At 42.7% G+C, this 121,896-nt stretch overlaps 3 protein-coding genes and 2 pseudogenes across 6 annotated transcripts; 3 read left to right on the forward strand and 2 right to left on the reverse strand.

Moving 5' to 3' along the window:
- Nucleotides 1-24,227: 24,227 nt before the first annotated feature.
- On the reverse strand, nucleotides 24,228-24,780 carry TIMM29 (translocase of inner mitochondrial membrane 29). Its single transcript, XM_037039693.1, is given in 2 exon segments — nucleotides 24,228-24,497; nucleotides 24,499-24,780. Coding segments are annotated over 2 exon segments (552 nt in total).
- A 997-nt stretch (nucleotides 24,781-25,777) lies between these two features.
- On the forward strand, nucleotides 25,778-28,612 carry LOC118982568 (biogenesis of lysosome-related organelles complex 1 subunit 5-like; annotated as a pseudogene).
- A 4,371-nt stretch (nucleotides 28,613-32,983) lies between these two features.
- Nucleotides 32,984-39,163, forward strand: CD8A (CD8 subunit alpha). The gene is made up of 6 exons (XM_037038905.1): nucleotides 32,984-33,459; nucleotides 33,559-33,915; nucleotides 34,539-34,646; nucleotides 34,860-34,970; nucleotides 35,597-35,627; nucleotides 37,870-39,163. The coding sequence occupies exons 1-6, from the start codon at nucleotides 33,411-33,413 to the stop codon at nucleotides 37,919-37,921; spliced, it is 708 nt and encodes a 235-aa protein (XP_036894800.1). The 5' UTR covers nucleotides 32,984-33,410; the 3' UTR covers nucleotides 37,922-39,163.
- A 9,036-nt stretch (nucleotides 39,164-48,199) lies between these two features.
- Nucleotides 48,200-48,797, forward strand: LOC118982012 (transcription factor BTF3 homolog 4-like; annotated as a pseudogene).
- Nucleotides 48,798-52,544: 3,747 nt separating this feature from the next.
- On the reverse strand, nucleotides 52,545-121,674 carry RMND5A (required for meiotic nuclear division 5 homolog A). Of its 4 annotated transcripts, none has more exons than XR_005065456.1 (10): nucleotides 121,020-121,673; nucleotides 100,565-100,707; nucleotides 82,346-82,480; nucleotides 80,840-80,940; nucleotides 67,225-67,391; nucleotides 62,834-62,999; nucleotides 60,537-60,639; nucleotides 58,147-58,301; nucleotides 54,975-56,871; nucleotides 52,545-53,855 (listed from the first exon to the last, which is right to left on the reverse strand). XR_005065456.1 is itself a non-coding variant. In XM_037038943.1 (10 exons), exons 1-9 carry the CDS (start codon nucleotides 121,159-121,161, stop codon nucleotides 56,808-56,810), a joined length of 1,176 nt encoding a protein of 391 aa, XP_036894838.1. In that variant the 5' UTR covers nucleotides 121,162-121,674; the 3' UTR covers nucleotides 52,545-53,855; nucleotides 56,784-56,807. The 4 variants fall into 4 exon arrangements, 3 of the variants coding, with proteins under 3 accessions (XP_036894838.1, XP_036894831.1, XP_036894821.1); XM_037038943.1 differs by having other exon boundaries at nucleotides 56,784-56,871; nucleotides 121,020-121,674; XM_037038936.1 differs by having other exon boundaries at nucleotides 52,545-56,240; nucleotides 56,784-56,871; nucleotides 121,020-121,674.
- Nucleotides 121,675-121,896: the final 222 nt, after the last annotated feature.

A 121,896-nucleotide genomic window follows, 5' to 3' on the forward strand; every position in this document is an offset into this window, starting at 1 on the left:
AACACAGCTTTACTCTTCCATGTTGGCTTGAAGTATCACGGGCCCGTGGCCCCGCGGGTTGCGCTCCCGCCTGCCCAGGGCCAGGGAAGAGGCAGCAGACGTTCGGGAAGGAGCTCAGCAGCAGCATCTCCTGCAGCCACCGGTCTCCCAGGAGACGAAAACTATAACCAGCAAGTAACACAATAAAAACAAGTTTTAAAGTTGCAAAATATATTTTATACATCTATTTTTAAAAGTTGTCATCAGTTTGACCACACACATGCACACAGAAACACGCACTTCTACCTGTTTTCAAAGAAGGGTTGACTACATTCAATCTCACAAAAGCCTCAGGCGACCAGATGACCCCATCTCCTCACATTCTTTATTGGCATTGGTCCTTGCTTCCCAGCCACTACCTGTACTTATTCAGCGTTTGTGACATGGCTGGCACTGTACTGTTTTGCCTGCGTTCCCTCAGTGCACCCCTTACGCATGGATGTACTCTTGCCATTTTGCACACAGGACAATAAACTTAAGCTCCGTCAAGTCACCAGGCTAGAAAGGGAATGGCGAAGACTGAACGTTACCCAGACACCACCATCCAATGAAACCCAGTGAGATGTCCTGTTCCCCTCCCCCAACCCATGGAGACAAGAGCAAGAGCAATTTAATCTTAGGTCCTGCACAAGTTTACCTAATCTGGTCACTGTGTGAAGTTCCAGAGTTCATGGTCCCTGCATGTGAGCCATCCCCGTGGACTCTTTCTCTGCTCTACTTATGGCTAAAGAAGCAACAAACTCTAATGCAAATTCATAAATTTTTGTGACTGGTAAAATCTGATCCTTTAGAGTTACAGACCTCTATGTTGGGAAAGGAACTTAAAGTCTATCTAATTCAGCTTCCAAAACAACACCAAACACCCTTTATGACAACCCTGCCAAGTGTGTCCACCCCACATTTAAACACCTCCTGTGACATAGAGCTCATGTTCTCCAGGGAATCTCCTTCACATTTAACTAGTTCTATCAGTAAGTGTCTTTCTCGGAGGAGGTCCCCGCAAGCTTCCAAAAACCCCTCAAAAGCAAGTCTACTCAATGGCTTTTGCTTGACTGCAGTTTTGGATCATTAATGCACCAAGGGGGCCGTTTTGTCCATGTGTGACCACATCCACAGCCAGGTCCCAATGTGCCATCTATCATTCCATCCTTTCTAGTCCACTCAAGGAAGACAGTGACACTATTCCATAGCAATAATCTTGAACCTTCTCCCCCATTTTTAAAGAAGTGTGTATTTTTAATCGCCACACTTCACACCCAGTAGTGACGCAGTAAGGTGCCCCTGCAGAGAAAGTTATGAAGGCGAGAAGGAGTTCTTTCCATGTGGCGGGGCTCAGGTCACAAACCCACTCCGGCAGTCTGTTGGGGCTCCCTGGGCCCGGAACCCCTTTCAGTGGTATCATTATGAATTGATCAGCGGTTCCTGCTTCCTCTGCATTTACAAACCCATACCACAGATTCTCAGAATATTCCACTGTTTGCAAGAAAGTCACCCTTTAAAGTTGTTCTTTGTTTTGTTTATTGGAATGAGCACATTGGCTTTATAACTCCATCACCCTGCCACAAAACTGGGGTGGTGTCCTGGGCGAACCAAGGGGCAGGTGTGACTGCCTCTTCTCTCCAGTGACCCAGATGGAACCCTTTGACAACAGGGGGAGAGCTAAGAAGACAACACAAGCCTTTGTCTCGCCTGCACAGCGCTTCCCCACAAGACCACATTTCCTCCCAGGTTTTCAAGGCACATCTATTGATAAGATACATGAGACTTTTTTAAAACCACCTAAAAACACGAATGCCTCGGCCTGCTTGGTCTACAAATTTGTCAAGGCTTGGGGGAGCTGTCTTGGATCTCTTTCCCCAAGAGCACCAGCCGTCAACATCCACATATTCAGGTAGGTGCTCCCGTTCATGACTAACGTGTCTCGTGTTACCTCCCTGAGGACAGGGTCTGCGGTGCTGTCCACAGTGCGTGGTTGAGAGCGGCTGACAGACACATGCTGAGTCATGCAGCCCGGTTCAGCCAGGTGATGGCAATAAAAGGCAAGGGTGTATGGGTAGAAGGTGAGCAGCTGGCACCTCTTGGGAAGGAAATGGCCCTTTCTGGGAGCTCCCACACTTCTGGTCACAGTCTGCTGACCATTTAGACTTGGAGGTGGCAGCCAGGAGCTCTTGGGGCACTTTTCTTCTCCCTTGTTGCTTCTGCACACATATACCTTCTGTTGGTTTCTTCCACAGCTTTCTGGCTCACAGGCACCAATCAGCCAATCAGAAGCTGAATGGGCCGACGCCCAGGCTCCTGGGGCTGAGGTCTCTCCCAGAGCTCCAGGGCTTCTCCCACCTGGGATGTGCTGGGTGGCGCCTGCCAAGGCAGCCGTTTTCTGATTCCAGATCACAGTGACCAGAAGCCAGCCGCAAGCCTCTGCTTTGTGGCAGTTACAGACTCTGGGGCTGAACTTCAAACAGGGTCAGATTAAAATGTGTATGAATGCCGGTACCCTGGACTCTTTCCCTGGGAAAAGTACGTCCCTTAACCAAGGGAATAACCTTAGGAGGGGCCAGAGGGACACTTGAGGCAGGTGGTGGTCCCCCTCGAGCAGGGGGTGCCAGGGAGAGCTGCCACCACACTACGTCCCCACACCTGCCCCTTTTATGTGGGGATGCTATGTAGGGCAGCCCTTCCCCCTCAGACAGTGCCCCCCACCCCTACCCACCTGCTTGGGACAGGAGGAACCAGTTTATTCAGAAAAGCAGATGTAGTGCATCAGCCCCACAGCGGGGTCACCACTGCCAAAGGCTCTGTGCAGGGCCGAACCCTCGGGCCCAGGGACACTGCTCAGACCCAGTCTGAGAGACCAGTCCTCAGGAAGCGCCACTTCCGGTGTTATTAGCATTACTTAAGAACATTGTTTATGTATTTTAGAAACCTCAAAACAACCTAAATGATCAACGGTAAGATGGAATAAATGTAATAAATGTGGTCCATTTACTTGGTAGACGGTTATTCAAAGTCCCACAGTTGTGACCATGAAGAGTTTGTAAGGACTCAGAGAGCACGTATGCGAATGACTGAAAGGGAAATAGGACATGACACTGCACCCACAGTAAGTGAGGTCCCGGCCAGGCCTCACTAAAGAAGTGCAAGAAAGCCCTGTCTCATGTGCTCCGGAGAGCCTAGATTCTTTTCTCTCCTTCTGTGGTGGGCCCTGCCCACCTCTGCTCCCCTCCTCCACCGACAGCGCTGCCTCTCTCTTCTCGGGGCAGCAGAGCGATGAAAAGCCCCTTCCCTGGGGGAACAGCCAGGGAGAGGGTGTCTTTTCTCACTTTTCGTTTGCTCCTTCATCCAGTCACATTCCCTCTTTACTCGCTTGCTCCTCCACCTTGGGCAGCCTCGGTTCCCACTCCTACAAACTGGAAATAACAATCGCCTCCCTGCTGAGCCCCAGACTCTGTACACCCAGCCGCAGAGCAGGGCACACAGATCAAAGGGCGATTCCCCCCAGGCTGTGCCCATTTAGCGGCTCCAGCTGTGGGAGAGACGGCATTGATCTGGGCCTCAGCCTCAGTGTCTGAGAACCCAGGCTGCTGGGTATCTGGCCCAGGAGGTCATGTGGGTACAGACTGTGGCGGCCTTGGTACCCAGCACCAGGTACTAACATTTGTTCCTCACCTTGGCTGTGCTCTCAGCTAAGCCCAGGGCCTTCCTTCCCCCTCCCAGGCCTGCCATCTCCCACAGGGCCCACATTCAGACCCACACACACACTCACACAAATGCACCAGCTGCATTCGGGGTCCCTCTGTCCTCAGGCTCCATGCTCCCTCCCTCTGCCCAGACATCCCAGGGCTCCGCCTCACCCTCCTCAGGGACAACTTCCCAAGTCATCCTACAGACACTTAGATTTTCAAAGGGGCCCCGCCAGGTTGGCTGTCACCACACTCATCACATTCTGTCCTTTTCTCTGTTTCCCTTGTTATCACTGTCCCACTACACTGTCAGCCTGCGAGACCACATGTGCTCAGAGCCTTGCCCAACCCTCTTAGATCACCCATCTTAGATACTATGTAAGTGTGCAAATGAACTTTACATGTGAAATTAAAACAAGCCATGGACTTGGTCCTTATCTTCAGAGGGCTTTAAAAATGCCTGTGGAAAAAGGGCAAATGTATGATTCCACTTATCCAAAGCAGCTGAAATAGTCCAATCCGTAGAGACACAGAGGAGGTGGTAGTCACCAGGGGCTGGGAGCCAGGACGGGGGAGCTGGTGTTTAACGAGGACAGAGTTCGGTTGTGGGAGGGTGGACACTTCCGGAGATGGACTGTGCGATGGTTGCACAACAGTATGAATGTACTTACTGCCACCGAACTGTACATTTAAAAATGGTAAATTGTATGTCAATATACATTTTACCACAATTTTTAAACATTGTTAATGGTTGTGGAGAAAGATGTAAAAACGTATTAGCCTGGAGAATTGAGAGACAGCATACAAATGAACGGCGCAGACCACACGGGGAAGAAGAGACGCGCGCACGGCCCACCGCCCGAAGGGGCCAGTCCGGCTAAAGGCTGCCCCTGTCTGCTGCGCACGGGGCGTCTCTCCCCGCTGAGGGAAGTGAGTTCTTCCTGAGTCTTCCACTTGTAAAACTAACATAATGACAACAAACTGCTCTGAAGAAACTTAGAAACTAGAAAAAAGAGCCAGGGAAAAGCATCTTGTATTTTCCTCTAATGTTTTTAGAACATTTTTGCATACTTGCAATCGTGCTGCATGTGTGTTCATACAATATACTATCAGCATTTTTCTTGCTCCTACAGTCTCATAATTATAACGCTTTATAACTTTAATTCTTAAAATCGTATTGAATGGATTATCAGTTTACTTAGATAATCCTTTATTTCTGAACATTTCGATTGCTTCCAACATTTAAGATCTCTATTCATACCTTATTGTGCCAAGTCTAAAATTATATCTGCTGGATAAAGTTTGCAGAGCAGTATAAACATTTTTATAACTCCTAATGCTCGACACCGAACTGTGTTCCCAACCCCCAGGGTGCACCCAGTCCCACCCACTCTCACCTTCTTCCCCCCAATGGCTATAGTTGGGAAATACTTTTACAAGCATTGATACACTTTTGTGTTAGAAGATTGCCACATTTTTAAAAGACTATTTTTTTAAAGCAAGGTTAGGTTCACAGCAAAATTGAAGGGAAGGCACAGAGACTCCCCACTTCCCCTTGGTCCGCCCTTCGCAGAGCCTCCCTGTTTTCAACACCTCCTGCCAGAGGTGAACATTTATAACGACCCATAAGCCTATACTGACACATTGTTACCACCCAGAGTCCATAGCTTGCATTAGGATTCACTCTTGGTGTCGCACATTCTATGGGTTTGGACAAATGTACAAATGGTGTATATCTGCCACTATATTGTCACACACAGTAGTTTCACTGCCCTAAAAATCCTCTGGGCTCCACCGGTTCATCTCTCCCTTCCCTAGCCCCTGGCAACCACTAGTGATTTTACTGTCTCCATAGTTCTGCCTTTTCCAGAATGGCATCTAGTTTGATTCTTACAGTGTACAGTCTTTTCAGATTGGCGTTGACCACTTAGTGGCGTGCACTCGAGGCTCCCCCACTTCTTGTTAGACTGAATAACAGTCTGTTGTCTGGGTGTTCCACAGTTTATCCACTCACCTGCTAATGGGCGTCTTGGTTGCTTCCAGCTTAGCAATTATGAATAAAGCTGCTATAAACATCTGTATGGACATAAGTTTTCAATTCCTTTGGGCACACGACGAGGAGCATGATTGCTGGACTGTATGATAAGCGTATGTTTAGTTTTGTAAAAAATGGAAAACTGCCTTCCGAAGCGGCTGTACCATGTTGCACTCCCACCACCAATGGATGAGGGAGGGTTGCTGCTGCTCCACCTCCTCGCCAGCATGCGGTGTCGGCTGTGTTTTGGATGTTGGCCATTCTAATAGGTGTGTGGTGGTATCTTGTTTTAATTTGAATTTCCCTAATGACATACAATGGGGAGCACCTTTTCTCATGTGTATTTACCCTATATATATCTCCTTTGGTAAGGTGTCTATTAGGATTTCTGGCCCATTTTTAAATCGGGTTGTTTGTTTTCTTATTGTTGAGTTTTAAGAGTTCTTTGTGTATTTTGGATAACAGCTCTGCATCAGATCTCTCTGCAAATGTTTTCTCCCAGCCTTCGGCTTGTCTCATCACTCTCCTGACGTGGGTTCTCAGAGCAGAGGCTTTTCATTTTAAGATGCCCAGTTTACAACTATTTCTTTCATGGGTTGTTTCCTGGAAGAACACGGCATTTTAAACTACGTTTCCCGAGTGGTGCATCTTTCCTTAAAGCGCACAGAAATGCCTGCTGTGTTTATGGAGATAAAGCCCACAGCTTATGCTACAAACACGGCAGGAACTCCGGCCCTAGCTGGGGCAGCCGTTGCATCTGCACCACACGCCTGGGGCACAGGAGGGCAGGCTTCACTGGGAGCCCGTGTCTAAGCACAGAGGTGCACATGGTCACTCAGGGAGACAGCAGGACAGGCTCCTCACCCGGGCAGCAGCCATACGGACAATCCAGCACCTGAAAACTGTGCCCAGGGTGCACTGGCCTCCAAAGCAAGAGAGCAGAGAAGGCAAAAGAATGTGGAGCTAAAGAGTTAAGCAGTGGGAAGGGAAGGGTGCAGGCAGCAGGGTTCTTGAGTAGGCACAGCCCCCGCCAGAGGACTGCCCCTGTGGAGAGGACTGCTTACCGTGGGGGCTTTCCCTCTCTGCAGCAGGGGCTTGCTAAAAGTGAAACTGTGATTTTCCAAGGGCTCTAAAGGGGTTTGCCCTGGGGGGGAAGATGTTCCACTTGGGGGTCCACACTGACTTAAAAACAATCCCCACCCGCTTTTAGGCACTGCTGCAATGGGCCCCAACTGGCCCTGCACCCCAGCCTGGGCCAGAGTGTGAAGGAGCCCAGCTGTGTCCGACAGAACTAGACCCCACCTGCCTCCTCACCGTGAGACATCAGGGCAATACAGCTCCCGTTTGCCCGTGCATCCCAGGCACCTCAATGGGGACTGTGCGGCCTGATAAAGCAGATAGCAGTGACCCTCTAACAAGCCAGGAAACGGAGGCTCAGAGTGGCTCTGTGGCATGATCAAAATCACACAGCATTTAATGAATCTGAGAGCTAGGATTCAATTCGAAGCAGCCTGACTCCAATGCCTTGCCTACCCCCACACAAGAGCCAGACACGGCCCAGCTCTTCCCCGCCACTTTGAGAAGAAACAGGCCTAGGAGTTTAGAGAAAAACTTAGGGGAAGGCCTGTGTAACCTGATAAAAAGTCTGAGTTATTGGATTATTTGAGGAAGAAAACAGATAAGTAAGCTTTGTTCTTTCAAACCAAATAAACCCAGCTACACTGGAGAAGAGGTGAGGCTGGAGGGAGCTGGTTGGGAGCAAGTGGACAGACACAACAGCTCAGCAGATGCAGCGGCTGGTGGTTGGCACCCTGTGGCAGCCTGTGAGACAGTGCATGAGGGACCCTGACTATTCCCTCCCCTTGCCCCGTTTTATTTGGATATAGATGATATATAACATTGCATTAGTTTAAGGTGCACAACATAATAATTTGATGTATGTATATATTGCAGAATGATGACCACAATAAGTCTAGTTAACATCCAACACCTCACATAGCTACATTTTTTTCTTGCGATGTGAGACCTTTTAAGAGCTACTCTCTTACCAAGTTTAAAATATTGTGAACTATAATCACTGTGTGTACATTACATCCCCATGACTTAGCTTATTTTGTAACTGGAAATTCGTACCTTTTAACCCCCTTCACCACAACCACCAATCCGTTCCCTGTTGCTATGAGGTCAGTTGCTTTTAGATTCCACATATAAGTGAGATCATACAGAATTTGTCTTTCTCTGACTTATTTTACTGAGCATAAGTCCTCAAGGTTCATCCAGGCTGTCGGCAGGACTTCCTTTTTCACTCGGCTAACCAGTATTCCGCTGTCTCTCTGCACCGCCTCTTCGCCCACCCGTCCACAGGCGAACACTCAGTTTGCCTCCACATCTCTGCCACTGTAAATAATGCCGCGATGAACATGGGACGCAGGCGTCTCTGGGAGGCAGCGATCTTGTTTCCTTTGAGCATTTGCCCTGAAGTGAAATTGATGAACCATGTGATTATTCTACTTTTAATTTCCTGAGGAACCATTGCGCGTTTTGCACGGTAGCTGTGCCAATTCACAGTCCCACAACGAGGGTTCCCTGTTCTCCACATCCTCACCAGCATTTATCTTTTTTATTTTTTTGATGACAACCATTCTAACATTTCTGAGGTGTTATGTCATTGGGGTTTTGATTTGTATTTTTCCGATAATTAGCGATGTTGAGCGCCTTTTCATGGACCTGTTGGCCACTTGTATGTGTTTTGGGGGAAATGTTTCTTCCATTCCTCTGCTCAATTTTTAATGGAGTTGTTTCTGTCTTTTGCTATTGAGTTGTGTGAGTTCTTTATATCTTTTGGATATTAACCTCTTATCAGATATATGATTTGCCTGGCTTTTTTTTAACAACCTAAATCACACCTTCACTCAAGGCCAACAAAAGAATATTTTACTAATCATGGAAGTCCTAGTCCTATTAACAATGCAGAGAATATAGAGGCGCCAACCCCCCCAGCATCCAAGACCCAGGTGTAACTGGCACGTCCGCTGTGCCTGGAACACAACAAGCTCTCATTACGTGTGAGTGTCATGTAAGTATCTACTGACCTTCCAGAAGGAACAGACTTTCTATGTTTTTGTTTTAAATTATGAAATGTGTAGATATAAAGGAAGTACCGAAAGTTTTATAAGAGATACCCAGATACTCCTGTCAGATTTGCAAATTTTAACACTTTGTCAAATTTTCTTTAGTTTTTGATTTCGCAAACGATAGTTAGTACCTACTCTACCCTCATTCCAGTCTCCACTTCCTTTCACCACCAAGGGAGTCCCCATCCTGCAGTTTGCAGATTTCACCGGTTCAGGCTTTTGTACTTTTATACTCTTGTATTTATAAATAATGCCATAATAAGAAATAAGATATAGCATTAGTTTGCATGTCATGTATTTTTATAAATGTTGTCACATTTCATGTACACTTAAGTAATAGTTTGCTTATTTGTTGAACATCACGCATTTGAGATTTTTCTGTGGATCTAGTTCATTCATTGTGTTATTTAATTTATCACTGTTTATGTATCCATCTGTCTGTTATTACACACTTAGGTTTTTTCCAATTTTTGTGATTACAAATTTCCATTTTCTGTTCTTCATACCTTTGTGAACACTCTTATACTTCCAACTTCCTCTGAGTGATGAACCCAAAAGTGGAAGTGCTGGCGTTGGGAGGCTGGAGAAACTGTGCGTCTTCGTTTTTACTAGACGTCACCAAACCGTCCCCAGAGTGGCTGTGCCCCTTTAACATTCCCATCAGCGTTACAGTTCTGCGGCCAGCTCCTCACTCATGCTTGATATCATCAGTCTTGTTAACTTTTGCTAATCTGGGCATGAAGTGGCAGCAGTTGTTTTAATGTTTACTTTCCTAATTTAAATAAGGTTTAGTGTCCTTTTATAATGTTAGTGGCTTGTTCATACACTTTGCTCATTTTTGAGTTATTTGTCTTTATCTTACTAATTTGTGATAGTCTTACATATTATAGATAATGATCTTTTCTCGTTTCTTTGCATTGCAAATATGTTTTCCTAATCTGAGATTTGCCCTTTTACTTTGTACTTCCTGGGTTTTGTCCCACATTCTTTTTAAAAATTTTTAATATGGTAACCATAAGGCCTGTATTTTCCTGTCTCCATCAAGAAATTCTGCCCTTATACTATATCATACAAATATTTTTTTCAGAAGGTTTTAAAGCTTTGCTTGTCACATTCAGTCTCTGTTCTTCCACTCACTCTTTTGTGAGTGGTTTGCAATAGTAGTTTTGCATTGTTCCCACATGGAAAGCCAATGGTTACAGCACCACGGGCCAAATCCTTTACCCACTGATGTGGACAGCCGCCTCCTGCATGTCCATATGTATATCCTGGGCCCCCTGTTCTCTTCCATTGGTCGATTACTGTTCAAATTCCTACGGCTTATAAATCAGGATATTTGGAACAGCGGTGCCCCCGTACCCTTCAGAAAAATTATCTCAGCTATTTTAGAACTTTTACTTTCACATAAAATTTATAATCAGCCTGTCAAAAATATCTGGTTGATATTTAGAATACACTGAATCTATATATTACCTGGGGAAACTGACATCTTGAAGCTCAAGCTTTCTTGCCCAATATAATGGGCAAGAAAGCTTGCCCATTATAATGGAGGTCCAAGGGGAAGTTGCCATTGGAACAAACTTACTGATACTGGAATAGATGGGCTTGTCTTCCAACCTCAGAAGACAACATCGACCCACCTCACCACCCTCCTGGGAGCAATTTTAAAAGCATGAGGATGAAGCCCTGACCCACATGACTCAATTGGTTCGGCATTGTCCCACAAAGCGAAAGGTCACACCAGTTGTTTCCTGGTCAGGGCACAAGCCTGGGTTGAGGGTTTGGTCCCCAGTCAGGGTACAGAAGAGAACAAACTGACCAGTGTTTCTTTCCCTCTCTTTCTCCTTCTGCTCTCCTCTCTCTAAAAATAAATAAATAAAATCTTTAAAAAGAAAAAAAAAGCATGAGGAGGTATTTTACAGCTATAGACCTTGTATCCTTGATTCCAAACCTCAGGAAACTAATTTGCAGGCCCCACCCTTCCAAAATTCACATGATTAACCACAGCAATAAAATCCAGAGTAATGCCCAGGAGGGAAGGGGTAAAACCCTCAGCCCACTTCCCCAAATGAGATTAACTTGCTTAATAATTACAATAAGTGATTCTGGGTGTGAAACTTCCTTTTTCTGAAGAAACAGAAACAGAGTTTTCTGGCTTCAAGGTCCTGAATTAAATCAGCTGGATCCTGCTGTAAACCTGGGCCTGTTAAGTGCTATAAACCTGGCTCTTTCTATGTGTAAGTTGACACAAATCTGACTGGCCACCAGTGTAATAGAGAAAATCAATCTATCGTGTAACCAGAGTGTCGCCAACTTGGTGCACATCTGGAAGCCCTCTTGTCTTCCGCAGGGCCTCGGAGGAAAAGTATTTCAGTAATTCCTGCCTCTTGATGCCTGTCTGGAAATTTAGCCATACTGTGATCTCACCAAAGCTGCTTGGCCCCTGGGTGCCTGAGAAGCTTAGGGGCAAGAAGCACAGGTCGTGAGTGGATCTTTCACCCCTGCCCAGATTCCCTCTCTCTGCCTTCTGCACCCCATGCCCAGAGCCTTTCCTGCCACCACCGCCCCAAATTCTAGGAGTCTCTCACTTTGCCCTGGTGAGCCTCCAGTGAACTAGAGTGTCCACCCTGACTCAGTTTGCCCAAAGTCCTAGAGAATGCGGCAACAGCAGTACTGGAATTGGCCAGAGCTTGGGATCACCTTTGCTCCCCGAGTCTCCAGCTCGGATCCCGCGATGTGGCGCACCTGTCTCAGCGGAGCAGTCCCGACTCTGAGGCTGGAAAAGGCTGCTTGTGTCAGACAAACCTCTCCTTCAGAGGAAAAGCACTTCGAAGCTCCTTTCATTTTTAAAAATGAATAATAATCTGAATGCAATTTTGTCAGAAATAAAAATGTAACCAGCAGGGTTTTTTTTGCTTTCCCAAATCCACCAACATCACATCAGCTTGTGTACCAGAGCGGTTTCTGTGCATTTACACACAGACACTTACAATTTTTATGTAAAAGAATCACGATGTATATATTGTTCTGCAGCTTAGTTTTCACCGAACAGCATATGTTAGGGTTTGTCTTGTTCAAGGATGTGTGGATGGATGGGCTTACTTTTAACTGCTGCACGGTAATCCTTCAGGGCAGTGACCCAGGATTCCAGTTCCCACTGCGCTTTGATGAATGCTGATCTGCTCCCCAAATTCACTTTCTAGGCACAAACACTTTCATACCTGCCTCGCTGTGTACAGGTGTGAGGAAGCGTATTTTGCTACATAGAGCTACACATAATGTTGCTCAGGCAAGTACTGAAAAAACATTGATAAATAATTATTTCTATGGATGGAGCAGGAGAGAAAAAGAAATAACCAGCTAACAAATGTGACTAATAGAAAAGTTATAAACCTGAGAGATATTAATCCAACAACATCAAAAATAGTTTTATGTATCTAATATCTTATTTTTTATTGTGGTAAAATTGGTATGTAAGATTACATATGTTTCAGGTGTACAACATTATAATTGGGTATTTGCATACACTGCATGGAGTTACCTACTGCAAGTCAGGTTACCATCCATCACCACACTGTTAATCCTCTTCACCCAGTGTGCCCTCCCCCTTCCCCCCTCCCTCTGGTAACCAGCAATCTATTCTCTGCACCCATGAGTTTGCTTTTGTTGTTGTTGTTCAGTCTTTTTTTTTTTGATTTCACATATAAGTGGAATCATTAGGTGTTTTTCTTTCTCCATCTGACTAATTTCACTTAGCATAGTGCCACCAAGGTCCATCCAGGTTATCACAAATGCCAAGATTACCTTGTTTTCTTGATCTTATTTATTGAGTGATATTTTTAGAGAGAAGGGAAGGGAGGGAGAAAGGAAGGGAGATAAGCATCAATGCAAAAGAGAAACATCGATCAGTTGTATCTCGCATGCACCCCAACAGGGAACTGAACCCACAGCCCAGGCATGTGCCCTGACCAGATATCAAACTGCCAACCTTTCGCTTTGTGGTATGACGCTCAACCGAACCACACCAGTCCGGGCGATTTCCTTCTATTAAAAAAAAAAAGGAAGAAAGCTAGCAGCCTTATTGAGATATAACTCACATATAACATAAAGCTCACCCTGTAAAAGTGTGCAATTGAGTGGTTTTCAGTGTATTTGTGGAACTCTGTGTCCATCACCACTAATTCTACATTTTACCACCTCAGAAAGAAATCGCAGGCTCATAAGCAATCACTCCTCATTCCTTCTTCCTCCAGCCCCGGCCACCGCTAATCTACTTTCTGTCTCCATGGATTTGCTTATTCTGGACATTTCATATCAATCAGCTCACACAATATGTGGCTTTTTGACAATAAGCCCCCTTTTAAAACTTTTTACTGAGTTTATTGGGGTGACTGGTTAATAAAATTATATAGGTCTCAGGTTCTACAACACATGATCTCCACATTGTTTAGTGTGTTCACTACGCCAAGTCAAGTCCCCTCCCATCACCATTTATTCTCTCTGCCCTCTTCTCCCTCGCCACACCCTGCTTTCCCTCTGGTAATCACCACGCCATTGCCTGTGTTTATGAGGATTTTTTTTTGTTTGGTTGTTTGTTGTTTTTCTTAACCCTATCACCTTTTCCTCCCAGCCCTGCCACCCCCCTCCCTTCCCTCAAAATTTCCCTCTTTTTATGGCTGAGTGGTAGCCCACTGTACATATGTACCACTTCTTCATCCATTGATCCATCAGTGGACAACTAGATTGTTCCCATATCTTGCCTATTTTAATACTGCAATAAACATGAAGGTGCATATATATTTTCATATTAGTGTTTTGGATTCCTTCAGATATAGAAATGGAATGGCTGGGTCATATGGTGGGTCTAGTCTTGATTTGTCAATGAATCTCCATACTCTTTTTTGTAGTGCCTGTGACAGTTTACGTTCCCACTAACAGTGTACAAGTGTTCCCCTTTCTCCACATTTTCTCCAACACTTGTTATTTATCTTTTTGATAAGCCATACTAACAGGTGTGAGGCAGTATCTCACTGTGGTTTTGATTGATGGTTTTCTTCACTGTGCAGAAGCCTTTTATTTGATGTAGTTCCATTTGCTTATTTTTTTGCTTCTGTTTCCCTTGCCTTTGTAATCAGACCCCCCAAAATTACTAAGACTGATGTCAAGAAGCTTATTGACTATTTTCTTCTAGGAATTTAGTGGTTTCAGGTTTTACATTCAAGTTTTTTATCTATTTTGAGTTTATTTTTGTGTAAGGTGTAAGATAGTGATCTGGTTTCATCCTTTGGCATGTTGCTGTCCAGTTTTCCAAACACCACTTATTGAAGAGACTGTTTTTCCCCATTGTGTGTTCTTCACTGCTTTGTCATAAATTAACTGTTTGTATATATGTGGGTATTTCTGAACCCATACCACACAGTTTTGATTATTATAGGCTTGTAGTATAGTTTGAAATAAGGGTATCTCCAGCTTTGATATGATAGCTCCAGCTTTGTTCTTCTGTCTTTTTTTAAAAGATTTTATTTATTTATCTTAGAGGGGAAGGGAAGGAGAGAGAAAGAGAGAGAGAAATATCATTGTATGGTTGCCTCTCGTGCGTCCCCCACCAGGAATTGGGAACTGGCCTGCAACCCAGGCATGTGCCCTGACTTGGAATCGGACCGCGATCGTGTGGTTCACAGGCCCGCGCTCAATCCACTGAGCTACACCAGCCAGGGCATTGTTCTTCTGTCTTAAAGTCACTACAGCTATTTGGGGTCTTTTGTTATTCTATTTGTTACAAATTTTAGAATTACCTGTTCTAGTGTTGTAATAAAAATGCCAATGAAATTTTGATGAGAATTATATTGAGTTTGTAGATTGTTTTGGGTAGTACTAAATTTTTAGAAAAGATTAAGTCTTTCAATCCATAAACATGGAACATCCTTTCATTTATCTGTTTCCTTGAATTTCTTTCACAATTCTTTCTTTCTTTCTCTACAGTTTTCAGTGCCAGGTCTTTCTTCTCCTAGATATTTTATTCTTTTTGATGCAATTGTAAATGGGATTGTTGTCTTGCTTTCTCTTTTTCATTGTTTCTTATTTATATATAGAAACCACGATTTTCTGTATATTGATTTTGTACCTTGCAACTTTACTGAATTCATTTATTAGTTCTAAATTTTTTGATGGAGTCTTTATGATTTTCTATATTTGGTATGAATCATGCCATCTGCAAATAGTCACAGTGTTACTTCTTCCTTTCTAATTTGGATGTCTTTTATTTCTTTTTCTTGCCTAATTTCTGTGTCCAGGACTTCCAATACTATGCTAACTAACAGCGGCACGAGTGGGCATTCCCGCCTTGATCCTAATCTTTAAGGAAAAGCTTTCAGTGTTTGTCATTGAATAGGATGTTAGCTGTGGGCTTGTCATTTATGATTTTTATGATGTTGAAGAACATTACCTCTATACCCACTTTGCTGAGAGTTTTCATTATAAGTAGATTTTGGATCTTGTCAAATGTTTTTCTGCCTCTTCAATAATCATTTCAAGTGTGGATGGTCTAAACATGCCAACAAAAAGACAGAAATTGTCAGATTATTAAAAAAGACCCAATCATATGTTGTCTAGAAGGAATTTATTTTGAATGTAAAGACTCAAGTGGATTATTAAGAGATAAAAAAGCCGTATCATGTTGGCAGTAATCAAAATCTGGAGTAGTTATATTCATTTTAGATAGGGAGACCATCAGAACAAGCAACACTATCAGTATTAAATAGGGACATTATATAAAGTTAAAGGAGCCAATTCTCCAAGAAGAATGAACAATCCTTAACAAAGGATTCTTGTTGCATCCTCTATGGATGCACCTAAGAAAGCATCAAAACATGTGAGACTGCAAGGAGGAATAGGCAAATCCTCTACTATAGCTGGATATTTCAACATCTTACTCTAACTAGTTGATAGATCCACCAGGCAGGAAAATCAGTAGTGCGTTAATTGATCAGAAGAGCACCACCATCCAACCTGACTTAATTGGCTTCCATAGAACGCTCCACCCAACAGCGGCACACACATTCTTCCCAAGCTCACATGGAACGTTCAGCAAAACAGACTACATTCTGGGCTGTCACATACATCTTCCCAACTTTAAAAGAACATAAATCACACAAAGTATGTTCTCAGACTGCAATGGAATTAAACTAGAAGTCGATAACAGAATAACATCTGGAAAAACCCCCCAATAGTTGGAGATTACGGTAAACGACATACTTCTAAATAACACAGGGGTCAAAAATAAGTCTCAAGAGAAATGTTTAAATGTTTTAAACTAAGTGAAAATGAAAACACAACTTTCCAAAATTTGTAGGGTGCAACAAAAGCAGTGTTTACAGGGAAATTTATGGCATGAGACACATATGTTAAAAAAGAAGGAAGACATAAAATCAATAATCTAATCTTCCACCTTAGGAAATAAGAGAAAGAAGAACAACACAAGCCTAAAGCAAGCAGGGGAGAAAAAAGAAATAAGAATTAAAAAAGAAATCAATGAAACTGAAAACAGGAAAACAGAGAAAATCAATGAAACTAAAAGCTGGTTCTTAGTAAAATATCAACAAAATTGATAAATTTCTAGCCAGGATAACTAGGAAAAATAGAGAGAAGACCCAAATGACTAATATCAGGAATAAAAGAAGGGTCATTTCCACTGACCGCATGGGCATTAAAAGGAAACTGAAGGAGTACTGGAAATGAATGGGGCCGCCTGTGCGTGATGAGCTGGGCCGTCTCTCCTCTTTCTTTGCCCTGAAAAAAGCAGAGACCCCCTGTACTCCAGGCCTCACTCTCTCCTCCTGACACGCCACACTCCCTTTATCTGACAAGAAAATCATGTAATCTCACTGGGCATCACTTCCCCCCCATATTTCAGCCCCATCACCCTAAATTCTCATCCCTCTAAAAGAGTTAAAGAAACCCGTCCCCCAAGTTTAGGGCCCACAGAACCGCTACCTGCTTTGTGTGCACCCTGGAAGTTCTGCTCAGGCCCAGGGCAATGGGGAGAAAGGCAGTCAAGATGAATTTGAAGTATCTGCTTAAATAGGCTAATTTTTTTTCTTTTTCAATAACATGTTTATGGTAGAATAAACATAATTCCTAAAATGTAAGAACTGGAAGAGATTAACCTCCTCAAGTTAAAAGTTAGAAAACAGAAGCAAAAAAGGGCAAGAACAGACAATCCACATTTAAAAAAGAAAATTCAACTGATTATCAGACCTACAGGGGAAAAAAGTCAACTTCAATACACATACAAGAAAATTTTTTTAAGTAGCTCCATTTCTTGCCTCTCTCAAAATAACACCATCTTGTCTTTCCTTTATCGCCCCTGCTGACCAGGGCTCAGTGCTCAAGCCGCTCACGTGGCGATGCACAGTGCGCTGTGAGGCTCCTAAGAGGCCGGCTTGGTTTCAAACCCACTTCCTTCTGAAAACCCAGTCCAACAAAATAATTAAGAATGCATAAAAAGATATTTATGACCATATGTTATTTGTTTATCATCCTAACAGACATGTGGTTTTTACACTTGTGATATCACTTTAAAATATGGAAAAAATGGTCAAAGGACATAAACTCCCAGTTATAGATGAATGTGAGTTCTGGGGATGTAATGTACAGTGTAATTAACAGGACTGTATGCTATGTTTGAAAGTTGCTAAGAGGGATGATCTTAAACATTCTCAAAAAATACATTTTTGTGTCTTTTGTGTAGTTACGCACACAAAAAATGTAACTGTGAGGTGATGCATATGTTAACTCACCTTACTGTTATATCTTGCAGAATATACATATGTAAATGAAATCATCATGTACACCTCTTAAATTTGTACAGTGTCATATATCAACTATACGTCACTAAAGTTGAAAAAAATTATAAATAGATAAAATATGTAAAACACAAACTCTTCAAAATGTAACAGCGATAGAAATAATAATAATAAAGAAAATGGTAAATCCACAAACATTCTGAAAACTTTCAGTTCTTTCAGAAATTAACAGATCAAGTGAATAAAAATAAAGAACATCGCAAGTATGGATAATATATTTTACTAAGTGTGATCTAATATGTAGAGTTTTATACTCAATTATTCATTCAAAACTATGCTAAAAGTTGTATACAAAATCAACCATCAACCAAAAGTTCAATATATTCCAAACAACATAAACACAGCTCATATTCTCAGACCACAGGGCAACGTGATTAAAAGCAAATGGGAGAAATCTATCCACTGAAAATACTGTAACATCTCTTAAGAACTCTTAGGGTGGATAAGAAATAAACAATTGAAATTACATTCCATTTAGAAATGACTGTATCATATTGAAAGAGTAATATGACCTAAATATCTTACTAACTGGGGACTAAATGGGAAAAATATGAACAAAATGTTACACAGAAACCATGTGAGACTCATGAAGAACATGTTACATATAAATGTGTATTATGTAGGAATTTTTAAAAGCATGCACAAACATGAATAGAAAATATGATGACAATAATGAAAAAATTTTAAATATATAGCTATAGAATTGGAAAAAATAAATACACCACGATGTTAATTAAGAGTGACCATAGTTCGATATTGGCACTATTTTTTCCTATTTTCTATTTTCCAAAATCTGTTTAACCTAAAAAAGAAGGCAAACACTTTTAGGTTAAACATTGATTGTACACATCTGAGGCAAAGAGGGATTTACGGATTGCTAAAATCACAAATTCAGTGCAGGGTCCAGGCACCCACTGCACCTGCACCCCCCACTGCTGTGTCTAATCAGCTCAGAACTTCTATGAACAACCAAAATCTATGGTTCACATCACCAGACGAAAAAGGCTGACTTGTTAGTGGCAGAGAGCAGGACACGTTTTGACCAAGGGGCTTTAATGCCAGGCACCACCAGGGCCCGCACAAGAGCGGAGTGAAATCTGTGACTAGACCGAAGGATCCTCAGAGAGGCCCCGTAACCTCCCCGCTTGGTGCGCCGAGACTTCCCCTCTGCCCGCCGGCCCGACGCCCCAGAGGCTGGACCCGCGGCCCTGATCTGTGTCTTCACAGCAACTCCGAGTCCTGCGCGGGAGACTAGGGGCCGGACACTCCACCTGCCCCCAGGACATCCCGGGCATCCGCACGCCGTCCGCTTCCCGCCCGTGCTCCCCTCCTCCTTCCCGGCCCGGGGCCCGAGGACCCCCGTCTCGGCGCTACAGGTCACCGCGCTGATCCAGCGACAGGATCGGCGCCACGACTGAGCGGCCCCGCCGTGGGGCCAGCAGACGGCGACCAGGGCAGCCCCGGGCGGGGCTCCGGGCGTCCGGGAAACGGGTCTCCAGTCCGGTACCCCGCATCTCCAGTCGGCCTCTTGAGGGAAGGAGAGTTGGGAGAACTCCCAGCCCGACCCAGAGAAGAGTTGTTCTAAAACTGAGAACTCTCCACCATCACAGCGTTGGCATTCTAGCTACTTCCACGGACGGCGCCTTGCACAGGTGCCTTAGCCGGGATCGGTAGACGCCGAGGGGCCGGGGGAGGTCAGGAGTCCACCCGAAATATCCTCCAGACCGATCCTGGGCTAGAAAGTCCGTTTTGTAATTCAAGTCACTCGATCACTTTGAAAATGCAAATCCCGCTCTCAGTCCCACCCCCGTGCCCCCAACGGGAAGCTCGGTCGCCAGAGAAAAGCAGGACTCCACGGGGCCGGTAACAGGACAGGTAACCTCCGTCCGGCGTTGGGGGTCCGGAGGAGCGCCCGGGCCGGAGCCGCGGCGGGAGACTGGGGCCTGGAGAGGCGCGCACAGGTGGGTACGGGGCCTGGAAAGGAACGCGCACACCGTCGGCCTCGCTGCTGGTCCCTCCCGGCCGCTACGGAGCCCGAGTGGAGCAACGACGCCGCCTGCCGGGCGGGACCGCGCTCTCTCTGCACCGGGGCCGGCACGCGGGCCGGGGCGGCGGGGAGGGCGTGGTAGGCGGTGTCCCGGGCAGCAGGTCCCAGCTCTGTCCCGGCCTCTTGAGATACTCGTAAAATGCTCCGCTTCCCTGGGCCCCCGTTTTTCTTCCTCCATAAAATGTGATGGATCAGAGCTTCTCTGAGTTCACTTCCAAGTCCCGGTTCTGGATCCCTCCTTTCTCCTCTCCCTCCCAGGAGCCCTCAGGCGTTCTTCCCCTTCCCCTCAACACCACCCCAGTATGGGACCCCAGTTTCTGCCTCGATGCTGCACGCTGAGCTCTGTGCTCTCCCTACCAGTGAAGCTGCGTAAGGCCAGGGACTCGACACTGCTTTCTAGGGTAAGAGAGGAAATGCGCTGGCTGAGGATTCAGGCCTTGGATCACCCAGGGTGGATATTTTAGACCTCTGCCAAGGCTGGCCCAGAAAATTGTACAGAATAAGAAACTGAGCAGGGGAGGGAGTGCAAGCTCCTTCCATGTACTGCTGTGAACCGGCCTAATGGATGCCGTTTCCCTAAACACACTTGGCCTCTCTGGTCATTGCGCCTTTGCAACAATGCCTGACTGCAGCCTGACTCGCACCACTGCTCTACCGCGCCTGCTTCTTTGCCTCCTTTAAGACTGAGTGCAGGCACAGAGGCACCTAGTCGCCCTGCTCACCCTCCCCACCACCCCCCTTAGTAGCTAAAGGAGTCATCCTGGGCTGGGCTCCTTTTGTGCGGGTCCTAGCCGTACCCACCACATCCTGGAACCCCTATGTGGGTGGTATCACGTGTTCCTTTGTCTGCCCCCACTGCCGAGGTGTCCTTCCGTGCTGGCACCTGCAGAACTGGAATCAGAAGGCCATGAAGTAGGACACCAACTGCAAACCCCACCAGGCACCCCAGCCCCCTGTAGCTCCTACTTGCTGCACAGCCTCCAGGATAAGGGTTGCGGGGGTATGGGCGAGGATAGGGGAGACCCTATTTCGTGGTTGTGCCTCTGGACACATGTAGGAATCTTTCTGATGGACAGTGTATCTCTGTGTCTGAGGTGTGGAGGAAGAAGTTCATCTCTCTCCTTTGCTAAATGGAATAAGTGAAAGTCATCCTGGGAAATTCTCTAATCCCCACCCAAAGAAAGAGAAGGAGGAACTGGAGGGCTAGTTGAGGAGGAAACACCTTAGCTTCTCCATCTTCTTTTCTTTTCTTCCCAAGCTCCTCCTTTTCTGCCTCCTTCTCCAGGGTCACAGCTCCCCTCCTTCTCTTCCCAGAGGTGAAAACTTCTAAGTGGGTCACAATGCTATAGAAGGGGCTGGAACCTTGTCAGCCACCCTCAGGCTCTGGTGGTTAGCTAGTGGAAACAATTGCTCTCCCCTCTTGCAATGTTTCCATTGCTGCTCCTCCACCTTCCATAGCTCACCCCATAGGCACAGAGACAGAACTGCTCAGATCCCCTCGGAAAGTTGCATGGGTGGGGTGGGGAGGTGCTTCCTACATGCCAGGTCACAGTTTATAAAAGATAAGAGTGAAAACCCTTATGGTTGAGTGAAGTTACTTTATGGATCTTCAGCCAGCACCCACTACAGAATGAAATATTTTGTGTAAAAGTAAAATTTTCCACTAACTTTTTAAAATTTCAATTGGGAGTAAACTGCTTCAAGACAATCTCTCTCTCTCTCTCTCTCTCTCTCACATGCACACACACACATACACATAAAGATGAAAGAAATGAGCCTTTGGACAGGTCTATTTTGTTTTGCCTCAAGATGTTTTTTTCCAGAACCTTAACTGCAAATACAGCAGGGCTCAGGAAGGCTCATGAGCAACAACAACAAAAAGAGCTGAAGGCTTGTTTGGTGGTTAAAATTAGTGGTGCACACCAGGAAGACACACACACCGCCCAATGGCCTGGGCAGATGTTCCCAAGCTCTTGTTTTCCTGAGATGGCAACAGGCACACACGAAAGTGTATGAATATTGTTTTTAAAGGTTTCGTAGTAAGTTAGTCTTCCCTTCTGTTTTCTTGAAAGCTTGCAGACCCGGTGGCCAGGAGGTGTGGGACAGACCTAGCCTTACCTTGCACAGGCTTCAGCTTTTCTGGGGACTTCCAAGCATCAGGACAGGTAATTAGAGTGGATATGGACAGGGGAAAGCATTGTTTAGCTAGCCCTGCTGGGGAAGAGCGTTCTGAAACTGGGGTAATTCTTTATAAAAATGTGAACAATGAATTCATTTTTTAAATAATAAAAATTGTTCAAAAACAGGAAACAATCTACATGTATATATTAATAGATCTTACAGTGAGTAAAATAGCTGTGTTTCTCTTTTCTCATCTTTTGGTTTGTTTTTTTGTTTGTTTGTTGTTCTAGTAGATTTGATATGGTATTCTATTCTAGTCAAGAATAAAGTTTTGTAGTGGGACCAGAAATCGCTTATCTGATCCCCCCAACTCCCACCCCACCTGGACCTGACTCCCAGCCCCCACCCCACCTGGACCTGGCTCCGCTGGGTTCAAAGTTCCAGTCAGGCTTTGTCAGGCCACCTGGTGTCTTTCCTGCGAAAGGCAGGATGTGCAGCCATGAGCTGAAGGGTGAGCCTACAGGCCCCAGCCCAGGGAGCAGACAGGTCCAGCAACCAGGGATGTAAGCTAACCACAAAGTTTTCCACCTGGGCTGTGAAGGTAGGAGGAATAGGTAGCTTCTTCCTCCTGAAGGGAGAAGGGGGACAGATTCTCACTCTCTGTTAACCTGCAGTCAGTCCAGGGGATGCAGGCTCCGAGGCTCTGGAGCCCTGTCCTGGGGTCTCCCAGGAGCCCTGGTCCCAGGTAAATGTGAATGGAGACAGGTGTGAGGGCCTGTCCTCAACCTTGATGGCTCTCCAGCCCCAAGCCCACACGCCCAGCCTCACGATGGGCCACCTAAGAAAGTCTTTCCCCGACCCCACACTTAGCTGCTCAGTGGTCCTTGAACTGGAGGACAATCAGGTGGAGCTTGCTAACGTGAGACAAAATGTCTTGTTTGGCTACGCCTGCTTATGGTTTAGCTTTGTATTTTAAGAAAAGGGAACACACTTGAAAATTATTTGTCATTATAGAAATAAAACTTATTGCCAGGTCAGAAAAAAATAAATTAATAGTGCACAATTGTTGGAAAGAAATCAGGTTCTCTAAACACCAATAAAATTTGTCTTTTCGGCGATGTGAGCTCTGGAAAGCAGAGACAGCCCTGTGAGTGGAGGTCACATCGTTGCCGCCCAGCACAGCAGTGGGCACAGAATGCACACAGGCACTTCCGCAGGAGAGGCAGGCTGGGTGGCCAGCCTACAGGCAAGACACTCACTCTCAACCTCAGTGAGGGAGAGGCAAGTCTAAACAACAATGAGATACCAACTCACACCTATCAGGGTGGCAGAACTGAAAAGACTGACAAAACCAAAAGTTATAAACCATGTGGGTAAGTGAAAACGCAGTAGCTACAGGAGTTTTTTTGTTGTTGTTTTGGGTTTTTCATCACCTGGTTTTATTAACTAGCCAAAGTCCACCTAGGAGAGAGACTTAGTAGTTTTTAAGGTATGGTTACCATAACCTAACTGAGTAGCAGCTATGCATACTAACATATTTCTCCCTATAGGATTCTGTTTTAAAGGCCATTAAAGTATAACATGACCAGAGTCTATGATTCCATGTAGATTTCTACATCAGAAAATGTTTTATCCTTCCAACTCACTTTAACATCACTGTCAATACACAAGTGGTAAAAGCAAGTAGTTTTGCAAAAAGTTTCCCTGTAAAATCCAAATAACCAATCTCTAGTTTGGGTCTGCTTATGTAAAATGTTACCATTTGGGGAAGCTGGGAGAAAAGCATACAAAGGGTGTCCTACATTATTTTTCCAGTTTACTCTGAGACTATAATTATTTCAAAATAATTAAAACAAAAATGTTACTCATGAAAATGAGAGTATAAACATTGCAGCTCAAAATATAAAACAAAAAAAATCTGAATAGGTTTTGGAGAGCTTAGGAGTCACCTGAGACACGTGATGCCTCAGTCAGGGGGGCCGAGAGGCGCAATGAAGAAAAAGCCTTATTTATGTATAATGCTTCTCACTAACTCTGACGGCGATTAACAAACATCATATGAATGTTGCTCCTGCTCTCCCCAGTTCCCAGACCAAGAATGCTCTGAATTAGCTTTGGCTACCAAGGAACAATGTCAGAGGGAGAAAGGCCCCCTAATTTTGTGAAAACCCAGTGAGAACACTCTGCATATGATTTCAGTCTGTCTGCATCTGAGGCTCACTCGCGCCAAATGCACAGTCCCGGGCAAACAGTCTGCCCAAAGTGCCAGGGCTTGGAGCTGGGTCGGGTCCCAGGCCTCACTGGCTTTCATCTCGGGCCCTCCTCGCCAGTGACTTGTCTTGGCTCAGGACCAGCTTGTCCTTCTCTTTCTGCAAGACCTGCCCCTCCCCCTGCCCCCCGAAGTGCCTGGTCAACCTGATGGTCGGCGAGCGAGAAGGGCTGATATTGCTCACCGAAGTGCCGCTCACCGCGGTCCGAGAGCCGCTGATGGTGCCTGACGCGCAAACGCACTGGCAGGAGGAGGAACTCGTCCTCCTTGATGTCCCAGTCGCGCATCCGAGCCCCCAGCACCCACCAGCAGCCCCACGAAACTCATGTCCAGGATATGGTCCTAGAACTCCGCCCAAAGGGGCTGCAGGTAGGGGGAGCGGGCCTGGTCGAGGTTGGCCCGAGTGCTGTACAACAGCGAGCAGTCGCCCAGGTTCTCGTGGGCCAGGCACCGGCGTCTCCGCAGCCAGAGCCTCTGCTACACGTATTCTTGGCCGTAGCTCTTTCGTGTGGCAGGTGCCTGCAGCAAGAGTGTCCCCGAGGCGAGCAGCGCCTCCTTCAAGGCCACCGTGCTGAGCAACCTCAAGTACATCCCTGCTAGCCAGGGTCGGCTGGGTAGCCGCCGCCCTAGCTCCGGAGCAGCGCGGCGTCCCCAGGCGCCCAACCTCGCCCACAAGCCTGGCTTCTTGGCTGCTCGCTGCCGGCTGCCGACCAAAGTCAGTAGCTACAGGTTTGAAGAGACTCATGGTTGAGTCAGTCATTGCTCTCTAAGTCAACCCGCTTCTAAGTCATTCCTCTTCCAGGTCGACACCCTAGAGAAAATCTTGTACGAGGACTCTAGGGAATATGTATAAGGCTATTCTCTGTAGCATCTGTTTATCGAAACAAAAGCAGCCTAAAGGTCCTTCAATAGATGAATGTATACATAAGCAGTGGCAGTGTGATTAATTCTTACTGTCCTTACATTGTGCATCCTCCAGTATATAAAAGACTATGTACTCCTACATTCACTAAAAAAAATCTTCATGGTGGTAAAATGCATGTAACGTACTAACCATGTGAACCATTTTTAAGTGTGCAGTTCAGTTGTAATAAGGATAGCCACATTACTGTGCAATCTGTCTCCAGAACTCTTACCTCGCCAAACTGAAAGTCTACGCCCACCGCGCAGTAACCCCCCCACTCCCCTAACCCCAGGCCCCAGCAGCCACGGGTCTGTTTTCTGTCTCTATGATTTTGGCTACTCCATGTACCTCATACGAGTACAATCACATACTATTTGTCTGTTTGTGACTGGCTTATTTCACCTAGCATAACGTCCTCATGGTTCATCCACATTGTAGTGTATGTCAAAATTGACATCCTTTTCATTTTATTTTTCATTTTCAAAAAAATATGTGTGCAATTCTATACTACATCATCTGTATATTGTATTGTGTGTTCACCACCCCAAGTCAGGTCTCCTTCCATCACCATTTATCGCCCCTTCACCCTCTTCTGTCTCCCCCTACACCCTTCCTTTTTAAGGCTGCAAAATATTCTACTGTACGAATTTAACGCATTTTGATTATTCACTCATTCGCCCACCGATGGGGACCGGGGCAGCTCACATCTTAGCTACGGTGAATAAAGCTACTACCAATTGGGTGTGCACCTTCACTCAGTTTTAAGTTGACATCATTCTTCACAGAAATTGTTTTAACGCATGTAATTTCCATTGTGTTGTCAATGTTGATATTTTAAAATAAAACATTTACATCACTCTTTTTAATTGTTTCTAGTAGACTATAAATAATATATCAATTTTATTTCAACCATCACCCATTTTAAAAATATAAGAAAAAGTTCTTCCTTAACTTTTAGGAGTTTTTTATCATTCTTTTTTCTCTTTCAACTTATGATGCTATATACTTGAAGATTTTAAATTGATCATTCTTCTCTGCCAAAAATGTATATAAGTTGAAATTTTAATTTCCTGAAACCATAATTCCTAAGTATTAAAAAGTTACTCAGATCACATCATCATTACACTACAACATTACACTAGAACTATTAGTAGTGCACAATTGTTCAAAAATAGCATAAAGAAGTTATAAATCTTAAAAATTAATTACTAAACAAAAAGTAGCTTGTGGTGATATTGTACTATAGTCAAGCAAGATCTTACCATGGGGGAAGCCGGCTGAAGAAAATTCATAACCTTTTTGTACTATTCTTATAACTGCAATGTCAAGCTACAATTATTTCAAAATAAGAAATTTAATTTAAAAAGTGACTGAACCTCTAGCCAGTGTGGCTCAGGTGATTGGAGTGTTGTCCTGTAATGGAAAGTTTGAAGGTTCCATTCTGGTCAGGTCACATGCCTCTGTCCAATCGAACCAGGTTTCTGGTTCCATCTCCAGTCCAGGCGTGGACCGCTCCCATCCTGGTGGGTGCGAGAGGCGACCAGTCACTCCTCACTCGCATCGCTGTTTCCCTCTCTTCTTCTTTCCCTTCCTCTCCCTCCCTTTAAAGCAAAAGCAATAAAAATGTCTTCCAGTGAGAATATATATATATTCTTTTTAAGTAACTTTGATGAGAAATTCAGCTCTCAAAGTGCTGGATAGGCCTGGGTCAGGGTGAATGGTGGAGGGATGGAGAGACCACTGTGGGTTGTGAGGCCACCTCTCGAGAAATTCATTCAAGGTTGGTAGATCACAGACCAGTTATTGAAAGTGAAACCCATTATTTTGTGAAAGAATCTAAAGAAAACTATGGTCTTGGAGAAATGCGAGCTCTTGAAAATTTGAAGGATATCATCGATGAAACAAATGAACACATTTTCCCCAAATGTAGAGGAACAATGCGAGACAACTTACACCGAGTTCTCCAGAGATTGCAAGCAGCTACTGACTCAGCTGCAGACTCTAACAGAGAAAGCAGGAATAAAACAAGATTCATAATGACCATTTAATAGCTAGTGAAAACCAACATTCAATGCAGTGCGAAGATTTCATGAAGAACAACACGCCAAACAGGCTGAAGTGCATGAAGAGCACAGAAAAGCTATGGAGAGGCTTAAAGAACAATATGCTGAGATGGAGAAGGACCTAGAAAAAATTTTGACCTTTTATGAACTTGAACCACAACAATGACAAACTAATGAGAAACCACTGACACCCTTGGAAGAACTACTCCCACCAAACCATTTAGCCCCTGCTTCAAGCTTGGTAATATATTCATGGCACTCATATCAGAAGCAGAGAATTCTACTGGAGTTTTAGTTAAATATTTGGTGGAAGAAAAGTGCGACATTTTTCCAGTTTTAAGTGTATTTATATATGATTATTTGAATGGGGCGGAGTAGGAGGGAAAGTGGAATGTTTGTTCTTTGTTAATCAGAATTGGTCTTTTTATTGATTATCAGAGAACTGTAAGTATAGGATTCTTAGAGAGAAAAATAATGAAATCCATTCTTATAGAGGGTTAAAACTAGTTTATTATTGTGGTTTACAAGGCAGATATAATGGTTTTAGCCTCCTTGGCTACTGGAGGGATGTGTAAAGTGTTACTCCAGGAGCCCTGCAGACACGGACAGCTGTCCAGGGAACAGACCACAGAGAAGAGCGGCGAGTGGATCACAGGTTCTGCTGCCACGAAGGCAGCCACGCTGGTCCCTGACCAGCCTGTTGGGAAGGGCACAGACTGTGCAGCGCAGCACAATGCCACGTGTCTCCCTGATGACCAGACACGCTTGTTAAGTTTGTGGCCTTCAGCACTTAATATTTTCAGCTATTAAACATGCGCAGAAGGAAAGGCTTTCCAAAAATATAGCTGACTTTCAGCCTGTCCAAGAATCATTTTTGTGTCTGCTTTGCAGTGTGAGCCTCGTATAATAAGACAAATAATGTCTGTACATGTTTCAACTGTTTGAAGTGTCATCAGCAAAATCTGCCAAGAAGTCTCTCTGGAACCATATAAAGATTCTGGCTCTGACTATACCAGGTCTGTTTGCCCACACGGCAAATGGCCCATGTTAAATGTTAGTACCTCTTAGTGTTTAACATCTGTTCTCATAAGGAGGTGTATTATGATGAAAACTGTACTGATTCTGTCATCACTGTGATCTTTAAAAATCTGCATTTAACAGTCTAATTAGGGAACTAAATCGATTGTTTATTTGCCATAAACAAAGCAAAACTAAATGCAACAATTTCAAGAGATTTATGGCAAATGAATTCGAGGGATGGATATATCTTTCAAATATTTTTTAATTTTTCTTCAGTAAAGAAAGGCACAAGAAAGAAAATACCCAACTCTGGGTGATCTCAGTGTTGCTGGGGGAGAAAAGTGACGATGCTTATTTGTGTAAATTACAGCTCACTGTCAACGCCTCATACTTGGCTGCATGTTGAAGACGTGAGTGAAGTTCACAAAGGAGATGAGAAAACAGTTGGCTAGGACCAATCAGTCAGTGAATCCATCGGGTAGCATTGCGTGTGGCTAGAATGAGAAGGTTCTTTCTCTCCCCCATCCAAGCTGCGACTCCGGCTCCCTGAAACATAATTCAAACATTGTCCCAGCTTCCTCCAGCATTCTGAGATGCCTTCCTCTCATTGCTTTTGATGTCTTGTGGTTCTCTTTGCTATGTTCAGAAAAGGATACACAGTCCTTTTACTTGTTCTATTTGGCACTCTAAGCCAAGGAGGGGTCGGACTGAGGATGGGAGGTGGGGAAGTAGTGGCAGGAAAGTGGAGACAACTGAACTCAAACAACAATTTAAAAATAAACAAATAATAAAAGATAAAAAATAAATTAAAAAATAAGAACATGTGTCTTTAATTGTGGAAAATCTTCAGCCATGATCTCTTCCAATATTCCCTGTCTATATTCCCTCTGTTCTCCTTTTTCTGAAACCCTAGCCGACACCTCACAGTGCTGACCCACGTTGCAACAGCCTTTCAAACTGCTTCCGTCTTTACTGCTTCCACATTTATCTTCCTGCTTCACATTCTCTGTGAGTTCCTCAGCGCTGGTTTCTAGTTTACTAATTTTCCCCTCATCTACATCCAATGTGGAGTGTGTTCTAGTTTATATGTACAGTTTTCCTTTCCAGTATGCTCAGTATTTGTCATTGTTCGGTTGTTCGTGTGTAATTTCTGCCTCTTCTACATGTCCTTATTCTCTTTCTTTCAAACTCTGTTCAGGCTGCTACATGTACTGTGCCTCTCTTCAGGGGTGAATCCACACCCAGACCGAGTTAAATACCCCTATGTGCACTACTAATGCCTCTACCTTCTCCCCTCCTCCTCCTTTTCCTTTCAGCCACGCCACAACTACGTGCTAAAGCATCAGATTGGCACCATCTTGACCAAGTCCAATGCCTTGTTCTAAACAACTTCTCTCCCAGTTCTAACCTGTCTGCAAACCAGCCACTCTGTAAAGCCTTTCCTGACCACACTTACCTGATATTAACTCCCTCTGTCTCTTCTGATTTGCTGCACCCTGCTTTTGCTTTCATTTAGCATTTACCAAACAAGGGTTTCTTGAAGACCAAGAGTGTGTAGCACCCTCTGCCAGGCACCACAGTATAATAAATATGAGCAAGACAAGGTCTCTTCCTCAAGGAACCAAGGGTCAGGTCATCAAGCTGGGTGAGTGAACACCCAGCAAGTACACAGAGCAAGTGCTGCAGTCCACGGATGTCCAAGTCCAGGTGGAGAGGGCAAGGAGCTGAGCCCCACAGAGGGGAGATGCTTGGGCTGGGTCTTGAGGAGCAGGAATTTGCTAAACAGAGCTGAGGACCTTCCTGGCTGAGGGAATAGCATGTTCAATGGCACTGAGATGGAAAGAGAAAAGGACACTTTCAAAAACATCAAGACACCAAGCCTAGCACATGCGACAGAGGCGGTGAGCAGGAAAGGGTGAAGATGGGGTTGCAGAGCTGAGTGTGAAGGGCCTCAGGCAACATTCGGGACTACTCAATATGTCCCTAGGCACCATGCAAAGCCCTTGAATGTTAAAGCAAAAGCTTGGCAGGACAAGGTTTTCACAGGCAGGAGCCAGAAGCAACGGAAGGAACCAGAGTCAAAGTCGGGTGACCAAGCAGGAGACCAAAGATGACAGCAGCCTAAATGACCTTGAAGGTCCCAGGATGGAGGAAAGTGGAAGTGGAAAAAGTGAGGTTGGGTTGACAGGTACATATTTGTGATTGAGATAAAACAGGGCCTGATAACACTGGAACTGAACAACCTTTCTAGGCCAAACAAGCCAACTCCTTGGGCTAGGGGAGCCCGCAGGCCACTCCTGCAGCCCTCATCCAGCACCGCAGGGGCAGTGGCCCCGGGCCTCGGCACACTCCCTGCACGGCCCCACCAGCTACACACTTGGATAGGTCTTTAATGTGTGTGTTTTAAAGTTATTTTATTTTCATGTTTTAAGGACAAACGCCTTGGGGAAAAAAACAGACCCGCTTAAATTCAGCATAGAAACTGATTACTGTCTTACCCTGTGTCTGTCTCTGGATTTTTTTTTTTTTAAAGTAAGGGGCTCACTTGGCAGAGTGCAGTTGCTCTCATTTCTTCATGCCATCCTGTGTGGGTGCAGCAGTGTGGGGGATGGGAGCTTACCTGGAGGTGAGAGGCAAGCCCTATCCAGCCCTCTGAACACCTGGCCCTAGACTGAGCAGGCATCTCCAGAACTTTTGTAATTGCATCTGCTCTTCTGCTTGATACCGAGCGGATGTCGTTGTGGTTACATTGAGAATCCACCACATTCTGTGAAAAATATCATTGGGGTCACAAAGCCTCCTTGGTGGGTTTCACATGTCGCCATAACATCCCCCCACCCGTCGCCATGCTCTGTATAAAAGGGCCGCCTCCACGCCAGCTGCAGCTCCCTTCCAGGAGACTGAGACGGGAGTACTCTATTTTCACACTTTGCGCCCCCAAATCCGACCATCGATGTGCTCACGGGCAGGGTTTCCAATATCCAAATACCTGCAGATTGAGTCTGGCCCAACTCCACGCTTCCTCCACTGGGTGAGGTGCACTTTCATGGCACCTTTCTGAGCACACCCTTTAGCTGGCAGGGCCATCTGACACTTCCCCTTACAATGGGAACGGAAATGAAGCAAAATGGGAAGCTGCTGTCTAAAATGAGGATTGCCAGGTTGGAGACCCATTTGGACTTAGCTGTTACCTTCACTTGTATGTCTACACAACCACACACACACACACACACACCCCAACATGCCAGGAGCTCCATTCCTATGTACCCTGTCCGTAACCATCATTACAAAGGGTTCCCTTCCCCAACCACCCTCATTATTAATTTGAAAATGTTCCATGTACTGGTGCAAGTCCTCAATGACACAGATACATTGTATCTAGCACAGCCTCGCCGGCAATGACAAAAACTGAGAAACTGCTTACATGGAAAGGCCCCCAGGTAGAAGACTGGAGTAGCTCTACAAGGGCTGACGTGAAAAGCTTTCCATCTACTGTTAGATAAGAAAGATAAGTCGCAAGTACGTGTGTGTGTGTGTACACATACACAGCACAGCTACACACATCTAAAACAGTGTATAAACACCCGCTGATGAACAGATAATATCTGAGGGACACACTCAAATGTAACAGTGATTTTCTTTGGAGAATGGATGACCACGAGGAAAGCTGAGACGGAGAACTTCCCCTGAACTCTTTTTTTTTTTTGGTGTCATCTGAAGTTTTTCAAGAACATGTAATTCTTGTAAGGTAAAAAAACCCACCTTAAACCCATTTTAAATATAAAATGTTAGATGTTCCATGTTTTAGTAAGCAACTGGGTGCTTCAGGAAGCAGCATTGAGATCAAGGTAATTTATTTAGAAAGTCCATTCAACACTAAGTTCGGATTCCACAAAGGGAGAACAGTTCATAAATGCAGCTCAGCCTAAGCTGAGGGGTGTCTGAGACAGGGTCCCCACGGGACAGACTCGCAGGTGGGGCAGGTGGGGCAGGTGGGGCAGACACACGCAACAGATAATGCCAGGTGGCTCGACTCTGGAACCAAGCAACAGGATGAAGTGCACCTTCCATAAAACTCAAAGTGAGAAGACCTGGAAACCCTGAAGAAATGGGAGGAAGGCGCCCACTGGGTCTGGAAAGGTTTCAGAACAGCAACAGACCAAAAGGAAGGGGACACATGTGTGCCAGGGCCAGACAGGGAAGACTGCCTTAGCCCAGGCTACACCCATACCCCTGCTCAGCACCCCGAGCAGGGAAAACAGAAATGAGGTCCAAGTCCTACAGCACCGGAGCCATCCTCCGGGCTCAAGCAAGAAGTCTCGGGAGGGAAAGGAACAGCAAAGGCAAGAGGAGCTCCCAGTGTAGACAAGCTCAGGCCCGGTGAGAGTGCAGACGACGGGACTGAGCAGAGGCTGGGGCGAACCAGCACTAACGAGGGCCCTGAGCCAGGCCGGGGGCAGCTTTCATCCAGTCCTGTAGGTCTCGGAGGGAATGCCTCCACCACGTCCCTGTATGGGATTAATGTTCACAGCAGTGGCTGGACGACTGGCCAGGAGAGAGAGAGAGTATGGAGGCTGTGGCAATGACCCTAAGAAAGGGTTATTAGCTGTGTGGCAAAGGTTTAGCTGCTGGGAGAAGGACCCAACGGTGTGGTCCGCAGAGAACTGCCAGCCCCAGAAAGCCCCACACGGCTGGGGTCGTGGATGCACTGCAGTCCCTCCCGGGTCAACCCCAGACAGCAGCCGAGTTCGTGAGAAGTGGGCAAGTCATTAGCACCTCTTCCTTCTCGGCCCCCAGTGCCCATTTTGCAAAGCCTCGTGGTAACAGTGCCAGAGACACTGCGAGTGTCTCTAGCAAAGGAAGTGGACACTCCTCTCTGCTTTCATGCGCACTCTCGCCCTCATTTCTCGAGGTGTCTAACCTCTCATTATCTTCTGGCACTCCCACAAGAATGCCGTGTCGAACTTCTCACTGCCCCGGGCACCCGCAAGGCTGCCTAGACAGCTCCCTTTCACGGGCCCCAGCCCCTTCTCTGGGCTGGAAGGTGACAACCGCGAAAAGGAGGGCGACTATCTCCCTGGCGGAGCTTCGGGTGACATCACATCCTCCGAACGCGCAATCGGGCTCTGTGGCCGTCCGAAGGGCTCAACTTCCCCGCTCGGCGTTGCACCGCCTCCTGCGCGCCTCCAGCGGGGGTCTGAGCCGGGCGCTGGGCCGCGCTGCGGGAGCGCGCCATGACCTCTCGGGGGAGCCGGGTGGCCCTGCTGCTGGCCCTGCTGCTGTGTGAGTTTGCGGCCCTCGGGGAACGCGGGGCGGGGGCGGGTGGAGAGGCTGGTGGGCTCGCGGGGCTCCGGGCTCAGCCTCCCCGCTTGCGCCCTGCAGACTCCGCAGCGGTCCTCGGGTCGTACGAGTTCCGCTTGACGCCACGCGAGGTGACCCAGGTCGTGGGCAAGAAGGTGGAGCTGCGCTGTGAGGTGTTCGTGACCAAGTCGTCGGGCTGCACGTGGCTGTACCAGCGGCGGGAAGCGGCCGCCAGACCTGTCTTCCTAATGTACATCGGTACCCGTACCAAGATAGCTGAGGGGCTGGAGTCCCGGATCTCAGGCGAAAAGGTCCAGAGCGATGTCTACACCCTCACACTGAACCGCTTCACAGAAGAGGACCAAGGCTACTATTTCTGCTCGGTCGTGGCCAACTCGATAGTGTACTTCAGCCCCTTCGTGCCCGTCTTCCTGCCAGGTCCGGGAGCTGAGGGCGCGGCACCTCTCGGTGTGGGGGTTGGGGCTCTCCTCTGAACCCGTTTTCACGTGGATGCCCTGCTTTTGAGCCTCTTAGTGCCCCTGGGAGCTACTTAGATACTGTCCCCATTTCACAGACGTGGAAACTGAGGCAAAGGCGCAGCTGGGTGGAGACTAAAGATGGTTTTTTAGGTCCAGCCGATCTGGGCTCGAGTTTAGGTGCTGGTGCAGTCCTGGGCACCACACTTAAATTCTCTGAGCCTCCGTTTGCTCGTCAGTAAAATACGGGCATCAACCCAAGCCCTCAAGGGAGCGCGCCAACAAGGGTTGAGCCCTGGAGGGAGGCTGATGGCGGGGAGTGGGCTCCCCCGTTCCAGTCGCAGGCGCCGAGGTGCCCTTCACGGAGCCGGAAAAGAGCGGGGCTGCCGCGCCACCACGAAGGGGTCAGCGCAGAGCCAGGAGGTTCCCACCCCATCTCCCTCGCCTTGAGAGCTGAGTGAAGCATGGGCGACGGTCTGTTGTTCCTCCGGTGGAAACCCTCCGGCAGGGGCGCGCGGACCGGTGGGGAGGATTTGCGTAGGGATCCCCAGCCCGACCCCCAACCACGCTCTGTTGCTCCCGCAGAGAAACGCACAACGCCCGCACCGAGGCCACCCACGCAGGCGCCCCCCAGCGCGTCGCAGCCGGTGTCTCGGCGTCCGGAGACGTGCCGGCCAACAGCCGGCAGCGCAGGTGAGGCTGACCCAGGGTCCCGAGGCCGGGAGGCCAAGGGCAGTGCAGACCTCGAGGAGAGCCCTACTAGGGCCAGCCCTGATCCGGGAGGTAGAGCCGAGGGCGGTGCAAGTGGTGGGAAAACCGAGACGCAGAGCTGGGAGACGTGCTGGGGCCATCGGGATGGGGTGGAGGAGCCGATCCTAACTGTCGGTGTCTTCGGTGTGTCGTCAGTGGAAACGAAGGGGAAATACTTCGCCTGTGTTATCTACATTTGGGCGCCACTGGCTGGCATCTGCGCGGTCCTTCTTCTGTCCCTGGTTATCACCGCCACCTGCAGCTACAGTAAGTCCCAGGGAACCGCGGGGCGGAGTGCTCCGCTCTTCGACAGTGCATTGCGCTGCTTGATCCAGGCAGCTCTTGCGGGGAGATGGGGTTGTAATTTCTGGGACTCCAAGCTGCATCGCAGGGCCAGAAACAACCCGTTTCCTCCTGGAGATGGGACGCGGGGAAGGCCCCTTTCCGCCCCTCTTCCACTCTGCTGGGAGTTTTTAAAAGGAAGGACAGATCCCCATCTATGCCACGTGTGTTCCTTCCACGCCGCGGGGACAGGTTCGGGCTTTACTCCAGGCTCCGCTGGGGAGCTCGCCTTTGCGGCCGGGGGCCCAGTGCCCACGGAGGCTGGGTCAGCCTCACCTCGGGTTGAGATTTATCCTTGGCCCCTCCCCGTGATCCCCTACCGGACATTGCTTCCCACACAGGTGAACCACAGGTATATTTACAATGTGTTGTGTAATATTGTTTTCAATCTTTTTTTTTTTTAAATGCGAAGAGGGATGGAAAAGAAACCCTGACCTGGACTCTCAAGAGTTATAAACCCAAAGAAACAGGAACAGGGAATGAGAAACCATATTTGGGGACTACTGGGGAGAGGCAGAGTAACTTTACCCCTTCTTTTTTTCTTTCTCCAGGAAACCGAAGACGCGTTTGCAAATGTCCGAGGTGAGTCTCTCATAACTGTTGGTCCTGCTAACCCGCTGGGCAGCCCTGGGCTCGGATCCTAGCTTCCCAAGCAGCAGACGGTGGGCACCTTTCCCGGAGAGGCTGCGGCAGGGGAATCCTGGGAACAGGGAACCAGCTCAGGGCTGGAACGGAGAAGCAGGAGGCCGGCAACTAGAGAGAGTGGAGACCCAGGTTGGGCTGCTGGGGGAGCAATGCGACTTCAGTAAATCTGCATCTGATCTGGCCCAGCACCCAAAAACCCATCTGAAGGATTCCCCAGTGCATGCGAGCTCTTCAAAAGGCCCGAGGTCTCTTTATCTGGATGGTTTCGGCTGGGTTTTGTTTTGTTTTGTTTTTCTTCAGGAAACATCCCCCCCCCACCCCACTTGCTTGATGCACTTTTTTTGAGAGTCAATCTTTTATCATCTGAACCCAATAAATAAATGGCCTGGTTCCTAATTCCTCTGTGCCGGTGGCAGGGCCTTGATTTGCTGCCAAGAACCAGAGTGAAAGGAAGGGGGACCAGAGGCAGCTCTCTGGCCACTCAAAGGGCTGCCCCGTCCATTTTCTAGGCGAGGATCATTCTGACACGGTCATGAAGAAAACAAGGCCTTTGTCTCCTTTCTCCCTCTCACTGAGGCCAAGACAGCTCTGTGCTAATATCTAACAAGCAGCCCCTCTGGCCCTGCACCTTGACGCAGGTTCAACTCAGGGTCTCCCTTATCCTCACAGCAGCCCCATGTGGTGGACACCAGGGTCCCGGCTCACAGATCTCCAACTCGGAGATCAGGAAACCTCCCCAAGTTGGCAGAGATGTGATTACACTCAGATTATCAACAATAGTAGCCACCATTGGGTGAAATCCAGTTACCTGCCACAGAAATATATATGGATATTTATTTTCAATTTCAAGTATCATAACAACTTTTAAAGCAATTCCTGTGACCACTATTTTATGGATGAGAAAGCTGAGGCTTACCAAATGTAGTAACAGGTTCAAGGCCACAATGCCAGCCAGAAACAGAGCTGTAACTTCTGTCCAAAGCTCAGGCTCCTGCCTGTAGTCGGGCTCCTGCCTGTAGTTCTTTTCAATAGATGAAAACACTTCAAAGTTTGTACCTGGGGTTTGCATATTTCCCTGCAGAGATCTGAGTTCAACACCTTACACATCATTATTTTTAACAATGCAGATATAATGAATTTCCAATGTATATCTTATAGGTGATAAACCAAGGGGATAAAGGCATTAAAAACAGAGAAGGATTGCCCTGGCTGGTGTAGCTCAGTGGATTGAGCGTGGGCCTGGGAACCACACAATCACTGTTCCATTCCCAGTCAGGGCACATGCCTGGGTTGCAGGCCAGTTCCCAGCAGGAGACTCATGAGAGGCAACCATACATTAATATTTCTTTCCTTCCCTTCCCTTCCCCTCTAAAGATAAATAAGTAAATCTTTAAAAAAATTAAATTAAAAAAAACAGAGAAGGATTTTTAGCAATTTCAATACTTGCAGTGCAGTGGGGAGCTTTTGGAGGAGAATCATCCCTTATCTCTATCTTTTCTGAAAATTCTCATTTTGAAACGAATAACTGAGAATAAAACTCTGCCCTGAAATCCAAAGCTGTGCAGATTAAGCATGTCCGAGGAGTCTGCAAGGCTGAGCTAACACTCCCATGGGTGGGTGATGGGGGGCAGCTCTGCTCCCACAGAGAGGTTTTGGGCGTGGTGTGCATAGACTCGACAGAAGTGACAATCAGGCTGTTTAGGAGGTGCTGGCCCCGTACTAGATTAGTGTACATTTCTAGTGTGGTTATCAAGGGGACTTTTAAGTAAAGTAGGCTGATGGTGGTGGCTTGCTCACATCTATTCGGCTGATGGTGGTGGCTTGCTCACATCCTCCCCTATCCCCGAGAACCCTCCTGGGAGCTGAGAATCGAAATTTGGTTACCAGCCTCTTTCTCTCACGTCCCTGGGGACCTTGATAAAGACCCTGGGTTCAGACCTTGGCTCCACCGTCTCCTAGTTATGTGACCTTGGGCATGTTCTCTGGCCTCTCCTGGCCAGTACGCACCCCTCAGGTTGCTGTGAGGATTGAACAAGGTGGCACAACTAAGGCACTTGGCGGGTTGCTGAGGTCATTCAGCCAGTCCAAGGCTGGTGTCCCGGGGAGAGTGGGTAGACATGGGTGCATGTGGCACTGCATTGAGGGGCTCTTACTCCAGGGACGGTTGCCTCTCTTCCAGACCCCTGGTCAGACCGGCAGGCAAGCCCAGCCCTTCGGAGAGATACGTCTAACATGGCGACAGGCCCTGCGCAACAGCCACTACAAGACTTCAAACGGAGAACTCTCCTCACAAGGAGGGCAACAGTCTTTCCCTTTTGGTTTTTTCAGCCTTCCTTCTTTATGTATTCATTCTCATTATTATTATTTTTGTTGGGTGGGGGGTGGAAGGGTTACTCTTTGTCTTTAATTGATACAAAACAAAACTGTACGTCTACGGTACACCATCGGGCACACGTATCAGGGAAAGGGCAGGCTGTGTTCTCAGGGCCAGGCCGTTAGAGGTGGTGGGGGCCTCACAACCACCTGGCCTCCACCTCGTCCCTGGCTGTTTCACAGAGGAGGAGGCTGAAGTCCAGGGAAGCTCCATCAGAGTCACAGCAGGGCTGGGGCTCCTCCTCCACACCATTCAGGTCTCTTCTGGGGCGTCTGTCTCCAGACGGGGGGTTCTGTCACAAACCGCAAGGGAACCAGTCATTTCTTGAGCACCTGCGATGGACCCCTTACTGCACCCAGAGCTGTGAGGAGGTAGTGAAATGAAAGGACCTCTGCCTTTCACAGACGCCGAATTTTTTATAAGAAAGCCTGAAATTGTATAGACAGTAGGAATTCCTCAGATGAAGGTGAACCGAAGTCTGGAAAACGAATGCTCAATCTCTGAAGAAAACCTCGCTGACATCCCTAACTGGAGGTAAAATTGTTCTCCCAGTCCTGCACCATGGAGGGACCCACGACGGAGGGACCACGACAGAGGAGAGGCCATCCTTCTACCAACAGGACGAGCATCAGTAAGGTCGAATGGAGAACTTCTGGGATCTCAAACTTCAGATGCCATATTCGAACATGCTCCTGGGACCACTAGTGACTTTTTAGCTCATAAGGGCAGAATTGTTAGAGCTGCCAGCACCGCCTGGCCTCCCCTCAGTCGGGTAGGGATGTAGCAGGACCGACTCTGCCCTGGCGAGGAGGGGAGGAGTCCAACTGCCTGAAGGGTTGCCCCGCACGCGCATTTCCTCCCGCACCGTGTCGGTGTCGTACTGCAACTGTGTTCTCACTGCAAGAAAAACGTTTAACTGGATAAGGAAATAAGAATCATCCATAATTCTTTACCCCCAGTATAACCCACTGTTAATATTATGGTATGCATCTTCAGATTATTTTCTATGCATATACGTAAAATATATTCTTTGTTTTTTAAATGGAATTGCATTATGCTTTTTATAAGTGGCTTTAATAAACATTTACAGCATACTTTTCTAAAGTATATTTTATTGATTATGTTATTACAGTTGTCCCAGTTTTCCCCCTCTGGGCTCGTCCATCTGGTACCCCACTTCCCTCCAGCAATCCTCCGCTTAGTTCATGTCCATGGGTCGTTCATGTAAGGCTTCCCCATTCCCTTTACTCTTCTTAACATCCCCGTCTATTTTGTACCTACCAATTATGTTTCTTAATCCCTGTACCTTTTCCCCCATCTTCCCCTTCCCCCTTCCCGCTAACCCTTCAAATAATCTCCATATCTATGATTCTAATATAATTCTTGTTCTAATTGTTTGCTTCTTTGTTTCTTTGTTTTTTAGATTTAGTTGTTGATAGTTGTGAATTTGTTATCATTTTAGTGCTCATAATTTTGATCTTCTTTTCCTTCTTTTTTTTTTTTTTAGAGGGGGGAAGGGAGGGAGGAGAGGGGGAGACAAACATCAATGTGTGAGAGATGCATCAATCAGTTGCCTCTTGCACACCCCCTACTGGAGACCAAGCCCGCAACCCAGGCTTGTGCCCTGACTGGGAACCAGCAACCTTTCGGTTCGCAGGTTGGCACTCAATTCACTGAGCCATACCAGCCAGGGCTTCTTTTTCTTAAATAAGTCCCTTTAACATTTTATATAATAAGGACTTGGTGATGATGAACTCCTTTAGTTTTACCTTGTCTGGGAAGCACTTTATCTGCCCTTCCATTCTAAATGAAAGCTTTGCTAGATAGAGTAATCTTGGTTGTAGGTCCTTGCTTTTCATGACTTTGAATACTTCTTGCCAATCCCTTCTTCCCTGAAAAGTTTCTTTTGAAATCAGCTGACAGTCTTATGAGCACTCCTTTGTAGGTAACTCTCTGCTTTCTTCTTACTGTTTTTAAGATTTTTCTCTTTATTTTTAACCTTTGGCATTTTAATTATGATGTGTTTTGGTGTGGTCCTCTTTGGGCCCAACAGTTTAGGTCTCTGTGCTTCCTGGACTTCTATGTCTATTTCCTTCACTGAATTAGGGAAGTTTTCTTTCATTATTTTTTCAAATAAGTTTTCGATTTGCTTTTCCTCTTCTCATTCTGGAATCCCTATGACTCATATGTTAGCACTTTTGGAGATGTCCCAGAGTTGTCGTCTTCTCTCATTTTTTTTCAAATTTTTGTTTCTTCATTCTGTTCTGGTTGATTGTTTCTTCCTTATGTTCCAAATCATTGATTTGAACCGTGGATTCCTTCCCTTCACTGTTGGTTTCCTGTGGATTTTTCTTTATTTCCCCCATTGTAGCCTTCATTTCTTCCTGTATGCTTTGCCGTACTCAGTTCTCTGAGCATCCCGATTAGCAGTGTTTTGAACTCTGCATCTGATAGGTTGGCTATCTCCATTTTTACTTAGTTCTTTTTCTTGGGTTTTGTTCTGTTCTTTCATTTGGGACATATTTCTTTGTTTCCTTGATTTGGCAGCTTCCTTGTGTTTGTATCTGTGTATTAGGTAGAGCTGCTTTGACTCGCTGTCTTAGTGTACCTGTTAAGTGGTACGGGGCCGAGCCCTGGGTATTTGGTAGGGCGGGGCAACCCCCTTCACTGTTCTGTGACTGTGTGTGTGTATGACTCTGAGTGTATGTCAGGGAGAGGTTGGAGAGGGAGCAATGTCGCTGGCTGGCTGCCGGAGGCTTACTCGGCACTTGTGCCATTTCTAGTCACTTCTCTCCTTTCCTGTATGTGACTGGCGTACCTCTAGCTGCTGCCCCGGAGGTGTTTCCTGGAGTGGGTGAGTTTGCACACATTCTAGGACTATGCAGGCCCTTTAAATGGACTGTCCTGAGAGATCGGCAGTTTCTTCTGCTGCCCCAAACCCCACTGGGTTTTACAGGCAGAAGTTATGAGGCTTTATTTTTTTGTTGCTGGAAACCTGGCCTGTGTGGTCTGGCCTGGACCTGGGATCATTCGCTCCTAAGGTATCCCTCTCAATTTTTATCCACCACACACGAACGTGAGACTGACCATTGAGCCAGCTGCCTCGCTGCCCCCACACCACGTCCTCTCCACCCCAGCTCCCCGCCTCCACCCGTCCTGTCTGGTTGCATATGGCTTCTTTAAATCCTTGTCTGTCAGACTTCCTTACAGTTTGGTTTTTTGGCTGTTCTGGGTGTTTTGAGGTTAGCTGTGGTCCTTTTAATGGTTGTGCAAGGAGGTGAAGCGTGTCTAGCTACACCTCCATCTTGACTGGAAGTGCAGCATACTTTTTACTGGCAAAACAACATTCCGTTTTTGGTTGTGCCATCATTTATTAAACTCTTATTGACCACTTAATTGTTTCCAATTTTCCACTTCTACGGCACTACTAAAACTTTGTACACATCTTTGTTTCTTTAAGGCAAATACCCAGAAGTAAAATGACTGAGTCAGTCCACCTCAGACTCCCCATTTTCACATAAATTAAAACAAATTAGCCTCTTCTTCCATCACCTTCTTATCTTCTTTTTAAAAAGGATTTTATTTATTTATTCTTAGAGAGAGGAGAAGGGAGGGAGGAAGAGAAGGAGAGAAACCCTGCTGTGGGAGAGAAACATCTATAGGTTGTTTCTCACATGCCCCCAACCAGGGGCCTGACCCACAGCCCAGACGTCGTGTCCTGACGGGAATGGAACCAGCAAACTTTCAGTTTGTAAGACAACACTCAACACTGGGCCACACCAGCCAGGGCATCCATCACCATCTTTCCTTTTGTTATTGCTTTGTAACACGATACTTCCGACACTCCTCTCGCAATACATTGCAAAGTCTCCATTCTTTTTGTTGGGATAAAATATGTGTAGAGAAAACCACACAGATCGTAAGTGTAAGCTCCAAGACACCATTAAGTGAACACATACAGCTAGCACCAGATCAAAAACAGAACTTTTCCTACCCTCCACATACTGCCTTTTGCAACCTTAACTGGTAAAACCCAAATACTTTTACAGAACAGAAAGTGAGAGGAAAATGTACTCCAAAGGTCAGAAAGCAGAAGTGAAAGCTGAAAAACGTCCAATAAGAGGAAGAGTCTAATATATCCTAAATTAAGTCATAGCAGGCCAGAGACTGGTAGAGGCAAGAGTAATTCCCAGTTCATAGCTGTGGGCCAACCAAGAGAAGACCGCTCGTGTTCCCGACTGTACCCTGGAGCTTTGCATCAGCAGAGGGCAGCTGCCTAAAAAGTAGCCAGACCGTGAGATGCCAACACTTCCTGTGTATGTGTGAACTTTTCCGACTGCTACCCACTGCAATGGATAGTGAACACTTCTTCCTTATGTGCACCTATCCTAGAACTGACCCCACTTCACCCTTTCCCTTACCTACAGCCAATGCAAATTCTTTCAAAAGAACTTCCACCTTTTCCCCAAAAACCATAATGTCACCAGCTCCTGGGCAGCATGTCCCAGGAGCTGCCCTGGTCTCCTGCATCCAGCCCCACTGCCAGTGGTTCAGGCTGCGCATCCCAGGGCCCAGTCCCTTGTCCTGCTAGCATGTAGCACAATAAACAATTTCTTTCAGAAAAGCTTTTTGGCTGTGAAAGTTTTTAACATTTCCTGTGAGACAAAGTCTTGCTCCTGTCCCCTCCTCCCTGCATCTATCCAGCCGACCAGAACCAGGGGCCACAACACCCCAGGGACAAAGGCTCCGCTCAGAGAGAGCAGGTTCTGAGGCCTCGAGGGGAAGTAGGGCCTGGGCTCTGGGCTGCTCTCTGGGTTCCCTAGAAAGACTGAGGAGGGACATCCTGCACAGGCACTGGCCTATTCGTGCCGGAAACCTGCGAAGATGGCTGTGGAGAGGAATCTGGGCGAGGGTGAAGACAGGAAAAGGGAATTTCCATCACATGCAGCACTCTCCTCGTCCACACGCAGCTCAGGCACTGACTGAGCAGCTAGGGAGCCATGCTGGGGAGGCTACACAGAGAGTTAAGTACCTACTGACTTTTTCTTCATACTCTTTAAAAAAGGGTTTCGCTTACTATCATCAATAAAATAGTAAACAATAATTTGGATATTAAAAGTATCAACATAGGAAAAAGTATTCATTAGATCGACCTTCAGAACCGGGCAGAAAATAGAAAACAAATCTGCAGGCCTCGAGGCCTAAAGCACGCTAACGTGGGCTGTGGACTTAGAAAGGGGACTCGCTGGTGACCCCAGACACTCTACCCACTTGCTCTACGTGTGCAGAAGGAGCACCCACAGTGCAAAGTCGGCAGCCTCAGGTTCAAGACTAATATTTCACTTGCCTATTTCTAGCCTCAAGCATTGTTTCTATCAATATTTCTATGTGGAAAATGCCCACGGTGCATTTTTTGGACCTGAAAAACAGGAAGTCAAGAAATGACTTCTCTATCATGCTATAAAGTTAGTATCAGACATTTGAAATCAAGCCTCACTGTGGTTCATTTAACAAACCTTCACTCGTTTAACAAAAACATATCCTATTTGTGGAAGAAGTAAAACAGATAAACTTGTCATTTTTTCCCTCCAGCTGTTAAACAGCCCTTGAGAGAGCCCACCCTGCACTTGGAAATCCCCTGCAACTCTCCAATGGGTGGGTCAGAAACAGGTCTCCCTTTCCTTCCAGCAAGAAGCTGCCCCTCCCCGCCCCCCTCTGCCTGTGCGCAAATCCTTCCCAGCACATGATTTCATGACCACCTGGGACGGGTGCCACTAAACCTGCTCCTAAAAGCGGTGTTTCTCGGCCAAAGGGAACCAAAGGAGGCCCCGGTTGTATTAGGTGGAATGTAGAGACTCTGAGAGCAGCATCCAGGCTCCATTTATTAACTGTGCTCTCTGGCAAGTGACCTAATGTCTTGATACCTCAGTGTCCCCATTTGTAAAATGGGGATAATAATAGTCCCAACTGCTATGGGTTGGTGGGAAGAATATATGAGCTTTATATGTTTTTTCTTTATCTTCACCTGAGGTCATGCTTATTGATTTTAGAGGGGGGATGGGAGGGAGAAAGAAGGAGAGAGGAAACTCAGTGTGAGAGAGAAACATCGATCCACACTGGGAACTGAATCTGCAACCCAGGTACGTGCCCTGACTGGGAATCAAACCGTGACATTTGTGGTTTACAAGACTATCCTCTAACCAACTGAACCACACTGGCAGGCTTATATGCATTTTATCAAAGTGCTTACTTAGCACAGATCCTAAAACATAGTAACAAATAATGCTGAATAAATTCATTTGCACTGAATTTTTCAAAACGAGTGTCATACCAATTTCACTGAATGCAGCCACCTGTGCCTAATACTTCCTTTTTCTGAAAAGGTGTTCCTGGTAATTGGTCTCAGTGAATACACGCTACTGTGTATACCCAGCGACCTCAGTGTCCCGATGCGTGGGAGGACAACCCTTCGCGTGTCTCACAAGAGCCCAGCCCCAGAGAGGCACAACCTCTGTGCCAGGTCATCTGAAGCTCCCCTCAGCCTGGCCTCCTGACGGCCACCCCCCACTGGGCTGTTGCAGGCTGTGCCTGTGTGTGGCACGAGAGAGTTCTACCGCTCTGAGCAGTTGGAGAAGGCTGGCAGGAAAAGCACTGTCCCACCATTCTGCCATCTCAGGCCCCATTCCTTTAGGCATGTCTTACCTTTGCACACCAGTTACATTCGTATTTTCTGCTCTCCCTTAGTTGTGAGCTTCAGATGTGATGTCTTATGTTTTAATGACTTAATAATAGCTACCTGCTACTTAGCATTCACCACAGGCCAGGTATCTCATTTAGGCCTTGTCAAAATTATGAAATAGGGCCCTGGCTGGTGTAAATCAGTGGACTGAGTGTGGGCCTGTGAACCAAAGGGTCACCGGTTCAATTCCCAGTCAGGGCATGTGCCTGGGTCCCCAGTTGGGGGCACATGAGTGGCAACCACACATTGATGTTTCTCTCCCTCTCTTTCTCCTTCCCTTCCCCCTTCTCTAAAAAATAAATACAATTTATCATAATCTTGGAAAAAATTATGAGGTAGGAACTATTACTCTACTTCACAGACCAGGAAACTAAGGCATAAAAAATTTCTATCACTTGCCCAACATAACACTAGAATCTGGTGGCTTCAGGATTTGAACTCAGGTCTAACCCTTTTTCTTTTCTATTTAAGAGATTTATTTATTTATTTTAGACTTGGGGGGGGAGTGGGGAGAGAAAGAGAGGGAGAAAGACATTAATTGGTGATCTCTCACACACCCTCAAATGGGGATCTGGCCGAAAACCAGGCATGCGCCCTGACTGGGATGGAAACGGTGACCTTTTGGTTGGTGGCTGGCGCGCCATGCACTGAGCCACACCAGCCAGTGCTCAAGTCTAATCCTGCTGATGAACGAACTTCCGGACTAAGAAGTCTTAGACGAGGGCAAAACTGAAGACAATTGCTAGAAAGCAACATCTCAATGGATTGAGAAAATGCTCCAAAACATGGCAGTTATGAGCTTACTTTATACATTAGACTCAAAGGAGGAAACAAGGGAGGTTCCATTAAATTCACTGGCGAGCAGGAGAAAGCAAAGCAGGGAAATACTCTAGGATTGGATGAAAAGCCGAACAGAGAGACACATCCTTCTTTCTCATTGGTGGGTCCAGGACAGGGAATCATTGCCATTTACAGCCCAGAGAGATGGTATGTGGACAAGATAACAATGTGGTCTCAGGCTCTGATGCTGGTGGTTGTAACTTCAAGGGTTCTGGAAAAGATTACTCTGACATTTCCAAGGTATGGTATCTTACATGTACACAGACAATAGACAACTTCAAAGGTAAAGGTTGACCTTTGTCAATAAAGCAACAGGCCTAGCATATGACTTCCCATCACAATCTGTTTTCAGTTAAGAAATTTATGTTCAGACCACCTGTGTGGGGTTTTTTTGGTCTCTGGGTTTATAAGGCCCGCCATGTGGGCCTCCCCTGAGTTTGTCAGGTATAGTATCTGGCCCACGGGTCCAATTCTATATTACTATCATCAATATAGCTCTGCTACATTGAGCTTTTTATAGTCTGTTTTTAGTTTTTAAATTAGGTGAATAAAACATTTTAAAATGCTCTAAAAACCTATATGCACCTCAAAACCAAAGAAACCTTTTCCCTATGCAGCCCAGATAGAAAACAAAGGTCACCACCTGCTGTGAAATCAAATCGAATGGGAAGGCGTCATTCCAGAGGGAGAGTAGAGCAGGGCCCCTGTCCAAAGTCACGCCGAGTCTTCTCCTTCTAACACGAACACCACCAGAGTCTAAGAAATGCGGCTGGAAATATGTCAGTGAGCTCACAAGCTCAAACATCACAGGGCAGGTGAAAAGCTGCACTGATAACTGGTGCTGATGGCTTAGTTGCATTATGTGAATGAAATTTCATTGTTTCCTGGCTGAGATGCACAGTTAAGTGTGGCAAAGAATGCAAGTTGCTTTGCTAACTTCATTCTCCCCTTCTTACTTACAGAACATTCATTTTATTACAGGTGGCAACATGTCAGCTAAGAGACTGTATTTCCCAGACTTCCTTGCAGCCAAGCGTGGCTTTATATTGCTGGGCGGTGCTTCTTGGAAAGTCTCTTACAGGGGCTAACTTGGCTAGGCTATTCTTACCCCACCCCCTCCTCCTCCATTCTGGGAACACAGTTTTGATTAGATGGAGGTGAGACTGAGACTACATGTTAAGAAGGCCGTGAGGCAGAAGTTTGGGAACGTGGGCTCCTGATGGCATGAAATCAGCACACAGACCCTAGACTGCCTACTCCACACTCGCTGCTAACTGGTACACACTAGCAGAGGCAAGGGCCCTCAGCCCAACTTTACTGAACTACCTCTCAACACGTCCACAATTTAGTCATTTCCCATGAAATTCCTCTTCAGGGCTGACTAGCTTACTTATGTACAATAACTGAAAGCAACCAGTGCTTAAGAATGAAAGGAAACCAAAAATGCATTTCTAATCTGTTCAGAAGGGGAAAGCTCTAGAAATAATTAGTCTAGAGTGTTGATAAATAATGTTTCCTTCTAAAGAACATTTTTGCTTTAGAGGCAAAATGACACCAAACTCCTTTATTTGAATGGCAGCCCTTGCACGGTGACTGAATGTCATCTTCCAATGGAGTAGAAACTCCAACCCCAACTGGAAACTGGCAAGTCACACAAGCCACATAGAGCAGGAGACCAGTATGTGTAAGAAGAGGATGCTGAAGTTAGAAATATGCCATCCTAGAAAATGTAGACCATAGAAAGAGGAAAATATTTTAGAAGACTAGAGCAAGAAAGCCTATCACTTGAGAGATAAGAACACCCTGATGCTCCTCCAAATTGCACAAGGGTTCAGAATATGAACTTGCTATATTCTCCTTACATTTCTCACTCTGGCATTATCCTGATCTTCACTGAGTAGAAGCTAAGTCTGTGTTGTTCACCACTTTACCCCCAGAACTACAATGCTCAACAAATACTAACAACTCATCTTAACTGCCTACTGTACTGGCCTACCTGGCTCTAACCTTGTCCCCTCTCCCAACTACCTTTCATACCCCTGTAGCCACAGTAGGCCTTAAAAATATACAACTTACTGCACCTTCTCTTCTCTTCCCTCCCATTATATCCCAGTAGTTAAGTCACTGATGGAGTTACTCACTACCGGGTCCTGGCCCTCCACGCTTCTGTATCTATTAGTAGTTCATGATTCAGGAGGCCAGGGCCCCTCTTTCCTCAATGCATGGCACTTAAAAAACCGCATCACATCACGGAGGTGCCATACCACATGCTAAATACTTTCTGCACTTGACATACACACACCTGTTTAAATGATTAAACTAATGGATTCTATTGTACAAGCCAATATTGAGCTTGAAGCACTTTTCCTTTCCCAAGCTGTGCGGAGGCATAGCTAAAACTGAAGAATCCTTGATACACAGGCACTCTTGCATAGGCAAGAATATTTCTAGTGTTTGGATATATTTACTAACATAGAAAAGACTCAAGAGTGTAAGAAACATCCCATTGCAAGAAAAGCTTTTTTGGAAGCATCTTGCTCTTGCTGCATGCTGGCATTTGAGGACGCTCCCTGCTTCAGATTTCCCAAGAGCATGAATCAAGAAAAGTTAGCCAAAGTTCAGGATCAGGTCCGGCTAGGGGGCAAGGGTACAGCTCACAGAAAGCAGGTGCATAGAACAGCCACAGCTGATGACAAAAAACTTCAGAGTTCTCTAAAAAACTGGCTGTGAATAACATAGCTGGTATGGAAGAAGTAAACACGATTAAAGATGATGGAAGTTATTCATTCTAACAATCCCAAAGTCCAAGCTTCCCTTTCTGCCAATGCCTTTGCAATTACCCGTCATGCAGAAGTCAGACCAATCCCAGAAATGCTTCCTGGAATATTAAGTCAGTTTGGTGCTGACAGCTTAACACGTCTTAAGAAGTTAGCTGGACAGTTTCCTCAGCAAGTGCTGAATAGCAAAGCACCAAAACCACAAGACATTGATGAGAAGGAGGAAATGTTCCAGATCTCATAGAAAATTTGGATGAGGCATCAAAGTATGAAGCTAACTAAAAATTTTTTCTGGTTTTTGGCAGCTGGCATGGACTAGATTTAACATCAGCTATGTGGTTCCAAAGTTTTACAGACACAGAGAGTATCAACCGTTACTAGTTGAGTAATATAAATATTTTGTATATTAACAATGCTCTTTGTTCAGCATTTTTTGGTCATTTGATTTTGTACTTAGTCCCAGGATCTACTCTTTCAGTCAAAATAAGAAGTACTGGTGCAGCTTAAGGGTGTTTTGATTCTTGATTCTTGTTTTTTTGTTTGGGATATTTTTGGTGTGTGTATGTTTATGAGTGTGTGTGGGTATGAGTGTATACAGTGGAGAACAAATTGGCAAACAGTTCTATTTATCCTCCTCCTTCTCCCAGCAGAAATAAAACAAATCTTTACATTTGTTACTTTTAATTTTTTTCTAATGCATAAAATTAATGAAGAGTGAATTAATCTTGGATTTCAAATCTGAAGAGATTTTATCCTTGAAGGTTTGATTTTCATTTGCTTGGTTAACACGTTTTTCATACATTTTTCTGGGTTTAAAATGTCTCGAGATATTTTCACCAGCTTCCTGCTGGTGAAATAGGTAGCATATCCTTGGTGCAGTTGCCTTAGATTCATTTACCTAGTCAGACCCACAAGAAATTTCTTTCTAAACGCCTTTTTCCTCTCCTTTTGACCTCCACATGGCCCGGCCCATCTTTGGAAATGCTTTTCCTCATCTTATACCTAGCCTCAGTAGAAAGTTCTCCATATAGAGTTAAGTGAGTGCCTAATCCCTCTTTTGGGGGACCTTGTTCCCTTAAGAAATAACACTTCATCTCAACTATTTCCTCCTTGATTTTACAGTTTGGTAGATTTCAAGCTGGGATAGCTAGCATGTGCTTGCTAAATAATCTCATGCCAGCCTATCCTGTATCCTAGTTGTTCTTAATAGCAGGTGCAAAAATGCTTAATTTTTTTAGCAAGGTTGGAATAGGCAATGTCCTTTTGAATCAGGAAAAAAAAAAGTCATTCATCTGCCAGCACCAAAGGGCATTCTGGAAAGAGTTATTGGCTCAAGGATTTCCCCAACCACTCTCGTACTCTGGCCTTGAACCTACCTCAAGACTGGATCTTATTATACTGCTGCTTGCAGCATCCTCCTGCATGCTTACTGGAGTAATACTTTGGGGAGAACATGGGCAAAACACAGTATTTAATTGTCACCTCCTTTCAGAGGACCTGGAGGTAAGTTGCATTCATTCAAGTTTCCCTCTTGCTGTCTAATGATAAGAGCCTGCATTTTGCTATATCAGCATTTGTTTTAGCCAATATTTAAAGATTCAGAAAATCTATCATTTCCTGGCCCAACATCAAACTGTAACCTCACAGCACATCAGCTTTGTTTCAAGCTAGATCTTTACTTGACATCTGAAGGGCAAGGCCAACAATACACCAAGCAATCTGTAAACACAAAGGCAAAGCTCTTGTGTTTTGTCACCCAGACACCTCATTTTATAAATTTGTTCATTTTCCTATTATGTTTTACATAATATATGGGCTTAAATACAAAATAAAATAACAAGAGGATAAAAAACAACTTTTTGGAAAAAGGAAAACAATGCTTCCTATCATACATGTATTGACAGAGATTTCCAAGCAGCTTTGTGAATGGATCACGGCATCGTTGTCCCCTAATGCAAGGTTGTTTAAACTGCAGATCTTTACCCAGTAATGGGTCATGCAACCCATTGTTTTGAAGAGCATTAAATAGGAGAGACTGAATATATCAGAGTGCATCACACATTATAAGGATTACATAGTTTTGTACAACTTGTTTCAGAAACATAACTTTATCTTCATACAGGGTTATGACAATGAAATTATTTCTTAAAGCGTGCCAGAAAAAAAGTTAGGAAAGGATGTCATCTGGAAAGTGATATTTCTGTCTGCTGGAATGTTTACATCAAGCATCTCCACTGGGAGTGAGGGGCTCACAGGTTGTATTATCTCAGGTGTGTTTCCAGTCTTCCTTTTGCCATTACAACATCCCACTTTTACACCTCTGGTGCTTCATCCTTCCCCATTCTGGTGGGAAGGTAGAAAATACATTTTGCCTTGCGGCAAATGTAACTCCCTCAATTACCTCGATGCTCAAAGAAACACAGTCAAACCAGTTCTCAAATGTCTCCCACCTCGAAGAATTTGGTTCTTGATCAAGTTGTTCACAGAAATGTCCCAGTTGCCAAACATCGGTTCTCGACCCAACCCTTTCATGCTGATAACTATGTGAGCCATCACGCGTCTCTCAGGTGACAAAGAAGATTCAGTTTTTGAACAAACCACTTTTCAAACAGCCTTCCAGAACAAACCAAGGTCGATAACCCAGGTTCCACTGTACACTGATTTTTAAAGTAACTGTGCACTAATTTTTCTCAAAATACATTAAATTTAACCTTTCTTGATGACTTAGTCATCAAGAGGATGGGTTATCAAATGTGGTTGGGTAGGACCCCCAACTGTTTAGGTTTTATCTAAAATCTGATAAGAATGTATCTTCCCTAGAAAAATATACAAAAGTGGCACCAATACATTGTTTCTATTACTTTAACTTGTCACTGAGTAGGAGACAACTCAGCCTCAGCGCCTCCCTGACAATGCCGAGTGTCAGCCACCCTCCACCAACAGTCTGGGTAGAGCTTTCACATTGGTCACAGTAGGGCAGAGTCCTGGCTGTCCATGAGGTGGGTGGGCATCAGACGACACACTAAGGTAACTACTTTTTTTGTGTGTGAAGCTTTTATTCATTCTCCAAATGAGAATGAGGGGCATGGTGTGGAGAGACACACTGGCATTGAGCTTTTATTGCATTATAATTGGATTAAAAAGGTGGAGGGTTTGTGGTCGTGTGGCCCCTGTGGGCTGCAGGAGGCTGCAGTTTGTCCCAATGTTATCTTCTGCTTGTGGCTGTAGGGAGCCGTTGGTTAAGTCCCCTTCTATTCTTTCTTTCCAGAAATTTCCAGCCCTGAGGACCAGCTTCTACCTTGGCACTGACAAACGTATCTTGATGGATTTATTCCACAGTAGACAAGCAGGTGTCTCCACATGGTCACTGGCTGTGAGGCAGGTGAGGAGGAGGCTGTCCGCAGAGAGTCACAGGAGGGTCAGAATCCTCTCTCCAAACCTCACAGAGACAGGGTGAGGGGGTCAGCTCGGGTCAGCTTCCGCTGCCCGCTGCTCCCCTAGTTAGTTGCAAGTCTCAGGAGGCAGGAGGACAGGGAGACAGAGAATGTCCCCATATGGGCCACCAAAATATCAGGGTGGCTAGTGACAGGGCTGAAAGAACTGGTAAAAGAACTCATACAGAAGAAAGTGTAGAGAGGAAGGGTTTTATTTGCTCTCCAAGTAAAAAGAGGGGCGTGGTGTGGAGAGGTGCACCAGCATGGAACCACTGCTTTAGAAACAGGGACTGAGCTTAGCCACCTCTTCTCCTCACACTGCTAGTGGCACAGGCACATTTCTTAAATTCTGAATGTGTAGACCCTTAGCAAAGGCATTCAGCAACATTCTCTTCTCATAGCTGGCACCTCCGTTCCCCCTCGCTCATACGTCCGTCACATTTATACAAACTGGTTCCATAAAATTTTTTAAATGTACATTTCTTTAATTTTAAAAAATATATACAGGAGAAGCCATGTATCTGACAAAGAAATACATTAACAAAGCATTTCTTATAGTTCCCAAAACTATTATTAGTCTGAAATTCATAAATTAAATATACCAGAACTTTTTAAGTTAAAATAATATCCCTGTAACTACTAAATATGCTAGACTTTTTCCAGAGACCAAATGAACCAAGAATATGAATATGGTTTGTGTTAAATAAGGTTTATTGTTAGCTTTATTGCCTATTGTCTATAATATGCAATTTTATTGTGCCTTTGCAAACAGGATACATTGCTTAAAAAACTGATCAAAATTCTCCATACATATAGCTCTATATAATAGATTACAGTGCAACACTATTCTTGTTACATAATTATAGAAATACTATAGAACCCAAGAGCACAGGGTAAGCAAAAGAAAAATAATCCTGAGCCATCTGAACAAGATGGATGAATCCTTTTAGTGTAAGTTTAGAGAACACAGAGGGGGAAACATGCACACTGCAGTCATGAGCAAAATACATTAATTACTTGTTCCTTGCTAGACACACGTGGGGGTAATGGTGAATTCAGAGACATGCACACTCACTCACACTCCTATTTTTTTCTCCTGCTTCCCTCCCATCTCCAGTACATTCGCTCCCTCCCCTTCCCAAAAGAAAAGATCAGGCACTAAACCCTAGTGAACCCCACACCTGCCTTGATGCAGAAGGTTAAATGACTGCTAAAATGAGAGTGCAGGTCCTCAGCCATAAGGGGAAACAAAGCACGTGCTGTACATCAATCCCAGCTGCTTGTCTCTATGGAAGTAATGAAACATACACTTACTGCAGTTTAAACCTGCAGAGGGAAATGTCTGGAAAACAAAACTTTGTTTTCTCTCCCTATGTCTTAAAGTAAAATCAACAGTGGAAAACTCACCCTAAAACTGGATGCCTCATCTATTAAAATACATTTGTCATTTTATTTTTGGTATGTAATCAATTATAGCTTAATAAACAGTCCATGAAGTCTGTACCTGCTTATGGTAAACTGACCACAGCTGGGCAGGTACACATTAGTCCTTGCGAACATTCCCTTGAGACCAGAACGTTCTAGTGTTAGCGAAGGTAATGTATGTTAAGTAATGACAGGTATTTGGTTTGTGTCTTCACCTTATACAGCCGAGTGATGAAATCAACCAAACCATACCTCCATGCCTTCCCTGAAAATAACCTGAGTCTTCTGACTACGCAGACTAACCAGTGTGACTGGCAGGCCACTTAATCAGAAATTGAACCGGAAAACCAGAGGGCTAATGTCTACGAGCAGTTTGTCTTGTGCAGATGACCAAGAGTTGTTGGTCTTTGCAGGATCTAGTGTTCCAACGGCTGAAATCACTGAGGTGGCAATAGCTCACAGCATGAAGAGCACGGAACGTAACTGCATAACCTGTGGAACTGCCTGGAGACGGAAACAGGATCCTCATCCCCACATAATTTGGTGTGGGTTTTAGTGTCTCTGTACACACAGCTGCTACAGAAAAATCAAAGCAAAAGATTTACTTTATAACTTTCTTATTTTCAATTAGATGCTCATACACTCATAAAATACTCACACATTCTATGAATATGAGGTGGCTCTTTTCTTCAAAATTTTAAAATCAAGAGGCACCAATACCCGTTCATTTATGTATTAGAAGGCTCACATAATCACCACTAAAACAACAGAAATGGCATCTGTGATGATCACACCACAGAGAAAAAAAGATCTAAAGACAACTTCAGCCACGGCACTTCAGACTGTACTTGAAAGCACAGATGCTCTGGCTAAATCAGAATCTAAGGATCTAATAAGGTTTTATTGGTTTAGCATAGTCCAGGAGAGACAAATGGAAGTGGTTCCTAAAGGAATTTAAGAAACCACTCTGAAATTGTTTTCAATGTACATTATTTTAATTAGTCTGACTGTAAAAAACCTTGGTTCTACCATGACCTCTTGCAGGTGTAACACAGAGCGTGACGAACCAAAGCGCGCCCACCCGCAGCGCTGACATCCACAGCCCATGGGCCTGACACCACTGGTGAGGGCGTTTTTAGAGCAGCAGGGACAGCATGTTCTATCTTAGTATCTTTGGTTAAGGCCTGGCCTCTTCAAATCCACCTACTCTTCACATTTAAGTCACCAATGAATTTTAGTCCATGCATTTACTTAAAGGTCACAAGACATAATTTTCACGTTAAGTCATCTTGTCAAGAGTTTCAAATATTTGGCCCTAACCCTGGCCAGTAGGAGGACTATGAGGACCTGGCACAGGAAACTGTCAGCAGGAATCCCAGCACTGGGAGAGGGGCAAATCAGAGCTCTAGCCTTTGTCCTTGAAAGTGGCCTGACACAACTATGTGTCGTCTGCCAAAAATATTTACCACCAGCCTCTAGCACAATGTCTGTATTGTTCAAACCCCACGTGAAGCCTAAATGCCATGTAGGTGTTTCTGGTGGTAGGTGAGAATAAGTTGTGAATAGCACTAAATCTGGTCTAGTGAGAAAAAGCTTAAAAAAACAAAAAGAAACCCTGGGTTTTAATTCAAAGGAAAAAATATATAATAAACCAGTTTCACATCCTCAACCAGAGTATTGCCTTGAATATTCTACCTTCTCTTTTGGAGTCCAAGGAGCTTCTCTCTGTTTTCTTCCTTCACTGCTTTAGTGGAGAGAGGGGGAACTTTAGAGAGGGTTGTAACAGGAAAGCAGAAACATGGAGCAAAAGTCACTGCGGGGCTAAGAGGTCAAACAAAGCAAGCACTCTGAGCAGGCTGACCCTGATTCCTGGCTCACCTACGCAGCACACAGTAGCCCTTCAACCTAAGCCTAGCCATACACATCAGTCAAGCAGGGCTTTCTGCAGTACCCTCTACTTTACAAACAAAAGATGACTCTGCCAGGCAAGCACTTCAGGATAAACCATCCAGGCTGGTACACCACAGCATGTGCTGCCACTTTCCAACTAACTTAGCACCAAATCTGTTCTCTCCCCCTCCCCCAAAGTAAGTCAATCTGTAGTTTAAAATGTGAAGTGTCATGATTCTCTTTGCTTTTGTTTTCTTCTTTTTTCATTTTCTCATAAAGTTTTCCTATATTGATGTTTCAGTTCCATGTCAGATGAAATAATGTTGCAAAATACTTGGTGATCTCCATATAACATTCCTCTTACAATGATGTACTTAAAGGGTTTTAAGTCAAAATTACGTCCACAAGTCTTTTCCACGTAGTTCTTCATACAGAGAAAGACTCTTACACATGGCTGTTTCTGGATAGTGCATTACATGAAGATGCCTCACGAGAGAAAAGATCATTGTGCCTCTGTAAGAATAACATAGAGACTCAAGAGTCCACAAGCTGACACAAGCCGCAGCAGAGGCACTGGACATTATATTACTCAAATACAGAAACAGCAAGAAACATATTCTGTGCTACAGAAAATTCGCTAGATTCTAACTGTAAGGATTTAAAGTAATGACTGATTACTGCATTTTAGAACTGGAACATGCTTCTTCCCTTCCAGATGCACAATGTTTGATGCTGGTGCACACACACACACAATACTGTGTCTGCAAAGATATACAAATGCAATAGACAGCCAAGTCTTAAAGGCAAATTTCAGCGAACAGGGCTACTAAGACCAAGAGAGCAAATATCAACTTAAGAACACTTCTAACTTCAGAATTTCATTTTATTGAACACACTTTTAAAATAAGCACCTCTTGGCAATAAAAGCAAAGAAACAATAGCGCTTCTTCCACTCTATTCCAGCGGAAGACTTCTCACACCAACCTGCTAAATTCATGATGGAATTTTAAAAATAGGCAGCCAGGCCACCAGCAAAGCTCAAATGCAGGTCTGCTGACTTTTCAGTGAGAACTGGAGCAGAGAAAAAGATCAAAAAGCAAACTCAGAATCTATCACAGCTTTCTTCAGTGATAGATTAAGCAAAAAAATTTTTAAAAAAAGTTTTATAACCACAATTCGATTTTTCAAACTTTTTCTGAAGAATTTTCATTTAATTATGTACATATAACAGGAAATAAAACCTTTTCACAAACATTCTCAGAGCTCACAATTATCAAGAAAATGACAAAAGTAAAAGCAGGAAAAATACTAATCACATGGCAGGGGGGTCAATTTCCATTTCTGCTCTTAAAAAGTAAAAAAATTACCATATAATTAAGTACAAAAACCTGCACTGAATGACAACTGCTGGTGTATTTACTTGATCAGAAATGAAGATCAAGAATATAATAGAGCCCTATGACCATATTTATCTGGAACACTCCCTCAGTGTGTACACTAACGTGTTGGCAACGTCTCTGGAGCATTAGCTTATATAAACACGGGAGTCCTTGGTTAGCTGCATTAAATGGAACATTCTCTTCTGAAATGCACCCACAACTCAGTTTCACTTACAAATTGCAAACTAAAATTATTTCTTCAGAAAAATATCTGTTTGGCGTCTCCTGGACTTTGTTCCATTGGACAATATGGACATTTTAATCTAAACACAAGAAGAAGAAAAAAAACACCGAGTCAAGGAACAAGATCAGTACTGAGCATTCCGTTTCATACACTTATAAAGTACCTTTAACAATTATGTACACACAGAGTTACTCACAAACACACACAATGTGTGCTCTGAGGGTAAACTGTGCTTTCCCTCCATGTAACAGCCAAGCTCTGAAGGGTCACAAACACAAATCATGTAAGCCAGACCCTAAACCGAAAGGCTCTTCTTCAGGAGATATCAGCAAAAACCAGTGGGTAAACAAAACAAAGACAACTCGTCTGAAAATTGGTTTCATAAGTAAATCCAATTTTGGAGTTTTCATAAGTAAATCCAATTTTTTTTATCCAACGTTTAGGTTGCGCCTGTCTTCAAATGAGTTTCAAACCTACGGACCACACAACCCATCAAGCACAGCAAATCAGATGCCAGCTGCCGAGCCTGCCAAATACACAGCCCACCAAGAGCAGCTGAGGTGCCTTGTGGCGGGGCACACAAAACCAGCATGGCTGCACGGCTTGGAGAGGGCACGGACACCTCTGTCACATGCCAGGGCCTCCTCTTAAAGGGAAGACTCTACCATAATGGTTTGAAATGGACTCCAGCAAACAATGTTCTAGCTGCCTAAGCTAAAAATAGGCTTTTGAGACTATTGAGCTCTAATCTATACAAATTATAAGTATTTATACCCTTTGAATCAGCAATTTCAATTATAAATATATTAATCTATACATTTATATAACATATAAATAAAATATATAAATATATATATAATTATACCCTTTGAATCAGCAATATCACATACTGATAATGTAATTTACCTTATAGTAATAGATGTTAAATGCTCACCAATAAGGGATTAGTTTAATAATCACCATTTCCACATAGTAAAATAATGTGCAGCTTTAAAAAGAGAATGAGGGCTCTCTTTCTGTAGCATATAAAAGAGCTCCAAGATGTATCACTATGTGACCAGTCTGTAGTATGCTACGTGTTACCATCTGCATACAAAAGGCAGGGTGGGTGGGGGCAATGACATTGCGTTGCCTACCCAAGAAGAGTTAAAGATCATGCTTGTAAATTCATAGACGAATTTTTAAAACTGACCAAAAAAATTTAAAAATCAGGTACCACCCACTATGCTAAATGAATAGTTATGAAATGTACTTCTACATTCTAGCAACATTTATTTATTCTCATTACATTTCATCCTCCCACTAAGTTATAAAAGAAAATTTTTTACTAATATTTAAAAAGGCAGACACTTACTTGCTACCATTAAACATTTTGTTCAGGGCATCTCTTGATATAATATGACCACAGACCAATTTCATGGGTGGATTGTTATCTGTAGTTTGCTGACGAAGAATGGGACAGGCAAATATAGAGTGATACCAGCACTTTTTACCAAGGTCCACTTCGATCTGTTAAAAAAAAAGTAAAAATACTCAGGTGATAGCTCAGGACACTTTCACATTAGTACGCACTGTGCAGCAGAGAACACTGATCCACTGGGAACATCGATCAATGTACAATCATTGGAATGTACCTTTTTATGGCACTCTTCTAACTCGAGAAGGATAGTCACAGGGATTCAAGTATTATTTCAGAATTCTAAATTAACCTTCAAAAATTTTTAGAGAGAATTTTTATGAGTTTATCTGAGCCAAACTGATGACAACTGCAGGGAAGCAAATCTCAATGGCTTGAGGAAATGCTCCCCTCAAAATTACCTAGGATACTACTCTCAAACAAAATTGTGATGCCTGAGAGTTAAAAGTCAAAGGCAAACCAATGCTGTAGAAGTGAAACACTCCCGAAAAGTCATCAGATATACCTAACAGTAAAACCCATCAGAAATCCCGACTGTTTTATAGCATACTTAGCTAGGTGATAAAATTCAGTGCATTAATTCCTTTAAAAACAAAGCAAACATGGTTTGTTTCTACATGAGCTTCACATACAAGTTTCCCATGCTTTGTGTATAACAGTCCAGAGAAACCTCCTGACACAAGGGCTTCAAGCTGAAGTTCAGCAGGTCCTCTCACAGTCACAGACCACGGCACTTATGTCAATTACTTCTCTGTGCCGTGGGCAGAACAAGGAAAAGCTATGGAATTGCCTAACACAGTGGCTGGCTATGGCAGGGGCCCAAGAAATGCCAATTCTGTTTTCTTTTACAATGGCTATCAATATAAAAGTCTTTCAAGAAATCTGACAAGTGTAACAGAAAAATCCTGAGGAAAAAAAACCAGCCAGATCATCACTTCCAAGTGCTTTATTATCCTGACACACAGACTTTAGGTGAATTCAGATTGCAGTGTGCTCTGTCTAGTGCACAAGTGTGAGACATATACATGACTGGGAAACTACCAGGGTCTTACAGGCACTTGCCTCAGCAAAGGAACTGAAGGCTCAAGTTCTAAGGGCACTGAAAATGACCAACAGTCAAGCAGGGGTGTTGCTGGTATCCTGACCACACTCAGGACTAGAGATGCATCTGTGCTTTGAATCAAACCAGATGTCTGAGGGGAAGCTGGGGCAACCAATAGTTACCAGCTGGAAGAACAAGGTAACTGCAGATAAATCTGTGCACAGGTATGGCGGAAAGGAAACAAAAAGCCAAACACATGTTTTAGCCCTTTAGGGTCTGTGATACAACCATGCAGAAGTAACTCCGAAGTTGTAGTGCTACTGTCAGAGGCCTGGTGGAAATACACCTACAGGAACCTTTGTCTCCCTATGTAAGCAAACCGGAGTATCTACTCTGTATCCCATATTATTCTAAGCATACCTATGTTATCTCCAGCCTTTAATAGTCCCAAAAGAGAAGGATGGTCTCTATTTCAGAGATGAACAAACTACTTGGAGAAGTTAGGAACTGGCAAGTTACTGGAAGTGATGTTTAAAACCATGGCCTATCCCACGACAGCAGTGGACACATAGCACTAGAGGTACACTTTGATGACTGTGGGTGTCAAAGGATGACCTCTAATTTAATAGCAATATATTTACTTTACTTGGTATTAGAAAAATATAACAAGCCCCGGCTGGTGTGTCTCAGTGGACTGAGTGCCAGCCTTGGTTTGATTCCCAGTCAGGCACATGTCTGGGTGGCAGGCCAGGGCCTTACTGGTGGCCACATGAGAGGCAACCACACATTGAGGTTTCTCTCCCTCTCTTTCTCCCTCCCTTCCCCATCTCTCTAAAAATAAATAAAATCTTTTAAAAAATAGAAAAATAAAATGAGCTCAAACTCATCATCTCATAAATACCAATGCTAACATAAAACTAAATCCAATCAAATTGACTCACTGTTTTATATTTTTTTAAAAAATCACAGCATGTGCTTTGTCAAGTGCAGAACACACCACATGCTACAGTATTTCCCACCCTCCCAAATTCCAGTGTTTTCTTCATTAGCTTTCATTGCCACTCTAAGTCAAAATTTTAAGAAAACCCTTTCAGTGCCTCCAAAATGTACCTGGCCCCCCACTTCTATTATTTAATCATGTGACCACATGCATAAAAGAAACTCTGTCAAAAGGTTATACAATAATGTTCCCTAGTTAAAAGGCAAGACTGACATTTTAAATCCTTAACATCCATATTCTTCTAATGGCAGGAAAGGTAAATAACCAATAGGAAATGGAACTCACGGGTAATTCATCTTTCTGGTTCCAAACTCCAGTGCACTGCCTCTGTTCAATCACAGCTTTAATGTTAATTAAAGCTGGCAGTGCCACGCAACCTGCTGAGAAACTGGGAAGACAGAAGAGAAAAAGTCAATGTCAGGCCAGCGTCAGACAGCTTGGTCCTACAAATGTCAATTCCTTCAGACTGTGTGTGCAGAGAGCTGTTAGAATCGGTCAGGGCACAGAGCCCTCTGCTCTGCTAAATTAGCAGATGTGTGCACATGCGTACACATAGGTTTTAAGTTATATAGAACCTCCAGGCTTCACGGGCTCTATCTATCAGTCATTAATGACATTCTGAAACTTTTTTTGCATGGTTCCTTCTAGACCCAGATTGCCCCTGTTCAGGGCTCAAGTACTCAGATCTAAAAGCCAACAGTCAATTCTCAGCACAGTCCCTCTTCAGGACTTTCCACTGACCAGGGTCACATCTGATGAATGTTCCACATGGACAGAAAAGCCCATTCTCAGAGATGGGATGAGGCCTTCAGTTAGCCTGTATTCACATTTCAACTTTTCCCTAATCTGCCTAATCTTGCTGCTTTGATTCCCACCACAGGGGCTGATCCCAGTAACCTGTTCCCTGTCAATCTCCACCCATTTCAGAGTCTGTTCCCCAGACAACCTGACCAGCAGCCTGGCCCTGCGTGATGGTTAAATGCATGAGGGTCTCTGCAGTCCGATGGTGCACCCTACGGAACACAGACTGTACCCCACACACTGCAGGCACACAGCGGGAATGAAAAACACTTGAGATATTAAATGAAGAGTAAACAAGTTATTTTCTTAAAATAGGTTCTTAAACTTTTTGGTTTCAGGTCCTCTTTGCATACTTAAATATTAAGGATATCAAAGAGCATCTGTTTTTGTGGATATATTATCACTGTTGCACAAATTAAAACCAAAATTTTTAAAATATTAATTTACTTTAAAATAATAAACTTAATACATGTTATAAATTATATTCTTACTCAAAACCCCCTATTTTCCAAGCCCAAAGTAAATGTGTGAGAAGACTGGCACTGCTTTACACTTTCCCAAAGCTCTTTAACGACTGGCTTAATGGGAGACAGGTGAATTCTTAAATGTTCCTCTGCGTGCAATATGCTGCAATGTGTTCTTCAGGCTGAAGTAAATGATCTAGTCTCACACACATCTACAGTAATTTAACTGCCTTTTCAGAAAATTGTGGATATTCTTCTTTAACGCCACACCAAAACAAAACAAGGAGTACAGAAAAAGTTTTTTGTACCATGGAATCTGAATCCTTACCACTGAATTTTTTGTACTGTTCTACATTCAAATCCAATGGTCTGTCTTATACTCTGAATGACTCTTTTACTCAATGCATGATTTTGTAAGATCCTACTGAATCCTAAGACCTAATATATCCTAAGACCTTTAAAGAATTAGCATATCTAATTATACATTATCAAAAAAATTCATTAATATCACCAAGCAAATCAGAAAAATCTTTAAATATGGGAAAGCTGTCAAGTTCACAGTGGCAGTACAAGATTTCCAAACGTTCTATTTTAGCTCAAAATCTTAAATTCTGTCATTATAGCAAAAGATACTGTCAGTTGCTTTCCTTGATATAAGACTCACTTTATTTGAAGAAATGTATGCTGAACACCTGAGTATGAATAATTGCAGTCTGTCTTTTAGTGATTCTTTCAAGTAACAGCTGTGTTCCATGAAAATAAAAGTAAAAAAACTAGCTTATTAGCTCATAACTCTAACAACATACAGGTGCTTTTTCCTGAGATGATAATCATATTTTGGCATGAAGCTGGTGTTTTATGTGAACTTCCTACTATGCCACACAAATATTAAAAATATGTGTGCTCAAAAGTCAATATTTAATAAAACTAATCATTTTAATGTTTTATCAAGAACATTCTGAAGTAAAACCAGCATGTCTTAAGCTGCAAGTGTGTGGTGGTGAGGAAAATGGGGTTTTCCAGACCACTGCTCTGACCTGTGCTGAGGCTCAAGCAATTAACTCACCACTGTTTCTGCACCATCTGTGCAGATGTCAACCGAGTGGGAAAGGCTCAGGACCCCACAGGTTCACGGTTACACTTTAGAAACCGCTGCTCTAAAACTGTCACTGTCAATCCTAACAATCTCTTAAAATACCACTGCACTCTTCTTCAGAAAGACAAACAATCTCTCGGCTTTAAACATCAAGAACTAGGTAACCAATGAAGAACTAACCAATACGATGCATATTTCAGTAATAGGACCCATTTCCATACCTGACACTGAGAGGGGATTCCACGGAAAGCCCCAGGAGGGCACAGGCATCCCGTGTAAAGATGTCACAAATGTCAGCCCACTGGTTTGCATCAAGCAGGTGAACATATGGTGAGTTCTCAATCCCTTGCCTCAGGTACACGAGGCTTCCCATCAAAACCTGAATGTCTAAACAAAAGCAGCAGCACTTACAGGTGTGAATGCTTATTCCTGAAATACAGCTGGCCTGTAGGTAACAAGCTGAGAAAGGCAAGAATCCCCCCCTCCCCAGTGACACAGCCTAAAATTATTTATTCACAATGTCTTTTAGAATTTTGGTCTTTAAGCTTGGCTTCTCCCTTTACCTTAAAGAAACAGTACAGAGAAAAGGGAGGGGAAAAAAGCACTAAACATTGAACTTGCAGTTATTTTATTGTTACAAATAGTGTAGTACAATTACCATTACCTTCAAGAGCAATAATTATGCTATAAAAGGGGCCACCACATATTATTTGACTGTAGAACTACCCACTACTCCCACTGTGACACCCAGGGGCACTCTGAAACACTCTGCTGGGGCAGTAACAGCAGCAGAAGGGCCAGGGCAGGGGGAACAAGTGCACACTTCACTCTTTTTCTCAGATCCCCTCTCAGTTGAGTATCAAATCCCCCCAAATGCAATGTCTCTTTCTGACTTTTTTAAGGGAGGGCAACTAGGTATTTCAGAGAATTCTCTCTCCACCCAGCCTCAGTTTCTCAACATCAATAACTTGATATAACTCCAAAGTATCCACAAAAAGCTTATTGTTATAGAGATCAGTAATAAAAACTTATTTCTAATTTTTACAAAAACCGAGAATTGGAAACTTAGCATGACTTTTACAAAGTCCCAAAGCTTAGAAGTACATAGCGAGGCCAAGGCCCAGATACAAGTCTCCTGAAAGTTCACCCAATGCCCTTTGGCTACTATGTAATTACATATACAGCAATGCAGAAATTACCTGCTTTAAATCAACTTAAATCTATGAGGGCTCTGTATGCAATCTTTATTCTTGAAAGATACTATTTGGTCTTGTACATATCCAAGTAAAAAGTTGACAAAGATCTTGAAATTAAAGCATACTGTATTGAGGGTGCATTAATTTCTTGGCTAATATTTCAGTTTACTACATTTGAAACCCCTTCAGAGCCATCATGATCTGGACGAATGAGCATTTCTGCTTCTAAATATTGTTTAGTATTTGCTAGGCTGCGTTTGACCTAACACTTCGTTTATGAATCTAATACGTTTTTTGCTCTAGACCCAGTCACAGCTTTTTCTGTGATTATCATCTACAACTGTTTTCATTCACTAGGAAGCACATATTAGCTCTACTTAAGGTATGCTTCAATTCCAGTGGTGGCTGTGGGTCTGCTGCAAACATTAAAAACATGTGATTCACTTAGACTTCCTGTCAAGATAGCCACATAGGTAAACACGGCTCACTTCCTCGCATAGCCACATGAAAATTACAACTAATATATATGGAACAACCATCACCAAGAACCATCAGAAATCAAGTTGAATGGAAGTCTGACAACTGAGGAATTAAAGAAACCACATTCATCCAGACTGGGAGGAGGGGCAGAGACATAGAGTGCGCTGGTCCCACATTCACATTCGGTGGATAAAAATTTGGAAGGGGTATCTAAGGGAGCAAGAGATTCCAGCCAACACCACTGGGTCATCCCAGCCCAGGGTTCCAGTGCCAGTAAGATAAGTCTCCATAACTCCTGCTCGCAAAAATCAGGGGTAATTGAGTCAGCAGAAGAACCTGCTGGAGTCCCACCCAGTTTCTCTTAAGGAACCCACCCACACACAGACTTACTCCCTCTCAGCTCCAGCACTGAGGTAGCAGCTGGAAGGCACCAGTGGCATACAAATAGGAACTGAAGTGTCAGCATCAAGGCAAGAGCTGGGGGACAGCTTTCTCCCAGAGAGAAAGGTGGGCAGAGGTCACTGTCCCCTTTCTGAACCCTCCCCCCACATAGCCACACAGCCAGCAGGCAAATGCCACATCTCCAATTCCACCAACCTGGCTAAACACTGTTTGCCCCACTCTGGAGATCCCCTCAGACTTCCTCCCACCCAATTTACCAAGATACTCAAACTGTTAACAATGACTTTTCCATATGCACGGCCGGTCTTGGCTCTAGCTTCACAGCTTCCTAAATCCTCTTAAACAAGCAACAGCTGGCCTCAGTGAGCCCCCCCAGGCCCCTGTATCTCTTGCTAAGTGGACCCAGGCCTGGCACTAGCAGCAGCCAGCCTAGACTAACAGCTTAGCTTCATCTGGGAAACTCCAAGCCCAGCACAAGCAACAGCCATCTCAGACTGCTTTATAGCTCAGGCAGGGTGGCCCCAGGCAGAACAAAGGTGGGGGTTAACCTTGGCTAGCACCACCCAGGAAATCTCAGAGCTTGTGCACCCAGTGGACAGCTACAAACCACATCGGAGCACCACCACACTGCCCCTGCACAGCTGATCCTCCATGGAGGATGGAAGTTGGTAGTCAGTGGTCACAGCCAGTCCTTGTAGCTGACTGGCCTGGGTAAATCCCTCACACTGACCTGCCAACAGTCATCAAGGCTAGACTACAAGACAAGAGTATAATCAGCCCACCCAAAGGGCACACCTTAAGTACCCAGTGTGGGTAATAGGGAAGGCAGTACCACTGGACCCTGCAGGACACCTGCTACATTAGGTGATGCTACAAAGACAGGAAATCATAGTGACTCGACCTAAACATAAAAACAAACACAGGAATGTTGCCAAAATGAAACAAAGATAAAGAAACATGGCCAAATGAAAGAACAGATCAAAGCTCCAGAAAAAGAACTAAACAAAATGGAGATAGCAATCTATCAGATGCAGAGTTCAAAACACTGGTTTATTATAAGCATGTTCAAGAATTTAGTGAGGACCTCAACAGCATAAAAAAGATCCAGTCAGAAATGAAGGACACACTGACTGAAATACAGAATATTTTTATTTATATTTAGTATTTATTTAAATAATAGATATTTTATTAATATCTAATAAAATATTAAATAAATATTTATTATTTAATATTTTCCCCTGTACAAATACAGAATATTTTTACAGGGAAAAAACACTAGAATGGATGTAGCCGAGAATCAAATCAGCGATTTGGAACATAAGGAATCAGAAAACAACCAATTAGAACAACAAGAAGTAACAAAGAATCCAAAAAAACAAGAACAGTGTAAGCAGCCCCCAGGACAGCTTCAAGCATTCCAACATTTGCATTTTGGGTATGCCAGAAGGAGAAGAGAAGGAAAAAGAAATTGGAAATCTATTTGAAAAAATAATGAAAGAAAATTCCTAATTTGGTGAAATAAATAGACATGCAAGTCCAAGAAGCACAGAGGGTCCCAAACAAGATGGATACAAAGAGGCCCACTCCAAAACACATCATAATTAAAATGCCAAAGATTAAAGACAAAAAACCTCAAAAGCAGCAAGGGAAAAAGTAGTTAATTACCTACAGGGGTGTTCCCTTAAGACTATCTGCTGATTTCTCAAAAGAAACTTTGCAGGCTAAAAGGGATCAAAAAGAAATATTCAAAGTCATGAAAAGCAGGGACCTACAGCCAAGATTGCTCTACCCAGCAAAGGCATCATTTAAATTAAAGAGCAGATAAAGAGATTCCCAGACAGGAAAAAACTAAAGGAGTTCATCATCACCAAACCACTACTCAATGAAATGTTAAAGGAACTTATTTAAGAAAAAGATGATGATCAAAACTATGAATAAAATGGCAATAAATACATACCTATCAACAGCTGAATCTTAAAAAACTAAGCATACAAGAGGAACAGAGACAGAATCATGGATATAGAGAGTGTTTTGATGGGTGCCAGATGGGAGGCGGTGAGGGGAAATAGGTAAAAAGGTGAGGGGATTAAGAAGAACAAATAAATGGTTACAGAAGAGCCACGGGGATGTAAAGTACAGTGTGGAAAATGGAGTAGCCAAAATACCTATGCACGGCCCATGGACATGAACAATGGTGTGGGGACTGCCTGGGGAAGTGTGGAGGATCTGGGGAGGGGACAAAAGGGGAAAAAATTGGGACCACTGTAATAGCATAATCAATAATATATAATTAAAAAACAAAATAAGCCCTGGCTGGTGTAGCTCAGTAGATTAAATGCAGGCCTGTGAACCAAAAAACAGTGATTCAATTCCCAGTCAGGGCACATACCTGGGTTGCAGGCCAGTTCCCAGCGGCAGACACATGAGAGGCAACCATACATTGATATTTCTCTCCCTCCCTCCTTCCCTTCCCCTCTAAAGATAAATAAATAAAATCTTTAAAAAAATTAAAAAATATGAGACTCAGGACTCACCTTTTTGATGATTTAGGGCAAATGGCTGAAAATTTTTAGCATATTGCAATGCTTCCCGCTGATTTGTAGTTCCACCCATTAGCAAGCTAATAAAATACAGTCTATGTAGCTTAAATTCCAAGGAGCTGTTTTGGGCTATAAGCATTTCTCGGTTTGATACTGCCCACCTAAAGAAAAAGCAAACACGATTTTAACAATTATTAACAGCTTAAGTAAGGTGTATTAAAAATTGTTTGAAACCTAGTAACATGAAAAAAAGTGTCTGGTCTGCCATCTTGTGGAAGTTGGTGGTAACATCAATCCCTAGGCCCCGAGACATTTGTAAAAAAGTAAACATAACAATTAAAACTGAAGAGGCTTTCAACCAATGAAAAAAAGAAAAAAATATTGTTAGATGACAATTACACACTTATTATGCTTTTACACTACGGCATGATTGACTCTGATGAGTTACATGACAGATTAGGAACTATGCTAAGCCACACTTTGAAGGAGGTGTCAGCCATGAGACTCACTACTGAATTGCCTAGATTCACTACTTTTTTCCTGTTAAACTGAAAATGAATCACCAGATTCTGAAAGGGAACCATCAATCTTTAAACTTTTGTTAGGCGCAAGACTTTGTGCTACTTACTTTGGAATTAAAAACGGTAAACATCAGTATTTACTATTAAGTTGCTTCCAGTCTTATCAGGCAAATAAAGCCACATAAACATCATATAGTGAGTGCAGGGGAATCAAACTCATTCTCACTGGGGCCACATTGGCCTCTCGGTTGCCTTCAAAGGTCCGAATGTAATTTCAACTCCTCAACAGTTAAGGAGTAGTTACATTTATATAGTCCTAAAATTACTTCAGCCCGCCCCTGGTGAAAATGAGTTTGACATCACTGCTATAGTGTATTACACTGTGCCAGAAAGATATGAACAAACACAGAACTAATGAGAAAAAAATATTGATGATCCAAACAACAGTGACTCAGGCCTCTTAGTACAAACAGTTTGAACAACCAATCTTGAGCTGGAACTACTATTTCAGGTAAGCACTAAAACAGAAATGTTTAACAGCCGGCACCAAAATCAATTTTGCAATCAAGTGGTAAAAAGCATTGTTTTGCTTTTTTTATCATATCAAGATATAGAAGCCCTTAGCATTATATTCTTCTTTAACTTGACCTTTAGTTGGACAAATATTCCCCACCTAACACAATTTACCAAGGACCACTGGATATGTTAAGGGAGGGTGAAAAACAGTGCGATGTATAGAAAAAAGTAACTTCTAGTTACCAGAATTTTTAACATTAATGACTCCCAAAAAGCTGGATTTCACACACTATTTATCAGCTACCATAACATCAGCTATGACTAATCAGAACAGGATACCAACTATTTGACCACCCAACACCCAGGGGCTAAAAACCACCATGAGGACACACGAGTGAACAGCAGCTAACAGTATTCCAGACGACGACGACTTCAGAAGCAGTCTACACTGTCCTATGTCTTCCAAGTTTTCTATAGTTTTCTTTTTACTACTCACATGTAAAAAGATAATATATTGTTAAGCTAATGCAAAGGTAAACAACATTTCTTTCATTTTCATAAAAAACTAACAAAGTAATTGAAAATTACATTTCCTACAAGTAATTCAAACCATAAATTATAAATTCAAGTTTTTCAAGCTATAAATATAGGTGACCAATTTTTTAACTTGGAGGTATTTCTTTAGACCATGTAATTTCTTTTTTTTTTTAAAGATTTTATTTATTTATTTATCTTCAGAGGGGAAGGAGAGAGGGAGAGAAACATCAATGTACGGTTGCCTTTTTGTGCGTCCCCTGCTGGTAGCTAGCCCGAAAGGAACCGGCCTGCAACCCAGGCATGTGCCCTGACTGGGAATCGAACCACGGTCGTCTGGTTCGCAGGCCCGCGCTCAATCCACTGAGCTACGCCAGCCAGGGCCCATGTAATTTCTAATTTATTACTTGAATTTATTTTTTCACATTTTCAAATTCTTTTATAAACAAGGCTACAAAATAATCAGAAAAAAATAGCATTGCTAATTCCTGCCACCTCCTCAAATTTTTAGGAAAGTAAATAGATGTCCATTACAAAAAATGAGCTGATGGAATGCAGGAGAATGCAAAACCCAAATTCATAGAATACAAGTTTTCACGTTTCTTAGTTTTATTTCTTGTCATTCTATTCTGAAACAAAGTATTAAATTCACTTAACTTCTAAATATTACATTAAGCCTAAATCTCAGAAGGGAAGGGATTTAGAATAACTGTTTGTAAGCTGCTCTCCCCGGCAAAATGTCATTTTCTAAACTAGGGATGATATACCCCCCAAATACATAAGCACTCAGGTAAAACCCTTGCCCAATAGGACCTCAGTCTCATACCCCGAGGCCTGTACTTTGGCAAACGCATTTATATTTTCCTGACCCCCTAATTCCTTTGCCACAAATAACTGGACAGATAAGTATAGGTCTTACATTCACTCTGTGTTCCCTCCTAATTAAAAAAAAACTTTCATATACCTTTACCTCTTTTATGACCACTTCACGACCCTGTATCTTTGGTTATATAAGTTCTTGATGGGGCTGCATTCCTTGGCAATCATAACATCCATCTTAACTGATCTTTGAAATCTGGATATAAATCTCACAGCAGCATTCTGACCCACACTAGCAGCTTCCCCAGATAACTTTTTTTAAAAGATTTTATTTATTAATTTAACTTTAGAGGGGAAGGAGAGAGGGAGAGAAACATCAATGTATGGTTGCCTTTTGTGCATCCCCTGCTGGGAGTTGGCCTGCAGGGAACTGGCCTGCAACCCACGCATGTGCCCTAACTGGGAATCGAACCGTGATCCTCTGGTTCACAGGCCTGTGCTCAATCCACTGAGCTACACCAGCCAGGGCTTCCCCAGATAACTTAATGTTAGTGAATTCATGATAACTTCTGAGACAATGACATTTATTGAAGATACAAGATATAAGAAATATCACACACAGGACAATGATGCCTCAGTCCCCGTCGAAGTAGGTACCCTGGAGACCTCACACAGCTCTCCTAATAGCCATCACCTGCTCCTTCATATTTTCCTGAATTTTTCTTTTTAAAAATTTTCCTGAATCTGATCGACAGTTTGAAATCTCCCTTTCAACGGTGATTTTAGTTTTGGGCAAACCCAGAAGTTGCAGGGTGCCAAACCTGAGATGTAACAAGGCCGAGTAACCTGGGTGACATGATGTTTTGCCAAAAAACTCTGCACAAGACATGATGCATGAGTGGGTGTGTTGTCATGATAAAGCTGCCACTCACCAGTTGCCCACAGATGCAATCTTCTGAATCACCCAAACAGTTTCCACAGAGGACTGTTCAAGCTTAACACAAAAGCTGATGCAAATCAGTTGCTCTATTCGATCAGTCATTTGAATATGATGGCCACACAGTACACATGCTCACTCAACAGCACCTACTGCCCCCACTGACCAGGACAGTGAAGTCATTATTGTTCACGATACACATTCCAGTCCACTCTCCTTGGCTGCCAGGTTACACTGATGTCATGCAAACCATTCCCATTATATTAACAATGGCTGGACTTTTACCAGACAGACCTCATATATTTTACTGATTAAGCTGTTACAATTCTCCCAACTTTTCCCCCTTTGCCCACCCCAACCAAGCATTCCACACTCCCTCATGCAAAATACACCCCTTTGTTAATGTTAATGGGTCACGCATACAATTTCTTTGGCTATTACATTTCCTGTACTGTACTTTATATCCCCATAACTATTCCGCGACTCCCATTCGGTACTTCTTAATACCCTTACCTCTTTACCCATTCCCTCACATCCCTGTGTCCTGTAGGGTCCAGTGGCACTGCTTCCCCTATTACCCAAGCTGGGTAGTCAAGGTGTACCCTTCTGGTGAGCTGTGTATACCCTCTCCTTGCAGTTGAGCTTTGATTGCTGTTGGCAGGTCAATGGGAGAGATTAACCCAGTCAGCTACAAGGACTGGCTGTGACTACTGACCGCCAACTTCCATCCTCTGTGGAGGGCAGGATGGTGGTGTTCTGACGTAGTCTGCAGTTGTCCACTGGGTGCACAAGCTCTGGGGTTTCCTGGGTGGTGCAGGCCAGGGTCAGCTACCACCTGGGTTCCACCCAGGGCCACTGAGAATGATCTACAAAAGCAATCTTCAGGTGACTGCTACTTGTGCTGGACCTGAAGGTTCCCAGGCAAGGCCAAACTGTGATCCAAAGCTGACTGCTGCTAATGCTAGGCCTGGGGCTATTTAGCCTGATGTATGGTGGCTCACTGAGGCTGGTTGTCACTTGAGAGAATTTAAGAAGATGTGAAGTCTGAGCTGAGATTAGCCATTCATACAGAAAAGCCACTGTTAACAGCTTGGGTGGGCTGTAAATTGGGTAGGTCAGAGCTTTAGGATTTCCCCATGGTGGTGCAAACCATGTGAGCCAGGTTAACAGAGTCTCAGGTATACCCCCCACCTGCCAGCTCTGTGGCTCTGTTGGGAAAGGGTCCAGAAAAAGAACAATGCCTTCTGCCCACTTTTCTGTTTCAGAAAAAGCTGTCCCCCCAGCTCTTCCCTGATGGCAGACACTACAGTTCCTCCCCATATGTCATTAGATCCTTTCAAGCTGCTACCCTGGTGTTGGAGCTAAGAGGGAGTGGGTCTGAGAAAGTCCATGTGCGGGCCCTTTAAGAGGCACTGTTTGGGAATCAGTAGAGTTCATATGACTGACTTAAAACACCACTGGTTTTTACAGTCAGTAGTTATGTAGGCTTATATTCCTGGCACTGGAACCCTAGGCTGAGGTGCCTGGTGTGGGCCTGGGGCTCCTCGCTCCTCGAGATATCCCTCCCAAATTTTTATCCACCACACATGGGGATGGGACCAGCCCATTCCATGTCTCCATGTCACTTGACAATCTGGATGGATATGATTTCTTTGTGTATTTGTCAGACTTCCATTCAACTTGATTTCTGACGGTTCTGGTAATGTGTGTTCTATTATTTAGTTGTAATTTTGATGTGGTTATGCAAGGAAGCAAGCTGTGTTTACCTATGCCTCACCTTGACCAGAAGTCTGATCTGTTTTCTTTCAATGAGGCTACTAACTTCAACACTTTGGCCTGAATGTTAGTTAAACCGATGGAGCTGTTTTTGTCTTTCTTTTTAAGTCTTCAATCCAAAGCAGAATATATGATCTATCATTTAAACCACAAGGATCCTTCTATTTCCTGTAAAATTTTAGTAAGATGTTGAAGCAAACTTGATTTTTATATTCACAAAACTGTTTCCATATGCTTTATGGAAAGTTAGCTTTATACCATAGCTTCGTGCAGGCCTAGGTTTCATCATAACTTCACTTTGTTGTTTTTACTTTAAAATCTTTCTAATAACATTCAATTAAACTTCTGGTAATTCAGTTTTTGTTGACCAAGTATCTCAGTAATCCATTTCTGTAATATGTTACATGGGTTTATCCCTGGGCAATAGGTGCTAACACAACCACACGCTTGCTGTCAGAGCGTGTAATACATAACAGATGCAGAGCGACCCAATCACTGAAAGACTCAGAAGGAAGTGATGTGACTAATGGTGATCATGATGCACACCTGTTATTTATATAGTGATTTGTAGACTGAAGACTTGACATAGAAGTTATGCAATTATTCAGTTAACATATATTATGGTAACTGAAATTTGAACTATGTTGTTGGAGAACCAGTGTTATTCAAACTGTGGTACATAAAATTTGGGTGTATTGTACAGAGAGCGTTTGTCCATAGGTTCAATAGAGAGAACATAGAGATCTTAGAGGCAGGAGATTACTTTATAAAGACAAGGAAGGCTCACAGCGGTACAATAAAGACAGATATAAATTTGAGGAACTGACCAAGTTTGGGGTTCTATGTTCTATTACCATGGATCTGGAAGAATTAGAAAAAAAAGAGATTAGTTTTCCATTTTCCACCAAGCTGTCTTCCCCTCCACTCTTCTTCTTCTTCTTTTTTTTTAAGGCAAAGGAGGGCTAGGCTGGAAAACCAAAGGGTTTATGCCGGGAAGAGATAATATGCAAGCAGTGGATGAAGAAAGCAGTGGTTGTCCAACACAATAAATTAAAGCCATCAGTCATGTAGCATGAAAAATTAAAGAAAGAAAATAGGCCCACTGACAATAGAATGAAGGTAGAGAGGTACAGGACAAGAAAAACATGCAAAGATGTTCAGATAATCTGGTCTAGCAACTTGCATTACCATCAATAGTGATGTGTTCAGGTGAATTTAAGCTAGTCCAATGAGAAAACTTGTTCCCACTACACAATTAAAAGCCTTTCTCCCAACATAGGTGCTAGTTAATTTTTTACAAAAGTACAAACACAAACTGAGTAGCTGAGAGTAGAGTTAAAAAATTCAAGGCCCAGTCTGAATTACCATACTTTCTATAATTTTCCTAATAATTCACTGAACTTTAGATACTCTTTTTTTCAAGATTTTATTTATTTATCTTTAGAGGGGAAGGGAAGGACAGAGGGAGAGAAATAGCAATGTATGGTTGCCTCTGGTGGGTCCCCTGCCAGGAACTGGCCTGCAACCCAGGCATGTGCCCTAACTGAGAATCGAACCACGATCAAGTGGTTTGAAGGCCTGCACTCAATCCACTGAGCTACACCAGCCAGGGCTTTAGATATTCTTTATTTGAACCTCTCGCATGGCTCACTGTATAATCTCTTTGGTAGGATGGTTTCTGGTCTCATAAGGCAGGGGCTGTGTCTTGCTCATCTTCTCACACCCCCTATTTTGAATGGGATACACAGATAAGGAGTACAGGTTAGAAGAATCAACTACTCCTGGACTTAAATCTAGCTCTGCAGTGTGAATCTGGGCAATCTACTACCTAATTCCCTAAGTCTATTTCCTTACTATTAAATGGGGGCACTCAGAAGGGTTGTGGGCATCAAAAGAGGGGACTGGTTAAAGCACTGTACACAGAGACTGGCACAAAAAGACAGTCAATAATAACTACTTAGTATGTGTTTACTGAATGGATGAACTGGGACCATTCTTCAAAGTCATATTTTCAGTAAGAAAATTATATTTAAGATTATTTTTTTCAAAATTACATGGGCACTTCCATGTAACACTCTGTGCCACTTTAATTTTTAAAGAAGCAACTGGGTGAGAACATGACAATGTGCATGTATGAGTTAATCCCCTTCAAAAATGTTTCAAGTTTTCTTAGCCAGAAGTTCACACTGAGTATTTGGGTATTTGACTCATGGAGCAAAAATGGAGGTAGAAGATAGTCACAGGTTTAATGAACCTTGTAACAACCAAATCGAAAACCTGCAAAGCACAAAACTATGATCAGAACCAAAAGTTTAACCCACTGTCTACAAAGCACTACAAAACATGACCAAAAAGAGAAAAACCTAGTTAGACATTTGAGGATATAGGATGCTATACTCTGGATAATGGCATTTCTAGCAGAACACTTTTGATTTTTAATTTTTAATAAACCAATCACCACTATAGCATAAACCAGCAAGCTAGTAAACATTCAGTTATATTATAACTTTACTGTGATTTTTTTTACAAAATTCTGCTCCCAAATCTCCGATGCAGGCTTTGGAACCACTCTTTTCAGAGAAATGCTGCAGACAAAGGATGACACCCATTAAGGTCACGATGTCACAATTATCTATCTCTGTTCACTGCCCCTGCAGCCTCCAGACTTTTTGGGTCTCTTCCATAAAAAGACCCTAAAACAATAATACGTACTTATTAGCAACCCACATCTACCAGTCACCCCACAGAAACACTAAGCATTAATTATCCTACTTGTCAGGTCTCTAAAAAGACTTGGCATATTGTTAGCTCCACATTTAGAATTTCCATATTATTCCAAAAATAATTAAAACAAGACTCTACCTTCCCAGTTAACTGTTCTCCCCTAGGAATCTAACTGACAGAATTAATCTGTTTTTCTCTCTCCTCTCACAAATTGGCCAATCTGTGCTGGTGTCTATTTCTGGTAACAGTGAAATAAAAATGCCTCTTGCCTATTCCCACAGTACACTCCACTACAACCCATCACTACATTTTTCAAGGCTTACGAATATCTCCTTTTTCTAGTTTCCTTTAAGGCTATATTCCTGGGGGTAAACAATGAAGTTCAGGGAAATGAGTGACATTTATTCACTCCACAGGTGTGGACCTGGCTGATCATTACTGGTGACTAAATCAAGTGCATAAAAATTCAGAGAATTGTGACTTCCACCAAGATGGAGGTATGGGTGGAAACACTGTGCCTTCTTCCACAACCAAGTTTAAAGACAACAAAGTTTTAGTAACAAAAACACAGCCAAAACATAGAAAATTGAACTATACAGAAGTCTGACAACAATGAACCATTCAGCCAGACCAGTAAGAGGGATGGAGCAAGCAGGAGAGCAGGGTCAAGCAGGAAAGATACCCCCACCCAGGCGCACAGGCAGCCGTGGGGTGGCAACAGGCAGACCCAGTGAGGGCATAAGGCAGCAGGCTGACCGCAATCACACATTCGCATGCAGATAAACCAGTGAAGGAGCAAGCAGTGAGACAGACTGCACAGGCTCCAGCCCCGAGAAGCAGCAGAGGGGACCGCCACTGCCCCTCTTGGACCCTGCCCCCACATATAGTGTCACAACCCAGCGACTGAGTTGCCCCACCCTGGCGAACACCTAGGGCTCCACTCCTTGTACGTAACAGGCGTGAACAGTCCAAAACACGGCTCTAGAGGAACTCAAAGCCCCAGAGCCAATAGCTCTAAGCGACCAAGAAATAGCCAACCTCTCAGATGCAAAGTTCAAAACACTGGTGATCAGGATGCTCACCGAACTGGTTGATTTTAGTCACAAATTAGAGCAACAAATGAAGGCTAAACTAAGTGAAATGAAGGGAAATGCACAGGAAACCAATAGTGATGGAAAGAAAACTGGAACTCAAATCAAGGGAGTGGACCAGAAGGAAGAAAGAAATGACCAAACAGAAAAGAATGAAGAAAAAAGAAATTTAAAAAAATGAGGAGAGGCTTAGGAACCTCCAGGACATCTTTAAACATTCCAACATCCGGATTATAGGGGTACCAGAAGGGGAAGAGGAACAGCCACAAGTGGGAAACTTATTTGAACAAATAATAAAGGAGAACTTCCCCAGTCTGGCAAAGGAAATAGACTTCCAGGAAATCCAGGAAGCTCAGAGAGTCCCAAAGAAGTTGGACCCAAGAAGGAACACACCAAGGCATATCATAATTACATTAGCCAAGATTAAAACGAAGGAGAGAATCCTAGAAGCCGCAAGAGATAAGGGGACAGGTCACCTACAAAAGAGTTCCCATCAGACTGTCAGCGGATTTCTCAAAAGAGACCTTACAGGCAAGAAGGAGCTGGAAAGAAGTATTCCAAGTCATGAAATACAAAGACCTACAGCCAAGATTGCTCTATTCAGCAAAGCTTTCATTTAGAATGGAAGGGCAGATAAAGTGCTTCTCAGATAAGGTCAAGTTCAAGGAGTTCATCATTACCAAGCCCTTATTATATGAAATGTTAAAGGGACTTATCTAAGAAAAACAAGATAAAAATATGAACAGTGAAAGGACAGCAAACTCAGTTATTAACAACCACACCTAAAACAAAAGCTAACTAAGCAGACACCTAAAAACAGGACTGGAGACACAGAAATGAAGATCACATGGAGGGTTAGCAACAGGGGAGTGGGAGGAGGAGAAGGGGGAAGAAGGTACAGAAAATAAGTAGCATAGACGGTAGGTAGAAAATAGATAGGGGGGGAAGGCAAGAACAGTAGGGGAAATATAGAATCTAAAGAACTTGAGACACATGGTCATAAACTAAAGGGGAGAAATGGTAGGGGAGGGGGTGTGCAGGGTGGAGGGGAAATAGAACAACTGTAATGGCATAATCAATAAAATATATTTAAAAAAATTAAAAAACAAAATAAATAAAAAATAAAAATTCAGAGAATTGCAAAAATTATGAAAATCAAAGTTCAGCCAAAAGTTAGGAACCCTATGAACTTTGCTTTAGAGACTGAAATGGAGAGCTAACATAGTATATCTGAGAGATTTTCAATAGTAATTTCTCATATAAGGATTGAGTCCATCACTGGAATTGCTAACATTTTACTCTTCTCAGAACTAGTGTGAATCTTCGTTCTTAACATAGCATTTAAGAAAACATACAAACTATAAAATTACACATTTAAATCTACTTAAAAGCACAATACACACACTTCCAACTTTACATGAGTTTCTCAGAAATGCAGTTTGGTAAATGTGCCTAATAGCAGGTGTGGCAGGGGCCTCCCCATTGATCAGCACAGTTTTGGAAACTGGTGGTTTTTGATATGGTACTTAAATATAACATTGCCTTATTTACTGCCAGTTTCCTACCACGAAACCAAGAGATTGTATTAACCTAAGTTAATAATAAATCGGCATTTTACAAGCACAAAATTCCAGTGTCTTTCTTCTTAACTCCCTGTCCTGGCCTAGTCTAACCCCCTCTTTAAAACAATTCCATGGATTATTTATTTCATTTTCCCGTTATTTTTATAGAGATTCTCAATTTCTCTATTGTCATGGCTTATCTATTCAATTCCATGGTGAGAATATGTCCAGGTGAGTGTTGGCCAAGCCTATTCTTCCTCCTGAGGCGTATCTATTGTCTTAGAACTTCACTTAAATTTTGCCAGCAACAAACGTAAAACAGAAAATGATATTATTACCCCAAATATGTTTTTCCCTCTTGGCCTTTACATTCCATTGTGTTATCTTCCCTTCTGTATCCTTTCCATTGAGCACACAAACTCAGAAATATGAGGGCAGAAACAAAAAGTAGGCAGCCTGCTGATCTGTAAGTGTAATTAAGCTGTTCTGCCATTTCTCTCTACTATGTCACTATTCTTTTCTGCCTTCTTTCCATTGTCTCTCACTATTTGCAATTACTAGCTAACTCCAGACTTCTTTCTCATCTAGCCCTTCTATACTAATTTTTCTGGCTGGCCTGTCTCTTCAACTGCCTAGGCTGCCTGGAAGGAACTACTACAGCCTCTCACCTTCCTCTTTCCCTTCTTGGGTGGTTCCATATGCCTTCCTCCCAGCAGGTACAAAAAGAAGATGCCACACAACTGAAAGATATGTTCCCCTTATATCTGAACCACAGCTCCCCAAAGTGATGGCCTACATTTTTCAACTTTTGCTACACGCAGAGTGAATTTTCTCTACCTTACCCATAAAAGATGCTAGGTAAATACTGTTTATATCCAGCAGTAATAGGCAAGAATCAGAAAAGTTTGAGTTGTTGTAAGAGAGATTTCTATTAAACTATCATTTTCTAAACTTATATTCCTTAAACTCCAATTTTGTGGGTTTTAATAGGCATTGTGGGAGTGTGGGTAGACAAGGATTCTTCAGTCAAATATGCATAGGAAACACTGGGTACAAAATTTAATGAGTTTCTTTAGGATTGCCAATGGACCATCTAAAATACCGAAGTAAATCTCTTACAGGAGAGTATTAAGGAAATCTTTTGTGAAGCATTTATCATACAACCTTTGACTCTGTATTTTTTGTTTTTCAGAGAGTATGTTCCAGGCCTTAATTCCTCCTCTGTAAAATGAATACCTACTTCATAGGATTATTATGAGGATTATAAATTAATACATGTAAAACATAAGTACACAGTAATGCCTGTTAAATGCTTAGAACAATGCTAAGCACATTATAAGTACTCAACACTATAACTGTCACTACATTCCTCCATTTTGGTGTATGTCAATAACATGGCAGTAGTTCCAGAAAAGTGAAATGAGAAAACTTTTACTGTAATTTACACTTACCACCAACTGGGTGGAACAAGCCTTCCCTTTGCCTGAAAGGCACTGCTTGAGGCTATAACAGGAAACAGTCACAGAAATATCTAATGTGTATGATAACAGTTATCAGTAAGACATTTAGATCTTATAGAAAAAGAACAAGGTTAAAAGGGTCTTTTCAATTTCCTTCATTCCAAAAGGAAAAGGCCTTGAATACTTGGCTGAGGATGTCCAAATACTGGTACACAGCAAGCACTCAATAAAAGTTTGATGAAAAGCCTGAGAAATTAATGGATAAATAAATACTACCTTGAATAACTCATATATTATTTCCCAATCACTATATAACATTCAGAAAACCCATATTTTTTATTAGGTTCCCTCACCCCCCCTTTACAGATGCTTTATCTATATGAAATACGGAAGGAGACAGAAGGGTGGTTGCCGTACTTTATTTAAGAGGTATTAGAGGTATATGAATTTAATCTTCCAGGTGTATCACAATCTGAAATGTGCTTTTAAAAAATCAAAAAATTATAAAGGTACTATGCATCACAGCCAATGGTACCATTTAAGTAACATCTATCTTCAAAAATATAGTACCTACCTATCTCACATTTAATTTATACAGGAATTGATAATTTATAAATTTACACAGAAATTTATCTTTCGCTACCTGTTTATCTGGGCTGGTCTAAGAACGCTATAAAAATAAGTTATAAAAATTAAATAGGTTAGTAGAAAAAAATGTGCATTTTATGAAATCAAAAAGATCTTCCAAACAACTTTTTTCTGGTAACAACAGTCTCAAATACCGCCAATTTTAAAATACTTAGAATACTTAGGATTCTAAGGCCATGATCTCACAACAACATCACTGTTTCTATCAACTAGTTTCTTCTTTTTAGGAGCTTTTCTCCCACCCTCCTTTCTTTCTTTCAATAAATAACCTAGTAATCCTCACATTAAAAACTTCTAGGACAAGCAAGGGCCAGCAAACTATGGTCAAGGGCCAAATGTGGCTTGCTGCTCACTTTGTATGCCAGATGGCCAAGCTAGTTTTTTTACATTTTGAAAGGATTGTAAAATAAAACAAAGAACATATGATGGAAACTTTATGTGGCTTGCAAAACCTAAAATACTTACTATCTGGCCCTTTACAAAAAAATTGGCTGACTCAGTCTAGGATGGTATTTATCATGGCTTAGTAATTCTGGATAATTCATAGCAATAACAAGTTCACAGTAAATAATTAAATTTTACAGTGGTTATTAGAATAGAACTCCTTCATAACAATCTTTGCTCTCTTTACACATACAACTTAGCTCCAATTACACTGTTTTTTAAAATACTAGTGCAGAACCTGGCCCCTTATGTAAGTTCAAATATCAAACTCAGCCTGTCCAAACAACAGTGCTCAGTTATAATACTAGTCTAAAGTAACGGTATAGCCTGGAGACAGGAAACCCTTTCTCTCATGGGAATTCAGATCAACTGATAAGTGAAGTAAGCTCTAACCATTCCTCATATCACACATCTCCCATATTCCCTTAGCTAAAAGAAAAAAAATAATTCACCCTTAATTTCTCTGATGTATACCCCAGGTGTGACACAGATCTCAAAATCTCTAATGTGTTTTCTAAAAAGTTTTCTTACAGAGTTCTCTCAAAGTACTCAAAAGAAAACAAACTCAGTAACTTACTCCAGAGCAGGTCTCAGAACTCTGACTTTTAATGCTTCTAATATTCGATTTAACTCCACAAATGGTTCTTTCTGACTGGGGTCTACAGAAAGACCAGATTCCTGAAAAAAAAATAGAAAGAACTTTTGTTAGCAGTAATTGGGATAGAGATATACTAAAAGCATATTATAAATTAAATATGGGACAAACCATTCAAGATCTTTTTTTTTAACATGTATTTCTATGGAGGACACTGATGACTGCGACCCATTATCATTCTTTCTCCTTTTCCGAAGTAGTAGAACCCCTAAATTTTAGCTGGGCATATAGTCATACGGAATAAAGCTGGGTATGACTGCAACACAAAGTTCTGGCCAATGAACTATAAGTATATACTCTTTGCCCCTTCCTGGAATACCAAAAGGTACAGTTTTCACTGGCATACTAGACCACGAGGACAAGGGACAGCTTAGAAACAGGGCAGCTACAAAGAGCCTTGGTCCCTAAGGGCTTCATGGAGCATAGCTACTATAGTATATGCTGTAGATGACTTACTACCTCCTATTTTTGTGCAAAAGAAAAATCGTTTAAGCCAATGGTATTTTGGGTCTTTGTTATTTATAAACAAACTTAATCCTAAATGACAATTTACTTTATGAACTTTATATAGACAAACATAATTCTCATACAGTACAGAGAAAGACCTAAGTTATAATTATCTGTTTAAAATATAACAGGACTGGAGGTTTTGTTTACAGACTAGCCCTAAATTATTTAACCTTTACAGTCCTTCAACAGAAAATACAGTAAAAAAGCTCCTCTGCTTTTTGGCTAAGATCTAGTGTAGGACCCGTTCTCATCAGAAAATACAACAGCGCATGGTAGCAAAGGACACAATTTGCAGATGCATAAATTTGGGACTGAATCCTACCTAGTTACTTTACTAAGAACCTGTATGGTCTTAAGAAAGTTTCTGCGCCAGACGTCAGATGCTACTTCCCAGGAGGACTGCCATGAGAAATAAAGGTAAGTGGTAAGTACTCAGTACATGGCAGCTGCTACCATTATGATTAGATCGTATTTGGTAAAGTGCTCTGAGATCCCTACACTTACGTCTAATAGAAATAAAAGACAAATGATACCCATCTGAAGTAAATTTTAGCTTTCAATTCATTTGATAAAATTCTACAGGTTGGGCTAGAATAGAAGGACAGACATAAACCTCTTTGTTCTCTTCTATACTAACCTTCCCTATCAAAAGTAAATGAAAACAGTAGCAACCCTTCTGGTGACTTTGTTAAGGACTCAAAACCAACATTTGGGGGCAGGAATAAGGAAATAATCCAATTAAGAAGTTCTGGGATTATTAATTTTTTCCAATTATAAAAAAGATCTCCTAGTAAAATGAGGTTAGTCCTGATCATTAAAATACTAAAAATCTATCTTTTATGGCTAAAAGAAGACTCAAAGCTCCACAAAGAGCTCCTTTGTTTCTTTTTCACCTTCCTGCAGTTGGCACACCGTTACCTGGCAGAGCTCCTCGGCTACGTCCAGCATTCCTTGTCGAAAGAAGTGTTCCACCATCACCTCATTGAGAAGCCTCTGGCTGTCTGCCTGCCAGCAGCCATCTATTCCCACACTGCTTATGTCAGAATCAAAATTCTGAAAAAGAGAAAGTAACCCATGAATCGATTAGGATGCATCATTGTACACAATTTTCACCCCATCTAAAAGAAAGGATGGCCTTCATTTCACTGTGAGATGCCCCCAATAAGTATCCAATTCAAATTCTTCTGTAGCCCATGACAGGAAGTAGTTTTTCCATTGCTCCTTTCTAAAACTTGACACTCATTGGTTATTGCTGAGAGAGTAAACAGGTGATGTTTTAGAGGGCATTTTGCAAAAACATATAAATTTAATAATGATTTCTGTGAGTAATTGATTTCTAGGCATTATACAATAGCAATTATTTTCAGAGGTGCACAGTGATACCTGAAAAACCATGTTCAATGCAGCACTAATAGGATAAAAAAAAAAGGAGTGAAAACCCATACGCTCAACACAGAATTAGTTAAATAATCTAACTCAACAACTGCAGTGCCAAGGTGGGGAATGGAGGTAGGGGGCATGACCAGGTGGTTAAGAAAGCCAATCTGCCTGGACTTGAATCCTGGTTCTACCCTTTATCAACTTTGTGATCTCGGCCACATTACACAAGGTTTTTGAGCCTCAGCTTCCTTACCCTAAGGGGAAAACATAACACTACCACCCTATCATGGGCTGTACTGCGTCCTCTCAAAATTTCTGTGTTGAAATCCTAACTCCCAATATACACCAAGTTAAAATGGGGTCTTTAGGGTGGGTCCTAATCCATTAGGATTGGTATCCTAATTTTTTTAAAAATAGGAAATTAGGACACAGACAAGTACAGAGGGAAGAACATGTGTATTGGACTGAATGTTTGTGTGTCCCCCCAGCCCCAATTCCTACATTGAAGGCCTAACTGCATATGACTATAATTGTCTGTAAGGAGGTGATAAAAGTTAAACGAAGTTGTAAGGGAAAACAAGGAAGAAACACAAGAGCACGTGTTCTTGCATGTTCTCCCCCACCTTCTTCTCCCTACCGCTCCCCACCATATGAGGACGCAGTGAGAAGGCAGTAATCAGCATGCCAAAAAGGAGCTTGTCTGCCCTTAATAGGAAATAAATTGGCTAGGACCTTGATCTTGGACTTCTCAGTCTACAGAATTGTGAGAAATAAATTTTTTGTTGTTTAAACTACCCAGTCTATGGTATTGTAAAATGTCATAAGCTGACTAAGACACCATGTGAAGACACAAGAAGAAGATGGCTATCTACAACCCAAGCAGAGAAGCTTCAGATGAAAGCAACCCTGCCAACACCTTGATCTCGAACTTCTAGTCTCCAAGATTGTGGAAAATAAATGTTTGTTTAAGCCACATTGTCTGTGGTACTATTATAGCAGCCCTAGCAAACTAATACACTCCCATACTGGTTAAATGAAATGGTAGTCGCTACTATTTTAGTATTACTATTCACAATTAAAAAGTGAAGTTCATTACTGTGTACATACTAACATGTAAAAATGCCCCTAATAAAGCAGCCTCTACAAAATTATGACCCCCATTTTTATTGTTGTTGCTGTTTAAAAAAAAAGAACACCTGCAAATGCTTAAGAAAAATGCAAGAACGTACATTAAAGTACTAGCAGAAACTACCACTGGAGATTACCACTCTCCACACAAAAAACAAAATTCTTTTCATAATAAACTAATTCAGTTCTGGATAAGATCAAGTAAGCACACTCTACCCTGTCCCTCCCACTGAATGCAGTTATAAAATCACGACAGAATAAATAAAGCAACTATTTGGAGACACTAAAAAGTGAACAGTCGTTCATGGATTGAGAAAGAAGGTCATAGAACTGGTAGTAAGTTTGCTACTTCTCTCTCCTCAAGATCTCTCAGGTGGATGCAATGCAGCCAAAACCCAGAACTCGGTGTCCAGGACGTGAAGAGAGAGCTCTAGGGAAAACCATTTGGTTCTGCCATAAGGAAGAGGAATGGGCTTTCCCACCACTCAGAAAATAAGGGAAACTGCATGCTTTTTACCACTCTCTTTATTTTCTTCCACCTCTAGCTCAAGCCAGTCTGCGGGTATATTCATTTTCTATTGCAACTTAAAACAACACAATTTTATTAACTCACAGCTCTGTAGGTCAGAAATCCAATAGACTCAGGTATTTCTCTGCTTCAGGTCCCACAAAGCTGAAATCAAGGTGGCAGTGATCTGGCCTCTTATCAGGAATCCAGGAAGAAACCGATTTCTAGGCTCATTGAGGCTGCTGTCAGAACTGTCCCATGCAGTTGTAGGGCTGGAGTCCCTGATTCCTTACTGACTAGAGTAGGGGCTGTTCTCAGATCCTAAAGGCTACCCACATTCCAGGTCTCATGCCCCTTCTCCTAGCTTCAAAGCCAACGACACAAATGACATCCCTCTCACACTTTGAATCTCCCTGCCCACCTCTGCTGCTTTTAAGGGCTCATGGTATTACATCGGGCCCATGTAAATATCTCCCCATTTTTTAAAAAGTATTTTATCTATTTATTTTTAGAGAGAGGGGGTGGGAAGGAGAAAGAGTGGGAGAGAAACATCAATGTGTGGTTGCCTTTCATGTGTCCCCTACTGGGAATCGAACTGGTGACTCTGCTTCACAGTCCCGTGCTCAATCCACTGAGCCACTCCAGCCAGGGCTAATCTCCCCATTTTTAGGCCAACTATTTAGTAATCTTAATTATATCTGCCAAGTCCCTTCAGAGCAGTCCCTAGATTAATGTTTGATTGAATAACAAGGGAACAAGAATCTTGGGAAGGCAGCTTTAGAACTCTGCCCACCACGGCAGACTATCTAAAGCTCTGAAAGCAGAGTCCTTTCCAGTCAGGAGTTGTAGTCCCAAGAGAGGGGGAAAACCCCTAATGCATCTTTGCTCACTGTCCTTCCACTATCTAGGCCCAGACACAAACAACATCAAGGCAAGTAAGTGAAGCCACAGCTTTCTGGCCAGATTACCAAAATAGTAGCCCTAGAGAACCAGAAAATACCAGAAAGACACAGAGAGGGAAGAACTTAGAAAAGTGACCCCTTAAAGTTGTTTATGCACTCCTAGGCTTATACGTGAGTTGCACATGCATGGTTATGACCCTAAGCAGCATACCACAGACTTTGAAAACTGAACTAGGGGACAGACCTGGTTTCCAAGTCCTAAAATGGCTACTGGTTGGCACACAAACAGGACACAATAAAATAGTTCTGTAATAGCTTTGTAAACAAAGCTGACATTGAAACTACAACTCAGAGAAGACTGGCCACAACCTGTGTAATGAACCTACCTCCAGGTCAACTGCACACTAAAACAAAAACATCAACATTTTCCATAGAATTTAAACAAAACCTAGAGCCTCATAACAAAACATTAAAAATGTCCAGGATACACATTTCACACAAAAGCAGAATACATATTCTTTTGAAGTGCATATGGAACATTTTCCAGGATACACATGGTAGGCTAAAATACAAGTATCAATAAATTTAAGAATATTGAAATCATATCAGGAAATCATACCAAACATCTTTAGTCACAAAGTTATAAAACTAAAAACCAATTACAACAAAACTAAAAAACACACAAAAACACGGACCATGATTTATCATGCTGTTAAGTAAGTGTGCTAACAATGGTATCAAGAAATAAATCAAGAAAATTCCAGCCAAGATGGAGGCATAGGTGGAAACACTGTGCCTTCTCCCACAACCAAGTTTAAAGACAACAAAGTTTTAGTAACAAAAACACAGCCAAAACATAGAAAATTGAACTATACAGAAGTCTGACAACAATGAACCATTCAGCCAGACCAGTAAGAGGGGCGGAGCAAGCAGCAGAGCAGGGTCAGGCAGGAAAGATCCCCCACCCAGGCGCACAGGCAGCCGTGGGCGGATCCCAGGTGTGGGGTTGCGTCAGGCAGACCCAGTGAGGGTGCAAGATGGCAGGCTGACCACGGTCACACATTCATGTGCAGATAAACCAGGCGAAGGAGCCAGCAGTGAGACAGACCGCACAGGCCCCAGCAGCAGGAAGCAGCAGACGAGACTGCCATTGCCCCTCTTGGACCCCGCCCCCACATATAGTATCACAACCCAGCGACTGAGTTGCCCCACCCTGGCGAACACCTAGGGCTCTGCTCCTCATACATAATAGGTGCAAACAGACCAAAACATCATGGCTCAAGAAGAACTCAAAGCCCCAGAGCCAATAACTCTAAGTGACCAAGAAATAGCCAACCTCTCAGATGCACAGTTCAAAATACTGGTCATCAGGATGCTCACAGAACTGGTTGATTTTAGTCACAAATTAGAGGAACAAATGAAGGCTAAACTAAGTGAAATGAAGGGAAATGCACAGGAAACCAATAGTGATGGAAAGGAAACTGGGACTCAAATCAAGGGAGTGGACCAGAAGGAAGAAAAAAATGACCAAACAGAAAAGAATGAAGAAAAAAGAAATTTAAAAAAATGAGGAGAGGCTTAGGAACCTCCAGGACATCTTTAAACATTCCAACATCCGAATTATAGGGGTACCAGAAGGGGAAGAGGAACAGCCACGAGTGGAAACCTTATTTGAGCAAATAATAAAGGAGAACTTTCCCAGTCTGGCAAAGGAAACAGACTTCCAGGAAGTCCAAGAAGCTCAGAGAGTCCCAAAGAACTTGGACCCAAGAAGGAATACACCAAGGCATATCATAATTACATTAGCCAAGATTAAAATGAAGGAGAGAATTCTAGAAGCCGCAAGAGATATGTCGATCAGTTGCCTCTCCCGTGTCCCCNAAGGGCAGATAAAAGTGCTTCTCAGATAAGATCAAATTCAAGGAGTTCATCATCACCAAGCCCTTATTATATGAAATGTTAAAGGGACTTATCTAAGAAAAACAAGATAAAAAATATTAACAGTGAAAGGACAGCAAACTCACAGTTATTAACAACCACACCTAAAACAAAAGCAAACTAGGAGGACAGCTTGATCGGGAGTGGAAACATAGAAATGGAGATCACATGGAGGGTTAGCAACAGGGGAGTGGGAGGAGGAGAAGGGGGGAGAACGTACAGAGACTAAGTAGCATAGACAGTAGGTAGAAAATAGACAGGGGGGAGGACAGGAATACTATGGGAAATACAGAATCTAAAGAACTTGTGACACATGGACATGAACAAAAGGGGGGAATGGTGGGGGAGGGGTGTGCAGGGTAGAGGGGAGTGAAGGGGGGGGAAATAGGACAACTGTAATGGCATAATGAATAAAATATATTTTTTAAAAAAGAAAGTAGCTAGAGAAAAGTGATGCATTCCTTATAAGGGAACTATGATTCCAGTGACCAGATTTCTCAAAAGAAACCATGGAGACCAGAACGAAGTGACATGACATTTTTCAAGTACTGAATGCAAAAAACTGTCATCCCAGAATTTTATATTAAGTGAAAATATCCTTCAGGAATGAGTCTCAGATAAAGACAAGATGAAGCTAATGACAGAAAACCTGCTATAAAAGAACTGCTAAAGTAAGTTCTTCAGACTGGAGGGAAATGATACCAGAGGGCAACCTGGAACTTCCTGAGTGAAGGAAGAACAAGCCCATTTGTGATCTGAAAGTTTTCCCTGTCCAATTTTACTTCCACCTCCTTTACCTTTCATTGGCAATACCCCCAACAGACCTCTTGAATTTCTTTTTCTTTTTTAAGGCATATCAATTTAATTAGACAAGATCATTTAGATTAACTGAAATTACAATCCAAACAACACGGGATTATTTTATAGTACATACAAGAACAGGCAGAGAGTAATCTGCAGTAGAAACTGCAAAACTCCCACCATTTATACCAAAATGCATTAGAGGTCTCTTCTCCAAAATTAAGCATATTTTTCTTGAAAGAGCTATCTAGCCTATTCTTAGATGTCAAGTCAATAGCCTAAAACTAAATACATACATAAAAATTTGGAAATACTCTGACAAAAACCAAAAAAGTAAAATTACTGTCAGTCCTAATTTTTATTCATTTTCTTTTCATAGACATCTTCCTTGGACTAGTACATATTTAACTTAAAAAATGGAGATAGTATGGATTAACTAGATAATATGGAGTATGTACATGAAAGCTAAAGCAATAGCTTTCATCACATACTAAACAGACTACCCCTAGCTCTGAAGAGTGAGCATGGATCAAGTTCTCTAATTTCGTATCTGCTCCTCCAGATGCTTCTGCCTGTTAAGATGATTTTATAATAGTCTATCAATACCATTAACCAAATTATTTTACCTTTATGCTCTCTACGACAACTAGAACACTGGAAGAGACGGTGCTTTGTTCCCCTTCTAAAGTAGAGGCCTACAAGGGTGACTGATGCCACGGATACTCTCATATTTTACTCCCCCAGAGAAAAAGGCTCATTCAAACGACTGAAGATGACAAATCTTATTACAAACTCAGGAATCTGCCAATAACTCCCTAAATGGCTAAGTGAATCCTATAAACAAGAATCACCAAGATTAATGAAGAATCTTCACCAATCTATCAACCTCATTCAAGCCACATACAATGTTCAGATTTCTACTTGTTCATTTAATGATTATTCTCCAATTCCATCAATGCCCACCAAATATACCAGGTGTCTGTTCTATAGCAAAGAAATAAAACAACTTTGCTCTGCTCAAATCACAGATCAAGTTAAAACAGACAATTTTATTTCGTAGCATGCATTAAGTCAGAATTTTAGTAACTACCACAAGAGTTAGCTGTTCAGATGAAACAGAAGAATCCCTTCAAATCTTTCCTTTACATACCAAAAGGAAGCTTTGATCATCTAGGAAACTTTAAGATGTAAGAGTCTAATATTTCAACAAATTTAAACAGTTTTACAACAATGCTTTTCATATACCTTTATTTCCATGGTTCCTTTATGTACCACTGTCATATCTATACAGGTAAGCAAAAACACACACCCTTAACATTCAGGACAGCTCTACTACATTCAAATAATGTAACTTAACTTGCTAGTCTTGGAAAATACAGCTAAAATGTAAATAAGCAACACATTCAATTAAAATTTCTAAACTACCATCTACCATTCTGATTTCCTAATTTAAATCACTAAGGCAGGTAAGTAAACTTTTTTCCATAGGTTATTTTCTATTCACCTGTAGTAGAATGAAAGCTAAAATTACTTTTAAAAAAGGTTGAGGAAATGCAATACAGTGTCAGAATTCCTTTTGTTATAACTTCACATTCTTACTATTGCATCAGAGCTAGGACCAATTGCAGCTTCTGTTGCTAGGCAACCAACCTAGTTTGCAAGGCTGCCCAGAAAATCAGCTGCACTCTAAACTAACCAAGTGGCTAATGAAGAGATACATCTATTATTAACGCTCCTGTTTTGTTATTCTTTTTCCTTTTGAAAAAAGAAGAAAAGCCGTTGCCAGGTGGCTCAGTTGGTTGGAACACGGTCCCATGCACCAAAAGTCTGCAGGCTCAATCCCCAGTTGGGGCGTGTATGGGAGGCAATGGATCAATGTTTCTTCCTCACATCAATGTTTCTCTCTCTCTCTCTCAAATCACTAAGCATATCCTGGGGTGATGATTAAGAAAGGAAGGAAGGGAGGAAGGATCTGGAAAGATGTTCTTAAATGTGAAGGCAGGATTCAAAGAGTCAAAAATAAAACACACAAAAGAGATATGGAAGAAGTAAGACAGAGAAGGACATCCTCATCCCAAGGCAGACTGTGAGGCTTATTATCCCTCTTCCACATTGTATAAGGGGAAGGCTCATTAGTTAAAATGCCTTGTTTTCCTATTTGATACCCACTTGACCCACAATAAAAGGACTATGTTAGCCTTCCAAAAACAAACAAACAAAAAAAAGCAAAGCACACATTCAAGGGTATGTCTGCCTAGTGAAGATGTTATGACTTGGAAAGAGAAATCCAAGACACACATTCACAAGCCACCTCATGTATTTTAGCATCATTCACATTTCGGACTATGAGTTTTAAAATCTGGAAGCTGAAGCCAAGGAGGAGTAAATTATGAAACTGAAGTCTAAAACCAAAGACACTGAAATAAAAACAGGGGGACAGTGACCAGAGGGGAGAGGGAAGGGAATTCCAGGGGAAAAGGGGGAAGGATTTACAGGAACTAATATAAAGGACACATGGACGACAACTAAGGGGGGTAGAAATGGGAGGGAGGTGGGAAGCACTGGGGGGGTGGGCTGGGATGGAAAACTGTACTCGAACAATAATTAAATTAAAAATAAATAAATAAAACCATTATGAAACTAAAATCTCTTACCATTTAGAAATCTAAACAGACCTTAATTTCTTAGTGCCAATTCTTTAATACTATTAATTTTTTAACTCCTCCATCCACTTTTGAAGAAATTGCACCTACCAGGAAAAAATTTCCTTCTGTGCATCCAGTTAATCTGGTTTAAGAATAACTGCTATACTGCAAAGAAAACTTAAAAGAGAGTAAGATTTGTATTTAGCTGCATTCAGTCTGAAATAATATCTACTTCACATATAACCCACAAAAGATTAGTAGCCAAAAGTTTTTTTTTAGCCCTGGCTGGCATAGCTCAGTGGATTGAGCGCTGGCCTGCAAACCAGAGGATCTCGGTTCGATTCCCAGTCAGGGCACATGCCTGGGTTCCAGGCCAGTTCCCAGCAGGGAACACACCAGAGGCAACCATTCATTGATGTTTCTCTCCCTCTCTCCTTCCCTTCCCCTCTGAATGTAAATAAATAAAATTTTTTAAAAAAGAAAAATATATTTTTTAAAGTTTTTTTTAAATTCCTACCAATCAAAAATAAAGACCAACAACCCAACAGAAAAAAATTAAAGGGCAAAAAATAAGAAACGCACAAAAGGGAAAAATTGTAACACTCAAATGTAGAAAAAGATGCTCATCCATGTGAATAATTTAAAATTTTTTTAAAGCTGGTAACACCAAGCATACACAAGAATCTAAGAAAGAAGAACTCATATGTAATGGTAGGACTGCAAATTGATATAAACCCTTCAGGGAAAAATTTAGCAACCTTAGTAAAGCTGATGATAAAGCACATGCCCTATGATGAAATAATCCATATTTAGGAATATAGCAAACAGCAGGGCTTTGCTAACTATGGACTAGAAAATTAATTTAGTCGTGTGTCATAATCAGCATTTGCGGGTGCATTTTTTAGATGTAGATGCCACCTTTTTAAACATTCCATTCTCTCTACTGTATGATATTCATACCATATCTACTTTGGTTTTTTAAAATATATTTTTTATTGATTACGCTATTACAGCTGTCCCAATTTTCCTCCTTAGCCTCCTTCCGCCCTGTACCCACCATTCCCTCATACAATCCCCACCCCCTAGTTCATATAAGTTCTTTGGCTACTCCGGGTATGTTCTGCCAGATCAAGGAAAGGGGGTGAAGAGGGGGGATAAAGTCAAACTGATTAGTTTTTACTTTATAAACAAAGGAGAGTAACATGGCATGGTCAGAGGTATGCCAAACTACTCTGCTTGGCTTTTAAGATCCATAAAATTCTCTATAATTTAACCATCTGTCACACTTGCATCCCCATCCCCTCATAATTATTTTGCACATCATTTTACAGACTTTTTGGTCTGATGAGCTGCTTCTCTAACTACCTATATATCTGAACAGACTAGAGAAATCTGAGTGACTATTCTACTAATTCTCCCAAAGATGGCACATACTTCTTACCATTTAGATAAAGTGGAGAGAAATTCAGGTCACTAGTGATTAATTCCCTCAAGGAATTCCAGTTAAGAAAAGCTCCTCAAAGTCTTAAAATTTGGGTTTTCATCCCAGCTCTTCCATTTGCTTTCTAGTTCTGTGATCTCAGGGAGGTTACTTAATCAAAGACTTAGTTTTCACATCTCCACCTGCAGACAATAATCCCTACCTTACAAAGTGTTGGTGACTTCCGCCAATATGGAGGCATAGGTGGAAACACTGTGCCTTCTCCCACAACCAAGTTTGAATACAACAAAGGTTTGGAGAAACAAAGACACAACCAAAGGACAGAAAATTGAATTATACGGAAGTCCCTAACCGTTCAACGGGATGGTAAGAGGGGCGGAGCCAGCAGCGAGCAGGGTCGGGCAGGACAGGTCCCCTGACCCAGGCGCACAGGCAGCCGGAACCAGTTGGGGTGGGGGGCAGACTGACCGCGGGCACACATTCACGCACAGTGAGACAGACCACGCAGGCCCCAGGGGGCGAGGGCTGACGGCAGTGGCACACTCGCGGGCAGTGGGACGAAACGCATGGGCCCGGTGACGGCTGCAACTGAGGCACCGGTGATGGCCGCGGCGGCAGGCGGCAGACAGGACGCCATAGTCCCTCTTTGACCCCGCACCCACATACAGCGTCACAACCCAGCGACTTAGTTGCCCTGTTCTAGTGAACACTTTAGGGCTCTGATCCTGCTACGGAACAGGCACGAACAGCCCAAAAGATGGCGCGAGAAGAACTCAAAGTCCCAGAGCCAATAACTCTAAGCAACCGAGAAATTGCCAGCCTCTCAGAAGCACAATTCAAGACACTATTTATCAGGATGCTCACAGAACTGGTAGATTATAGTCACAAATTAGAGGAACATAGTCACAAATTAGAGGAACATATGAAGGCTAAACTAATTGAAATGAAGGGAGATGCACAGGAAACCAATAGTGATGGAAAGGAAACTGGGACTCAAATCAATGGAATGGACCAGAAGGAAGAACAAAACATCCCACCAGAAAGGAATGAAGAAATGAGAATTCAACAAAATGAGGAGAGGCTTAGGAACCTCCAGGACATCTTTAAACGTTCCAACATCTGAATTATAGGGGTACCAGAAGGGGGAAAGAAACAGCCACAAGTGGAAAACGTATTTGAACAAATAATAGAGGAGAACTTCCCCAGTCTGGCAAAGGAAATAGACTTCCAGGAAATCCAGGAAGCTCAGAGAGTCCCAAAGAAGTTGGACCCAAGAAGGAACACACCAAGGCACATCATAATTACATTAGCCAAGACTAAAATGAAGGAGAGAATCCTAGAAGCAGCAAGGGATAAGGGGACAGTCACCTACAAAGGAGTACCCATCAGACTGTCAGCGGATTTCTCAAAAGAGACCTTACAGGCAAGAAGGGGCTGGAAAGAAGTATTCCAAGTCATGAAATCCAAAGACCTACAGCCAAGATTGCTTTATCCAGCAAAACTTTCATTTAGAATGGAAGGACAGATAAAGTGCTTCTCAGATAAGGTCAAGTTCAAGGAGTTCATCATCACCAAGCCCTTATTATATGAAATGCTAAAGGGACTTATATAAGAAAAAGAAGATGAAAAATATGAACAGTGAAAGGACAGCAAACACACAGTTATTAACAACCACACCTAAAACAAAAGCAAACCAAGAGGACAGCTAGATCAGGAGTGGAACCATAGAAATGAAGAACACATGGAGGGTTAGAAACAGTGGGGTGGGAGGGGGAGAAGGGGGGAGAAGGTACAGAAAATAGCATAGATGGTAGGTAGAAAATAGATAGGGGGGAGGGCGAGAACAGTGAGGGAAATATAGAATCCAAAGAACTTGAGACACGTGGTTATAAACTAAGGGGGGGAGAATGGTCGGGGAGGGAGGGTGCGGGTGGAGGGGATTGAAGGGGGGGAATAGAACAACTGTAATGGTATAATCAATAATATATTTTAAAAAAGACAAAATGTTGGTAAAGATGAAATTAAATAATAAACAAAACTCTACCAGTACCTATCTATCCCAAAGGAAGCCTTCAATACACAGTAGCTGAATCTGAGAGGCAGGTCTTGCCATCAAATCCTCCATTCTATATTTAAAAGAATCTTCATTTTAGAAAACATAAATCACTTGAATACAAATTACAAACTAGATTAGGTGACACAGCTTAATATGTGTAAGATCTGTTCCCCTTCTTAACTCACCCTGGTTCGGATACTAAACCAAGCACAGCTATTTCATTTTGTAGCCTCAGGCAAAAATGGGTCTGTACCACCTCCAGGTCCAGGAGAATTCTCTGATCCTGCATGCTAATATAAGATCTGATTGCAAAGGTCCAAGCTTTCCTCTGAGGACTGGATTATAATTCAACAAATAATTACTATTATCAACTAAATAACGTTGTTTCATTCTGCTCATAGCAGCAGTATAGTAAGAACAAGATAGGCCCATAGCTTAGAGCTAATGATGTAATGTGACAGAGCAGAGGAAGCAGAACTCATCTTCTCTTTTGAGAATGCTCTTGAGACTGAAGGGGCAAAACCAATATTGTTTCATAGGCACTGAAAACCCAATATAAGCAAAGAGACCCAGAGAGCATCTAGCTGTTTGCAGGAGTCAGGACTCTGGGTTCCTACACACAAATCTCTTTTGCCCAACAAGCAGGATTTAAAGAAAGGCTCAGGTAACCAGAGTCTCCTGAAATCACTCCTAGGCTCACACATTCCCATCCCTCCTTTCTGTAAGAGCTCTAATAAGAAAGACACTAGAGAAGCACCTTGAGACACCCTCCCTGCAACAAATAACTGTGGCCAAGCCTGGGGAAATCAAGCCCATTCTAAAGAGCATGCACTCTGGCCAAAGTGAGCTGACTACTGAGAATATGGCTGGTCCTATTCAAACCCCATAAGAAACATCTTCCATCTTGACCACAAATATATAAGATTTTTATAAAAAATACCTTGCAAAAATTTAGACACATTGTCTCCTATAATTTCCTGGATTACTCAGTAGTAATTCTGAGGAGATGAGCTGGTTTGATGTTTTATTTTCAGGAAAAATGTTCTTGGCTTTTTAATCACTGTTGTCTCTTTATAACTNACTACTGAGAATATGGCTGGTCCTATTCAAACCCCATAAGAAATATCTTCCATCTTGACCACAAATATATAAGATTTTTATAAAATACCTTGCAAAAATTTAGACACATTGTCTCCTATAATTTCCTGGATTACTCAGTAGTAATTCTGAGGAGATGAGCTGGTTTGATGTTTTATTTTCAGGAAAAATGTTCTTGGCTTTTTAATCACTGTTGTCTCTTTATAACTTTATTATTCCTTTCAAACAATTCTAAAAATTCTACCCAAAATATATATCAAATTATCTATCAGGTGTATCAGAACTCACCAATTTTTCTTTTTAAGCACAGTGAATTTTGTTATTCTCTTTTTCCTGCATTAACAGTAACATCTCTCTACTACACAAGGATTTACCCCTTACATTAATAACAGAACTTCAGAGCTAGGACACATCTGACCCCACCCACACAGTCTATCTACACTACCACTTAAGGCTAACCTCAAGGCATTATCACCCTCTGGTATTTCTGTTCTCCTCTCATACTTCAGTCATATCTACATAAAAGGCAGTTCCAAACTGCTCACCAGAACTATCTTAAAATATTCTATACTACTTTTTTATAGCATTACTCCATTTGTTTTTTAAGTATAGTGAGCATTTGCATCACCAGTGTAGATACTCCATCTAGCGGCAGATCAGTTAAGAAAACGTGGTTTACAAAATATTTTTAATCATTATTCTCCTCCTTAAAACACTACCAGCCCTGCAATAGCCTAATTTCCTACTATAGCAGTGTTTAACAACAGATTCTTGAGATCTTTTCCACCTCTTGATTCATTACTTCCAAGTTGTATACCTGGTGGGTGGGGTGTGTTAGTATATCTGAGTCTTAGTTTCCTCACATGCAAAATGGGACTGCATGGTGAGATATAAATACTGAGCATGGCCAACACTCGATAAATGATAGCCTTAACTGTTTTTATCATTCACTCCCTTTTCCCCTAATTCTCCTTGGATCGAGTCCTTAGGCCCTCCACCATTTCCTGTCCCCCAACCTGCTCTTGCTCTATTCCCCACAGGGTCAGCCGCTCTAATCAAGTCCCTGAGAGTTTTTAACAGGAGTCAAGCATATTCTCAATTGTCGTTCAGACCCTTTCCTGGCCCCACAGAAAACTGTATCTCACTGTTCTCCTGCTCTAAGTCTTACCCATTCTTTTCAAGTCAAATTTAAGTCACCAGTTCCACAAACCTTAAATTAATCAACAGCACAATGATCTTCCTTTTATTTTATAGTAAGCAGAGTCCATCCCCGTTTCCTCAGAGATTTTTCCCGTTCTTCTACATATATGAAAAGCCAAACTAGACCACAATCTTCAAAGTAACACGTACTACATATCTCACTTTCAGCTGTCCCACAACAAGTTTTAAATACCTTAAAATCTTAGCAGCATTTATTTTCACACACACGCACCTCTAAAGCAGTAATTATTTCACTGACTTTTCTTACTTAGGAAGTAAACTAAAAGGTCAAAAGATAAACAAAATGCTGAATAAAACGCCCTAAACAGAAAAGAGTTCTAAATTTTCTTAAAATAGAGGAGAAAATTAAAAACATACCAACACACAGTTTTTACAAAAAAAAATTGCCACAGAACCCAATAGCTAATATTATGTATTTTAAATAGTGATCATAAAACTATGTACATCTGAAAAGTCGATATAAAAGCAGAAACCCTCCACATTTTATGTTTATAATCATTAAAAGACACAAAACACCTTGGCTAATACCACAAACTTCTTTTTTGCTTACATTTTCAGAGAAGTGACAACTAGAGAATTTTAAAACACTAGAAGCATTAAAACACTAAAAGAGAAAAAAAATCACTTAGTGTGTCAGAAATTTACTGCAGCTCCTTACTCAGAGTGCCAGCTCACAGAGGAGTCCCAGTGTCTGACTGCCCTGGAAGGATGAGAACACTGCCCATCCACAACACGTGCTTGCAGGATGCTGGACAGCATTCCAGTTATTCCTCAAGTCTGTCTGTTGTGGTTTTTAAAAGTTTGTGCCACGCCCTGGCCTGTGTGGTTCAGCTGGTTGGAGCATCATCCCATAACCAAAAGGCTGAGGGTTTGATCCCGGGTCTGGGAATGTACAGAAGGCAACTTATCGAAGTTCCTCTCCCACATGAATGAATGTTTTTCCCTCTCCCCTCCTTTCTCCCTAAAAGCAATTTAAAAAAAAATGTCCTCAGGTGAGGATTTTAAAAAACTAAAGGCTTGTGCCACACTGGTTCAGGTCCATCCTGTTTGTTTACCACCAATTCCCATAAGATCCCACCAAGCCTTTACAGCAGGTGGTCCTGGAAACTTGTACAAATTTACCAGATCAAAACTTGAAAAGATGACTTTATAAGTCAATGGAGTCTCATGTGACAACAGTCTACAAAGAGTTCCTCATGTTTCTGAGAAGTTCATGAACAATGTCTAGGTAGTTCTAGTGGACAAACATCTTCCTCTACAGCTGAGTCCAAGTAGATGCCAATAAAAAAACAATTGGGGGCCCTGGCTGGTGTAGCTCAGTGGATTGAGCACGGGCCTGCGAACCACAGAATCTCGGTTCGATTCCCAGTCAGGGAACATGCCTGGGTTGCAGGCCAGTTCCCAGCAGGGGACTCACGAGAGGCAACCATACATTAATACTTCTCTCCTCTCCTTCCCTTCCCCTCTAAAGATAAATAAATAAAATCGTTAAAAAAAAGAGCATTGTCCCAATACACCAATGTTATGGGTTTGAGTCCCTGGTCAGGGCACATACAACAATCAATTAATGATGCATGAATAAGTGGAACAAGAAACTGATGTTTAGACAGACAGACATCATTGTCTGTCTCCTTTCCTCTCTCTCTAAAATCAGTAAATAATAATTTTTTAACATTGGGAAAGAATGCACTAAAAGATGTTAGAGAACTAGGCTAAAAGATCCAGGCTTTTTTCTATGACCTAGGACTATGATTCAACAAATACTTCTCAGTATCAACTTAGGAACATAGTTTCATATGACGAATCAGAAGAATCCAGGTCACCTAGAACTTGAACTACTTTCACAAGAACATAAAACTACCAAAAAAATTACTTGAAAAAGTCTTTGTAACTTCTAAATACATTAAATAAATGTCTTCAAATGACAAATGAGTAAATTAAAATATGTTAATTAGGACATTCACCTTAAACACATCCCTACCCAAAAAGCCAGAATTGAGGTTACTCACTATGTGTTCCCATGGTATCCGTTCTCAAAGAGGTACTGCCATTTCTAGCACCAAATACATTTAAATGCTTTGTCTCACAGATTAGCCAAAAATACCTGTCAAAAACCCTTATGAATATTTGTAAAGACTTGCTAGATCAGGTGGAAGACATGCTCAGCAAGTTACCAGTAGCCAGGGGGACAAGAGTAAAAGAGGATCGTGATGATAAGCATGACTGGACAACAGACACTAACTAGGAAATGGGGAAACCAGTGACACAATACAAAGCTGGTAAATTATTTGCTCAAATGCTTCTGACCCTGGTGGCCAGTAGTACACACACTTGAGGTCTGGCTGAGGACCGCTGAGGCTGTCCCCACCTGTTCCCAGACTTTGGGATTTCTTAGAGCTTCAGCTCTTCTCACTGACATGGCATCTCCTGGTCCTGCTGTCCAACCCTCTGTCATAACTGCAGGCAGCCTGGTGGTCAAGCAATCCCTCCAGGAACCTTCTGGAGTTTCAACCATCAAAATGACTACAAAACCTTGGTCACTGCCAGCCACTGAAATCTAAAGCTTCCTAAACACCACCAGTAGTTACTTCACCCTAGAGAAACTGAGGGTTTTTCTCACTCACAGTAATTAAAGATTATCTCTAAAGTGCCCCACCACCACTCCGGTGTGTCCTGAGGCTAGTACACAGCAATAGCCTCACTTCACATAAAAACTGAAGACTTGCAGCGCCATAGCCCCAAAAGGTCTGACACCAAAGCCTCTTCCCAAGCTGGGTTCACTCCCTCAGTTACCAAACAGCCATCACAACCTCCAAGCTGTATCAAAAATGTTCACTGCCTTTCCAGCCTTTGCTGGCAACAGCCACCACTGATCCAGAAATGGGACTGCTACCACCAACACCACTTCTCTGGTCTCTCTGAGTTGAAGCCCTCAGCACTGTGGAGGTGATCAGAGCTCTCTGAAAAGTCGCTAACACTGCTGTAAGCCACAGCTACCCAAACCGTCTCCAGAGCCCCTGCCACTTACTGTCCTGACACACCACACCTACCAGTCAATGACATTTCCTTAGGAGCACATAGTTCTGACTTAGGCTGCCTCGAGTTTAGCCTTTCGATACTACTGTCCCAAGAGGACAGTTTCTAAGAAGTTTATCCATGAGTTACAGCCATTCTCTGGATTCTACGAGTCTCTCCTATACCACAGTTAGTACTCTTGTGTGTACAAACTAATCAACTAGTCAGGAGATGGCTTTGCTACAAAGAGCTCTCCCCAGAAGTTCTTCCTACTCTCCCAGAATTTTAGTGTGTAAGAAAAAGTGTCCATAACAAGTCACAAACTCTCCAGTGGCTGAAGTGGACAGAATTACCACACCTTAGGCCACTTCTCTCAGGCCCTACTAGGGCTATAAATTGTAGCACTGACCCAGTGCTACAAATGACACTGCTTGTAAGTAAACCACTAATTCAAAAATCCAAGAGATGTTATAACAAAAATCACCCAACACCAATGACCAGCCTTGCTGGCTAGCAACCAACCCAGCCATACAAAGCAACACTGGAGAAAAGCAATTAGCATGTGCATAGGAAGAAAACGGAAGTTAGGGTGATACACAGGAGTTGAATGCAAGGATATTTATTTAATCATTCCACAACACAGACAGAGTCACAGCCAGGAAATTATTCAGGGAAGTAGGAAAAGTTACTTCTGTAAACAAATTCCTTCATAAGTAGGCTAAAATTTCTTTGGGAATTTACTCATCATGACACTAGGAACTATATTCATATAAGCAAATGGATAAATAACCAGGGTGTAAAAAGAGTTGTTTTTTTGTTTTTGATTTGTAATTAACAGCAACAGGGAACTTAAATAACATAGTAAAAAAAAACAGATCTGTGTAAGTTATTAAAAGTAGAAAGGAACGGAAGAGCATAATTTGCGAAAGCTAACATCATCAAAGCAGTGATAGGAGATGAAAGATGATGCTTAAAAATACCCAAAACCTCCTTCAACACCATACCTTATCAATGGCTTTTCCGACCCGAGAAACACTGCTGTGGATGTCTTTGTGATCTGAGGCCAATTTCTGAACAGTGTCCTTTATCCTCTTACAGCACTGTGTCAAAACAAGTGAAAGCGTCCCTGACAACTCAGCATCTTGGCCTATAAAAATAAAGAGAAAAAAAGACTGGTTACTCACAGAAGCAAGCCCAAACATGGCACATTTTAAACAGGCCCTTTGGAACACTGAAAGGCGGAAGTGAAATAGATAGGTGTCTACTTTGAAGCAGAGGGCCACATTCATGATAACATTTTTCAAGTGAAAAATTAAGAAAGTTACCTTATTATTGTATTTTTATTTGTGGAATAAATAAGAAAAATTCACCATGAAATAAACCATTTTTGTAATTACTAAAATCAGCACAGACTATAAATAATACTTCCAAGGCATTGTTCAGAAAATGTTTCCATAAATGAACTCACTTATTCAACCTGCTTATTTACCCTGCTCAAATCATTCTTGAGCATTTTGTTACTAAATTTCCTAAAGAGAGACTATTTAGTCTAAATGTTTTGCATATTATATAAACAAGTAGAATTAAAAAATAACAAACTTCTTTGGATATCATTGTGTGTAAAATGAATTACCATAACAGGCCTGAGACTGCTATCCTTAGACAGACCTGCTTGCAAAGCTGACCCTTGGCTGTTGTCTGGGAACTCTGACTCCAGGAGGGTTCCCATCACCCTAACGGAAAAGAATGGTTCACTGTGCCTAAATTGCTGGTACAATGTAGGCTATGCTAAACTCTTGCTTTCATTGGGAGTCTGGAATTTTGGTACATGCCAGGCAAAGGGAGACCATATGACCAGTCCCAATAAAACATTCTGAGTACAATGTCTCCAATGAGCTTCCCTGGTAGAAAACACTTAATATGTGTTACAATTTGATGCTGGAAGAATTAAATGTGTCCTGTGTGATTCCAGTGGAAGAAGATTCAGAAATTTCTCCTGGTTTCCTCTGGGCCTTGCTCTATAAACTTTCACTGCAACCAGATTTTGCTTTATACCCTTTTGTTACAATAAATCTTAGCCATGAGTGTGACTATATGCTGAGTCCTGTTTGTCCTCCTAGTGACCAATGGACACTAAAGATGCCATCATGGGGACTTCTTGAATCACATGATAAAGGAGCCAAAATTTACTGTAGTTTATATCCTCTTTCCCTGCGCTACCTCCTCAGGAAAAGGAAAAGAGAAGGGAGGGAGGGAGGGAGGACAAACTCAGTTATTATTTGTCAATTACCTCATATATCTACATAGCTCCACAGGTAAGAAAAAGGCCTGGCTTCTGAAATCCTGCTCAATATTATACAGCAGTGGTTCTTAAACTTTATTTAAATAAAGAAAAAAAAACTTTAATTCATTTGCATCAGAATCACCTGGAGACCTAGTTAAAACAGAGTAGTTGAATACCATTTCCAGAGTTTTTAATTCAAGAGGTCTGGGATGGGGCCCAAGAATTTGAACAAGAACAAGCTCACACGTACAGTAGCCCTAGCACGTTTGTTCATTCAACAAACATTTACTAAGCACTCACTATGTGATAGGTATAGCAGTAAAACAAAACCACCAAAAATCCCTACCCTAAAACTTACTTTCTGGTGAACAAGATAAATAATACACAAAATAAGTCAACTATATCGTACGACAGAGGATGATACATGTGATTGAGCATGGGGCAGGAGGGGAGGCAGAGTAAAAGAGACAGAAGTATATGTGGGTTAAGCAACTGTAATCTTAAAATGGGTGGTCATGGCAGATGGCACTGAGAAAATAACACTGAGCAAAGACTTAAAGGAGGTGAGGGAATTAGCTCTCTGGTTATCTTAAAAGTGAAGGGTGGCAGGATAGCCATTCCCAAATAAGCTTCTTTAGCATAAAGATTACTTGGAGAAACAGCAGACAGAGAAGAAGCTCTGAAAACAGAGTGAAAGTTACCCTTTTGTAAGAAAAATTTACATTTATGAAGAAAAAAAACCCATCCATTTGTAAGGGTGTAACAGGAAAAGAAGGATAGCTCTAAATCACGAGAAACAGTTACCGGCTTCCAGGCAACATGGCAGAGTAGGTAAATGCTGTACTCACCGCCTCCCACAACCACACCAATATTACAACTGAACTACCGAACAAGAACCAGTGAGAACAGCCTGAAATCTAGCTAAACAGAAATCCAGTAACTAAGGGTATAAAGAAACCACGTCAAGACTGGTTAGGATGGTAAGAGATGCTGAACCAGCTGATCCAATCACCACATGTAGCAATGAAAAATGGGGAGAGAGACATCCCCCGCCCCCCAGGAGCAAGGGGTCCCAGCCCAGGTTCCAGTGCCAGGAAGATTAAGTCTCCATAATCTCCACCACTAGAAAACCAGTGGTGATAGTAGCTGAGTGAGACAAAGCCTGTCTTTGGAGTTCCAGGCATTCCTCTTAAAGGGCCCATGACAAACTTACTCAGACTCACTTACTCTGAGCTCCAGTGCAGGGGCAAAAGGCATCAAGGGCATGCAGGGAGGAACTTAAGTGTCTGACATGAGGGTAAGAGCTAGAGGGATAGCCTTCTCCCAGACAGAAATGCTGGCAGAGGCTACAGTTCCTTTGCTGAGACATCCCACAGAGCCAGCAGGCAGATGCCATTATCTGAGCCTCCATCAACCAGGCAATCTCTGTTCACCCTGCCATGGTGATTCCCAGAGACCCCACTCCACCCAACTTATGGCCCACTCAAGCTACTTCCATTAGCTTTTCCATACAAATAGCCTGTTCTGTCACAGCCCATGCTGCAGATGTTCCTTAAATCTCTCAGAGGTTCACAAACCCCAAACAAGGAGCATCTGGCCTTGGCATGCCTTGTACCCATTGCTGGGCAGCCCCAAGCAGTTGACCTTGGCCTGTACCTCCCAAGAGGCCCAGAAACACCACACCTGGTGGCTGATGTCAGACCACACCAGACCACCACCCAACCACACCCAGACAACACACTCAAAGGGAAGACTCAGCAAGCCCCAGAGGCTTGATAAAGCAAATCCTGATCCACAGGGTCAGCCCCTGCACAACAGCTGTAGTCACAGCCAACCAGCCTAAGGGTCAATTTCATTAAGGTGCCAATAGCAATCAAGGCTCAACTACAGCAGGAGGACACACACGATACACCCAAGGGACATTCCTGGAGAACCTGGCTCAGGTGATCAAGGAGGCTGTGCTACGGGGCCCTACAGGGGCCACTCTTTCAAGAATGGGAGACAGCACCTTTACCTAATACAATAGATGGAAACAAACACAGGGAGGCAGGCCAAACAGGAGACAAAGAAACATGTTCCAAATGAATGAACAAAACAAAAGTCCAGAAAAAGAACTAAACAAAATGGAGACAAGCAATCTATCATTGTTCAAAATACTGGTTATAAGGATGCTCAATGATTTCAGTAAGAACTTTAACAAAGAGACAGGAAACATAAAAACGGAGATAGAAAACATTTAAAAAAGCAGTCAGGAATGAGGACAACCTTAGAGGGAATCAACAGTAGATTAGATGAAACAGAAGATGGAATTAGAGATTTGAAAGTAAGGTAGCAGAAAACACCCAATCACAACAGCAAAAAAAGAGTGGGGAGAAGAAGAAGAAGAAGAATCCAAAACAATGAGGATAGTTTAAGGCAAGGGTCTCCCTATCTCCAGGCCGTGGGCCAGTACTGGTCCAGACCTGTCACGAGGAGGGCTGCACAGCAGGAAGTAAACTTGAATGTAATGTGCTTGAATCATCTGCAAACCATCCTCCCATCCCCAGTCTGTGGAAAAAATGGTCTCCCACGAAACTGATCCCTGGTACCAAAAAGGTTGGGGAACACTGATGTAAGGGGCCTCTAAGACAACATCAAGTGTACCAATATTCACATGATAGTGGTACCAGAAGAAGAAACAGAGCAAGGAAATGACAACCTATCTGAAGAAATAATGACGGAAAACATCCCTAACCAGGTGAAGGAAATGGACGTACAAACCCAAGAAGTACAGTGAGTCCCAAACAACGTGAAACCAAAGAGGCCGACACAAGACATATCATAATTAAAACACCAAAGGTTAAAGACAAAGAGAGAATTTAAAAGCAGTAAGGGGGGGAAAGCAGTTTAGTTACTTTCTGTTGAGAAATCAGTTGCCAGTCTTATGGGACCTCCCTTGTATAAAACTAACTGCTTTTCCATAAAACTGTCAGCTGATTTCTCAACAGAAATTGTGGAGACCAGAAGGGATCGGCACAAAATATTCAAATTGATGAAAAACAAGGACCTACAACCAAGATTACCCTACCCAGCAAAGCTATCACTTAGAATCAAAGGACACATAAAGAGCTGCCCAGACAGGAAAAAGGAGTTCATCAGCACCAAATCAGTACTGTAAGAAATGTTAAAAAGGACTTCTTTAAGAAGATAAAAAAGATAAAAAATGTGAATTACAGAATAGCAATAACTATATATTTATCAATAATTACTTTAAAGTAAATGGATTAAATGGTCTAATCAAAAGAAACAGGGTGGCCAAATGGATAACAAAACATGCCCCTTACATATGCCATCCATAAGAAACTCTCTTCAGATTGAAGACACAGACAGAAAGGAATGAAAAAAGGTATTTCATGAAAATGAGAAAAAAAGCTGGGGTAACAATACTTACAACAGACAAAACAGACTTTAAAACAAAGGTTATTAACAACAGACAAAGACAGCCTCAGTAATTTCACTTCTGTGCATTTATCACAAGAAACCCATAACACTAATTCAAAAAGACATATGCATCCATGTTTACTGCAGCATTATGTACAATAGCCAACATATGGAAGCAACCCAAGTGCAAATCAACAAATCAATGGATAAAAAAGAAGTGCTGCATATATACAATAGAACACAACTGAGCAATTAAAAAAGAATGTAACCTGAGTTCCAGCCAAGATGGAGGCGGTGTAGGTAGAAACCCTTCCCTTCCTCCCACAATCAAAAGAAAGATAACAACCAATCTAAAATCAATAAACAACCAGAAGTGCCAGAAAAAATAAAACTGCATGTAACTCCAACAATCAAGAATTAAAGAAACAGTCAATCAGACCAACCAGACCCGTAAGACTGCAGACCAGAGAACTCACAGCAAGCAGCAAGCAGCAAGGCCGAAGACCATGTGGGTAGGGCTCACTTCCACGAGGAGGCTACCTTGCAGGTGGGGCTGACCGAACCAGAAACTGAGACCCAGAGCTGACTATGGCCTACAGTGGTTGCAATGGTGGGAGAAACTCCCAGTCTCACACAAGATCATTGGAAAGTGGGGCTAGAGCCAAGGAGGCAAGCTGCATTGCTCCTTCTAGGGCCCCTCACCCTCAGGCAGCACAGCAAGGAGGGTTGCCCTGCCCTGGTGAACACCTAAGGCCCTGCAGGTGCTGGAGAGGAAGAAATATGGCCCAAATGAAAGAACAGAGCAAAACTCCAGAAAGAGAGCTAAGAGCCAAGGAGATAGCCAACCTAGCTGATGGAGAATTTAAAGCCTTGTTCATCAAAATGCTCACAGAACTGATTAAGCTTCATCGAAAAATTAAAGAACAAATGAAAGACACCCAAAGTGATACAAAGCAAAATATTCAGGGAACCAGCAGTAACAGGAAGGAAACCACGACTCGAAGCAACAATTTGGAACAAAAGGAAGAAATGAACATGCAACCAGAACAGAATGAAGAAACAGGAATTCAAAAAAATGAAGAGAGACTGAGGAACCTCTGGGACAACCTAAAACGTTCCAATATCTGAACTATATGGTGCCAGAGGAGAAGAATAAGAGGAAGAAATAGAACACTTATTTGAACAATAATGAAGGAAAACTTCCCCAATCTAGCAAAGCAAAGATATTTCCAGGAAGCCCAGAGAGTTCCAAAGAAATTGGACTCAAGGAGGAACACACCACAGCACATCATCATTAAGTTACCCAAGATTAATGATAAAGAGAGAATCTTAAAAGCAGCAAGAAAAAAGGAAAGAGTTACCTACAAAGGAGTGCCCATAAGACTATCTGCTGATTTCTCAAAAGAAACGTCACAGGTAAGAAAGGGCTGGAAAGAAGTATCCGAAGCCATGAAAAGCAAGGACCTACAATCCAAGATTACTCTATGCAGCAAAGCTATCATTCAGAATGGAAGGGCAGATAAAGTGCTTCCCAGATAAGGTCAAGTTAAAGGAGTTCATCCTCACCAAGCCCTTATTATATGAAATGTTAAAGAGACTTATCTAAGAAAAAGAAGATAAAAAACGTGAACAGTAAAATAACAACAAACTCACAACTATCAACAACTGAACCTAATGGGAACAGAATCACAGAAACAGAGATCATGTGGAGGGTTATCAGTGGCAAGGGGGAAGGGAAGAAAGAGGGGAACATAATTGGTAGTCATAAAACAGACAGGGGGAGGTTAAGAATAGTATAGGAAACAGAGAAGCCAAAGAACTTGTACGTACAACCCATGGACACCAACTAAGAGGGGGTGTAGGGCAGAGTGGGAATAAAGGGTAGAAAAAATTTGGGAAAACTGTAATAACATAATCAATAACATACTTGATAAAAACAAGTACAAATTGGTAGTTACAAAATAGTCATAGGGATGTAAAATATAGCATAGGGAATATAGTTAATAATCTTATAATAACTATATATTGTGTCAGATGGGTACTAGATTTATCAGAGCAATCACTTTGTAAGCTACATAAACGTCTAGTCACTATGTTGTGCTCCTGAAAATAATATAATGTTGTACTGTCAATTGTAATTGAAAAATAAAAAATTATTTTAAGAAAACTTTTACCAAAGGGGAAGGCAGCACTGAATCTGCGTAACAAACCATACTCTTGCTTTTCCTGGTAATCTCCCCATAACTAGACTCCCCATACCTTTCTTTCTTTTGTCTTTAGCTGAAGGTGGTATGTATGTAAGCCTCAATTTTAAATCATCAACTTGAGTTCCTCATTTTTCCTTAAGTATCTCCTTGTATACATATATCAATAAACTTGTCTTTCTCTCGTTCATTTGTCTTTTATTCCAGGGGTTGCAGCCAAGCACTCACAAGTGTAGAAGTAAAATTATTTTCCTCCCCTACAAGAGAAAGCATTCCAGACTTTCTCTTGTGGAAAGATTTTCTCTTTCTGAGGGGAGAAAGTCTTGCAGAAATACACCTAGCCTATACAAGGAACGGCGAGGACGCCAGTGTGGATAAACTAGATATCCTGCAAAGGAAAACGAGAGGAGAGAAGTCCAAGAGGTAACCGGGGGCCTGGTTTTATAGGGCCTTTGCGGCACTGTAAAGACTTTGGCTTTTACTCTGAGTGAAATATCTACTGCCAGCTTTTGATCTCAGCAGGTATATAAACTGACATAACATTTAAATATTGTCATTCTGGCCGATGATAGAAGTACAGGAATAGAGGCAGAGAGACAAGCCAGGAGGTTGCGGCTCTATATCTAAGCCCAGAGATTAGATACAGAGGTGGTGAGAAGTGGCTGCATTCTGGATACATTCAAAAGGTAAAACCAGTAGGAACTGCTGACTGGATATGAGGGAACACAAGGACTCAGAGATGACTCCAAGGGTTTTAGCCTGAGCATTGCAGTGAGAAAGATGGAACTGTTTTCAATTAAGATGAAAAAAACTAAAGGCTGAGCAGGTATGAGGGGAAGGAGGAGATAAAGAGTTCAGTGTGTGGGCTGGCTAAATTTGAGATGTGAGTAGTTCCCCCAGTGCTTACATGGAGAAATCAGCTAGATATACAAACCTGGAGGAGTTCCTGAGTAAGGTCAGGGCTTGATATACAAATTTGTGAGTCACTGGCACACAGATGATAACCTAATCCATGTGACCAAATGAAATTACCTAGTCAGTGCAGAAAGTACTAAAAGGAGAGAGTCCTGGGAACCCCAAGTTTATGAGATCAAGATGAAGTAGGACTGAAAAAAAAGAGACTAACAAAGACTACTGAAACACTGTGATATCAGAGGAAAATCAAGACAGCATGGTGTTGGGAAAGCCAAGCGAAGAAAATGTGTCAAGGAGAAGGGAGTAACTAACTGTGTCAAATGCATTGCTATGTCAGGTGGGAGGCAGACTGAGAACTGATGACTGGACTTACAGTATGGAAGTTATCAGTTACCATGACAAGAACAGTTTCTCTAGAGTTTCAAAAAAGAAATCCTAGAAGGCTACAGGGACTGTAAAGAGAGACTATAGGAAATCTGACTCAACGACAGCCACCAAAAGAAGTAAAATGCAAACAGAAAACAGTACCAGTAAGGTACCCAATCCAACAGGCAGTGGCTGAAACAGAAAACTGCCTTTACCTCCAAGTACAATTTGTACAAGGTATGTATCAAGTGCTTACAACTTCTAAAAATGTAATTTAAGAAAAGAGAAGACTTGCTAATTCAAGAAAATCTCAAAGTCTAAAAGGTGTTCCATTCATACTTTGAGCCAAAAGAACCTAAGTGCTTCAGTAGCTCTGACCATTTCTGGTCTTTTTAATCTAAACCTTACCTAACCACAATGGCTCCATCTCCTCTTTGAACTTCTCTGCCCATAAACTTAACTCAGTCTTCTGAATTTCTAATGAATTCTGTTCTCTCCACCACTGCTCTGGCACTGAATCATACCTTTAAACAACTTCATGTATGGATATGCTACCATTAGTCTCAACTAGATATAAATCCTGAAGACAAGGTTCTTACTGTAAACTGTACACTCCAGTCTTATCATAGATGCCTTGCACATTTGCAGGCACTGGTTAACTATTTGGACTGATGGTAAATAAAGCAAGGGAAAAAACTGTTCAAAAGAAAGCCATATTTAACAGATGGTGGTGGGATGGCGGGATAACTAGAAATCCACAGGCAAAGAATCACACCATATATTAAAAATTAACTCAAAGTGGAATAAAGACTTAAACACAAAAGCTGGAATAAAATTCTTAGAAGGAAGAAGATGTATTCTTGACCTTGGATGATGACATAGATATGACACCAAAAGCACAAGCAACCTAAGAAAAAATAATGAAATTGGACTTCATAAAAAGTAAAAATTTCTGCATTTCAAACACTGGGAATAAAGTGAAAAGACAACCCAGAGAATGGGAGAAAATATATGCAAAACAAGGGCCTAATATCCAGGATACATGAATAACCCTTCAACTCAAAAATAACAACTCAAATAACAAAAAAATGAAGAATCTGAGTAGACACTTTTTCCAAAGAAGTTGTACAAATAACCAATAAGCACAGAGAAAGATGCTCCACATTAGTCAATGAGTAAATGCAAATCAAAACTACAATGAGAAACTACTTCAGACCCACTGGACAGCTATAATGGAAAAGAAGAATGACACCAGCAAGCGCTGGCAAGGATGCAGAGAATTCAGGAGCCCTCATACATTGCTGATGGATTGTAAAATGATGCAGCTGCTACAGAAACACTTTCGCAGTTCCTCAGAAAGAAAAAAAAGAGCTACCATATGAGCCAGGAATTCCACTCCTACGTGTATACCTAAGATAACTGAAAAATCGTGTCCATACACAAATTTGTATATGAAGCATTATTCAAAATAGACCCAAAGTGAAATCAATCCAAACGATTAGTGAATAACAAAATGTGGTATATCCATACAATGGACTATTATTCAACCATAAAAAAACCAACAAAGCACCGATACATGCTACAATATGGATGAACCTTGAAAACATTATATTAAGTAAGCCATACACAAAAGGCCACATATTAGGTGATTCTACATACAAAATGTCCAGAACAGGCAAATCTACAAACAGAAGTAGATTTGTGGTTGCCAGGCGCTGGGGGAGGGGGGGATAGAGAGTGACTATTAATGAGTAAGAGGTTTCTTTTGGGAGTAATGAAAATGTTCTGGTTATGGCTGTGCACCTCTCAATATACTAAAAGCTAGTTAATTGTATACTTTAAAAAAGGAAAGGGTGAATTTTATATGTGGACTATATCTCAATTTTTAATAAAAGCTTTAAAAAGCAAGCCATAACTCCTATCCATCCAGACATTTTTGTTTCCACAGTCAATAGACAACAAAGTAAACATATGAGAACAAAAAAGCAGAGACCAAACTGGGAGACAGAGGTTATCTGGAATTTACCAAATGAACTTCCATGCCTCAACCCTGAAATTCATAGATGTTTTCTTTTTTTAATATTTTTATTTATTTATCTTTAGAGGGGAAGGGGAGGAGAGAGGGAGAGAAATATCAATGTATGGTTGCCTCTGGTGTGTCCCCTGCCGGGAACTGGCCTGCAACCCAGGCATGTGCCCTGACTGGGAGTCAAACTGTGATTGTCTGGTTCACAGGCCCGCGCTCAATCCACTGAGCTACACCAGCCAGGGCGATGTTTTCAAATCTTAACAACTTATATATCTGAATTTTGATGTTACTGTTACTTTTTCTTCCTTTACCATCTACAAGTCCCCATACTTTTTGGTTTTCAAGTTTATAAATGCTAGGTACTTGTAGCATAAGGTCAATTAATCAGCATTGAGCATTCTCAGTATGCCCCCCAAGGAAAAATAATTCCTACAAGTTATTTGGAAGCTTAAGAAAAGTATAATGAAATAATCTGAAAGGGAATCCTGGGAAAGTCTTGTTCAGAGAGAAAGAGGCCACTAATGCATTTTCAGTGGAAAGCAGCCAAAGGTAAAAATAGGTTTGAAAATAACTGGAGTAACCAAACTGAGTAAAACCAAACTTCAGTCATGAAAGGAGAGTTCTAATTTCTTTCAACTTCTCTATCTGAAAAACAAAACCTGCTTCTAGGAAAATCTTTCTGTGAAAGAAATCTATTTAACTAGACCCAGTGCCTAGAGTGAAGCTGTAGGGAATTACTGTGACAGCCATCTTTACCACAACTAAAGCAGATCTGAAGGTGAACACTGGAATCCAGGCTGAAGTCCTGTGTCAACTGTTTTTCAACACAATAGACTCCACCCCCAGACTCCACCCCCTACATAATAATGAAAGAAATAGTTCTGAGGTGTACTCATCATTTACAGTCACCATAAGTATTTTTAAATATATATAATTTCAGAGCAGTTTTTAGGTTTGCAACAAACCCATGCACGCCTTGAGATCCCCATGCACGCCTTGCCCCAACACATGCACACACGCACAGCCTCCCCATTATCAACATTTTTTGGTATTTGGTGCCAAGAACGAACCTACATGGCACATCACACTCACCCAATGTCCCTAGTTTACCTTAGGGTTCCCTCTTGGTGTTGCACATTCTATGGGGTTTGACAAATGTACACAGACAGAGCATTTTCACAGCCCTAAAAGTCCTCTGTGCTCTACCTATTCATCTCTCCCATCCATACTATCCCTAGCAACTGATGAGCTTTTTGTCTCCATAGTTCTGCCTTTCTCAGAGCATTAAATAATTGGACTCATTACACAGCCTTCCCAGACTAGGTTTTTTTCACTCAGAAATATGCATTTTCAATATACACACACTGATTTTCAAATAAAACACATTCACAAAATAGAGCAACCCCAATCATAAGTTTCTTCTCTCTTTCAAATAATGACCTCCCCCCAAAAAGAAAAAAAACTTTAAACATGTAGGTAACAACTTGGCATAAGAATCCACAGGCTTGTGTTTTGAGCCAGTTTCCTTGATTGCAAAAGAAAATTATCCCAAGGTTTGTCAAAGAAATGAAATTCATCTCAATTTTAATCTATAATGTGTTCCTATAAAAGAGTATTCCAAGCCAGAATGTAGGAAGGCAGAACAAACTTACAAGTTAAAAGGAGTGTCTACTTCTCACCAAGTGAAAAATCATAAAATTCCTAGTTACACATTGGTTTTAAAAATAACCTTCAATACAGTTTAGCATTTTCTACATCTATGTTTAATTATTTTCCTACATTACTGATCACATATCTTGAGACAATCCCATGTCCAACTACGCAACAAACTTTACTCATTTGGGGCCATCTAATACAAAGATATTAAGATTGAAAACTATGTTTCTCATCCTTACATGGTATTTGCATTTTCAATTTTGTTTGATACTTGTTTTTATGACATGGGCGGGGGGGGGGCTCAAGTAATTGTACACACACTGTTAAAGAAAGATAGTGTTGCTAAAACCAAACGGCTGGTTGACAGGCAGCACTACAATTCTGCAGCTTGATATGTCTGCTCATTGGCAGATAATCATAAATTCTAATTTGGTCTATAAAAGGCAACTCGGAGGTGTCAATTACACCATGAAGTATATGCTGCCTAAGAGTCAAATACATGAGAGAGATGAGACCCACTATAATTGAGAGCACTCTATAAAAAATGGTGAAGCACAACACAGAAAGGCAGTGCTATGATGATTAATTCATTATAATGATTCAGATTTCAAAAAAGGCTGAAAACGTCACCACATAGGACCAGAATATTTTGGTAGAAATAAATAGCAGGATTCCCCAGGAGTCACTAGTACCTGACTTACACTGTTCCGAATATCCTGGAGGCAGAAAATATTTTAAATATGCAAGTGTATAAATATTATATGTACTGCATTTGAGCTCTTTTGAGTTATTAAAAATTATCTCCAATTTCATAAAATGGACAAAGAGCCTAAATTCGGTGAACACTCACTGAGCACCCAGTGCTTGTGTCAGCAGTGTTCGGGGTACCAGACTGAGTTCTAGGCAGACTAAGAAGTTTAGGATGGGAGTAAAATGAGGTCAAGGATAAAAGGGTCTAACATTGATGCTAAAGTCATTGACAAAGTGAACATGGATATGCTTAAACTATTAAAACAGAGAAACTCAAAAACATAAGGTTGGTATTAAAAAATAATAAAAAACTATTTCCTACTGTGAGTGGCAAACTAAACTATGGCCTATTAAAGTTTTATGATTCTTATGAGATACCTCAGCCAAGTGATCGCCAAACCCAAATAAGGTGAAAGCATGTTTCTAAAAGCCTCAAGTCCTGCCAGAAATTCTAGTCCCTGTTCTTTGAGACATTAGACTAGCAACTAATCTAAGAGAAAGGCCAGAGTTTCTGCCCCTCTTCTACAAATTCTTGGAGCTTTCAAAAAACCAGCCAGTGAAGAGATCACCTCCCTGGTATCTGCCAGCTTCTGGGAGTTACGTGGAGCACCATGGCGCTCCGAGTGCCTACCTCAGAGCCAGGGCCACTCCACAGTTCTCCACTAAACTGCACTTTGGGGTTATTTTTAAATATTTTATAAACAAAAAAGCAGGGCCCTAAATAAAAACAAGTCAGTTTTAATACCCCAAGTGAAAGGTTTGCTAAAACACCATTTTCACCATCCTAATAACTAACAGACTAAAACATGGAAACAGTGGAAATCTGTCCATTAGCCGAAGTAGGGCAGTGTCACGGAAGTGCTGGCAAGTCTCTCCCTGTCATCATCTGGCATTAAAAACTACGTAAAAGAGCAAATAAACTTAGGGAAATAACTTTACTATGTCAAGTATTAAGGCAGTTTCAAATAAGTTCCCAAAGGTAACATGAATCAAGTTGATTTTTTCTAGTCGGACAGGTTAAATCATATTAACATTTCAGTATTTGAATTATACAAATATTAGTGTGAGGAGGCAAGGCAAACATGAGAAATAAAGGTTGGGCTAGTCAAGAAAACATCTCAAAGAACATTTGCTATTGATGCAACTTGTATGATGTACAATGATAATACAGGGGTGGGCAACAGTAGGTTTACTGTTGTGAGTTGTGAAACAGTTTACTCTTGCATTATTGTTTATTAATTATCATACTATTTTCCACACAAACAACTATAAACCCACCCCTGTATATATCGATAGTAAACATCTACCACTTTTGTCCTGGGTGCAACTTTTCTTTTCCAGAACTCTCTTCTCTGTGTGATCAACAGTGGGTCACATGACCATACACCTACTGATGCAAGTAAGCACCACCATGGCCAATGGACTGCATGTCCTGGCCCCAGTGACTGATTCAGGGAGTTTATATGACTCAACCAAGACAAGAAGGGCATTTCCTGGTAATTTTGTTAGGAATGCAGGCAAAAAGCATGTTTCTGTCTTCAGGGTCCCTAGCAGTGAAGGAAGATGTGAGCTCCATTGGACATCTTTACCTCCACATGGAGCAAGCTCCTTTGAGAATAAAGCCAACCATGGAAAGCACAGCTGAGAGGATGAGAACACCAGACCAGTCTTTACGACATCCTTTGTGCCCCTGAGGCCAGCCTGGCTTAACCTCAGCCTATTTAGCTATGAGTCAACAAATTCCATGTTGCCCTAGCTCAGCTGGTTACAGCGTCATCCCTAAATGCCAAGGTTGTGGGTTCCATCCCCAGTAAGAATCAACCAATGAATGCAGAAATAAATGGAACAGCAAATCTCTCTTCCTTCTTCTCTCCCTCTCTAAAAAAAAATAATAAATTAAAAAAATTTTTTAAACAAATTCCATTTAAAACTATTAATTAAAACTATTCTGCCATCTACAACCAAAAGAATCCTTAGTGATATGCTGGTCTGAATAAGGTGCCAAATAACAAAGAATTATCTCCTAAATGAGCCTGGAAAAGAATGGCTGATAAAGTTAAATCTGCTTCTAAACCCACTAGAAACACCAACAATGACCTATTTTCATCATCTAAAGGAGCTCAAGTAGTTTGGTTACTAGTCCCTTCTCCTCCTAGAATATTCGAACAATGGCGACTGTTATCCACCCAAACTCTACCGACCTACTTATTTGCTACTTTCCAGATTAGATGTTAAACTAGGTATCGAATTACTTATTTGCTACTTTCCAGATTAGATGTTAAACTAGATATTAAAATCTATTCAATTCAACACTTAGTCATTATTCTCATAACAGTATCTTGTTAGTATTCAGCAAAAAGTTTGGTTAACAAATGGGAGATCAGGCTACGTAGCCTACTCCAAGTACACCCAAGAACAATGCTGAGTAAGCAAAACCTTTGTCCCCCAAACCTGACCCTTCAAAACTCATTCAACGTTGGTAGCCTCTGAAAAGCATAAAGAATTTATATACATGCATACTTTTCAATGCATATGTATAATAATGAAAGCTTAGAATGGAAAGTCATACCTAACATGTGACTCTGGTTTCTGTCTACTGCTACAAGAAAAAGCAAAGAAATTAAAACCATGACCAGCAAATTTGTTTTTTTTTCTTTCCTGCTAAACTATCTACTTACCACTCTCAAATACTGAATAAAAAAAAAAGAGAGAGAGAGAGGAGAAGAGAAGAAAGAAAGGCAGAGGATTATGGCTTAAATGATTTTTACTACCAGGAGTCAGACCACACACCACACAAAGAAAGGAGTTTTAAATACTTCCCACAAACAAAGTTGTTTCTACCAATGTGCAAATTGAGACAATACTAAGCCTAAATCACAGTAAGTAAAATTATATATCTCTAGTGCTTCAAAGTAGAAATAATGACAAATCATTTACCTGAATTCTCTTAAAAATTTTCTGGAAATTAACATCTTTATGAGGTGGCCAATTAAGTGTTCCAGAAATAAGAAAGGGGAGAGAAAGTTTTTTTTAAACCAGGTATCCTTTTTGCATTTGAGTTTTTATCACTATATGTATTATCTATTACAAATAAATAAAATTTAAAATTACAAATTTCCTTGAGAACCACTTTCAGAAACTACATTGAAACTCCCTTTAATAACAGCCTAAAACTAATAATAAAAAATACTGCATATCCTTTACTCTTACAAAAATTGTAATTTCCCCAAATACACTTTAAACAGGTCATGAAACTGTTACCCAACTGGGTGGCTACTTTTCTTTCATCACGTGTGAATTTAGAGTATCAGCAATACAAGGTATACAATTCTTCTGCTGTCCCTTCCACCACAAATGGAAACACAGTATATAAAAGTATTTGCCAAAAGAAAAAAATACTACCCTGACCAGTGTGGCTCAGTTGATTGATTGGGCATGGTTCCAAAGCAACAGGTTGCTGTTTCCAACCCTGATCAGGGCACATGCCTGGGCTGTGGGTTTATCCCCAGTAGGAGGTATCCATCAGAGGCAAAAGACAGATGTCTCTCTCCCTTTCTGCCTCCCTTCCCCTCTCTAAAAATATATAAATAAAATCTTTAAAAAGAAGAAAAATGCTAAAACACATAATCACAAGTCAAATCACCAAAATTTATCCATACTATTTACCTGTTAACAGTTGTCCAAAGTGTGGTTCCCCTACCATTGATGTGAATGGTGTTTTTACCCGAATGTGAAATATTTTAATAGTTATGAATATATTTTTAACATGTAGTTTATCATACTGAACACACTGAGTTTACGACTTCAGAAATACCACTGCCTAGAATGAGGACAAGTCTACTTAAGTTAAATCGTGCACCCGTCTGAAAAATAAGAGTGCCCATGTGTGAGTGAAGCTTGAGAAGCACCAGTGCATTATCCAAATTAGATCAAGGGCACACTGAGAATGATCAAAGAGCATCGACCATATTGAATCTTAAATTAGACAAAACTTCAGGCTTACAAGGAAACTCTCATTAAAAGGCTGGTGCAACTAAATGACAACGGTGCTCTCCTGTTCCCTCAAATTAGGAAAATTAAGATAACCTAAAGTTTAATCAAAATGATTAAGGATAAGAATCAGACAGGGCTCAGGCCTGGTTGGTGTGGCTCGGTGGATTGAGCCCAGGCTGCGGACTAAAGGATCTCTGGTTCGATTCCCAGTCAGGGCACATGCCTGAGTTGCAGGCCAGGTCCCCGATGGGGGATGCATGATCAGAAGATGCATGAGAGGCAACCACACATCGATGTTTCTCTCCTCCTCTTTCTCTTTCCCTTCTCTTCTCTACCAAAAAATTAATAAATAAAATCTTAAAAGTTAAAAAAAAATCAGAGAACTTCTGGCCAAGATGGAGACATAGGTAGACACACTGTGCCACCTCGCACAACCAAAATTAAGGACAACAAAAATTTAGAAAAAATAGAACAACCAAATCTGACAGAAAATTAAACCCTACAGAAGTCCAACAACCATTCAACCAGACCCATAAGAAGGGCGGAGTCATCGGCCAGCAGAGAGGGGTCTCAGCAGGAAAAAGCGGTGCCTGGCCACTCGGGCGCACAGGCTGTGGTTGGCAGACCCCAGGTGCACAGGCAGCAGCCAGCAGACTCCGGGCGTAGGGTGGCAACGAAGAGACCCAGTGAGGTATGCCAGGCGGCTGGCTGACTATGGTCCCACATTCATGCACAGATAAACCAGGCAAAAGCAGGCAGCAAGATAGACCCTGCAACCCAGGGCCCCAGCGCCAGGAAATAAAGTCTAAAAGTGCCGACTGAAAACACTTGTGGGGGTGGAGGTGCTGGGAGAGACTCCCAGCCTCACAGGAGAGTTTGTTGGAGAGACCCAAAGGGTCTTAGAACGTACACAAGCCCACCCACCTGGGAAACAGCACCAGAAGGGCCCAATTTGCTTGTGGGAAGCAGCAGAAGGGACTGAAATCCAAGAGAGAGCAGAGCAAGTGCCATTGTTCCCTCTCTGACCCCGCCCCCACATACAGTGTCAGAACCCAGCGACAGGAGGGGCAGGTTACACCGCCCTGGTGAACACCTAAGGCTCTATCCCTCACTACATACGTAACAGGTGCAACCAGACTCCCCAAAATGGCTCAAACAGAAGAACAGATCAAGGCCCCAGAGCCAAAACATCTAAGCGACCATGAGATAGCCAACCTATCAGATGCAGAGTTTTAAACACTGGTACTCAGGATGCTCACAGAAATGGCTGAGTATGGTCACAAAATAGAGAAAAAAGTGAAGGCTATGCAAAGTGAAATAAAGAAAAATATACAGGGAACCAAGAGTGAAGGGAAGGAAACTGGGGCTTAAATCAATGATTTATAGCAGAAGGAAGAAAAAACGTTCAACCAGACAGAATGAAGAAACAAAAATTCAAAGAAATGAGGAGAGGCTTAGGAACCTCCAGGACATCTTTAAATGTTCCAACATCCAAATTATACGGGTACCAGAAGGGGAAGAGGAACAGCCACGAGTGGAAAACTTATTTGAACAAATAATACAGGACAACTTCCCCAATCTGGCAAAGGAAATAGACTTCCAGGAAGTTCAGGAAGCTCAGAGAGTCCCAAAAAAAGTTGGACCCAAGGAGAAACACATCAAGGCACATCATAATTACATTACCCAAGATTAAAATGAAGGAGAGAATTCTAGAAGCAGCAAGAGATAAGGGGACAGTCACCTACAAAGGACTTCCCATCAGACTATCAGCTGACTTCTCAAAAGAGACCTTATAGGCAAGAAGGGGCTGGAAAGAAGTATTTGAAGTCCTGAAAGGCAAGGACCTCCATCCAAGATTGCTCTATCCAGCAAAGCTTTCATTTAGAATGGAAGGGTAGATCAGGTGCTTCTCAGATAAGATCAAATTCAAGGAGTTCATCATCACCAAGCCCTTATTATATGAAACTTTAAAGGGACTTATCTAAGAAAAAGAAGATAAAAATTATTAACAGTGAAAGGACAGCAAACTCACAGTTATTAACATCCACACCTAAAACAAAAGCAAACTAAGTGGACACCTAAAAACAGGAGTGGAGACACAGAAAGGGAGATCACATGGAGGGTTAGCAACAGGGGAGTGGGAGGAGAATGGGGAGAAGGTACAGAGAATAAGTAGCATAGACGGTGGGGAGAAATTAGACAGGGGGAGGGCAAGAATAGTATGGGAAATGTAGAAGCTAAAGAACTTATGACACATGGACATGAACTAAAGGAGGGGAGAATGTGGGTTGGAGGGGGTGTGCAGGGTGGAGGGGAATGAAGGGGGGGAATGGGACAACTGTAATATCATAATCAATAAAATATATTTTTAAAAAAGAATCGAGGCTCTGTACAATCCTTGAACTTCTGGAGAATTAAGTTGAAAACTGATACTCCGTTTCCAGGCCAATACCATCTATGCATATTCAGTCACCAGTGAACATTAAGCTCCTGACTCTACCTTCATCAGTTCTTCGCTCTCACTCTGTCTCTCATATCCAAAACCACATCCACCAGAGCCTCCCCAGGACTGCCAGCCCACTTCACCTCCACTCCCCTTCACAGGCAACCACCTAGAGGTCTGCTCATTTTTCCATATTAATATTTTAACTCCTACCCCAACTATCGTTGAACTTCTTCCCAGGAGTTCAAAAGTGACTGTTGAGTCCAGAATGAGATGCTGTTGTAAGACTCCCTTACTACAGGGACTAACACTTACTCCCAACTGAAAGCCAACTGGGAAAGGAAGGTGAAGAATAAAGGTGTGGAAGAGAAAAGCTCCACTAGCGCGACACTACCCTCATCTCGCCTGTCACAAGTACCCACATTTCACCCTGGCTCCCAAACCTTCCTTCCACAAATTTCTGTTCAGCCTAGGAGTTGAAAAGGATCCCTCCCTCCCACGCTCCTGACTTAACCTATTCAATAAAGTCCTTTACTTCTCGATCAGAAGGAATTATTACTGAGACTATTTTAATGTAAGGATAGATCTTTAATGTTACTTAAAACAAAAACCCTTCGCAACCAGCTACCACAAGTTAACTTAAGCAAACTGTGTGCCTCCAGGGCCTTGGGCAATACTGAAAAAACCTAGGTAAAATATCTTCCATAGAAATTCTGCCTTCTAAAAGGAGAACAAGTAAAAACTTGATCAGTGAAGGCTAAGTACTAAAAACCTGTTCCACAATTTGCTTCAGGGAGAATTATTGCCTGTTCTCCCCCAGTTTCATCAGAGGCAACACTAGGAGAGCTGACCAGTTTGATTCAACTAATTGCCTAGAAATCTTGTCAGCGCTACTGCGGAGTTGAAGGGCCGCTTCCACACAACAAATTCTGAAGTTGCAGGAGACACACTTGTGTTAACCCACAGCTAAAAATAACACTCGCCTTTCTCATTATAAAAAAAAAGTAAGTAAAAAGAAAGTGAGTCCTCAGCCAAGAATTTGGAGCAGGGGTGCCCCTTGGGTCCAACGCAATACGCGGGGATCACGGGAGACCGCCCCGGGAGGGGCAAGGTGCACCCAGCCGAGAGGGCCACGGTGTGCAGGTGCGGTGAACCGATCCCCACGCACGCTTAACAGGGTTTCAGGGTAGGTTCGCACTCACTCTTAATTAACAACGAGGTCGGACGGGTTGAGGCTAATCGGACGAGATGAGGGGAAAAAGTACAGGGGTCTGGCTCCGCACGTCGCGGGGAAGGGGGCCAGGAAACAGCACTCCGAGGGTACCCCTCCCGCCCCGCCCTGGCCTGAGGAGCGCGGGCGAGTGGGCCGGGCCCTGCGCGCCCACCCGGGCCGCCTTACCGTGGCTCTGCAGGATCTCGTGCTTGAGGCCGCCAGTGTAGTCAATGAGCTCCTCCAGGCCGCGCTCGCACAGCTGTCCGTAACCCGAGAACTTGTGCAGCACCTTCTCCAGCTCGCGCTCCACCGTCACGCACTGATCCATTTCGGAGGCGGCGGCGGCGCTCGGCGTCCCGGCGCCCGGGTGTCCGCAGACGTTCGGGCCGGGCCCGGCCGAGGCCGCGTCCTCCTCCTTGTCCCCCAGGCGGCCGGCGGGAGCTGCTGAGGCGGCGGGCACTCTAGCCCCGGCGCCGGGGAAACCCCGCACTGCCCGTGCCTGCCTGCCCCATGGCGCACGGCCTCAGACGCGTCGCAGACGCCCGGTCTTTCTGCCCCACCCGACCCTGCGTCTCTGGCCCCCGCTCGCCGAGTTCGGACACACGCGGCAGCACTGCCGACTGTTTTGTTTTCAAGAGAGGCGGCCGATGACCTGGTTCTCCAGGGCGGCACCGTGAGCTGCCGAACCGAGATGGGGGGGGGGGGGCCGGTAACCACCCCAGAGAGGGGAGGAGGCGGCGCGGGCCCTACCAACAGCACGCGCGAGGGGGAGCAGCCCGGTGATCCCGGGCGGAGGAACGCGACCAGCGGCCGCCCGCGCCGCCGCTCTAAAGGTGAGGGCCGAACCACGTGGGAGGCGTGCAAGTGAGAGGTCGAGGGTGGAGCAAGGACCCAATTGGTCCGAGAAGCTAAATACGGAACTTGGGAGACAGCCCTGGAGCTCCGAGAACACTACAACTGCGCGCTTCGTAAACAAGAGGGTGGAAACCGTTCCTACCCACTCCGCCCAGAAACCGGGAAAACTAGCCAATTGCGGCGAGGAATACGTGAGGGACCTACGTCC

Source organism: Sturnira hondurensis, unplaced genomic scaffold (assembly GCF_014824575.4).
Source record: "Sturnira hondurensis isolate 20B ecotype Veracruz unplaced genomic scaffold, ASM1482457v3 Scaffold0002039, whole genome shotgun sequence".
Classification (NCBI taxonomy): Eukaryota; Metazoa; Chordata; class Mammalia; order Chiroptera; family Phyllostomidae; genus Sturnira; species Sturnira hondurensis.

Excerpts from the sequence above, each read along its gene's own strand:
- CD8A (XM_037038905.1), top strand. The coding sequence starts at position 33,411 with ATGACCTCTCGGGGGAGCCGGGTGGCCCTGCTGCTGGCCCTGCTGCTG. Across the intron at positions 34,647-34,859 it reads GCCAACAGCCGGCAGCGCAG|TGGAAACGAAGGGGAAATAC; the intron begins GTGAGGCTGACC and ends GTGTGTCGTCAG. Across the intron at positions 35,628-37,869 it reads CGCGTTTGCAAATGTCCGAG|ACCCCTGGTCAGACCGGCAG; the intron begins GTGAGTCTCTCA and ends CCTCTCTTCCAG.
- RMND5A (XM_037038943.1), bottom strand. The coding sequence starts at position 121,161 with ATGGATCAGTGCGTGACGGTGGAGCGCGAGCTGGAGAAGGTGCTGCAC. Across the intron at positions 67,392-80,839 it reads GTTCTGAGACCTGCTCTGGA|GTGGGCAGTATCAAACCGAG; the intron begins GTAAGTTACTGA and ends CTTTTTCTTTAG. Across the intron at positions 63,000-67,224 it reads TGCCCTAAATCATCAAAAAG|ACATTCAGGTTTTGATGGGA; the intron begins GTGAGTCCTGAG and ends GCTTTTGTTTAG.